General features: G+C 36.1%; 2 protein-coding genes across 3 annotated transcripts; both read left to right on the top strand.

Annotated features, from left to right (window-relative positions):
- Positions 1-83903: 83903 nt before the first annotated feature.
- LOC149241251 (uncharacterized) lies at positions 83904-117234 on the top strand. Of its 2 annotated transcripts, none has more exons than XM_089367479.1 (4): positions 83904-84318; positions 84410-84691; positions 84781-84947; positions 116463-117234. In XM_089367479.1, exons 1-4 carry the CDS (start codon positions 84133-84135, stop codon positions 117013-117015), a joined length of 1188 nt encoding a protein of 395 aa, XP_089223605.1. In that variant the 5' UTR covers positions 83904-84132; the 3' UTR covers positions 117016-117234. The 2 variants fall into 2 exon arrangements, with proteins under 2 accessions (XP_089223605.1, XP_089223604.1); XM_089367478.1 differs by lacking the exon at positions 116463-117234 and adding an exon at positions 85148-85736.
- Positions 115194-116399, top strand: LOC149241252 (uncharacterized). Its single transcript, XM_089461027.1, has 4 exons — positions 115194-115653; positions 115745-116026; positions 116116-116262; positions 116355-116399. Exons 1-4 carry the CDS (start codon positions 115468-115470, stop codon positions 116397-116399), a joined length of 660 nt encoding a protein of 219 aa, XP_089317153.1. The 5' UTR covers positions 115194-115467.
- Positions 117235-144179: the final 26945 nt, after the last annotated feature.

Raw genomic sequence — 144179 nt, 5'->3', positions numbered from 1 at the left:
GTATTGTATTACAGGTCTCCTCCCAGCATTGGATGAACTTCGGATCCCCCTAATAAAGCATTTCGCCCGATAAACAGCCTCATACTTTAGGGGGCAACTGTTATAGACATTTTTGTGCCTTATAGCATTGAGCATGAAATGTCCATAATCTAAGGGATCCAAAGTCCCTAAACATGTTGTTCCTACCCCTAGAGGAACAAGGCTAAGAAACCACAGCAATTCACAGAAGTTCTCCACCTGAAATTACTCAAAAACAAGTCAATTCAGGATCATGTCAACTGCTCCACTGGCTATCTGCGCTGAATGTCAATGGCTCCACTGGCTACCTGCGTTGAATGTCAAATGGAACAAAGGCTACCTGCACTGAACGAGAATGGACAAGTGGCAGGCTCATTTCTCAAGGTGTCAAAACCCAGGAAGTTTCCAAAATGACACTTGCCTCAGGGAATTCGACTGGTGATGAGTAAGAGGTTCCAAATCTCCAAGTGGAAGCAAGAACCTCCAAGTGGACTCAAGAACTGACAGAGGGAGAGGACACTAGTCATATCTCAAGCTGACTCATCCTCCCTCCAAACATCTATATATGGATCTCTCCTCCATGAGATCTAGAGGCTGGAATTTTGTGAATGCAATGAATTTCTGTTGGTTTGAGACTGGAATCATTGGGTGCTTAATGCTTTGAAGGGGCTGAAGATAGGAATTCCATTTGCTGGGAAGGAGATGCTGGATTGGAGCCCTCTGGGTTGTATCTCTTCCTGAACCTTGTTATTCATCAATAAAGCTATCTTGGTTTCTCCTATATGCTGATGTATTTTGATGTATGAATGTATTAGTGTATTTGGTTTATTTCTAATCCTAAACTAGTTATGAATGTGAACATCTGTCTTTGAGTAGTGTTCTTCTCTTGTCTCAAGTAGCTGTTCTCTTGTCGCAAGTAGCTGTTCTCTTGTGATCTTACAGGAAGTTGTAGCTGGATAAGCAAGAAGGCAAGTAGCTGTGAACACCCAAAGAGAAGGGAGATTGGATCGAGGGACAAATGGAAGACACCGGTAAGTCTATTGATCTCTCTTCTTTCACATTTCATAAAGGAAGAAACCAGTATAGCTGTACTCGTTTGCTGCTAAGGCACTGTCACACCTTAGGTGGATAGGATCGTCCTGCATAGGAATTTTTCCCCACAACATCTCTCCACCTACATTGTGAGGAATTTTCCTATCTCCTAGTCTCTAGGATTTACCGTATATCCCACCATTCACCAGTCAAGGATTCCTAAGCCTAATCGAGACTCCAACCTCTAGGATTTACCATATATCCCACCATTCATTGGTCAAGGATTCCTCGGCCTGATCGAGGGTGCACACCTCTAGGACTTATTGTATATCCCACCATTCACTGGTCGAGGATTACTAAGCCCACCGAGGCACACAAAATTGGCTTTACTACAATCCCACCTTCTCAAGCCCAGGGATTCCTAGGCCTTGTGTTCTTCTTCACCTCACTTAGTTTCAAAATCATCCATCAATTCAACTTAATCAAATAAAAAAGAACTCATCACACCATTTCTATCTGGAAATGGAAAGGCTAGGCTAAAAATAATTGTCACACATGGAAAACCCCATGCATGTGACAACAAAAAAATAAAATACACACTTGCATGTACCATACATGCCAAATCTAGTATGGAAATCACACATGCAAATTGATACCTACAAGTAATGTTGTTGTAGCAGCTTGATCCTACTCTTCCTTGCTTCATATTTATTTCCCTTTGCCTTCTTTGTCCTTCCTTTTCTTTCCTTGACTCAATGCTAGTGTTCTCCAAGAATTCTCTAAGTTCCCAGGAGTGAGAAAGAGAGAATAGAAAGAGAGCTCCAAAACTGAACTTAAAAAAAAGGTACCAACTAATCCTCAGAAGCATTTTTATTAATGAGGCCTCTAATTTCTTCAATTTTTCATTGTTTTCCTTCATTTTCCTCCTCACATGAAACCTGTGACCTTTCACCTTCATTTTCTCCTAATTTCCATTATTTTCATAAATAAAATGCTAATTAATGTCTCATGCCTTTCCAAGTCCTTTGATTTTTCCTTTACCAACTTCCTTAGCCATGATAAACCAAATGAACACCCACACTAGGATGTTTTTCCCAACATTCAACTTGAAATACGTGTCCCATGACCTTGGTTATTATTTTTCCTTTATTAACTTTATTACATGGAATTTTGACTGCAGTTGCTACAGTACCCTCCCCCTTGGGGGGACACCATCCCTAGTGTTCAATGACACCTACAACCAACAAGACTGCTGAAAGAAAAACATATTTCCCATGGAGCTTTATAAATTAGATCGATGTAGTATTTACAATGATCAACCTACTAAAAATAAAACCAACATGACACATAACAACATGACAACCATAACAACATGACACCCATACAACTTATTGGAGCTTTATTAACACAACTCATGGCAATATTTACATCCATATACATATGGACATATACCAAAAACATTCGTTTACCTAGTGAATACTGAAGGATACATAGCTGACATATGATCTGCCATCTCCCATGTAGCTTCATCAGGAAAAAAGTGCTTCCACTGGACTTTAACCTGCTCAATTGCTCAGTTGCAGAGCATGAACATATTTTTCTGCAATATACACTGAGGTTCCTACTCGAATTATCAATCTAGCTCCACTTGCAATACAGACCAATCAATCACATGATCAACATATTTAACATACCTCTTCAGCAATGACACATGGAAAACATCATGGACTTTCACTATCGGAGGTAGTGTAAGTCGATAAGCAATAGATCCAATCCTTTAAAGAAACTTTAAAGGTCCACAAAATCGAGGTGTGAGCTTGGCACATGATCCAATCCTCAAGGATCTCTTATTAAGCTTAATGTGCAAGTACACATGTTCCCCAACCTAAAACTCCTTAAATAACATATTCCAATCTGCATAAATTTTATGCCTGTCCTGTGTTTCCTTTAGATTCTTCTTGATGGCCTACATTTCCTATTTCATCTCTACGAACATGTCCAACACTATCAATACCCTGTTCACTAGATCACTCCAACTGATGGAAGTATTAAAAATACGATCATATAGTGCCTCAAAAAGACTCATCCTCAGTGACTCCCAATACCTATTGTTATAAGCAAACTCAACTAACATAAGATACTCCTCCCATCTCCTATGATGCATCACACACATCCTCAACATGTCCTCTAGTATCCTACTTACCCTCTCTATCTACAGACAATAAGTTGTGTTGAAGGCCAAATCTATCCCCAAACCTGTAAACAACTCCTTCCAAAACATTGAAGTGAACTTAGTATCCATGTCTGACACAATATTCCTTGGAGCACCATGAAAATTCACTACATCTCTGATGAATAGTTGTGATACATCATTAGCTAATAAGTAAACTTCACTCGAATTAAGTGCACTACCTTTCTGAACCTGTCCACCACAACCATGATGGAATCATGTTGTCTAGGTGTCCTCAACAAACTTGTGATGAACTCTATGGAAATGACCTACCACTTCCATTCTAGAATCTGAATCAGTTGTAGTATTCCACCTGGATGCTTACATTTTATTTTCACCTGCTGACAGTGTAAGCATATGGCCACAAACTTTGCCACTTCCTTCTTCAGATTCGACCAATGGTAAAAAGTATTCACCACTGTTAATGTCTTCTGGTATCCCAGGTGACCTAAATATAGTTTAACATGAAATTCTCACAATATAGTCTTCTTGAGCTCATTGTAATTCGACACATAAATCCTGTCCCAAAATTTGACCAAGCCATCTGTTGTAAGACGATACTCCAAATCATGATTACATGTACCATGTTGTAATCTTCGCATAAGCTCCATGTATGTGTCAGCCTATTTTCCTACCTATAAGATCTGATCCTACAAGTCTGTCCCATGAGAAATCATAACTACTATATGATTCACCTGTACCCTCCCACTAAGAGCATTTGTAACCTTGTTCTCCTTACCCTTGATGTACCCGATCTCAAAGTAAAACTCACTAATCATGGCCAACCATCTAACATATATGAGATTCAAATTTGGTTTCTCAAATAGATATGTCAATCCACTGTGATAACTCATCAATACAAACCTCCTGCCAAGAAGATAGTGCCTCCACATATTCAATGCATAGATGATTGCTGCCAATTCAAGATCATGTGTAGGATAATTATGGTCATGCTCATTCAGTTTCTGTGACTCATAGTACACTACATATCCTTCCTACATTAATATTCCACCAAGTCCTCTTTTGCAGGCATCTATACACAACACAAACTCTTTGTCTAGATCTACAAGCTTTAAAACTGGAGCATTTATAAATAACTGCTTTAACTGCTCAAAATTGGTTGCACATTCCTCAATCCATTCAAATTTCTTACCTTGCCTCTGTAGTGACATAGTAGGATATGTAATGTGAGAGAATTTCTTGATGAACCTCCTATAATAACCTACTAACCCTGCAAATTATCTTAACTCATCCACATTTCTAGGAACTTCCCACTCCTTGATAACTCTTATCTTCTCTGGATCTGCTACTATACCTTCCTTAGAAACAACATGTCCCAAGTAATGTACATATATTTTAAAGAAACTACATTTTCTAAGCTTGGCATACAACTGGTGCTCTCTCTCTAATCTCAACACTACTGCTAATTGTTGGGAATGCTCTTCCTCATTTTTAGAATATATCAAGATGTCATCAATGAATACAATAACAAACTTTTCTGGATAAGGACACAATATACTATTCATCAAGCACATAAAAGTAGTTGGAGAATTAGTCAAACAAAATGGAGCTACAACAAACTCATAATGCCAATACCTGGTCTTAAAAGAAGTCTTGTAGATGTCCTATTATTTAATGTGTACCTAATGGTATCTTGATCTTTGGTCAATCTTTGAGAACACTGCTACTCCCTTCAACTGATCAAAAAATTCATTAATCCTCCACAAAAAATACCAATTCTTGATGGTTACCTTACTGAACTACATGTAATCAATGCATAGGCTAAGAGTACCATCCTTCTTCTTTACAAACAACACTGGTGCACCCCAAGGTGATACACTTGGCCTAATATATCCTTTGTCAAGCATTTCCTTCAATTTCAAATTTAGCTCTACTAACTCTGGAGTGCTCATCTTGTATGGTTCCTTTGATGTTGGTGTTACCCCTGGTACCAACTCAATGGAAAAGTCCACTTCTCTGTAAGGAAAAAACTATGAAATATTTGTTGGAAACACATCTTGAAACTATTGTAAGATCGAGTATTTTCTTAATACCTTTGCATCCTCAACATACTTACATTTATCACTGGAAATATGTATTGCAAATAACACACACCCTTTTCAATGACTACACTTTGACTACATAACTATCACCATTCTAACTGATATTGCTTTCTTCTTACCCTGCAAGATCCTATGTTTTGCATTGTTACCCAAACACATAATAAATTTGTCATAACAATCCACCTTAATCATATGAAGATATAATAATTCCATTTCCAAAATCATGTTATATGATCCCTACGGTAATACATTCAAATCTGTTGATGTATTCATACCATTAAGATCGAATGCACAAGATCTTACCCAATGATGAACTCTTTTCTTTGTACTTGTATCCAACCGCACTAACCAATATTCAGCATGCATTTTTTTATTCAAACCACACTTATCCACAAAGTCAGGATTAGCATAACTATAATTAGATCCAAGTTTAATCAAAATAGAAAGAATTTGATCACAATGCTTACTATCCATCTCGATAATAGATGTATGGTGATATGCATGTCTATTATCCAATGCTTCATAGATACGAGGAATTCTCTTCTCAACATCCCCAGCTATTTGTGCCTCCTATGCACTATATATCTGAGGCCTACCACCCTGATTCTATGAATAATCCCTCGTAATATTTTCCTTACCACATGTCCAACATTGCAAATGTCTTGTACCATCACCTTTATTCAACTTTCCTCCATGTTGTGACCCATTAAAATTCTTTAAAGGTGAAACTTTTTCTTTTTCATCTGCATCCTGAGGCCTTGTTCTTTTTGGCTTCTATTTACCATTAGCTTTGTCTTTCCCTTTCCAACCTTGGTGAGATTTTGTCTTGCACTTTGATTGCTCATAAGAATGCTTCAATTTACTTATGAATTCTTCAAGTGACCGAGGCTCATCATATTCAATATGATCTCTAAATTCTAATGGAAATCCACTCATAAATATTTGAACTTTTTCCTTCTCACCCTTACGATACGATACATACCTCAATAACTCCAGGAACTTAGTAATGTACTCCTCATATGTCATTGATCCCATATTTAGTTCATAGAATTCCTTGGATTTGTTGTCGTAGTACCTCTCTGATAAGTACTTCTTCCTAAAAAGTCTTTTGAATTCATGCCAATTTAACGCTTCTGTCGTGATGTCTCTAACCTACTTTACATCTTCCCACCAGATGTGTGCCTTCCCTTTGAGGCTAAATATAGCTATTATGGCCTTCATATTATCTATATATTCATAAAACTTAAAGAATTTATTCATCCCAAGTAACCATGCCTTTTCATCCTCCGAATTCTTCAAATCTCCATCAAAGGTATCTGGCTTGGATTTCTTGAAATCATCTGGAAAATATCCTCTGTCACTCCTCTTATACAAATGATAACGATGATGATCATAGTGCCTATCAGAATTAGAACTAGAATAGAACCTGTGTCCATCATCTCTCTTAACTGGAGTATCCAAGAGCCTGCTATTTGAGATCGTGTCATCCCTATTTGACCTATGCCCACCATGATATCTACTCCCATATGCCCCATTATTCATGTCCTCCTTCCTATGGCTGATCCTATGCGGTCCCTATCTCTACAATTTTGACAAACTCTGAAGAATGAATGCATTAACTTTTATTTTTTTCTCATGTGCTTGAATGATTTTGTCATTGTATTCTTTACAACTTCTTATTTGTGTGTTTATGTTTCTCAATGTGTTTGCTATATCAGAAGAGTGCCCAACACCATGCTGCTCATCTGATCCATAAGGATACTATTGTGAATTGTAGTCTACCATCTTGTTAGTCATCTTTGATCTTCTTCATGCAAGTATACCATGTCAGCTAAACAAAAACATAACATACATCAATATAGTTCATGGTAAGATATCTCATCTGCAAGATCAACCACGTTAGCGCAATATATGTGTAAACATAATCATATCAGTCCATAAACATCATTTCAATCATCAACTAGTTACCATTCATGACCATACCAACCACATACCATGGTCTCATGCACGACAACTATAACCATGTCAATGTATGAATAACAACATATAAATATTGGCATGCATAACCAATGCATAACTTACACACTCATGACAAACAAATCCAACAACAACATCAATAACTTTCACATGGAGACATGACTGCGACCATGAACAACACCATGCATACACTAAAATCACATAGACCATAGGTATAAAGAACACATATGCAACTGACATGTATGCATGACCAACAGACCACCCATCCATTCTAAGGGGTGAACCATTCTCTTATACCACTTTGTAATTCCCTCCTCCAACGTTTACCCAAGCTAATCAGTCCACTGGGGTAAACGTGTGATGAGAGGATAATCTGATGTGATTCAACTCCTCATGTACAGTTAAGGAAGTGGAATTGACAAACAAAACCATTTTGAACTTCTGCACATTCCACAGAACCTTCAAGAGCCAAGCAACCATTCTAGATGACCAACCCCTACGATAACTTGACATTTTACTGATCTAGACCCTTAACCGTTGTTTGCAGGAAAAACTTCCTTAATATATGGGTTGAGAACCTCAACAAATCAAAGGCAAACTATCAACAAGAATAATAAATTCAAGCAAGAAAACTAAGACAACTTCTAAAGTTGGGTTTGTGAAAAGTACCCAGAGGTCGTATGTTTGATGTCGATCTCGTAGGGTCCAAACCCTATGCTTCTTCCAAAGTTACCAGACCTAAAATGCCATTCAGAGAAGCATATACATAACAATTAGTTAAAAGAGTGTGCATAATAAACATGTTAGATCATCAATCATCAACATATAAAGCATGATATATTAGACATGAATTATAAAAAAAATGAGATCACAACATTTAGAGAACAAGACAGAGCTTCTTTGTTGATATCAACAAATAGTAGTGGAAGAATACTACTTGATGCGACCATTGCACCAACAAAACCTCCCTCTGGATCTGTCTAGGCCAAGACTCAAATATCACCTCTCAACATGTGAAAAAGGATGTCATATAATGGAAGGTGAACATCTTTGCAAGGAAACAAGGGTTCCTTATGACTGGGAGTGTAGGAGGCACAGGGAAAATCAAACTTGATCTGGGGAAAAAGGGATTGTAATGTCAATATCCTATCTCCTTATATGATTTAGGCCTTCCCATGAGGTGCATAAATACCCCCATAAATCATTTGATTCAGTTAGGACACAAGCTTTTGTAGGTGGTGTTTTGGTGAAAACCTTAAACCCCGCCCGAGGAATAGGAAATATTTTATTTTTTCATATTTTAAATTATGTACATAGGTTTAGTATCATGGTACCTATGTGTACACATGATTTTATAAAGGCGGAGTTTCGTATGGAATTGGAAATATTATTTTTTAATAAATGAGCAAGTCTGAATGGGAAAGGGATGCCCAAGGCCATATCAGAGCATGATAACTACAAAAGTGGTGAATGATGCTATAATAGATGCCCCCTAATATGTGAGGTCAGAAGGGGTACATGATGGTCTAAATATGTTAAGTACAAAGAGAGATCATTTGATAACATGGGCGGAAATCACCAGATTCTAGCCCACTGAATGCTTATAGAAGGAATCAGAAAGAAGAATCATGTCTAAGGTAGGCATACCCATGCTCAGAAATAGTAAAGCAGGTATGCTGACCAAGTACAAATCAGATCCATCATGTATACATAAGTGCAAAAAGAAGACTGTAGAATACATAATGGATCGCTCGATCATAGTCACACAGGAACACAACAGAACTATGTCTCAGTATCACATATAGAAAAAATGATCAATGATTCTCAAAGAATGTACGAACACTGATGTTGCATAAATAATCCTCATGATAGTACCATGTGATATAGGTGGAATAATGGTACTACATAAAACTCGGGTGTCAACATATAGAACGTTGTTGAGATAAACTGCAACATATAAGGGTGGCTGGTAGCACTAGCTGAAAACTGAAGGAACTAACAAGTGAACCAAGATTCTAACACAACCTGAGGTCTTCACAGACCACAGATGGTACATTTCTACACTATGGTAATAAATTATTTGAATTCGACCATGTGAGAAATCGTTTGATTATCGATCATTGATGTATATTGTTTAAAAACGCGAGACAACTCACTCATAATGATGATGAGAGTCAAGGTACCCCATTGCAATCTAATAAGTGTGAATAAATATGTTGAAGTTGAACACTTGAGAGAATCTATCAATCAAGAGACATTTATGTGTAGGTTTTAACCTTGTACATGAATTACTTGCATACAAATTATAAAACACAGAAAATAAACAATGCAAGAGCATAACACATAAAACACATATACACAGAGATTTTCTCCTGGATCCCAAAACCGGGACTACCAGCTTGATTTTCATTATGTTCCTTTCAATGTTACAATACATATTTATACATGCTAAAGCATCCAATACCATGGACTGAAAACCATCGCATCCAAAACCATGGACCGAAAACCATTGCGCCCAAAACCATGTGCAAAAAATCATGCACAAAACCATAGGTAGGTCTGCCCAACCTAACATAGGGTCCAAAACCAAAATTTTCTGGGGTGCTACCCCAGACCCCATAGAGTGGGGTTACTTGCAACCCTTGAACCCCTTGTGACTCCCCCGACTATGCAATCGACGCAACGAAGGGGGGGCTCTGCCCCCCTTCTAACCCCCCGGTTCACTACGTGGGCTAGTCATGGAAAGAATATAACACAACCCAACATTCTCCCACTTGTTATTTTCTTTCCACAGGGGCCCACAAGAGACCTTAGTCATTTATCCAACCCTGCAATGTCCATTGTTTCTCTACACCAAGAGAACTTCTCATAGCTCATAGATTTTGTCAATTCATTTGCAATATTCTTCAAAGTATCCACCTTTACCAACAACACCTTTTCGTCTTCTATCATATCCCTCACAAAGTGATACTGAACATCAATGTGCTTTGTATTTGAATGATATGTAGGGTTATTTTCCAAAAAAATTGCACTTTGGCTATCAAAGTCTGTCCTTATAGATCCCTGTACTAACCCTATACTTGAACACAATCTTTGCAACCAAACTGCTTTCTTGATTGCATGAGTGGCTGCCATGTATTCTGCCTCTATAGTTGATAGTGCCACTACAGATTGTTTCTTACTCATCTAACTGACTGCACCTCCAAATAGGTTAAGCACATACCCACTTGTAGATCTTCTCTAATCCAGATCTCTAGCCCAGTCTGCATCAACAAAGCCACGAATATCCAAATCTCTGTCCAATCTTGGTCTTCCTTGGTAGCATAAACCATAATCACTAGTGCCACGCAAATACCTGAAAACCCGCTTCACTGTTTTCCAATGCTCCTTCCCTAGTTTTGACATAAACCTGCTCAATACTCCCACTACATGTGCAATGTCTGGTCTAGTATAGACCATCACATACATCAGGCTACCGATTGTGCTTGCATATGGTGGGACATGTCTTCTTCCTCTTCTTGTGTCTTGGGACATTGTTCAACAGATAACTTTACACCTACAGGAATAGAAACCTTCACCGATTTACTATCCTACATATTAAACCTCTGCAATTTTGTCTCGACATACTTCCTCTGGTTTAACCAAAGCTTCCTCTTTGTCCTATATCTATTAATTTCCATGCCCAAAATATAGTTTGCAGAACCAAGATATTTCATGTCGAATTTGGAGGACAAATGGGTCTTCAACTCCTGAATAATTTCTTTGTCATTTCCAACCAGCAACATATCATCCACATACAAGACCAGATAAATAACACGGTCACCAATTAATTTAAAATACACACAGTGATCTGCTTTGCTTCTGGTGAAGCCAAGTCCCCGTATAAATGTATCAAATTTCTGATACCACATCCTTGGTGACTATTTGAACCCATACAGAGACTTCTTTAACTTGCATATCAGTTCTTTCTTACCCTTCACCTCAAAGCCTTCAGGTACAAAGACTTCTTTAACTTGCATATCAGTTATTTCTTACCCTTCACCGCAAAGCCTTCAGGTTGCTTCATGTAGATCTCTTCTTCTAGATACCCATGAAGAAATGTTTTCTTCACATCCATCTGTTCTACCTCAAAATCAAAAGCAGCAACAACAGATAAAAGTAATCTAATAGAAGTTACCTTGGCAACAGGAGAAAAAATATCACCAAAATCATTTCCCAACACCTGGGAATAACCTTTTGCTACCAACCGAGCTTTGTATTTCTCCACCTTTCCTTCTGCATTTGTCTTCTTCTTGAACACCCATTTTTTGCCAACGGGCTTCCTTCCAGCCGGTAACTCCACCAGATCCCAAGCCTCATTTTTGTGCAAAGATGCCATTTCATCAACCATGGCCTCTTTCCAGAGTTTTCCATCCTCTGAATCTATAGCTTCCTTCACAGTTTTGGGATCATCATCAGTAATATATAAAGCAAAATTTGAATAGAAAGTAGATGGACTATACCTTTATGGTTGCCTTCTTTCTCGAATTGATCTTCTCACACCCGGAGTTTGTGGCTCTTCATCCTCTAATTCCTCCTCTTTTGTAGAGTCTGATTCTTCCTCCTTTAGCTCAAACTCTATCTTCTCAGGTTCCTTTGGTTAGACTTTATGTTTAATAACATCTTTCACCTCTCTAAACACCACATCTCAGCTATACGCAACCTTCCTTGTTACTGGGTTCCAAAGCTTATAACCCTTTAAACCATCCTTATACCCAATAAATATGCACTTTTCATATTTACTATCCAACTTGGTTCGTTTCTCCTTTGGAACATGTACATATGCATCACATCCAAATACCCTCAGATGTGAAAGAGAGGGTTTCTTACAAGTCCATATCTCTTATGGAGTCTTATCATCCAACGTTGATGAAGGTGATCTATTGACCAAGTAACATGCTGTCTCCACCGCCTCTGCCCAGAATTCCTATCCTAATCTAACACCACTAACCATGCTTCTTGCCCTTTCCATCAGCGTCTTGTTCATTCTTTCTGCAACTCCATTTTTTTGAGGTGTATATGGAGTAGTCTTTTGTCGTGCTATACCACACTTCTTACAGAATTCTTCAAATTTCTTACTGTAAAACTCTCCACCATTATCTCTCCTCAGCACCTTTATCTTCTTTTCTGTCTGGTTTTCCACCAGAGCCTTAAATTCTTTAAACCTGTCAAATACTTCATATTTCTTCTTAAGGAAATATATCCATGTATTCCTCGAGAAGTCATATATAAAAGATACATAGTACACAGACTTACCCAGTGATGGAACCTTCACAGGTCCAAACACATCACCGTGCACAAGATTTAATATCTGTTTCGCCCTCTTACCACTAGAGGGGAAACTCACCCGATTTTGCTTCCCATATGCACAATTTTCATAGAAATCGAAATCCAAAGAAATATTATTCATACCTTCTGTTATCACTCAGTTTATTCCCTTTGACTCCCAAGGGAATATGGCCGAGGTAACCACAAACCAGTCTTAGGACTGCAGGTCCTAGCCTACCAGCAGTCAGAGAGGGCTCTCTCTTTAGGATTAGCTTTGTTTAAGGGATGATTTTAGGCTAGATATGATGCACATGGGTTTGTTTGAGTTTGGTGGGATGGTTGATCTATTCAAGCAGAGTTGGCATGCAAAGTGTAAGAAGTTCAAACCATTGGGCATGGAGTCTATGAATGTGAATTGAAGGGTGTGTTTTCCTTGGCAGAAGAGGGGAATATGGAGCAGGATAGCTACACATGGCAAAATGATTAATGCTGGAACAAAGATGAAATGGAGGTTAGGGGATGAGAGGCAATTACGGATCTCTCATCCAGCCAAAGAGGGAAAGTGGATGAAGGCTAAATAGGAGCAATGAAGAGTTTCCTAGACAACATTCATATGTGAAGGAAATAGCTTAAACATGATCAATTAAGTATGCATATTCATCACTAATTCGGAGGAAAACATAGAAAAGTTACAAGAATTGAGCACAGAGGGCATGAAAACCATTTCTGAACTATTCCTTCTTCCTGCAACTTAGATTATGATATATAGATGATACAAATACATATAAGCTGACAACAGAGGGAGGAAAGACTTATTGGACCATGAGCAAGCACGAGAATTCCATATCAAGCTCTTCAGCCATTGAAAGCACAACCAGCCAGTTCAGATGCAAATATTCCAGCAATCTTTGATTACAGAAGTTCTTAAACTTACAGCACAAGTCTAGAATGAGAGATACAACCAACCAACCCTTTACACTATCCAGAGGGTGGTATAAATAGAGAAAATATCTACAAAATATCTACAACAGCAGATCTGATAGCAGATCTGGAGAAATGAATGCTTCTAACCTAACATTTATTGCAAATAAATGAAAGAATGCCTATCTACCAGCTGCGCAGGGACTGCAGCCATAAGAATGAATAAATTATTGGTCTTTTGAGCAATGCGCTGGCACTTCTGCAATAACTGTGCCTTGGGACTTGCTGCGCTGCTCATATGTGTCTTTGTACACTGTCTCTGCAAAATATGGGCTTTAAACACTTGAATTGCCCCTCGAGGCGGTTCTGCTGCTGTAGAGTGGCTTTAATGCTCATAACTGTGATCTGGTGGGCTTTGATGGCTCTGAGCTGCTTTATTGACTTTGATGGGGGCCTCTTTAATGTTCTGTTGCTTCGGGTTGCTGATATTTTGATCTGATACTCTTTGCCGCTTCCTCTAATACACTTTGACACTGAATCAGGCCACTTTCTCTCTCTGATACTCTTTAACTGTCTAATCGCCCCTTTATCTGCCAATTTAATGCAAGAATAACTGCTACAAATGCTTCCGTGGCCTTTGGGATGCTATCGGCACTTGGCCGATCAAAAATGATGCTTAAATCTTCAAAAAATGTTGCGAAACGGAGGATAAATGCATGCTAATAGATTGTTGAGGCAAAACCATGCGTTTGGATGTATTATGGGCATGAAGCGATTTCAAAATAGCCAAGGAAAGCATCGTTCCTTTTCATTTGTGGCGGGCGGGAGCGCTGTATAAACAAAACTTTAACAAATGCCCCTTTCCTTATAACGCGCGAATGCTTAAAAAACATGAATTTTCATTGAAAATTGGCACTGCCGCAACACTGTGCATTCTATTAAATCATGGCCGTTGGATTGCGAGAAGGCAGATCCAACGACTGGCGCTAAATCGGCGATTGGCGGATCGGCGGATCCCAAACCATAATGCCTCCGATGAGCGCGGACCCGATGGGCTTATATACATTGTTTGCAACCATGCGATATGCCGATCGGCGAAATCACAATCGGCCTTTATTGATCGGACTCCCATATATGCATTGTGTTAACACACGACTCCCCTCCCGATTGCGATATCACATCGGAGGGGGTCCAAATAGAACTCTTTTGCAATCGGAGCAAGGCCCAAGGTAAGTGATGCGGGCTTTTATGATCGGAGGTAGAATTTTTGATGTTTTGAAGGGATTTCAAGGCATCAGAAGGGGTCCGAAAGCCCAAAAAGGGATTTTTCATGCCTTGGAAGGATTCCAAAGGCACCTGGGAGGATTTTTATGTGTTTTGAGAGGGGTTTAATGGCCTTTAAAAGGGTTTGTGCCTTGGAAAAGGTAGAAACAAGGCCAAAAGATGGTTTTTTATACATATGAAGGGAATTTATGCTTTGTGAAGGAATCAAAAAGCACTAGAGGGGTTTTATAGAGTGATGAAGGGCTTTATGCATCGGAAGGAGTCCGAAATGCATCTGGAAGATGGTTAGAGGAGGGCAGTGTGGGTTCTTGCTGAGTTTCTGATAAACTTAGCAATTCCCGAGGATGTATATGGTTATCTTTCAACCAGGGGGAGGGGATAAGTATATAGGGGAGTAATATACATAGCTTTAGTAGGGGAAGGGGAAATAGATAGGGAGCTACATAGTAAAGTTAATAGTTAATATGACAATGATGAGAAAAAGCGCTAAGTATGATGTCTTAGGCTATCAAATGGGGGAAAATGACTGATAGAAGAAGTGTGAACATTCCTTGAGTGAAGCAGATCTTCACCAAGGCAAATGATATGGAGAATGATGAAACTAAGAGGTATCAAGCAGATCTTGACCTCTTTAGGGGAAGTTAGTGAGTGACTTGGGGAAAAAGGAAGAAGGGAGGAGTTAGATATGCCTTGCTTGAAGTCATCCAACTGAAAAAACTGCCTCAAACTAAAAATGAATTGCTTACCAAAAATTGGAACACAGCAGTGGCATTTAGACTAGCACGCTTTCATGGACAGTTCTTTGGCCATCTATAGCAAATATGGAGCATTGCAGCATGCATAGAACGACATATTTGGCATGTAAAAATGTCGATCATGAAAGATGATTAACCTACTACAGCAGGAGGCTAACAGTGGCTCCACCTGGGGATGGCTTTTCCTTGTGAAAAGCCAAGAACAGCAGGTCAGACTGCCTTGTATTCAATTGTTGCTGTGCTCTGCAAAATTCCCTTGGCTGGTTGCCTTATTGATCCTACCTACCTACCTACCCTAACCATCACTTACTTTGCTGTTAGGTGAAGTGAAATAGCCAATGCAGCCACTTAAGCAATAAAAACATGAGTGGGCTTTGTTGCTTGTGCTTGCTGGTGAGACAAACTGAGATATTGCAATCTGATGTGGCTTTGTTAATCTTTGAGAAGATCAGGAAGCTACTGACCTCCTTTGCTGTGTTTAAACAATGTACAAAACTGTCCCGCAAAATATATATACAATTTCTAAGCTGAATTAAAGAACTGTAAAAAGGTTTGGGACAACCATCATGCTTTGGAATAGGGAGATCATCAGCAACTTGATATTCAGCCTTGCAGCCTTTTAATGGAGAAGAGCAATGATTTGTTTCATCACACAATTTGTCATCTGATGGATTGCACAAAACTTGGAGCGATACTTGCAACTCATTAAAAACAGTTTCAAATGGGACTTGACTGATTTGCACTTGTTGTTCTTCTTCTTCTTCAAATATCTGAGAAGGCTGAAAACCAAGAGGCAGGGGATCCACTTGGATCATTTGATCACATGCTGCTGCTTCTAAGTCTTCCTCAATCTGATAGTCGATGGCTCTTTGGGGCTGCAAAACTAGAGGCAATACATTTTGAACAATCATTTGATTATCCTCCATACGGTTAATATCAACACTTGCTGACACTTGCTTATTAATTGCATGATAGTTCTCCTTAATAAATTGAAAAGATTCAAAACAGAAAGGTAAAGTTCCTTCGCTGAAATCAAAACACTCTGCTTTTTCCTCCTTTTCTTCATAGCTGAAATGGGCACGCTGATCACTGTATTCAAGCTGCTGATCCTGAACTTCGCTTTCTGCCAAAATAGGATCTGATTCCTCTGCAAGGCTGATTTGGTCATTAGGCTCATAATCATCATCATACTCATCGTATTTTGGCAAGTAGCTGAAAGAGGGGAAGCTATTATATTCATATAACATATCCAGAGACTGCTCCTTCACATATGGCTGTATGAATACATCATCTGTTTTGTGGCAGGTTTGTTCGTGAATGTCACTACTTTCCTCTTGCAAAACAGATCTGTTTTGGTGCTCTAAACATTCCACTTTCATTGTGATCAGCTGCATCATTTCCTCTGTCCTTTGTAACACACTATGAAGTCTCTCTTCTTGCTCTGCTTTGCGTTGTTCTTCCCTCCTCTTTAGATTTGCCTCCACGTCCACAGCTACGTCTTGCATCTGTTTCAAAGTGGATGGGCATCTTTCTCTCAAAAGAAATTCCATTTCTGGATCAAAAGCTCTTGGATATTGCAATAAAGCTAAATCAGGGGGAGGTCTTATATTCAAAGGCATAGAAAGATAAACTTGATTGAATCGATCAGAAAATTGTTGAACAGATTCATTTGGACGCCTTTCTAACTGATTATATTCTTCGATGAGTGAGAGGAAACTAACTTTGATCATCCATCTATCAAGGAAAAGATTGGCACAGTGCTGAAGACTAGAGATGCTAGCCTCAGGCAATGCTTTAAACCAAGTCCTAACTTCACCTTGCAAAGAAAGGGCAAACAGTCTAAGACTAACATCTTCATCTTCCACTTCGAATATATTAAGATAATCTTCAAAATCCTGGATATGTTTCTGGGCAGTAATACCATTCTCTCCATCAAATCTAGGGAGATACTCAGGATGATTTGCAGGCAGAGGATTGAGCACAGGAGGCAAAATGAGAGGCTTATATCTATCAGGAACTTTACGAGACACAGGAGTATATACAGGAACTGTAAGACTGGGCTCTATTTTTGGTTCCTCCTTGGCTGTATGATGATCTTCAACAGCATTTGAAGACTGCTGCTCTAATGTGCAAGGAGGCTTTTCAACAAGATTTTCCAAAGGAAAAACATAAAAATCTGATATAGAATTGTCTTTAAAATACAATATACACAACAAAACTTTATGGAGAAAAAACATGACCTCTTGGATAGTAATCCAGGTCAAAAGCCTGATCTGCTCATATATCTCTTTTGGGTTCATTTCTCCAGTGGAGTCTTTATTCTGAGTGGAGTCGCCAGGTGGATGAATTAACCTTGAAGTGCCTGATCTCTGTCCACCGTCACAGATCAGAGCTAAACATGAGAAGCTCTGAAGAAAAGGGACACTTTCTCCAGAAAACAAGGCAAACTGATCAAAATTGGGGGTATACAGTAATAAACAAATGATTTCAGGTCCCCAGCGGAGTCGCCATTATGTTATCACTCAGGTTGTTCCCTTTGACTCCCAAGGGAATACGGCCGAGGTAACCACAAACCAGTCTTTGGACTGCAGGTCCTAGCCTACCAGCAGTCAGAGAGGGCTCTCTCTTTAGGATTTAGCTTTGTTTAAGGGATGATTTTAGGCTAGATATGATGCACATGGGTTTGTTTGAGTTTGGTGGGATGGTTGATCTATTCAAGCAGAGTTGGCATGCAAAGTGTAAGAAGTTCAAACCATTGGGCATGGAGTCTATGAATGTGAATTGAAGGGTGTGTTTTCCTTGGCAGAAGAGGGGAATATGGAGCAGGATAGCTACACATGGCACAATGATTAATGCTGGAACAAAGATGAAATGGAGGTTAGGGGATGAGAGGCAATTACGGATCTCTCATCCAGCCAAAGAGGGAAAGTGGATGAAGGCTAAATATGAGCAATGAAGAGTTTCCTAGACAACATTCATATGTGAAGGAAATAGCTTAAACATGATCAATTAAGTATGCATATTCATCACTAATTCGGAGGAAAACATAGAAAAGTTACAAGAATTGAGCACAGAGGGCATGAAAACCATTTCTGAACTATTCCTTCTTCCTGCAACTTAGATTATGATATATAGATGATACAAATACATATAAGCTGAAAACAGAGGGAGGAAAGACTTATTGGACCATGAGCAAGCACGAGAATCCCATATCAAGCTCTTCAGCCATTGAAAGCACAACCAGCCAGTTCAGATGCAAATATTCCAACAATCTTTGATTACAGAAGTTCTTAAACTTACAGCACAAGTCTAGAATGAGAGATACAACCAACCAACCCTTTACACTATCCAGAGGGTGGTGTAAATAGAGAAAATATCTACAAAATATCTACAACAGCAGATCTGGAGAAATGAATGCTTCTAACCTAACATTTATTGCAAATAAATGAAAGAATGCCTATCTACCAGCTGCGCAGGGACTGCAGCCATAAGAATGAATAAATTATTGGTCTTTTGAGAAATATGCTCGCACTTCTGCAATAACTGTGCCTTGGGACTTGTTGCGCTTCTCATATGTGTCTTTGTACATTGTCTCTGCAAAATCTGGGCTTTAAACACTTGAATTGCCCCTCTAGGCGGTTCTGCTGCTGTAGAGTGGCTTTAATGCTCATAACTATGATCTGGTGGGCTTTAATGGCTCTGAGATACTTTATTGACTTTGATGGGGGTCTCTTTAATGTTCTGCTGCTTCGGGCTGCTGATATTTTGATCTGATACTCTTTGCCGCTTCCTCTGATACACTTTGACACTGAATCAGGCCACTTTCTCTCTCTGATACTCTTTAACTGTCTAATCGCCCCTTTATCTGCCAATTTAATGCAAGAATAACTGCTGCAAATGCTTCCGTGGCCTTTGGGATGCTATCGGCGCTTGGCCGATCAAAAATGATGCTTAAATCTTCAAAAAATGCTGCGAAACGGAGGAGAAATGCATGCTAATAGATTGCTGAGGCAAAACCATGCGTTTGGATGTATTATGGGCATGAAGCGATTTCAAAATAGCCAAGGAAAGCATCGTTCCTTTGTAGTTGTGGCGGGCGGGAGCGCTGTATAAACAAAACTTTAACAAATGCCCCTTTCCTTATAACGCGCGAATGCTTAAAAAAATTGAAAATTGGCACTGCCGCAACATTGTGCATTCTATTAAATCATGGCCGTTGGATCGCGAGAAGGCAGATCCAACGACTGGCGCTAAATCGACGATCGGCGGATCGGCGGATCCCAAACCATAATGCCTCCGATGAGCGCGGACCCGACGGGCTTATATACATTGTTTGCAACCATGCGATACGCCGATCGGCGAAATCGCAATCAGCCTTTATTGATCGGACTCCCATATATGCATTGTGTTAACACACGACTCCCCTCCCGACTGCGATATCGCATCGGAGGGGGTCCAAATAGAACTCTTTTGCAATCGGAGCAAGGCCCAAGGTAAGTGATGCGGGCTTTTATGATCAGAGGCAGAATTTTCGATGTTTTGAAGGGATTTCAAGGCATTGGAAGGGGTTTGAAAGCCCAAAAAGGGATTTTTCATGCCTTGGAAGGATTCCAAAGGCACCTGGGAGGATTTTTATGTATTTTGAGAGGGGTTTAATGGCCTTTAAAAGGGTTTGTGCCTTGGAAAAGGTAGAAACAAGGCCAAAAGATGGTTTTTTACACATATGAAGGGAATTTATGCTTTGTGAAGGAATCAAAAAGCACTAGAGGGGTTTTAAAGAGTGATGAAGGGATTTATGCATCGAAAGGAGTCTGAAATGCATCTGGAAGATGGTTAGAGGAGGGCAGTGTGAGTTCTTGCTGAGTTTCTGATAAACTTAACAATTCCCGAGGATGTATATGGTTATCTTTCAACCAGGGGAGGGGATAAGTATATAGGGGAGTAATATACATAGCTTTAGTAGGGGAAGGGGAAATAGATAGGGAGCTACATAGTAAAGTTAATAGTTAATATGACAATGATGAGAAAAAGCGCTAAGTATGATGTCTTAGGCTATCAAATGGGGGAAAATGACTGATAGAAGAAGTGTGAACATTCCTTGAGTGAAGCAGATCTTCACCAAGGCAAATGATATGGAGAATGATGAAACTAAGAGGTATCAAGTAGATCTTGACCTCTTTAGGGGAAGTTAGTGAGTGACTTGGGGAAAAAGGAAGAAGGGAGGAGTTAGACATGCCTCGCTTGAAGTCCTCCAACTGAAAAAACTGCCTCAAACTAAAAATGAATTGCTTACCAAAAATTGGAACACAGCAGTGGCATTTAGACTAGCACGCTTTCATGGACAGTTCTTTGGCCATCTGTAGCAAATATGGAGCATTGCAGCATGCATAGAACGACATATTTGGCATGTAAAATGTCAATCATGAAAGATGATTAACCTACTGCAGCAGGAGGCTAACACCTTCTACCATACCTTTACCATGAAGTATTTGAAGGCCCTTCTCTCAATTATGTCCAAGCTTTTGATGCCACAGCATGGCCTTCTCTCCAGAGACCACTAGATTTTTTGCTCCAATTTCAGGAACCACATAACTGTTGCACCCATCAAAAACAGTGCTACCTTGCAGCTTGTATAGAGTTCCAATCTGAACTCCCCACATTAATACCAGTGCCCCCCAAACCATCTTGTAGGTATCCTCCTTGAACACTATTTTTACACCTGCATCATCCAGCTTGCTTACAGAAATCAGATTTCTGGCCAAAGCAAGAATATGAAGAACACCCAGAAATGTTCTAACCCTTCCACCTTGCAACTTCAACTTTACTTTTCCACGACCAACGATTCTAGCCTTCCTGTCATCCCCCAAGAAGACATCACCACCATCATATTTCTCATACTCGTAGAACCACTCTCTATGGGGAGTGAAGTGAAAGGATGCACTTGAGTCAATCAACCATGCCCTATGATCTACATGTGTACTTGAAGAAGCCAAGTACACATCCCCAACTTCATCCGAGGTGGTTTTCTCCTCTACATAAGGAGCATCATCAGATCCCTTTCCTTTGTTAGGAGCTTTATATTTACAGTCCCTTTTGTAGTGCCCTTCCTTTTTGCATTTCCAGCACACCACCTTTACAGGTTTTCCTGGAGATTTAGATCTCCCTCTAGATTTAGATCTCCCACTCAATGACTTATTTTTGTTTCTGTTTTGGGACTATCCTTGTATAGAAAAGGCATCACCATTCTCGCTCTCCATATTTTTCCGTCTCATCTCCTCCGTCAGCAAGGATGAGACTATTTCATCAAACTACAAGGCAATTGCATTGTTACCTATTGCAATAACCAAAATATCCCAAGAATCTGGTAGAGAACACAACAAACTAATGCACTTATCTTCATTTGAAATTTTGATATCAACAGATGATAACTGACTTACCACAGTATTAAATGCATTCAGATGCTCTATCACCTAGTCTCCATCTTTCATCCTCAGGTTATAAAGCTTTTTCCGTAGGAACATTTTATTCACCAGAGATTGGTACAAAGTCCCTAACTTGTCCCACAAAGCTTTCGTTGTAGCTTCCCCTAATACATTCAACAATACTGAATCGGAGACACACAATCGTATTGTGCTCTTTTCCTTCCGATCCAACTTCTTCCATTCTTCATCAGACACTCATGTTCGTTTAGTACCCGGATCTACTGTGATCCACTGATCTTTATCCACCAACAGATCCTCCATCTTAAGTTTCCACAACTCAAAACTCTGACCATTAAATTTCTCGATCTATATCTTTCCACTGATCGCCATCTTCTTTCACCACCAGAATCGATCCCGCATATCTCCCACTAAGCGGGGTCTACCACAGGCTCGAGCGAAACCCCTCAGCAAAAAAGGTGTCCCCTTGAAGCCAAAACAACTCCGATACCAAATGTAGGTTTTAACCCCATACATAAATTACTTGCATACGAATTCTAAAACACAGAAAATAAACAATGCTAGAGCATAACACATAAAACACAGATACACAAAGATTTTCCCTTGGATCCCAAAACCAGGACTACCAGCTTGATTTTTCATTATGTTCCTTTCAATGTTAAAATACATATTTATACATGCTAAAGCATCCAATACCATGGACCGCAAACCATCGCATCCAAAACCATGTGTGAAGAATCATGCACAAAACCGTAGGTAGGTCTGCCCAACCTAACATAGGGTCCAAAACCAAAATTTTCTGGGGCGCTGCCCCGGACCCCATAGAGTGGGGTTACATGCACCCCTCAAAACCCCTGTGACTCCCCCTGCTATGCAATCAGCACAAAAAATGGGTGGCTCTGCCCCCCTTCTAACTGTTGGGTGTGGAGCCTGATTATCTTCTGTATTCAAAGGTTTCAGTCGGATGTATACCCTAGGAAGACTATAAACCCCTCCACGTGGGGGGGTGCTGGGGGGACTTGTCCCCCCCGTGAGGGTCTAGGGGGGTAGATCCCCCGTGGCTGGGGGGTCCGGGGGCCAGCAGTCCCCCGGCGGGGGTTCGGGGGCAATGCCCCCGAAGCTAAAAATAGATGTAAAATTGCCTTGTAAAAGTCTAGTAATTTCTAGTCAATCTAGGTCGTTCATTAGGTGGATGATCTGACGGTAGAAGTTATGTTTAATTTAGGGTTTTTTGCCCTAGAAGGCAACCCCTCACTATATATGAGGGAATTGTATTGTGTCTATGGATATCTATATTCTGAGTGAGGAAGAGAGAGGAGATTGAGAGCGAAGAGGGTGTTACAGCGGATCTGTTGTAGGTTGTATCTCTTCAGTTTGCTGGATAATATAAAAGGAAGGACTGGTTGTTTCTCCGTGGACGTAGCCCAAACTAGGTGAACCACATATATCTATGTCTCTCTTGTTTTATTTGTTTTCTGTGTTTATATTTCTGCAATATTTTATGTGTTCCATTGTTCTGTAATATATAATTTTCTAAAAACTAGTATCAGAGCCAAAGGTCTATTTGGCTAATAAACTCGCAGGAGAGAAGGGTTCCTGGTTCGAGTGGGAGCAATGGTGGAAGATGGTAGGTTTAGGGTCGAAAAATTCAATGGCCAAAACTACTAGTTGTGGAAGATGTAGATGGAAGATTATCTGTATCAGAAAGATCTGTACCTACCATTGAGCGGAAAGGCAAAGAAGCCGACGAGTATGACAAACATAGAATGGGATATTCTCAACAGAAAGGCACTTGGAACAATACGGTTGTGCCTAGCAGCGTCGGTAGCGTTTAATATTTCAAAGGAAATGACAACACAGGGTTTAATGTCGGCATTGGCCAAACTATATGAAAAACCCTTGGCCTCAAATAAGGTATTTCTTATGAAGTGTTTATTTAATATGAATATGTCATAAGTTGGATCTGTTGCAGATCATTATAATGATTTTAATACAATTACAAGTCAGTTAAGTTCTGTAGGGGTAAATTTTGATGATGAAGCTAGGGCTCTGTTATTCTTTTGCTCATTTCCAAAAAGTTGGAATGGTTTAGTTATGGCCATTAGTAACTCTATCTCTAGATCTAGTACTTTAAAGTTTGATGATGTTGTCGATGCAATCCTTAGCGAGGAAATGCTACGAAAAGCTTCGGTGAGACATCAGATAATGTTTTGACTGTAGAGACTAGGGGAAGAAAGATGGAAAGAGGAAAGAGCCCAGGATATTGCAGTAAGTCAAGAAAAGGCAGATCCAAGTCTAGATCGGGGATAGTGTGCTGGAAGTGTAGGAAGAAAGGACACCTGAAGAAAGACTGCAAGTCTTGGAAGGGAAAAGAAGGAGATGCGCTGCAAGAAAATAATCATGAAGTGAATGTAAAAGGTGATGTGTTGCAAGATGCTTTGATTCTTTCATTAGAAAATATTATTGATGCCTAGGTGGTAGATTCATGGGCCTCATTCCATGCCACACCTAATAAGAAACATTTTCATGATTATGTTCAAGGAGATTTTGGACAAGTTTGATTGGGTGATGATAAACCCTGTAAAATCATTGGAATGGGTACAGTTTTCATAAAACAATGAAATGGAAATCAGTGGCTATTGAAGAGGGTAAGGCATGTTCCAGATCTGAAGAAAAATATGATTTCAACAGGGCATTTGGGAGGTGAATGTTGTGTAACTACTTTCACAGATAAAACCTAGAGGGTCACTAAAAGATCCCTGGTAATAGCGAAAGGAGAAAAGGTTGGTGCATTGTATTATGCAATGGTATTTCTAATTCTTTTAATGCTTTAACCTCTATAGGAGAAGATATGGCATTGTGGCATCATAGGCTCGGGCACATGAGTGAGAAGGGGATGCAGATTCTTCACTCAAGAAATTTGTTGCCAGGTTTGAAGCATGTTGATTTAAAATTCTGTGAGAATTGTGCTTATGGAAAACAGAGGAGAGTCAGATTCCTTAGAGTTGGGAAAGAAAAGAAGAGCGAAAAATTAGAGCTTGTGCATACAGATGTATGGGGACCTACTCAGGTATAATCTCTTGGTGGCTCTCATTATTATGTTACTTTTATTGATGATGCAACTAGAAAAACCTGGATTTATTGTATTCGAAATAAATCTGATGTATTTGATACTTTCAAGAAATGGAAAGCTTTGGTTGAAAATGAGACAGGGAAAAGGTTGAAGTGTCTCAGATTAGATAATGGAGGTGAATATTGCAGCAAAGAGTTTGATAGGTACTATTCAGAGAATGGAATTCGCAGAGAGAAGACAGTTCCAGGAACACCGCAAGAAAATGGTGTGTCAAAAAGGATGAACAGGACAATCATGGAGCGTGCAAGGTGCATGAGATTGCATGCAGGATTGCCTTTACAATTTTTGGCAGATGCTATAGATACTATTGTTTATCTAATAAACAGAGGGCCTTCAAGTTCCTTGGATGGTGGTATTCTAGAGGAGGCATGGACAGGTAAAAAGGTAAACTACTCATTTTTGAAGACGTTTGGTTGTGAAGCCCTTGTCCACATTAACAAAGAAAATAGAACAAAGCTCGAGGAAAAATCAAAGAAATGTACCTTTATTGGATATGGTGTTAATGATTTTGGTTATCGCTTATATGATTATGAAAATCACAAAATCATTAGGAGCAGAGATGTAATATTCAATGAAAAGGTCTTGTATAAGAATCAGTTGCAGGAAAAGAAACAAAGAATACACAGTGCTTGACGATATCACAGGAAAAGTGATGGTGCCTAAAAATCATAATGATCAACAACTAGAACAACAACAACAAGCACTTCAAACACCTGAAAGTGGTGTTAGAAGATCTACCAGGACAAGTAGACCCCCTGAATGATACTCTCCTTCATCATATTATGTATTGTTGATTGATTCTAGTGAACCAGAATGTTATGAAGAAGCAGTGTACGTAGAAACCAGGAAGAAGTGGGAGCAAGCCATGAAAGAAGAGATGGCTCCTTAGCACATAACTAGACTTGGGACTTAGTCATGTTGCCTGCAGGTAAAATAGCATTGCAAAATAAATGGGTTTACTGGCTGAAGGAAGAAGATGGAGGAAAATAGAGGTACAAAGCTAGACTTGTAGTGAAGGGGTTTGCACAGAATAAAGGTATTGATTTTGATGAAATATTTTCTCCTGTTGTTAAAATGACTTCAATCAGAACTATTTTAAGTCTAGTAGCAGTTGAAGAATTGCATCTTGAGTAGTTAGATGTAAAGACATCCTTTCTCCATGGGGATTTGGAGGAAGAGATATATATGCAGTAGCCACAAGGATATGAGGTAAAAGGGAAGGAGAAACTAGTGTGCAAGTTGAAGAAGAGCTTGTATGGCTTAAAACAGGCTCCAAGGCAGTGGTATATAAACTTTGATAGGTTTATGTCTAAACAAGGTTATACTAGATGTCACTCTAATCATTGTGTTTATCTCAAAAGGAAAAATGATGGTAGCTATAGCTTGTATGGATTAAAACAGGCTCCAAGGCAGTGGTATCTAAAATTTCACAGGTTTATGTCTGAACAAGGTTATACTAGATGTCACTCTAATCATTATGTTTATCTCAAAAGGAAAAATCATGGTAGCTATATTATATTGTTATTGTATGTAGATGATATGCTTGTTGCAAGTTCTAACATGCAGGAAATAAATGTGCTCAAAAGGAACTTGGAAAACTCATTTTCAATGAAGGATTTGGGTGCTGCAAAACAAATCCTTGGTATGAGAATAACTAGAGACAGGAAGAATCACAAATTAACATTGTCTCAAAGTGAGTATATAGAAAAGGTGTTGAAAAGGTTTAATATGCAAAATGCAAAACCAGTTAGTATACCTTTAGCTAGCCATTTCAAATTAAGTAAGGAGGCGTGTCCCAAGACTCAGGAAAAAATGGCTCATATGTCTAATGTTCCATATGCATTAGTAGTTGGAAGCTTAATGTATGCAGTGGGAGTTGTAAGCAGGTACATGAACAATCCAGGAAAAGAACATTGGATGGCAATGAAGTGGATTCTCAAATATTTGAGAGATACCACAAATAAAGCATTATGCTTTGGTGGTTCAAACATTTCTCTACAGGGATATCTTGATGCAAATATGGCAAGTGATAGAGATAACAAGAGGAGCACAACAGGATATGTGTTTACTGTAGGTGGAACAGTTGTCAGTTGGGTTTCAAAAATCCAAAGTGTTGTTGCACTTTCAACAACAGAAGCAGAGTATGTTGCTGCTACAGAGGCTAGTAAAGAAATTATTTGGTTACAAAGGTTTCTGGATGAATTGAGCAAGAAGCAGGAGTTGGGAAGGTTATACAGTAACAGCCACAGTGCCATACATCTTGCAAATAACTCTACATTTCATTCCAAGACTAAACATATACAGCTCAAGTACCATTTCATACGGTCAGCATTGGAAGATGGACAGTTGAAGCGAGAAAAGATACACACTAGCCATAATCCTGCAGATATGCTAACAAAAGTTGTAACCAGGGAGAAATTGAGAATCTGCTCAGTTTCAATTGGTCTTCACGTATGATGAAGAAGATGAGAAACAACTAGGTCCATAGTGGAGTCATTGTCTAGCAAATGAAGCAGCAGTGGAGTTGCTATAATCAGTCTCCAAGTGGGAGATTGTTGGGTGTGGAGCCTGATTATCTTCTGTGTTCAAAGGTTTCAACCAAATGCATACCCCAAGAAGACTGTACACCCCTCGACGTGGGGGGTGTAGGGGGACTTGTCCCCCCCGCGGGGATCCGAGGGGGTAAATCCCCCCCAGCCGGGGGGTCCAAGGGCCAGTGGTCCCCTGGCGGGGGTTCGGGGGCAACACCCCTGAAGCTAAAAATAGATGTAAAATTGCCTTGTAAAAGTCTAGTAATTTCTAGTCAATTTGGGTTGTTCATTAGGGGAATGATCTAACGGTAGAAGTTATGTTTAATTTAGGGCTTTTTGCCCTCAAAGGAAACCCCTCACTACATATGAGGGAATTGTATTGTGTCTATGGATATCTGTATTCTAAGTGAGGAAGAGAGAGGAGATTGAGAGTGAAGAGGGTGTTACAGTGGATTTGTTGTAGGTTGTATCTCTTTAGTTTGCTGGATAATATAAAAGGAAGGACTGGTTGTTTCTCCATGGACGTAGCCCAAACTGGGTTAACCACATATATCTGTGTCTCTCTTGTTTTATGCGTTTTCTGTGTTTATATTTCTGCAATATTTTATGTGTTCCATTATTCTGTAATATATAATTTTCTAACATTGACCCCCTGATTAACTACGTGGGCTATTCATGGAAAGAATATAACACAACCCAACATTATGTATTCTCATTATCAATAGCAAAGGAGTCTGCCATTGATGACTGAAAACTCTAAGGTACTGAAAAAAGGACTCTAGATCTTGTTCCTAGAGAAATGAGTTGGATTTGATGGGAAAAGATCTGCTGGAAGGAAGGCATTAAGTCATACCACATCAACCAACATGATTGTAACCCGCAAGTCAATAATTTGGAATAACTCAGATGAAAAGAGATGAAGTAACCATTTCAAAGTACGTCTCTGACGTACAAAAGATGTGGCTAGTGCACTATGGAAACCGTCTTAACCAACCAATAATGAAAGATGACATAGAGGCGACGAATCCTCCAATAGGTCAAATGGAAACCAACGTACTGCATGAATCCAAATATGTGATAATGTAAGTTGACATCGAACACAAGGGAAACCACTCAGTTAAATACCCATGATACTGGTCGATGTTGAGCAGAAGGTCACCTATGAATGATGTAAATAGGGCTAGGGTGTGGCTCTAGGCCTACTCTCATAGCAATTTTATGGAGTCAATAAGAGAAGACCCGTCAGAAAGAAGTCAATGGAGACATTCCTAACTAGCACAAGCAAAGGACTAAATAACTGATGTGATACTGAAGATAACTTGAAAGACCAAGTATGGTTGAGCGAAAATGAGTCAAGAGACACCACAGAATGGCCGACATAGGTTGACTTCCCTTGAAAAAAATCATGACTCATATGTGACTATATGGCAGCATAAAATAACTTTATATAACTTTGCAATGTAGGAGGAATTAACAAACTCTCCATATCATTGGAAGAGATAACTAATCGGAGGAGGATTGACTCAATAATAAGGCTATGTCTCTACTAAAGTTGAACCAATTCCCATCTCAATGAAGGAAATACTTATTTTGAATGCTTTGTTCAAGGGAGACATAACTGACTCTTGCTGCCATCAAATATGGAAGTAAATGTCTTGTTCCCGCTCTTTTTGGAATATATATATTTTTTGTCTTTTTCGTATTTAAACCTTGAAAAAGAATAAAAGAATGCCTATAGTACAGTGGAAAAAATGAGTGTATAAAAATAGATCTAGTTCCTGGGACTAGAACATTCCTATGCTTAATGCAAGGTGGTGAAACAGGTCATCAATACTCAAAGAAATGTTATTTCCATGGATATAAAGGTGTCAAGTCGCAAAGGCTAATGAATTCATGGTTTGAACTTGTAGAAAGGTCATGGTCAAAAGTGGCTTATACACGAGCCCAAATGAAGCCAACTTAAGGCCAAAAGGGTATAAGTAGACAATATGAAATCCAATAATACAACTTAACATATGGGAGCCTCTAGGATATAAACCTAGAATAAAAGCGGAGAAGAATAAGAACGCAACTTCAACGCGAATTCATTGAGGCACTAAAGAGGTCTCCCGAACCTAAGAACAAAATTTCAGCATGGGTACCAAGTGACAACAGGGTACTATCTAGGGATACCCATGATGAGGTAGGCTCTACCAAACAAGTTATGACACTTCTAAGCAATGACAAGGTTTTATGTCACATCTTGGTGGGGTCGATCCTAAGGCCAAAATGGGAAATGAAACTGATAAATGCATAATGAAGGTGAAAAATCTAACCTATATGCTAATTTCGAGAACAATTACCTACCAGGGCAGATCAACCATAAAAATGCCGAAAGGAGAAGTCTTCCAATTTCTGTAGAAATAATTAGGAACAGTAGGAAAGAATTTAATACATCCCACATATAAAATTCAGACAAAATATTGTGTTATATAATACAAAACTTGAAGATACATACCTTATATATACAATATGGTATAGGTAACCACATAGCCTTATGGCCTACGATTAATAGTTCTTTAGGACAAGCCCCTTGTGGGACTCAGGCTAAGGAATCCTTTGGTAGTTGAAACTCATGGCTTCAAAAAATTCCTCCTGCAAAGGCAACTCAACTTCCAAGAAATCATGAGAATTGAAGGATCAAAAGAGGGAATTAAGGGATCACATGCCCCCATAGGAGAAATCACTCGATCAACTGTCAAGACCAAGTCTCGAGAGGGAAAATGATAATTCAAAGGATCCTTGTCCGAAGCAATTGAGCATTGAGGATATAATGCCACATAGTTCACTCATGGCGGGGAAGATTCTACTTGAACATTTGGAACATACCAAGGGGTATTCTAAAGTAAATTCAAATTAGGAGGGTGAATATGAGATGCAAGCTAATCAATAGTGACAATACTTCCATTATGAGGAAATATATCACTCGAATGAGTGAAGACACCAAAAAATTCATAGCATGGACATAATCATGCCCAATTACCACATTAAAATCTAAAGATCGATCAACCACCACCATATCGATTAAGACAACCTTCCCCTGTAAATTAATAGGCAATTGAGGAAGAACACCCATAGTTTCACCAGGTCTTCTATTATAGGCTAACAACTGACTATCAATTACCAACAAATTTGGAGAACCCAAATCTTTCCAAGTTGGGGAGGATGTAATACTTTCAAAGGATCCTTCATCCACCATACATCGATAGACATTTTTGGAATTAACTCTAACCCTTATTTGGAAAGGTGGAGTAGAAGGAAGACAAGGCTCAACAAGATTATCCTAGTCAAAGGAGATTCTCCTAGAACTTGGAGGGGGTACACTCGAAGAGACTGACATGCCCCCTAGATCAGAAGAATCGTAACTACAAATCAAGAAGAATATGTTGTTAGACACTTGGCCCTGCAAAAGAAGAGTGTAACTGATCAATGATTGCACTGGTTCAACCACTTCATCAACCAATGGCTGACTAGATTGTTCAAAAACCATAACAAATTTAGAAGTAGAAGTACCTTTAGACTCATACCATAACCTTTGTACCAATGAAATGCCAAAGGAAAAAATGAGTAAGATCTTATCCCTTACATATATTATAAGGGAATTTAGGCTTAAACCTTCCACGCCTAGGTTTCTGATCAACATCCATTCCCTGAACATGACTAGCCATGGTTGGTGGAGAGTCTCCAACATGACTTGCAAAGGTTAGTGACTCTTTTCTGAGAGAGATAGGACTTGTGCCCCCAATCCTACTCAGAGAAGCTGGTGAGTCAATAGGTATATGAATGATAAAGATGGGTGACCCATTGCTAGTATGACTTGTAGTGACTAGACTTGTTCCCCCAATGTGAATTGCAGCAATTGAAGGCTCATATCCAACATGACTTGCAAAGGTTAGTGATGATTCATGGAGAGAACTATTCTTCTTATTATTCTTCCACTTTCTCTTCTTTCTAGATTTATTATTATAAGATGGAGGTGAGAGAGGAAACCTAGAATTCTCTTGTGAATAATATGAACATTTAACACCCATTTAATGCCCTTAAAATAAAGCATTCATATGAGAAGCTTCAAGAACATTTGGAATATTCAAAGTGGACCACAACCAAAATGGTAGGCCAACATTCAATCCAGGAATATTCAAAGTCACCATCAAGGGGGTTCCAACATTTCCAAAGAAACGAAAAGCACAAGGATCCCCTTTGGGAGGGGTCCCTTGGTTGGCCTCCACAGGAATATTGGCCATACCCAACTTATATGCAGATCCTTCCCTTACGAGATTGTTCAAATGACTTTTCAAGGAAGAGAGATGCATGATCAAACCTTTTCCCTTAAGGAGGCAACTCCACAATTCAAGAGAAAGATCATAAGCCTTTCAAGACCAGTGGAGTGGTTGGTCAGTCACTCATAATCAAAGGCCCAAAAGTGAGAAGACAGATCCACCTAAAGCCAATTAAATACAAAGAGCAAAGAGCACCCCACTATAAAGTCTCTAAAGATACAACAAAATAAGAAAATTCAAAGTATACTTGCTCCAAGTGATGAGGACCAGAAACCAAAATGCAAGATGCAAATATAAGGACATTTCGAAGATAGTTTGGGATAATTACAGCCCAAGCCTACCAGCGAAGGTATCAAAAATAGTTATGTTGACCTCTAGACAATAGCCTATGCCGGTGAAAGTACCCGAGCTTTGCAAGGGCACCTGCAAGAAGCACTATGAAAGTGATACAACATTTGTCTCAGGTACCACAGGTATTCCCCCCTGTATTCACCTATGTGGCCTCTAGGATAAGAAACTAAGGTCACTAGTTCGTAATGAGAAGTCGGGAAAAACAATCGTGGTCACAAGATCCAACAAGTAGGATAGGGGTTATCTCTCTTTCCCTGTCTTCACTAATCCTTGTTCTTAACTAATGTGTTAGAAGAGCTTTCCTAGACAGGTTAACGAGATTGGATTTTCACTCTTTAATTAACTTCTATGTTTCAATTTAGAGTGGCCTTGGAAAGTTTACTCTCCACACACCTATTCCAAGGCCATAAATGCCCTATACTGATTGATGTATTTATGGCAAAAAAGAAAAATCTAGTTAATTTTAGATTAAGCGCTTATTTTAAATGGTTTTTATCTAGGATATAGGGAAATGGAAGTGAAACAGATGGTATTTTGACAAGAAAGAAATCAATAGAAAACCTAGCTACTTGAAAATGCAACTCTTTTTCTTCAATGAAAAGAGATTTCTAGAAAGGTCCTATGAGGAACTTAATAAAGTAAATTTTATTTATTTATTTATTTTTGCATTCATACGTTCAACATCTATCCAAAGAGACTAAAATGAAAACTACCTTAATGCATACTAAAATGCTGAAATGAAAGATTCTATGGAATTCTCTAAACAAACAAATGCGTTCTTTTCATATTCTAAAGTCAAAATTTAACCAAACAAGGCGAAACAATTACCCAAGAAAAAAATCTTTCAAGTGAAGTACATTCCAACTTCAAACAAATATTCACACACTTGTTGAAAAGCCGAAAACCCAAAAAACAAAGAAAAGAAAGGCAAAAACCATTTTTTTTCTCTTTTTATTTTTAAGGACTTGAAAGAAAAGTTTCAAGAAGGCAAAGCTATCAATCACCTCAAGATCAAAATAAAGTGAAAGGACACCAAAGTTCACTAGCCATAAACAATCACCAAAATGATAAGACAAAAGTGACTAAGTGGTCAAAACCACTTGATCAACTTGATCTGAAATACACATAAAAGATTCAAGAAACAGAAGATTTCAGAAGACCAAAATCTTTCAGTAAACCAAAATTGCAAAGACCTTTCTCAAGCAAGAAAGGAGAAACAAAAAGAGGCAACTTAAAGAATGCGAATGAAGCAATGAAAAGATTGGATCATAAGGTAAGTTGAAAAACTTTGTTTCATATGCATAGAATAGCTAGATACTACCAAAAGGTATGAAATCCAAGCACAAGAATACAAAACTTCAAGAAAATTGCAAACCCTAGATTGACACAATCTCTTTGTAACAAAGACAAAGAAATTGACACTAGCAAGAAACAAGATCATTCCAAACTGCAATTGACTCTAAAGTGCAGGAAAGCCAGGCTACTCCCCAAACTAAAGGTAAAAAATTGAAAATTTTAACTTTTTGTAAATATACGCAATTCTGATAAGCAAAGCCATGTGTACACAATATTTTTTATAGAGAAACACGCATGTACGCAAGTTTATTTGAAAGAAACTGTGTGTGCATTCTTATGTACACAGAGAAAAGTGTGTATATGCAAAAAATAAGGAAAAATAAAAAATACAGGCATGATACAAAAGATCAGACTGGTTGCCTAAACTGCAAATGAATCAATAAGACTAGAAAAATCAAGAAACAAGATAGAAAAACCCATATCAAGGACAAAATAACCCTTCTAGGAAATACAAGATTGTATTCCCTAGTGGAGTTGCTAGTTCTATTTACGAGAAAACTTCCCTAAGGTAAGGGTTGACAACCTCAACAGATCGAAGGTAGACTATCAACAAGAAGCATACATTCAAGCAAGAAAACTATGAAAACTACTAAAGTTGGGTTTGTGAAAAGTACCCGAAGGTCCTACATTTGATGTCGATCCCGTAGGGTCCAAACCCTCTGCTTCTTCCAAAGTGAACAGACCTGCAACACCATTCAAAGAAGCATATGGATAGCTACATAGAAAGTATTTCAAAGAGTACGCATAATAAAAATGTTAGATCATCAATCATCAACATATAAAGCATGATATATTAGACATGAATTATAAAAAACATGAGATCACAACATTTTGAGAACAAGACAAAACTTCTTTATTTAGATTAGCAAATAGTAGTGGAACTTGATTCGACCAAGGAACCAATGAAACCTTGCTCTAGGTCTGTCTAGACCAAGCCTCAAAAATCACCTCTCAACATGTGCAAAAGGATGTCATATAATGGAAGATGAACATCTATGCAAGGAAACAAGGGTTTCCTATGACTGAGAGTGCAGGAGGCATAGGGAAAATCAGACTTCATTTGGGGACAAAGGGACTATAATGGCAATATTCTATCTCCTTTTATGATTTAGGCCTTCCCATGAGGTGTATAAATACCACTAGAAATCAGTTGATTCAGTTAGTCAATAGGCTCCTATAGATGGGATTTTAGTGAAACCTGTAAACCCTGCCCAAGAAATAGGAAATATTTTAGTTTTTTCATATTTTAAATTATGTACGTGGGTTCGGTATCATGGTACCTACATGTAGATGTGATTTTCTAAACACAGAGTCACGTATGGAATTGAAAATATTGTTTTTTAATAAATGACCAAGTCTGAATGGGAAATGTTCTCCCAAGTCCATATCAGAGCCTCATAAATACAGGAATGTTGAATGATGTTATAACAATTTCTCCCATGAAAATCCTTGCATGCAACTAAGGGCTTCCATTCGCTCCCATAGAAAGGCATTCCAACAATTGTGGACTTTTTTCAAGCAATTTTGTGCCAACAACCACACATTTTGAGCCACATTTTCAAGGCCAGGTTTCATGCCACTACCCATAACTTCATGAAACTTTCATAAATGATAAATATCAATGGAATAAGGCTATTAATGCAATCATTGGTACAAGTACTTGATCTGTTCCCTACTAGCCATGATAGTAATTTCGTCAAACATGTCACAAATATGTAATCTACAGGTCATAGAAACATATCTGATCATAGGGGTCACATAATTATCTGATATCCATAAAGAAGCATTGTTTCCTTATCACAATAGTTGCATAATCATCTATTACATAATATATTCATTGTAAATTCCTTTGCTAATCAAAACATGATGAGAGCCATACATCAAGGTTGTCATAAAATATACTCATAACCAACATAAATAACAAGGATACAAAAACCATAAAAAAATCACAAATGAACCAGTACATTTACACATGAAATACCAAGGAGAATGAGATCTTGTTAATGAATTCATAAGCCAACTGTTGAGCTATGGAAAAGGTATGAATTTGACATTTATTTCCTTATATTTTTCTTTAATCATAACTCTTTTCTATTCTAAGATGGAAATATATTGAAGAATTATAGCGAAAACTAGAGAGTTATTGATCATGGAAAATTAGTTAATTATTGTCTTTTTCCGTGCAGGAAATAGAAGAAATGGAAAACTACCATTCTGGAGGAAAAGACAAAACAAAGTAACTGTTGTTCCTTCACTGGGAAGCCGTATCCAGACAAGCAGATCAAGATGGAGAGTGCAGTTAAGGATAAGAACGAAAAAGACCATAGCATCAGCGCAAAAAGGCAAAGAGTTGACTGGAGTTAGAAGATTGAGCAGATCCCTTTTATCCGCCTGACCATTATAAAATGGATAGCGCTTGTAAAGATAAGGGGGAGAGAGGGGAATCATTATTTAGAACTCACTATTATATCTTCACTTTGATCATCGACTCTCGTTGGTTAAAGAAGAGTACGATTGCCTATAAACATTTTCGCATATGATTAATACATAAGTCAGTTGTTGTTCCATTCCTTTAGACTGAAGTAGTCCGGTGGTTCTTCACTAGCGGCTAAGGGCCCGGCCCTGGTGGATCCACTTGCTATTCTGTACCATTACTTTACAATTGCAGTCGTGTGATGGTTTGGTTTGATTTCCGTTTATTTGAATCACATTGCTTTACTGTTCCTTGTTTCAAGAGTTTATGAATTGTTTTATTGTATATGCTGTAACTGAATCGCGTTGTCGTTCCTTTTCATCATAATAAGATTATTACTCTCTGCAAACTATATTGTTATGTTGTTCATTTCAATTATAAAGCTTTGTTGTTCATTACAGATTGTTGTTCATTCTACTAAATAGAATTTTTGTTCATTTCCTTTCTGCAAGTATTTGGTTTTGCCTTTTAGAATTATTACAATTAGCATATTTATTCCATTTCTATTAGGAGCATTGTTGATTTAATTTCTTTCTATTTCCAATTAGTCATTTTAGTGTGGAGTGTAAGATCAAGAACTGTAAAGGACAGTGGCTATTACTGTCAGAGTTCTTAGATTGAGGATCTTGTTTATGTTTGATTTCATTTACATCAGTTGACAAAGGAAAGAGTTATTGCTACTACATCCTTGACTAATAATTGCTGTTAATTTCTTAAGTGAATGATTTAGTTTCAGAGCATTGAGTTTCTTTTAGTTGCAAGTAGGTTTTATTTCAAGCATCTGTTTACTCTTGTATTTGAAGCACTGTACTGCAAAATTGGAAAATATTGCTCTTAGATTAAATTCCGCCTCAGACTGGGCACACTCTTGAAATAGAAAATCGTACCTAGGTTGATAATTAATGTAGGATAAATAGGGGTTAAAAAGACACCTTTTATACCTCAACATTTTGGCACCGTTTCCGAGGAGAGTGTAGCCATTTCTTCTTTCAGAGAGTAGTGTGCATTTGATGAGTGCCTGCTAGGAGAGAATTTGGTATTAAAAATGGAAGGTAAGAACCTGCATATGCAGCATGTAACATCCCTGCTCCCCCACCCACTTTCCAGTAGATTTGTTAATTTTTTTTGGGTAGAAATAAACATTTGAGTTGTGTGTATGACTAAGAAGAAAAAACTTGAAAATAATCCAAAACCGCTACCCAAACTTGACAAATCTAAGGGATCAGGGACCCTTGGTCAATCAACCTTCATAGATGATATCATTAGGCAAGCTGAATCTCAGCCATCAGTGGGCCCTAGAAAATTTGCTTCTAGAAAACCCAATGGCTCCCTTCGGGCCATAGGTTCACCATCTATAGCCTTTGCTGAGGTGCACAACAAAACAGAAGAGACTGAGAAATATTTTCAAGAAATTGAGAATTCTCACCCAATTTCTTTTCAAGAAGGGAACTCTAGTAATCTCCGCGAAGGAGGAGGAGAAACAAGGGAAATAAAAGAGCCAAAATCCCCTCTTGAAATAGTTCAAACACTCAGCAACCCAGATAAGGGGAGTGTTGTCAAGATCATCCAAGACAAAGCAGAAGAATGTGAAGAGCCAAGATCCCCCCAGATAATAGTTTAGCAATGAACACTCATTATCCCAAATCAAGGAAGTGTTCTTAAGGTCATTCCTACTCCTTCTAGTCTTCCTAGGAATAACTCCCTAGAAATCCCAGAAGGATATTGGCACATATTTGATCAAATGGCCCAGAACCAGCAAACACCTCAAACCTCCACACTGCAATATCCCATTGTGGACACTGCATTTAATTCACCTATGAAGGCCATTCCTCTCCAGCATATTCCTACATTCCATGGCCTAACATCATAAGATCTGAATGCATTTCTGTTTGAGTTCGATGTATTATGTTGGGGGTGTGACTATACCACCGATCCCAAAAAGCTAAAATTATTTCCCTCTACATTAAAAGGAGTAGCTTTACGATCGTTTATGGGGTTAGGTGGAGGTGTTATAAACGATTGGGATCAGATGAAAACTGCTTTTCTAAAGAAATATCAAGATTATTGTAGATCCAGAGAATTAAAGGATGAAATATTTCAAATGACAGTGAGACCTAATGAAACACTAGAGGAACATGTAGAATGCTTTCAATACAATCTCTAGAGATCTCCTTATGCATCTTTACCCTTGCCTAACAATGTGTTAAAAACTACATTAATTAAAGGGATGAAAGAACAATGGGTTGAAACATTAAATATTATGGGCAAAGGTGACATATATCAGGAAAATTTTGCTAACATCATTGATTTATGTATCAGGAGTTCGATAGGCAGCACAAGACTAAAGCCAGCAGAACATGACATGATCACAAGGGATAGCAAGGTCCCCGGTGGAGGTATAACCCACGCAGAAATCGGCAATCTACTAGAAGATTTCAAAACTAATATTCTAGGGACTCTGACAACGCAGTTCGATATCATGCAAGCTAAACAAAAGCAAGCAGAAGTAGAGAAAAATTTGGCGATATTCTACCCTAGATGCAGAAAGAAACATAGCCATAAAGAGTGCCCGTTGGATACAATCCAAGTCTGTGCCATATGCACGAAATATAACTCCACAGAAAGTTTCCCCTCACTCCCGGGATTGAAAGTAGTCTACAAGGAAGCAGAGGAAGAAATAGAACCGGTTTACCTACTCACTCAGCACCGCCAGTGGCAACGGCGACAAACATGTATGCCCATTGATCCATCCTCTTCTTTTTAGTCTCCTTAGTATAATGCTCAGCAATATAATGGAATGTGCCAGAATCAACCACCTTTCCCAAGCTGGTCACAATAGCCATTTCCCATATCATCATGGCCAAATCAAACAAATCAAACCAATTAGCTAAACTTTCCTTACTGTCCACAATTTTGGCAAAACAATGCATATCCAATACAATGGTCACCCTCCACCTCGCAGAGTCAAACCTGGCAGTCGAAATGGCAAAGACCTATGAATCAGCCAGCTGGAATGATGCTTCTCCCTCAACCTACACTGCCAGCACCTTATACATTGCCACAAAATCCCCAGAACAACTTAAGACCGCAACTCCTAGCACAACCCAACCCGAACCCCAACAGTAGACTGGTTCAATCTGTTAGAATAATCGAAGGACCAGAACCATAAACCGAGTTAAGGGAGTGAAATGACATTCAATTAAGATCCAGGCACATAATAGAAACAAAGGGAGATAAAAATGCTCAAGTTTAAAATTCATTACCTTTATTACAAACACTACAAGAAGAGAATTTGGTTAGATAGCAACTCATGAACAAGCAACCACCTCTTCTCCTCCATTCCTAGAATGACTAATCATACCTTACCCAATAGAACATCTTGATTTTGATCTTCTGGGAGAACTAAAAAATTTGTGTATAAAAATTCCACTCCTCCAAGCTATCCAAGATATCCCAATTTATGCAAAAAACATCAAAGAATTATGTATAAAGAATCCAAAGAGGAGAATAACAACTAACCTAATTGTCTAGGTAGTCGGCACCCTATTTGACTTACTATCAGGAAGAGAAGCACCTGTAAAATATGAGGACCCAGGGAATCCTATAGTTACAGTGAAAATCAATGGATGCTCCTTCCCAAATGCCTTAGTTGATTTAGGAGCTGCAATCAATATTCTAACAACCACCACTTGTCAAAAGCTTGGCATTACATCATTAGATCCAACCACAACCTTATTGGAGTTGGCTGACTGATTGGTAGTCAGACCAGAAGGCACACTACATGATGTAATGGTATTTGTAGACTCCTAGGAATACCCTGCAGACTTCCTGATCATCAATCCCAAAAACCGATTGGATGGACATCCCTTAATTTTAGGTAGACCTTGGCTAGCAACTACTGACACTTACATTGGTTGTCGACAAGGTAGCATGACTATAGCAAGAGGGAGTAATGTCAAGAATTTAGCCTTATACCCTCCAGCCTAGCCAAGTTTAACAATAGTCAAAACAAAAAACAACCTGTATTATACCTGACTGAAAACATTAGATCACCATTAACCATAGAAGATGCCCTCGAATTTAAAGACCAAACAGAGAATGACATCATTAACAACTTCATTAACTAACCAGAAACCAGATCCCATTTACAATGTCACATGATTGAGGCAGCATTTGATAATGATGTAGAAGAATATCCCTTGAAAGGCACTCATGATCAATCAATAACTACCACCTTTCTTTACAACAACAAAACTATAGAAATTGAGCCAGGAAAAACTTCGAACATTAATAAAAATCTGACCATTGAACAAGAAGAAAAGTTGGTCCAGCTACTGAGAAAATATAAGGAAGCTTTTGCATGGGATTATCCCGAAATGATAGGAATCGATCCCCAGTTGTGTACGCACCACATTTATACAGAAACGGATGCTAGAACCATTCACCAACCCCAACGGAGATTAAACCCTCATCTTAAGGATATTGTGAAATCTGAATTACAAAAACTCTTAGATGTAAACTTTATTTACCCAATATTTGACAGAAAGTGGGTCTCTCCACTAGTAGTGGTGCCAAAGAAGAATGGAAAGTTGTAGATATGTGTAGACTACAGAGAATTGAACAAAGCAACCCAAAAAGACCACTTCCCCCTTCCATTCATTGATCAGGTATTAGACACATTAGCAAGAAAGAAATTATTTTCTTTCCTAGATGGCTTCAGTGGATACAATCAAATTCAGATTGCCCCTGAAGATCAGGATAAAACTAATTTTACCTGTCCTTGGGGAACATTTGCTTACAAAGTCTTACCCTTTGGGTTATGCAATGCTCCTACCACATTTCAGAGGGCCATCCTCAGCATTTTTCAGATTTAATAAATGAAGGGCTCGAAGTATATATGGATGATTTCACACCTTATGGAGATGATTTTGAGCTAGCATTACAAACATTGGAAAAGGTGTTGCAAAGATGTATTGCCACTAGGCTCTGCTTGAGCCATGAAAAGTGTCATATGATGATGACCGAGGGACTCATCTTAGGTCATTATATCTTAGCAGCTGGAATACAGGTAGATTCGGCTAAAATTCAAATAATTTTGTTAATACCTACTCCTACCACACAAATAGAGGTACATAGTTTTCTGGGATTTTCTGGTTATTATAGAAGATTTATAGAGCATTTTTCTCAAATTGCTGCACCTTTATATGCACTAACAGGGAATGTTGATTTCATTTGGACAGACAAGTGTGACTGTGCTTTTGAGGATCTGAAAAAGCTTGTGTCGACAACCCTAGTGCTAAGGGGCCCAAATTGGGATTTTCCATTTCAAATTTCATCTGATGCTTCAAACACAGCAATTGGAGCAGTTCTTGGGCAGGAAGAAGATAAAAATCCATATGCAATTTATTATATTAGCAAGAATCTATCTCCTGTTGAATTAAACTACACTATGACTGAAAAAGAATTTTTAGCTGTAATACATGCTATAAATAAATTTAGACATTATATAACTGGGTATCGTGTAGTTTTATATTCAGATCACTCTACCATAAAATATTTAGTAAATAAACGGGTTACAAATGGAAGAGTGACAGGATGGTTGATTCTCTTGTAAGAATTTGACATCACAATTAAGGATCGACCTAGAAAAGAGAATCCTCTAGCTGATTTTCTCTCAGGAATGCCAAAGCCAGCGGACGCAGTAGCAGTCGAAGATCAATTTCCAGATGAAAATTTGTTTGTTGTTACTGTTAGAACACCATGGTATGCCAACTTTGCAAATTACTTAGCAGTAGGAAAATTACCTAAGCATCTAAATCCTAATGAACGAAAACAGATAGTGCAACGCAGTACCTGATTCTCTTGGATTAGGGGTTACTTATTTCATACAAGGGCAGATATGCACATCAGAAGATGCATCTGAGAAGATGAAATATTTGACATTCTGAAAGCATGCCACGATGGGCCATGTGGCGAACATTTTGTAGACCGTAGGACTGGTCACAAAGTTTTACAAACAGGCTATTACTGGCCCACTACTTCTAAATACACTAAAAAGTTTGTTCAAGCCTATGATAGTTGCCAGAGGGCGGGACGCCCTGGACAATCTGATGAAATGCCTCTGAACCCACAGTTAGTAATCGAGCCATTTGAGCGATGGGCGCTCAATTTTATTGGTCCTATTAACCCATCATCAAATCAGAAAACATACATATTGGTTGCAACATAGTATGTTACCAAATGGGTTGAAGCAGAGGCACTGCCAAGAGCTACAGAAGATTCAGTAATACATTTCCTTTCCAATTATTTGTGCGATATGGCCTCCCGAGGGACATAATTACAGATGTAGGACCGCAATTTGTAGGTAATAAAATTGTTGCAACATTAAAAAATTACCACATTCTGAACAAAATTACAACCCCATACCACCCACAGGCGAATGGCCAAGTAGAAATAACTAATAAGGTGATTGAGGCAATACTTACAAAAATAGTCACATCACACAAACGTGACTGGGCTTCAAGATTGACAGAAGCCTTGTGGGCATACCGAACAACGTAGAGAAACACCAGCGGGTATTCACCATATCAATCAGTATTTGGAAAAGAACCCGTCTTTCCAATCGAATTAAAAATTCAAACATTAAGAATAACATAGGAGGTGGGTTTGAATTTAAATGAGGCTCAGACTAATAGATTACAACAAATCAATGAGTTAGATGAAATCAAGCTCTCAACTCTTCAACACACTGCATTAATTCAACAGTAGAGAGAAAAATGGCATGACGCCCTTGTTAAGAAGAAAATATTCCACGAAAGAGATTGGGCACTCCTATATGATTCCAAGGTTCAGGATTTCCCTGGAAAACTACAGACACGATAGCTTGGACCTTATGAGATACAGAAAGTGCATGATAATGGCACCATTACATTGACTACCATCGATGGATCTGGACATTCTTTCAAAGAAAACGGTCATCGAGTGCGAATTTATCACAAACCGCTTACTCAGGAATCCTTTTACCAGCAATTATGGGAAGATTCCACTATGCAGATTCTTGCTGAGGAAGATAACCCCTCCTCAACATTAATTCACTAAACAATTCCTTTGTTTCTGAATTTTGTACATAAACCTTTCTCTTTAATTTTGCTTGTATAAACTGGTTTTTTTGTACAGATTTTTATTGTTGTTCCATTTAAGGAACAACTGCTGTCGTTCCATTTGAGGAGCAGTAGATTGTTTCTTTATTTTATTTTCGTGCTATTCCTCTTCAGGGACAGCTGCGGTTCCTCTTAAGGAATAACAATCGTTCCTCTTAAGGAACAATAATCTTGTGTGCTTATATTTTCGTGTTGTTCCTCTTAAGAAACAGTTGTTGTTCCTCCTAAGGAACAGTGGCCATTCCTCTTAAGGAACAACAATCTTGTGTGCTTATATTTGTTTGTTGTTACTCTTAAGGAACAACATTTTTGCATGTCCCGTTTGATGTTTTTATTTTTTCTGTTCCTCTTAAGGAACAACGGCTGTTCCTCTCAAGGAACAGCGGCTGTTCTTCTCAAGGAACAATAGCCATTCCTCTCAAGGAACAACACCTCTGCGTCTTTTTATTTTCGTTGTTCCTCTTAAAAAACAACTATTATTCCTCTTAAAGAACAGCAGCCATTCCTCTTAAGAAACAACACTTCTGCGTGTTTGTATTTTCGTTGTTCCTCTTAAGGAACAACCATTGTTACTCTTAAAGAACAACAGTCGTTCCTCTTAATGAACAACACTTCTACATGTTTTTATTTTTTTTGTTCCTCTTAAGGAACAACTATTGTTCCTCTTCAGGAACAGCAGTCGTTCCTCTTAAGGAACAACACTTCCACGTGATTGTATTTTCGTTGTTCCTCTTAAGGAACAGCTGTTGTTCCTCTTAAAGAATAGTAGTCGTCCCTCTTAAGGAACAACATTTTCAAGTGTTTCTATTTTTGTTGTTCCTCTTAAGGAACAACAGCCGTCCCTCTTAAGGAACAACAAATCTGCGTGTTCATATTTTTTTCTGTTCCATTTAAGGAACAACAGCCTTGCGTGCTCTTATATTTGTCGTTCCTCTTAAGGAACAGAAATCCACGTGTATTCTTTAGCTGTTCCATTTAAGGAACAACTGTTGTTCCTCTTAAGGAACAATAGCCGTTCCATTTAAGGAACAACAATATCACCTGCTTACATTTGCGCTATTCCTCTTAAGGAACAGTTGTTGTTCCTTTTAAAAGGAACAACAGTTTCACTATTTTTTTACTTTCTGCCATTCCTTTTAAGGAACAACAGTTTCGATTTGAAGTGTTTTTAGGCTGTTCCACCGAAGGATCAACACTTTATTTTGCACTTTTTTTACTTGTTGTTCCATCTAAGGAACAACACTTTTTGAGTGCATTTTTCGTTGTTTCTCTTAAAGAACAACATTTTTTGAGAATTTTTGTGAATAATGTTTCACTCGTCATGATCCTTTCAAGGAAAAGATAAAAATTTATGCAAGGACAGAAAAATTAATGGTTATTGAAATAAACAAATCAAAGAAAAATTGTCATCTTTAAAGAGATTGCTTTGTATTGATAAGAAAAAGGAAAGGACACAACTATCTATATCACTTTGTTGTCTTTATCTTCACTAAAACTTAATCTGATTGATTATTTTTATCATGTTGGTTCTTCCCTAATTCTCATAATTCTCTTTGATTATTATTATTGAATAAGAATAAGGGCATATTTTCCTCTATTGAGATGTTTAGACTTCTTCCACCATCCCTACTCTTAAGGAGTGTTGAGCCATCCTCTATATATAAATAGGAAGTGCTATATGAAAGAAAAGAAAAAGAAAAAAATATATCTATATGATTACTAACAATTCTATGATTTGTCAGATGGAGGATAAGGGGTCTCATCAAGAGCCAACCTACCATGATCATAAGAAAGCAGTGAAGTGGCATTCCCATTATGGCCACCACACCAGGGATATGATCCAATGGGCACATCAGAAAAATAAAAGTCCTTGGAACAGGAGGTCTCATTACGAGCCAGCCTGCCCACCTTTCACTCCTTCCTGGTGATTGGCATTATGATTCAAATGGTTACCAAGCCAGCATAATGGCCTCCATTCTGACATCACAAAGAACTTTCCTAGGCATACATAAAGGATTATGGTTCCAAAGGGTGAAAAAGCAGCTTTGTCAAGGTTATAAACACCTATGGGAAACAAGGCTCTGCTGATGGTATTGGAGTCATATTTTTCAACATCAATAGTAATTCTAAACCCTTTTCTTATTTCTTTATCTTCATTTCAAAAGAGATTATGTTCCCAATTCCCTTTGAACCTTTTATGCATGAAATATCGTTTAGAAAAATCAATCATAATGCTTTTAGTGGAATAATGACCACATAGCATTTTACCTACATCAGTTGTCCTCTTCCCTTTTTCGCATCACTCCATAGCATCTCCATATCTATTCACAATTTTCATCATAAGCCTCGATTTCAACAACTCGATACTTTTTGTGATCTTGTCATGAATATGTACAACTTTCCCTTTTTATACTGTACAATTGTCGTCTAGTACGCTGCTCCTCCATTTAACTAGTCGAGGATGACCTATCACATTTCAGGGGGCGCGGGTGACTTCCAAAATACTCCTGCATACATGTCAGTTTCCTATTCGGAGGTACTAGACTGCATCAGATCCCTTAATAGCAAGTTTTAATGGTATTGATGTTAAAAAAGGGATATTATCTGATATGCACAATTTGTTGTTCCATTTTTATCTCTGTGTATTGCTGTGTAAAATTAACAGTGTGCAGAACTTAGACAAAATGGAAGGTCGATCAGTACACCACGAACCGCAGGTATTAACAGTTTTCAATGCTACACGAGAAATTTTGGTAAGAGTAGGATGGATCACCTATTTTACACGACTACAGCAGCCCCATGAAACTGTGGCTATCGAATTTTTGCAAAATTTGCAGGATGATCATTCCATAGTAAGAGGAAGGTGAATAACAGTGACAGATACAGTAATTGCAGAGGTATCTAGACTACCAGCAGTTGGACCCATATGGACACATAAGAAATTGAGACTTCAAGATGCCATGGCCACCTTTCGGGACGAGGGACAAAACCTGATCGTTAAAGGAAAAGGAGTCCAACCTTCATCTCTGGGAGAACCATGGACAGAACTAGCTAGGGTAGTGCAGAGCTACATTACATGCGATGGGAGAAAGGATGTGGTAAGACCATGCCACCTCAAATTATTATCAGTACTAAAATAGAAATGTGTCGTAAATTTGCCTACATATTTAAATTTTTTGCTGCATGATGCTGCTTAGAGCATAAAGAAATCCCGTCATATATGTACTGTAGTGAGCCACCATTGTTTAATTCAATTGATAGTAAGTTATAACCTTGCTTAACAACAGACCAGTTGGGAAGAATAGGTGTTTTCTATAGACGGGGGACTAGCTTTACCTGCCCCAAAAAGAAAAAGAATCACCAGCACAACAAGTAGACCTCAAAAATCTAAACACTCCTCCAGATTAAGAATAGGTAGGGGAATGTTTGAGAACCTCCAGGGTAGCAGCAACCAACCCTTAGAATTACACAGTTCTGAAAATGAACAACCCTCACAACTCGAAGGAGGAGATAACCAAGAATCAAAATTGGAGGAATAAATTGAGCACACTAGTGAAGAAGAGAGGGAGGAAGCAAAACTTCCCTTAACCCCCAGCACAAGTCCACCACAAAACCCATTGCAGGAGAATGAATTGGCCCAAATTTTGGCCAATATGCGTGAGTATATTCAGCCCCAAAGTCCGCTCAACCTCAATACTGAGGCAGAGCAATCACAGGAACACCATGCCCATGGCAATAATACATCAGAGGAAATAAATGATGAGGAAGAAGCAGGAGCAGAAGCCACTCAGGAAGTGGCAAACCAACCTAGGGTTACCTCTCCAGAGGAACCTAGGGTTACCTCTGCAGAGGAACCTAGTCCGGATAATGCGAACACTGAAGAGATGCTCCAAATAGAGGATATGGAAACTAGCTAGGGCAAAGGCACAACCCTTGAAGAACAAAATCCAGCTGAGCAGCCAAGCCCAGAAAAAATAGAAACAATTAAGGAAACAATTGTTCCTCCCAAGAAAAAGAAGAGTGAAATTAAGAGGCTATGAAAGGAACAACAAAAACTGCAAAATTTAGTGAAACAACTCATATGAAAGATAAGAACACTAAAAAGGGGGAAAATCTCAAGAAGAACCCTGAAAATATTGGATACAACTATCCAAACAGAACTCCATGATACAAGGGCCACGAAGACTCAAACCGAGCCCATATTCATTCAAAACGATAAGGAATAGCAAGCAGCACAGACCTCATGCATTCCATTCCATGATAAAGAGACACAGACTATAGGCACTTAGTATTGTAATAAGAGTACCCAGATAGATCTTCAACCCAAAGAGGTTTCGATGGACAACAACCCTAGTGTAGCAAAACTCCAAGAGGATCTAGCACAGGCTTAGTGGACTATAGAGAAGCTTGAGGAAGACACTGTTCCTTAGAAGAAATACCAAGAATTACATCAGAAATTAAGGAACATCAATGCATCAGAGAATGAAGTCTTCGTTAAATATCAGAGGCTAGAAGATAAAGTTGAAGAGGTAAAGAACAGATTGAAAAAAATCATGAGTCAAATGGATACTCTATGTTCTTTATATACAAATGTTCTAGCATGTAGGTCCCCTGCCAAAAACGCTTTATTTTTGTTAGAAACATATTTACAGTTAAAAATTAAGGCTGTTAAAGCAGGGAAACCTATAGAACTAAAAACTATTGATGATTTTATAAACTGCTGTAAACACCATGGAGTAAAAGTTCAACGATTACTCTGTGAGTTTTATTTACATAATTTTATATTGGAAGAGGAAATGGAGAAGAATCCTAGTTCTTTTGTGGGTGATGTATAGTTTCAAGCATTTATTTCATTTGCTGATAACCAATTAAAATGGCTCAAGGCCCATAACACTTTTCAGAGACAACAAAATGGGTTAGACCTTTGGGTTAGGGGTGAACCGAAAAACCCATTGCAATTGCTGGCTAAACATAAAATCCTAATGAAAAAGGAGGGAGTGATCCAGACCTTGGGACCCCTCCACAAAGAAATTGTCCAGCAAGGGGTAGAATATTTCCTCTCTATCAAAGACAATTCCTTGGCAGCAACTAAATTTAGATGGAAGACTTCCAATCGAAATATACAGGACAGAGAGCCATTCAACTACAAAAACTTTAAGTTAGCTGCAGATCACTTGGTTACCTATAGTAACCTCATCTTGAGGGAAGGCCCGTATTGGCTTGGTTGTAGGTTTTGAAGCCCTATTATCTGGTATCTTGCAGAAGGGTATAAGGCCATATATGAATTGCTTGAAGGGCAGACAGGGCCCATCTTTGAAGTTTTAGCTACAAATCATGGTTTTAGACCACTTCATGACAATCCCTCTCTAGCCTATTCTTTGATTGCTTTGCATGCAAATTATATGGTTTTCATGAGGGCATGAAAAAGGGTAAGTAGGGGGGTGTGTTGAGCTATGGAAGAGGTATGAATTTGACATTTATTTCCTTATATTTCTCTTTAATCATAACTCTTTTCTATTCTAAGATGGTAATATATTGAAGAATTATAGCGAAAACTAGAGAGTTATTGATCATGGAAAATTAGTTAATTATTGTCTTTTTCCATGTAGGAAATAGAAGAAATGGAAAACTACCATTCTGGAGGAAAAGACAAAACAGAGTAACTGTTGTTCCTTCACCAGGAAGCCATATCCATACAAGAAGATCAAGATGGAGCACGCAGTTAAGGATAAGAACGGAAAAGACCACAACATCAGCGCAAAAAGACAAAGAGTTGACTGGATTTAGAAGATTGAGCAGATCCCTTAGGATCTCTTGATCCTGAGGGATCACTGTTTCAAAAGTCTATCTGTTATTTCTTGTTTTATCTGCCTGGCCATTATAAAAGGGACAATGCTTGTAAAGATAAGGGGGAGAGAGGGGAATCGTTATTTAGAACTCATTGTTGTATCTTCACTTTGATCATTGACTCTCGTTGGTTAAAATAAAGTACGATTGCTTGTAAACATTTTCGCATATGATTAATACATAAGTCAGTTGTTGTTCCAGTCCTTTAGACTTAAGTAGTTCGGTGGTGCTTCACTAGCAGCTAAGGGCCCGACCCTGGTGGATCCACTTGCTATTCTGTACCATTACTTTACAATCACAGTCACGTGATGGTTTGGTTTGATTTCCATTTATTTGAATCACATTGCTTTACTGTTCCTTGTTTCAAGATTTTATGAATTGTTTTATTGTATATGTTGTAACTGAATCGCATTGCCATTCCTTTTCATCATAATAAGATTATTACTCTCTGCAAACTATATTTTTATGCTATTCATTTCAATTATAAAGCTTCGTTGTTCATTCCAGTAAACTGACTTTACTGTTCATTACAGATTGTTGTTCATTTCTACTAAATAACATTGTTGTTCATTTCCTTTCTGCAAGTATTTGGTTTTGCCTTTTAGCATTATTACAGTTAGTGTATTTATTCCATTTCTATTAGCAGCATTGTTGATTTAATTTCTTGCTATTTCCAATTAGTCGTTTTAGTGTGGAGTGTAAGATCAACAACTGTAAAGGACATTGGCTATTACTGTCAGAGTTCTCAGATTGAGGATCTTGTTTATGCTTGATTTCATTTACATCAGTTGACAAAGGAAAGAGTTATTGCTACTGCATCCTTGACTGATAATTTTTGTTAATTTCTTAAGTGAATGATTTAGTTTCAGAGCATTGATTTTCTTTTAATTGCAAGTAGGTTTTATATCAAGCATCCATTTACTCTTGTATTTGAAGCACTATACTACAAAATTGGAAAACATTATTGTTCGATTAAATTGCGGCCTCAGACTGAGTACACTCTTGAAATAGAAAATCATACTTGGATTGATAATTAATGTAGGATAAATAGGGGTTAAAAAGACATCTTTTATACCTCAACACCAACCAGGCCTAGGACTTCCACCAACGACTCGACCATAGATTGGGTTACATGGAAAATCCTTCTTTCAGCTAATCACCCCCGTGCCATGTTCCAAGCATGGACGTGGGGCTCACAACAAAACCAATCCAAGTTTCCTCGGGCTTTACTGCAATCCCCGCTAGATCACTAAGCCCTTAACAAGCATGGATGCCTCTGGATCTCTCCACCTACACTGTGAGTAATTTTTCTATCTCTTAATCTCTATGCTTTACCATATATCATGCCATTCACTGGTCAAGGATTCATAGGCCTGATCGAGTGCACAAACCTCTAGGATTTACTCTATATCCCACAATTCACCGATTGAGGATCCCTAGGCCCACTAAGGTACACAAAATGTGGCTTTACCGCAATATCGCCTTCTCCTATCAAGGAATTCCTAAGCTTTGTGTTCTTATTTAGAGACCACCTCAATCAATTTTGAAACCATCTGGCAATCAAGTTTCACCAAATAAAAGAGAACCCATCACACCATGGCTATCCGAAAATGGAAAGGCTACGCTGAAAATCATTGTCACACCTGGGAAAAACCATGCCAACGACAACAAGAGAATGAAATGCACACATGCATGTACCATGCATGCCAAATATATCAAGGAAATCACACGTGAAAATTGACACCTACAAGTAGTCATGTTGTAGTTGCTTGATCCTGCTCTTCCTTGCTTGATCTTTCCTTTCCTTTACCTTCTTTGTACGTCCTTTTCTTTCCTTGATCCAATGCTATAGTTATCCAAGAATGATCTAAGTGACCAAGTGTGTGAGAGAGAATAGAGATAAAGCTCAAAAATTGAAAAAAAAAGGACCAATTGATTCTCAAAATCCTTTTTATTAATGAGGCCTTTATTTTCTTCAAATTTCCATTGTTTTCCTTCATTTTCCTTCTCAGATGCAACCTGTGACCTTTCACCTTCCTTTTCTCATAATTTCCATTATTTTCATAAGTAAAATTTTAATTAATGTCTCATGCCTTTCCAAAGCCTTTTCCTTTACCAATTTCCTTAGCCATAATAAACGAAATGAACACCCACACTAGGATGTTTTGTCTAGAATTCAACCTAGAACACATGTACCATGAACTTGCTTAGTATTTTTCCTTTATTAACTTTATTACATGGAATTTTGACCAGGGTTGTTACATTTTAATTATGGACATGAAAATATACTTGAACATAACTAATAGAACATTTATTATTTGGATGTCAGAGTTTGCTAACAATAGTGATTGCAAGAAAGGATTATAACTCATGTGAAGGAAGATATATATTTAATATTATGACATGCAAAGAACTAGTGCTTCATGCATATTGAAGGAATGTCAACTACAAGATAATCCTGTGATGGAAACAACTAGGTCACAAAGACATAATGTTTGAGGATTTGTTGGTAAATGATATCATGATTAATGTAATATTTTATAGCTAGTCATGTTGTATTTATGATGATATTTATTTGAAATATTTTATGACAATGGTAAAGGGATAGACTCCCTTACAACCTTTGAGTGAGGGGTGAACACCCTCACGAGACATTTAGTAAAATTAAACATTTGTTGGTTTTTCCATATGGGGTTTCCAAGATATATCTGTCTCCAATGATGTGTTTGAATTTTGTGCCATTCTAATGTTTTTGTGTCCTTACATGAAATTAACACTTATATCATCAAACATGTGATTAACTAGCCCTAAAAGAAATTGAAAATAAGTAAAACTAAAATTCACAAAAGCAAAAAATTGATTCTAAGTTGAGTCGACCTTAGCCACCTAGCAGAGAATGACCTCAATGTCGGGCATATTGGAGATTTTTGCAATGGCTTCCATCTTCCATCTCAATTCAAACTCAATGTGGGATAAGGCCTTCTGAGAATCTTTTACAAGAGCTCAACTGGGCTGAGTTTTGAGGTTTCCCTCTTATGTTGCAGCCTCCATGAAGGTCATTTTCGTCACTTCGCACCAATTCAATTCAAAGCGCTCATATTATAGTCATGACACATATTATAATTACACTTTGCCATGGCGTTTCCTTGACTATTGCAAAATAAACTTGAGTATTTGTTGTCATGGTGCCCTTGATAACTCAATTGAAATTAGAAATTATAACTTAATAGAGGCGTTTTCAGAGTACCACCTTACCTACCTCCATAGATTGTCTTATAACCCGCAGAAATAACCTTAGCAAAAACTATTAAAAAAAACCTCAGAAAAATATCTCTGTCATTAGAGAATTAGTAAAGCCCTCCCATATGCCGAACAACGTGTTGACCAAGAATCGATAAAGTACTTTTATATAACATAAATAAAATGAATCATATTTTTATACTTGAGTTAGTTGAATGGCTAGAGGTTTACATGTTTGGATGGATATGTGGTTACATACAAAAAATTCATTTGTTTAAAGAGTTCACCTGTCAAACTTGTGATTTCAATGAATGTTTGTTGGGTTCTAGACAAATTAGACCAGAAAACAAACCGGAAAACTTTCAAAAATGCCACACTTAAAGACTACTTGTATATAAAGGCATAGTCTAACTTATAGGCAAAATGACATTTTTCATCGGAATCTAGTGATACAATTATAAAAATGTGATATTTTATTCTTGAAAATGCATTTTAAGTAAAAATGTGATATTTTGTTATTAAAAATGCATTTTTAAATGTGTAAATCAATTCAACACCGTAAAAACCCCTAAAATACTATCATTATACAAATTAAACATTTAAACTTAAATTTTTACAAATCTTACTCAATTTTAATTACAATTAACCAGAAAAATTTAATACTTTATATAAATATTTATAAAATAAGACTTGAGAATTTTTAATATTATATATATGTTTAAGAGGGAAAAAACATTTTTAACATGAAAATTCATATTTTTTAAATCAAGGTATCGTGGTAAATGGTCCAATTAATTAAAAGAAGATATTTTAAAGTAAAAAATGATGAACGATGGAGTGAAATTAAAAATTGTAATACTTTATATAAATATTTATAAAATAAGAATTTTTAATATTATATATATGTTTAAGAGAAAAAAAAAAACATTTTTAACATGAAAATTCATATTTTTTAAATCAAGGTATCGTGGTAAATGGTCGAATTAATTAAAAAAAGACATTTTAAAGTAAAAAATGATGAACGATGGAGTGAAATTAAAAAAATGGTATTTTAAGTCAAAGATGGCATCGGATAAATCGTTAAGAAACAAATTGAGTGAAAGAGTCTAAATATTAGTGTAGGGAAAAGTTTAAACATATTATTTGAATTTTTGAATTAAATGTATCTTAAGTTTTTAGAATATATATATATATATAAATTTGATATTATCACAGTTTTAAAAAAGTGTGGTAATAAAAGTTTACTTTTTGTCATTTGAGTTAGAAATTATGTTACGAGAATAGTGGTAGAAAAATTTATTATTTATATTGGTTAATGTTAAATTAAATGTGGTCAATAAGGAAATTTAATCTTATAGTCTTGTCTTGGTAGGGACTAATAAATTGAGATATGAAGGGAATAAGGATATGAATAAATTTTGGTGGGTAGTAACCATAAGTCTACACATTTATTCCTACATAAATGATGAGGAGAACATAAATAATGGTGAAGTAACTGGTGGTAAGTATATTTATTTACATCTTATTTCTATCTATTTTTTGTAAAAATACTTTCTTAGATTATGGTGGGAATTAAATGATGGTAAATATCACCTATTTTTCAAGGAACATGTAAATTGGTTGCTAAAGTCTTTAAACTAGGTAACAAAATTTTTATTATGAAGATTCACCCCCACTTTATCATGGATACTTGTAACCTATAAATATTTTTTGTTATTATATTATTAGCCAATACCATAGCTTACCAATACTACATGCCCAAAAAACCATAACTTATTGTATAGCCAATTATGTTTTTATATATTTTATTTTGGTTTATTTTTTAGCCAGAGCCACATTCTACAGCTTAGTATGAGAAATATGTGTGATTTCGTTAGTGCTCAACTTGGAGTGGACTATTGTCCCTCTTAAATTAAAAAACATTCTCTAAATAGAAAAGCAGGCTATAATAATAATAAAAATGAATATGTTGGTTTTAATTAAAAGCATTATAAAACATCAATAATCCTAACTTCACTATAGTCGCTGGATTGGTAAAAATATTTCACACTCTTACTGGTAGATAAAATATTTCAATGTTCACATGACATAATATAACTTCATCTCAACATTAAAAAGAAATAAGTAATTAGAAATAAAAAATGTGTGAGTAAGATTTTTAACGCTTATAGTTTTCAAAAATATTTCAACACAGGATTTAAATAAAGTATTTACAGATCTACGTTAACTAGTTTATTTGGATATCGAGGAATGTTGGTTCAAGGATTTGTACGGTTTACAATGTTTGTCAATTTTAGCTGGGAATTATGATTAGTGAGTGTGGGGGGAACTGAAGGTGTGCATGGAATATGAGAGGGAAAGATGGATCCCCCATCCATGGGGAGGGCGTAGGCGGGGTGTGCATGTAAACCCATCCTATAGAAATGACATTTTGTAAATCAACAAAGGGGTTTTGAGGGTTTTTGGGGGTCTAGGGGAATACGAATTTTGGGAGCATAGTGGCAATCATGCCTGAGAGACAAATGCATTCCTAGAGCAGTCAAGAACCCAAAATTCTTCATATAACCTTATAGTTTGGAGGAGAACAAGAAACACATGAAGGACCATGCCTTTATTTATAAATTCATGGGATTTTCCCCATGGAGAAGGAAATTAAAAGGTGGATTCATCACAAGTGGAAACCAAAAGGGTAGGTAGACTTAAGGTTATTCCCAAAAGGTTTTTTTACAGTTATTTTTCTAATTTGAGGATAAGAACATGGTTTTCAAGGGATGACCATACTTCATGAACAATGTTGGCCTATACATGAGACACTAGGAGGACTGTTTTAACTTGAATAAGGAAGAATTTTTTGCAGCACCAGTATGGGTAAGATTATATTCCCTTCTCGAAGAATTTTGGATTTTGGAAATCTTGGAAGGGATCGGGAATGTAGTCAAAAGATAACATAGTTACCGATCAAACGAAAACTATTACCTCAAAACGGGTACTCAAGCCCAAAAACACCAAAAAAACATGAAAAAACAGCCCAAAAATAAAAAGTGTTGATTATGCATCACCACCTTTTTTCAAAGTAAATTATCAATATTTTTTAAAAATAATAGTAAAAAAACAACAAAAGTCATTTTGTTTGGTGAAAAAAACACCTTAAAATCGAAAAGTGTTGATGTCGGAATAACGATTTTTTTTTTAAGGTACATTTTCAACATTTTTTAATAATGACGTTAAAAATAAAATATCATGGCTCTGAAAAACTTTAAATCTCCAACGATTTTCAAGTATGCCATTAAAGATAAATTATCACGTCTTTGAAAAGAGAGGATTATATCCTATGCTAGAATTTTCATATATATGAATATTTCTTAGCCCCTCCCAGAGTCCATAGATCTGGTGTACCAAGAGGAGGTTTGGTCACAACCCTTGGATTATGAACATGTTTCGTTCAAGTGTCTTGGGACTGCCCAGTAAGTAAGGAGGTGTAGGAGATAGGACCTCAAGGGTTAGTGGATGGCTTCACAAAGGTGGAAAGCAAGCACAATAATCATAGAGGGAAAAATTTGAGGAGAGGCAAAAGGGTATTGAGGACAAGATTTTTGTTGGGTCCCTATAATACTAGTGATTACCCCATTACTATTGTAGTTATACCCCTTATTTATATTGTTGTGCCCCTATTACCCCCATATTATTATTTCTGTGCCCCATAGAATCCCTCTATTGTTATTTTTGTGGCTTTATATTATTATTGTTAGGTCGGCTGGATTATATTGTGACTCCTTAGACTCCTATATATAGAAAGGAGGTTTTGTCATTTGTATCATCGAAAAATTGTTCATTTATGTAATGTAAAGGAGGTTGCCCCCTCGAAGAGGCTGAATTCTAAGGTGTTGATCTATCTTTTCTATCTTTTCTTGAGCTGGTTTCATAACATTTGGTATCAGAGCTTTGGATTCTAGGGTTTCGCTGCTCCAAACAGGTCATCGTGGAATTTTTGCTATAACTTTTTTTCTGTGACGTTTCAGAAGTCGAAAAAAAAACCCATTTGAGAAGAATTGGCGCGGAACCTTGGGTTCTAATTTCAGAACTTTTCGCACGATATTGTTGGAGATATGATCTGAGGAAGTTGGTCTTTTTGCAGACTTCTGAATTACATTCAAAACAGGTGACCTAGGGAAAATCATCATAACTTTCTCTCTGAGGATCGGATTGAAATTTCGTAAAAAGGTACAGATAGAGGACAGACTGTAGTTTCTTGTGGGTGTTTTTTTAGATCCAAAGGTTGAAACAGTGACTCACGGCACGTCGTACAAGTTAGCTCTACTGAACTAGTCTATAACCAAGTCACTATGGGAGATTTCGCATAACTCTTCCTTGGAGAATCCAATTTGGGTCAGACTTATGGCATTGGAAAGAGGACACAGAGAGCTACTACAGTCCACAAGTTCAGAACTAGATGACGGGAAAGTACAGAGATACATCAGAGGCAATATCGAGCTCCTACAAAGTGAAAAAAGGTAGGTAGATTTCTTAAATTTTTGCTTAAGCTTGGTTTGAAAATTTATTTTGAAGGAATTCAAAGGGCATAGTAGAGCATTATTATCGGTAACTGATGCCCCGAGGAAAGAAAATGCAAACACCTAGTAAGGAACCTGAAATCTCTAGCATGACTCATGAAGAAGAGGAAGAAATGCTACATGATATATCAAAATTACAAGAACAAGTGCAACAAATGTCACGCTCACAAAAGTTAACATATGCTAAGATAAATGGCATGCAAGCTAAGATAAATGGCGTGGAAACTAAGATAAATGGCATGGAAGCTAAGATGGATAATTTGAAGATAGATTTGAACACAAATTTGAAGACAGGCATGGCAGATTTGAAGACAGATTTGACTAATTTTCTACAAGAAATACTTACTAATGGTGAAAAGGTAGTAAAGGAAACTCATGATGAGAACAAAAGAAATGTTAATCATGATTCCATAGATGCTAATGTTGGATCGAAGAATCACCACATTCCAAAAATCGATATGAGGAAGTTTGATGGCAAGGATCCCGCCACATGGATATTACAGATGGAGCAATTCTTCGATCTCAATAATGTGCAAAACACACAAAAGGTACGTATGGCAACTTTATATTTGGAACCAAATCAGTTTGTATGGTATCAATGGCTTTGTTCTCGTAAACAATTTATCACTTGGGCAATTTTTACGGAAGAATTGATAGCACATTATGAGGATACAAAAAGCAACACTTTTTTTAGCCAATTGATAAGTCTCAAACAAAAGGGTTCAATAATGGAGCACATTGAGGAGTTCCAAAAATTGAACATAAGGGTAAAAGATATTCCAGAGGAGCATAGGATTGATGTGTTCATAGGGTCTTTAAAGGATAATATCCAACATGATGTGCGCCTTTGGGAACCTGATTCATTAGAGAAGGCATTCAGGTTAGCAAGAAAAATGGAAAGCAAAATTATGGCAACTAGGAAGCATACCATTCACAACTATAAAGACGGAAGTGTTGTTGCCCATAGTCTTCCACAACCTACAAGGTTGACACCACAACAATTGGAAGAAAAAAGAGCAAAAGGGCTTTGTTACAATTGTGATAGCAAATACACAAAAGGTCATAAGTGTGCTGAGAAGAAATTATTCTACATAGATTGTGAAGAGGAAGAAGAAAAGGAGCAAGAAAGGTCAAAAGAAGAGAATATATTCCAGGAACAAAGCCTAGATGAAGAACAAATAAATCCGACCATATCTTGTAATGCATTGGCGGGAATTACCACTCCTCAAACCATCAAGATAGAAGGACAAATCAAGAAGAAAAAGGTAATAGTGTTGATTGATTCAGGAAGCACCCACAATTTTATTCATTGTAGGGTAGCAAAAGAATTGAATTGCTTCCTATATCCAGCACCAGAGTGTCAAGTGATGATTGCAAATGGAGGAACAATAAATTGTTCTGGAAAGTGCCATAATATCAAGCTATCCATGGGAGAATATGTATTGACTAGCCCAATGCTTTCCATTCCAATGGGAGGTGCTGATGTTGTACTAGGAGTCCAATGGCTACAATCCTTGGGTACAATAGCTTTTAATTTTCAAGAACTTTTCATGAAATTTTCTGTGGAAGGAAAGGAAGTTGAATTAAGGGGTATTGCAGGGAAACCAGGAAAGATAATCAGCTCTAATGGCATGACAAAGCTTCTAAAAAAGGAGCAAAGAGGTGTAATTGCACAATTATGTTCGCTAGATGTTTCCACATTGGAATCATCTATTTCTCCAGATCTCCAAAAAGTCCTGGACAATCATTCCAAGGTATTTGAGACTCCCAAAGGTCTCCCACCTATGCGTGATCATGATCATGCTATTCATCTGATTCCAGGAAGTGTTCCTCCAAACATCAGGCCGTACAGATATCCATATGTCCAAAAAAGTGAAATTGAACGTATGGTTGCAGAAATGCTAGAGGCTGGTATAATTCAACCGAGTCAAAGTTCTTTCTCAGCTCCAGTAGTATTGGTGCACAAGAAGGATGGATCATGGCGCATGTGTCCAGATTATAGGGAGCTCAACAAGCTCACTATTAAAGATAAGTTCCCCATTCCTGTCATTGATGAATTACTGGATGAATTGCATGGATCAATTTACTTCACCAAGTTGGATCTTCGTTCGGGATATCATCAAATCAGAATGAAGATTGAAGACATTCCGAAAACGGCATTTAGAACTCATGAGGGTCATTATGAATTTTTGGTCATGCCTTTTGGCCTTACCAATGCACCTTCAACATTTCAAGGTTTGATGAATTCAATTTTCAAACCATTCCTTAGAAAATTTGTGTTAGTATTTTTTGATGATATACTAATCTACAGCAAGTCTTGGAAGGATCATGTTGAACATGTTGACAAGGTGCTACAACTATTGGAGGAGAAACAATTATATGCAAAAAGATCCAAATGTTTCTTTGGAGTCCAGGAGGTGGAATATTTGGGTCATATTGTATCTCATGAAGGAGTTAAGGTAGACCCTAGCAAAATTAAAGCCATTAAGGAATGGAAAATCCCCACATCCATAAAGCATCTGCGAGGATTTCTTGGGTTGACAGGGTATTATCGCAAGTTTGTTAAGAATTATGGGAGAATAGCAGCACCTCTAACAACATTATTGAAGAAAGATTCATTTTCATGGACTCCGGAAGCAACAAAGGCCTTTGAACATCTTAAAGAGGCAATGTGCCAAGCACCGGTCTTAGCTACACCGGACTTCACAAAAACCTTTATTGTGGAATGTGATGCTTCAGGAAATGGAATTGGTGTTGTTTTAATGCAAGATGAAAGACCCATTGCTTTTGAAAGTCGTCCAATCAAGGGAAAGTTTTTAAGCAAAGCTATTTATGAGAAGGAAATGTTGGCAATACTCCATGCACTTAAGAAATGGCGACCCTACCTAATGGGAAGACACTTCAAGGTAAAAACGGATCATGATAGCCTTAAATACTTTTTAGAACAAAGATTATCCTCTGAAGAGCAACAAAAGTGGGTCACAAAGATGTTGGGTTATGACTTTGAAATCATCTACAAAAAAGGGAAGCAAAATGTGGTGGCAGATGCACTCTCAAGAAAGGATGAGGATGTGGAAGCATTGTTGTGTGCCATTTCTATTATCCAACCAGATTGGATAAACGAAGCAAGGGAGGAATGGAAGAATGACGAAGAAGTGTGGGCACTTATTCGAAAGCTACAACAAGATTCCAGTACTTCTGATACATTTAGCTGGCAAAATGATTCGTTATGGTACAAAGATCGCTTATACCTCTGTAAGAATTCCCAGCTAAAACAAAAGATTCTTATGGAATTGCACACTTCTCCCTTAGGAGGGCACTCAGGATTTTTAAAAACTTACCACAGGGTTAAGAAGGAATTTTTTTGGGATGGCCTTAAATCAGATATTCAAAAGTTTGTGGCGGAATGTTTGGTTTGCCAACAAAATAAAGTTGAAACAATTAAGACACCGGGTCTATTACAACCTTTATCCATTCCAAGCCAACGTTGGGAGGAGGTTTCAATGGATTTTATCACAGGTTTACCCAAGTCTGAGGGAAAGAGTGTCATCATGGTGGTAGTTGACAGACTTACCAAGTATGCACACTTTTGTGCATTATCACATCCATTTAAAGCCAGTACAGTTTCTACTGCATTTATGGAAACAGTTCAAAAGCTACATGGAAACCCAAAGATTATTGTAAGTGACAGAGATCCCATTTTCACTGGAAATTTTTGGACAGAATTATTTTCTTGTCTTGGTACTCAGTTAGCTCATAGCTCATCTTATCATCCTCAATCTGATGGGCAAACTGAGATAGTAAACAAATGTTTGGAAGGATATCTTCGTTGCTTTGTATCTGATAAACAGACACAATGGGTCAAATGGTTGCCTCTGGCTGAATGGTGGTATAACACTTCCTTCCATACAGCAACAAAAATGACCCCATTTATGGCACTTTATGGGTATCAACCACCATCCATCACATCATATTTAAGAGAAAATTCTAAGGTTCAAGCAGTGGAACATCACATCGAACATCAACAACAAGTCCTCCAACTCTTAAAGGATAACCTCGTGTTGGCACAAAATAGAATGAAACAACAGGCAGATCAACATCGCAGTGAAAGAAGTTTTGATGTAGGTGATTGGGTATTCCTACGGCTACAACCATATAAGCAAATGTCCCTAAAGCAAGCTAAGAAGGATAATAAATTATCACCAAAGTATTATGGTCCGTACAAGGTGTTGGAAAAGATTGGTACTATGGCATACAAATTGGAGCTTCCTGCAGCTTCTCGATTGCACCCAGTTTTCCATGTTTCATGTTTAAAGAAGGTTATAGGCGACAAGCTCCCAATTCAAACAATATTGCCAGAACTTGACGAGGAAGGAAAAATTATATTGGAACCGGAAGCAGTCACAGAAACAAGAACTCGACAGCTACGAAATCGATCAATTTCAGAGTATCTTATCAAGTGGAAGAACTTATCCGCTGAAGATTCCACATGGGAGGATGAGAATTTTATGCAGAAGTATCCAGAACTACTCAAGCGTTGAGGACAACACTTTTTTGAAGGAGAGGGGCATGTTGGGTCCCTATAATACTAGTGATTACCCCATTACTATTGTAGTTATACCCCTTATTTATATTGTTGTGCCCCTATTACCCCCATATTGTTATTTCTGTGCCCCATAGAATCCCTCTATTGTTATTTTTTTGGCTTTATATTATTATTGTTAGGTCGGCTGGATTATATTGTGACTCCTTAGACTCCTATATATAGAAAGGAGGTTTTGTCATTTGTATCATCGAAGAATTGTTCATTTATGTAATGTAAAGGAGGTTTCCCCCTCGAAGAGGCTGAATTCTAAGGCGTTGATCTATATTTTCTATCTTTTCTTGAGCTGGTTTCATAACAATTTTCTTCGCGATTTTGGAGGATATGCGAGAATACTTTTCTCTACCAGATGGAATCAATATGGTTAAATCAAATATGAAGAACCATGTAGACAAGAAAAAATCTAAGAGAAAGTCTCCAAAGGAGGATCCAAAGAAAGAGTGTTTTCTCAATTTGACAGGAATTGGGGAGGTCTTGACAATGATGGAATAAGATGTCGAAACTCTAGGAGTGGAAGAGATAATTTTGGTTACACTTGTTAATAATTGGTTGTAAAATGATTTGTTTGATCTTCCTCCATATCAAAAATAATTGTATGTGAAAGTTTACATGCATTGGAAGAGTCAAGGCAGTTCATGGGAGGCTGATATGAGAAAAATTGACATCTTAAAGGGAGCAAAAGAGAAAGGAAAATAACCTGTATTAAAAGAGGTCAAGAGAAAAGGTAAAAAAAAATCGAGAGAAGCTCTTCAAGTTACAAGGGAACAATTGATAAATTCGGGCCAAGTTACTATCCTTCCATATTTCTTTCCCTCTCCTCAAAACCATTCCTAATGAAACTTATTTCACAAAACATTAGAGGGATTTGTAGCAAGGGAAAGTAGATATGCTTGAAAGAGAGGATTAACAACAGATAAACTGACCTTGGTTATTTTTCAAGTAACCAAGCTACCGATGGAAAAAATTAAGGAAATAGGAGGAAGATGTTGGAAGGGTTGTGAAGTAATGGCTTTAAATGAAATGGGTAGGGAAGGGAGCCTGACGGTGGTATGGAGCCCTCTGGAAGTTGAATTATAGGACAAGAAAGTGTGCTCTAGGATTTTTTTAGGAAGTTTTAGATGCCTAGGGTCGAAAGAGAAACTTTGCTTAATGCTAGTTTATGGCCTACATGTTTTACGTTAGAAAGCAGTGTTCCTCAAAGCTCTGATAGAACATAGGGAGTGTATTGAGGAACTATTGTGGTCATGGGAGGGGATTTTAATTTAATAAGATCATTGGAAGAGAAGAAGGGTGGCATAAAGAGGCTAGAACATGACTCAAATATTTTTGAAGAATGTATTGGGCAGTTAGGAATTGTAGACATTAACACCATTAATGGGATTTGCACATGGAACAACCAAAAAAGAGGTAAACATCAAGTGGCTAGTAGACTAGATAGATTCTTAGTCTTGAAATAGGTGATGGAGAAATAGTTTTTTGTGGAAGTTGCAATTTTTCCTTGCCTTGGCTCAAACCATTGGCTTGTCTACCTAGAGGTAGATTTAAAGGAGGAACCTAATAATAGGCCCTTTGATTTTGAAGGTTTTTGGCTCTAGGACCCAAATTTTATGGAGAAAGAAAGGTCTCGGTGGGAAGAAATTAGGGAGGAAGGAAGGAATAAGATGCACAGTTTCTAGAATAGTCAAACGAGCTCAAATCCAAGATCAGACTCTGGAACAAGAAGGAATTTGGTGACATTTTGGAAGAAAAGTAAATTATGGAGCACTAGATGAAATACAATCAACAAAGAATAATTTTGGAAGTTAGATCAGATGAATTGGTGATAGAGGAAGGAGTCATGTTAAATCAATTCAAGCAAATAAGGTAGTGGAAAGAACTTCTTTCAGAAGTAGAAATCGAGAGTTTAATGGTCAAGGGAGGGAGAAAAATATACTAGTTTCTTCCACAAGTCTGTGATTAAGCATAGACACCACAATAGAATATTTTCCCTCATGGGTAGGGATGATCAAAGGAAGCTTAACCACAAGGATATTGAATAAGGGTTGGTGAACCTATATAGCAAGATTATGTTGGAACAATCACAAAATAGGAAGCATGCTATCAATAGGGTAACGACTTATATGCCTAGGTTAGTTACCAAAGGTCATAATGATGCTTTGATGAGGAGATTTCAATAAAAAATGTGGAAATTGTGTTGTTGGATATGTCGCATAATAAATCCCTAGGTCCAGATGGATTTATTGATGATTTTTTCAAATCCTGTTGGGGCTTCTTAGGGAAGGAAGTTCATGCAATTATGGAAGAATATAGACAACAACAAAGGGTATGGTTAGGGATAAATGCCACTTTCTTAACTTTCATTCCTAAAGAGGGGCAGCCATAAGATCTTAGTGTTTTCATACCAGTTTCACTGTTGTACTCTCCTTTTTATTTTTTTTAAGTTTTACATCTCGGAGCAGTGGGGCGCAAACATAGCAAAGATTGGAGTTGTTTTCAGAAAAAAGGATAAGCGTAAGGGCCATGTTGAGCCTAATCAATTGAAAAGTCCTCGGGAAGAACTTTATAATGATACAAAGAAGTCTTAAATTGGCTACTGGGATAAAAAAATGAGGATAGTGAAAGTGGAGATCGTAAGAGTCAAAAACCCAGAACCCCGTATCCATGACCCATTATAAAATTAATTGTGAGAGGCTCCAGGGACCAAAGATAAAACATTTGAAAATTTTTAGAGCTAAGGGCGTAAATTGACAGAATCCCATAATGAAAATCGGAGGTCCAGACCCCGCAACCCCGGATTGTCGTGACACTTTGCTAAGTCAATTCTCAAAGAATCTGGGATTACATAATTTATAGAGGCATTGCACATAGTCAGGGACTGGGGATATTCTCTTACGGAAGACAGGTGGAAATGTGCTATTGGGTAGAGATGACCTCAATAACCACTCACTAGGAGTTGGACACATGACAGACAATTTTGAAGGTTTCAGGTACCTTAAGGACCTAGATATAAAGAAACCTTAGATCAATTACAAGTCAAGATGTGGCTTAGTTGATGTTGATATGACGTTATACAGGCGGTATACCCCATAAGGTCAAGATCCCTGTAGTTGTTTCTAGTTTCATTCTAAAGAGAGTCGATCTTCCGAGCTCTAGGGGATCGGGGAGCATGAGCTACCAGGTTACAACTCACTAGTGAGAAGCACCACTTTCTCAAGGAGAAGTCGTCAAATGGAAATGAACTTTCCACATGTCACTGATATAAATGATTAACAAGAAAACACCTATGGAGTAGATCATTGCCCATGATGAAGCAATATCACTTGAAAGGGAAATTTGACGGGTAGAAAAGAATGGTCATTAACCCAACGATGGCCCTCGAAAAGTCAGACTCAATAGAAAAAATGTTGCAAATCAACATTTGTGATCGATTCTGGGGGGATGAGCCTTTGACTCCAACTCTGCCTAGGAACTCTACTGAGGAGATTAAAAGGGCCAGCCAACAGTCAGGCCAATGTGATAACCATGTCAGCCATAGAAATCGTTATCAAGTGAATTTGGCAAGCGAGTGTATCAATAAGTTGATATATATCATTTCCTCCCTTTCCTTCCACTCAACCCAACTTTTCCACATGTCTACCCTGTGCCATCTTAGTATATTTCTTGCCTAAAATCCTCACAAAATAATTTTTGTGCCCCGCAAATGACTCGTTTCAATTTGAAACTCTACTATTTAAAACATCTCATGCAGAAGACATTCCATTTGTTAGCACTTGTGTTCACAAAGATATCTTCATCTGACGACCCGCAACCTAAGGAATCCTGATCACAATAGTAAACTATTTGTAAAGTTACTTCCAACTTTTGTGTCTAGTGAAAACCTTGTTCATTGATAAGTTTAACGACATGGAGCTCACAAACTTGAGGATGGCCTAAAGTACCCTTATTCATACTCCCATACCAGGTCTAGTTTTATGGCAAATGTGTGACCAACTAGTCAACCCACCACGAATTGGGGTGGTAGAGCCCAGGCCCACCTCTAAGGATCAAGCAAGCTAGTATTGAGGATCTCTCCAAATATGAAATCATATCATATCTTTTCCCTTTTGGAAATTATATATATATATATATATATATATCTATATATTATATATATATATATTATATATATATATATATATATATATATATATATATATATATATATATCTTTTATTTTCAAGAAGGTATCAAGTTCTTATTGTTACAAATCCATTTGGGCACATCAATCCCATCATTCAGATCAGTGTTTTAGGGCTCATCAAACCCCAATTTCAATTGCTTCATGCCCTAAACAAGTCACCCCTTTTAATGCCTCCTTCCGAGATAGTTTCATGACTTGAAGACATCTAGAAATAGCCTCTAGAGGGACCAGTGTAGGTAAGCGCTTGTAAGGGTGCAATGCAGAGCATTTGAGTCCATGCTAGGGTGCTCTGTAGAGCACTTAGGCTTCCTTTCACCTGCGTTGGGTGAGATTGATCAAAATTCACATAGGGTTTGGGGAATATTCTTATCTTTTGGAGTCGTCTAGAAGGTTCCCTCACTTATCAACTCCTATGAGCTTGAAAATGGATGAGGAATGAGTTAAGGTGCATCCTATACTCTCATCCCTTACTCCATGGAACTAATTCTAAGTATGGAAGGTCATTCAATGCCACCATTTATGACAAAACCTATTTCATCTTCCTATAAATTGACCACTCATCTAAGTGATCAGGGGCTGGATTATGTTGAATTGTAAGGAGATAATGTTGCTATGAGATTTGGCTTTGAAGCAAGTATTGTAATGCTACAAGTTTGTCATGCTTTTGATGTGATGTGGATGGGATCCAACCTGAAGGAATGGCATTGAATCAGACACCAATAGTTGTAATTCCTTCTTCTATTCAATAAAGTGTTTGAACCTTTCTTCCATATGTTTGTATTGTTTCATAATGCTTATATGCGTGAATTGTATCTGATTCCTTTCACTTATATTCAATAGATCGTTTGCTTTGATTGATTCTTTGTTTTCTACTGTGTTTATAGGTACTTCTCAAGCGCATTAAGTACGGGAAGGAGCGACGGGATCGATACAAAGGAGACGAGAGGAAAGCGGAACTACAAGTATGTCTTCTCAAATTTCTCGTCTTATCTATTGCTTATAGGAAAAGACTAAAACACTTTAAACTGTTGTTCTAGATATAGCTACTTATCTAGGGAATTAGTATTTGTTTGTAGATACCAAATTCTCTAAAACAAATTGGTGAATCTGTTGGGGAACTATCACCTTTCCTAGTAGCTTATTCACCTCCTAAGACATTCTTGTAGACCCTACTTGTGTTCATTCACTGTATTCCAGCTCTTTTGCATTGAATTTTGGTCAAAAATTGAGGTTAGATGACTCTTGAGTGGCCTCTCAGGAATTAGCGCAGGCTCGGTCAGGGGATAGTGCTCTACAGAGCACCTTTGAGTGAGAGACAATGCTCTGCAATGCATTTAGGCCCTCTTTGACCTGCGTTGATCCACCTTAGGGAAAATTTTCACCTTTGGAATGTGTCTTTGCCAACTTTTCTCTGCTTCTTTGCTTGCTGATTGATCAATGAATGTCATGTCTCAGAGAACAAATTTCTATCTCCTTGTCTAGCCCTAATTTGACTTGATTGATTAATGTTTCTTTAATGTTTTCTTTGTCATTATCAATCTATAGTCAAAGTTAAAATATAGTTGATTATTCTTCATTCGAAAGAAAGTGTCGTAAAGTCTTCTCTTCCTTCGAATCAGAACTGTCGTAAAAGTCTTCGTTCTTATGAAAGATTTATTGATTGTATGTGCACATTTCCTTTTGTTCATATTCACATTAAGGAAATCGAAAAGAAATACATGCATGTTCCATTGAAAAAGTTTGTGTATGCTCATACGAATAGTGTAGGGAAATTGCACTAGATTGTGCTCTTTGCTCTTTGATCGAAAGAAATCTGATTGCTCTATCCCTAGTAGCTAGGATTTTCATCGTTCAATTGAATGGAAATAATGCTTATCATTTAGTTTCATTTTAAGAATCGCAAACATACATCACATGGTGAACCTTGAAAAGAAAATTCTAAAGAATATCAACTTAAAATTTATCTAAATTTACCTAATCGAGCATTGTCACCTAATTTAGTGGTTCTAGGCTAGAGACGTGTTCTGGCATCATAAAACAAAGCAGCTATCGCTAAATTGTCTACAATACATCCTGAATGTGATACCTCATTCCACGTAGATGAGTATATCGTAGCTCGTCCACGTACCTTCAGGTATATAGGGCGGTGTTACAGTATGTAAAGTATATGGGAATGCTCTCATTGTGCGGTTTTGCATTAGACAACACTTATATGGATTGGGCCTCCATGTACTTTCAAGTATATATGGGAGGACAACACTAGGTTTCTATCCATCCTTAGGTAACCGAGTTGGCCGCCTTGTACATTGTGATACACCAAACACAGCACTCAGGGAGATTGCTTGCCCATACTTCACGGTTCGCCGGGAGGTATTTTGCAATTCACAGGCATAATTTGGGAAAATCTTGGAACAGGCATAACTTACTCAAATTTTGGCCAACTGAGGTGCAAAAAGAACCAAAATGGGGGGTTTTGATAGTGTTAGATCCATTGGAGACATTATTTTTGTTATGTAAGCTATGTAAAAGCATGTAAATACACTTTTTGAACAATTAATGAAATTGACCCCGTATTGGAAGCCGGACCAGGAGAGGGGTGAACTCCTTTATCATGTTTTGAGTTATGTGTTTAAGATATGATTATTTGTCTTTGTTTGGCTGTAAATTGTGATTGAATTCGCTTATTTTATGTGTTTAGTAAATTGATCCTCTACCCAAAACACCAAGGAAAATTTAAGGATGAAAATTTGTCTTAAAGTTTAGAAACCTTGGTAAATCTTACTAGTTCTCAAATTGAAAATTATAAAATGTTTATTGATATCTTTGTAAAAACATGCAAATTTCTAATAGTTTTATAGATAGTCTTTATATAAATTTGGCAATTTTTGATGTAAAATAATTTTATACTATAAAATTTGGGTGAATCATTTTTAGGAAAAAATGGAAATTGGCTAATATTTTTTTTGGAAAACCATACAAAATTAGCCCACTTGCAAATATTAGCCCCTAAAATTTTCCATGCAAAACACATATAGTTTTCACTTGCAAATTGTTAAAAAATATTCAAATTTACATATTCATATAATTTTGGTATCATAGCAACAAGTTATTGTGAAGGTTTGATTTGTTTGCAAGTGTTTTTTTTATGCTTACAAGGTTGAAGCTTAAAAGAGGGGAAGGAGAACTTGTGGAGCCAAGATCTCAAATTGTTTCAAGGAGAAAAAACACACCTCATGCTTCAGTAGTCATGGCTCATGAAGAAGGTCCTTAAGGGATGTTTGAAGATGAAAGAACTTTTAGAAAAACATTCTTTGATATGTTTGAAATGGTAAAGGTTATTTATGAAGAGAGAAATGCAAGGTTGTATGGAGAGAGCTAAAAACCTCCAAAAGGAGATGGAGGAAAAGGAGACAAGCCTCCAAAATGGAATGGAGGGAATGGTGACAAAACCACCACCTTCACCTCTGTCAACCTCATCCTCATATTCTACTTATTCTACCCTTTCACAACAACAAACACCTCCAAATTGTCCAAAAGGACATGGTAAAACCCCTTTGCTAACGCTTGATATTAAGTTTGAATTGCCTGTGTACAATGGAGAGGTAGATCATGAGAAATTAGATAATTGAATTCATTGGATTGATGTGTACTGCAGGATACAAGGAATCGAATATGATGAAACCAAGAATCAACTTGCTTCTCTTAGATTGGAAGGTGCAACAGTTATTTGGTGGGTAGAAAAAACTCAATAGGACATGAAGAAACATGGTAAGGTGTAAGGTTTTATCCGTTTGGAATGATTTTGTTTTTGTAATAAGAAGACAATTTTATACACTAGCATACATGCATAAATCTATTATGGATTGAAAAATCTTTAGGCAAGCTAAGGGGAAAAATGTGCAATCTTATACTCAGGAATTTAGGAAAAGAGCTTTCATTTTGGGTATAGATTTGTCATACTTTCCTCAAATACATTGGAGGATTGCATAGTTACTTGAGACATAACATTCTCACGTTTAACCCTACAAAACTAGATGAAGTTTGTGTACAGGCAACTCATTTAGAGGCATGAGGGAAAAATATTTCTAAAGAAATTATTGAGAGGTCATTCAAGTATGGAGAAAAAGGAAAAGAGAAATTTAAAGGAAAAGATAAAAAGAATGTTGTAGTTAATAAAGAAGGAGAAAATATCACATGTAAACACTCTTCTAAATAAGGCCATGATGAAGACCACTGTTGGAAACTTCATCCTGAAATGAGACCCAAAAAGTTTAATAACAAGGAGAAAGACAAGATTGCTACAACAACACAACAAGATTTAGGTTCTGATTCTGGGGATGAAACAAAGATCATAGCTATGGCTTTGAAAGGTAAGTACATTGAAAGTACTAGTTCTTCAAATTGTCTCAATGATACTCAACATGAAAAGGAAAGAATAGATTATTTCCACATTAGAGTCATTTCAAAACATACCAAGATAGATACATTGTTTGATAGTCGTTCATAAGAAAATCTGGTCTCAGAATACATTTTCAAGAAGTTGAATTTAGAAACCATTCCTCATCCTAGAACTTATCCTTTAGTTTGGGTATGTGAGAATGAAAAATTGCAAGAGACAAAGAAATTCATACTTAGATTTGCAATCACTCCAAAATTTCCAGATGAGGTTGAACTTGATGTAGTTCCGCTTGATATATGTGGTATTGTTTTGGGAAATCCATATCTTTATGATAGGAGAGATATTTTTCATCACCATGAGAAAAAATATCATTTGTTCAAGAATGGGATTGAGTACATTGTTAGAGCACATAACAAGAAATTGTATTCATCTCTTACAAATGTTGGACAAATGAAGATAATTGTTAATGCTAGTTAGAATTTTTCATTGTTAATGTTTAAGCACAAAGATGTCGAGGAACCAAAAGCCTTTCAAGGATATGAATCAAATTTGAAATTTGATTTTATTCAGGTTTCTAATTCATGTCATAATATGTTTTAGGATTATAACAAGTTTCCTCTTAAAAGAGGTAAACAAAAAGAAATGCAATTGCAGTAGGATTCTTCATTGTTGAATATTGGTGTGAGAAAGATGCCAATGTTAAAGCATGAAGAGGTCAAAAAGAAAATGAAAAGGCTATTTGACAAAGAGGAAATTGGTCCCAAAACATATTCTTGTGGGTTTCATAATGTTTTGGCTTTGAAGAAGGATGGTGCATGGCGATGGAAATCACATTTGGTAAAGAGTCGAGCCAAGTGCAAGGCTAGACATGGTAAGCATCATCATGATGATAGTGTTCAAGGTGAAAGGAACTTCAAATTATTTAAGTTTCCATTGATTGAAGACCAAGGAGGGAATATGCATATTCCTTCAAAGGCAGTTTTCTATTCTGCATATCTTGGAAAATTGTAGCAAGGGTTCATCTTTGACAACAATTCCAAGACTCCAAAATTAGGGAAAGTAATGTACTCTCATGAAAAGATAAAAGTGATAAATTCAAGAAAAGTTAAGTGGATTGAGACTAGAAGGGTGAGGGAGTTGTACCGTCATCTATTTTTTGACTGATAAAGAGCTTTTGGAGGTCCAGAATCTTCCAATAGGGAGGAACAATCTGGTGGATTAGTTTAATGCTCAAAACTAAAAGTGCTCAGATTAGCTCGAAACTAGCACCAAAGAAAATGTCTCGTCACCCTGAATCCAACACAACTCATTTCACTCAAAACCGACAGTGGACTCAGAAATCATCATACAGGATGACTGGACTTCCTATTAGCCAATGGTATGGTGACAAGTGTCACATTTTGATTCATTGGTGGTTGGTGTAATTCCATTGGTTGAATGGTAATTGAGGTGGTCTAATTAGGAGAGGCCACATGGGCCAATGGGTGGCCACCACATGGCCCCCGAGATTGGTGTAAAATTATGGTTTGAGGTCGAGCTGCCTCCACGAGGTTCTAACACGAGTCCAACAATCTTCCAGCCAAGCCCTCCACCGGCCTCCATATGTTATTGCTTGAGTACAATGGTTTTTATACGCAATATAAAGTTTCCATATAACACAGTTGGGGGTGGAGGTCGAGCTAAGCCCTCACCCCTGGCCACCCCATCGCCCACATGACTATAAGCAGAGGGACCAAGGGGCTAGGTCTTAGCTTAGCCCGTGGCCACCGCACCCAAGTCATAACACCGACGGAGCCATTGCAATACCATAGGAGGAATGGTGGAAAGGGGCCAGTCCTGGGGTCACATGGCACCCCATAGCACCAGGCGCATGAAAATGTGGAGGGGGCCAACCCAAGGTCATATGACAGTTATAGAACCAGAAGCATGTGGATAAGCGGGCCGATCCTAGATCACTAAAACCACATATGACCAAGGGCGCAGGAATCCAAAGAGACTTAGAGTTAGCCCCTGGAATCTCGACCACCTATGCAGTTGCATGCACCAATGTGACTGAAATTTTCAAGACAAGGGGCTTAGTGGGTAGAATAACCATCCTACAATTTCACTTGTTGGGCAGAACTATAGGCCAAAATTTCACATCGGTTTTGGGTTTGGGGCGCTCAAGCGAGGCTTAAGCCAAATTGAAGGATGATTAGCTGGAGGATTTGGGAAAAACTTGCAACAGGCATAACTTAATCAAATTTTTGCCAAATGAGGTGAAAAAAGAACGAACATGGGGGTTTGTGACAGTGATAAATCCATTGGAGACATAGATTTTCTTGTTTAAGCTATGTAAAAGCATGTAAACAAACTTTTTAATTCTTAATGAAAGAGGCAATGGAAGGTGGACCATTAGGGGAATTTTGAGGTCTAAAATGGGCCTCCTAAGAAAAATGTACAACCAAAATAAAATTTAAAACAACCAATAATATTCAAAATGATGATGTCAACCATGGGGGATGATTCACCATTTTTGGAGTAAAAAATTAAAATGATTAAAAAATAAGAAAATAGTAAAACTACTTTTTCAACTGATATTTTCAATTTGTCTCCCTAATATTTTACTCAAATTTCGATCAGTAATACTCGTTGGATGAAAAATTTAATTCCTCATCCAAGGAATACCCATGTTGCATACTTCGATGGACCCTGCTACATGGAAAATGAGAAATACATGAAAAAAACGTGATTGCAATCACGTTTTTCATGTATTTCTCATTTTTTGTGTAGCAGGGTCCATCAAAAGTATGGAGCATGGATACTTCTTGGATGAGGAATCGAATTTTGCATCCAACGAGTGTTTTCGATTGAAATTTGACTAAACCCATAGGGAGATAAGTTGAAAATATGAGTTGAAAAAAATATTTTTTTTCCCTCTAAAATTTGATGATGTAATCCAATCGAATTTTATTATTTCCACTATTATTTTATAATTTCCTTAGGAGGTCCATTTTAGACCTCAAAATTAACCTAATGCGAGAGATGTAGCCCAAGAGAGGGGTGAACTATTTTATCATGTTTTGAGTTATGTGTTTAAGATATGCTTATTTTGTCTCTGTTTGGCTGTAAACTGTGATTAAATTCACTTATTCTATGTGTTTAGTAAATTGATCATCTACCCAAAAAACATATAATTTTCACTTGCCAATTGTTAAAAAATATTCAAGTTTACATATTCAAATCTCTAATGACCAATGTTTTTCCAACTAGTCCATTCTCATTAAAAAATCATAAGACCCCAAAGGTAACACATTCAAATGTACATTAATTAGTTGGCCTATTAGTTCAATATAGAATTCATCTACTTTGGCTTTCACCCTTCGCTTTTCCCCAGTGGTCAACTACATCAACCAAGGATTTTAAATTACAGGTTTGTAGGTGATGCATTTCAATGATTTTAGGGCTAACATAACTTAAACTGGCTCCTGGTTTTATCAGACACGATACGACTATGTATCTTACCTTCAAATTTGATCATAGTGGGTTGGTATTCAACTTGATGATCATCCAAGGAAGAATTAATCTTTGGTATGCTTTGCACCACCTTATCAACCATAGAGGCCTCTTGAATGTTAGCAATATGTTCTGTCTTGGTGCAGGGTGGGCAGTTTTTATACTAATGAGGCTCCCCGTAGCCCCAACATTGTAATGGAGGTTTCTGCTATTAACTGAATTCTGGTTTTCTCGAGGTCTCCACTTGTTTTAATTCTCCTTGTGATTTACATTTCTGTCGATTCCTTCAAGGAGGTTTAATGTGTTGATTCTTATGTAAATTTATGGAATTTCCACCTTTTGTATTTTTCATGTTATGGAATTTTTTCTTTACCTTTTTATTATCCCAATTCTTACTTCCTTCTCCCTTCTGCTTCATATGTTGATAAAAGATTCGCGTCTTTCGAATGGACTCATCCATGGTTTTTACGTTATCAAATTCCAATCCTTCTTTCATGAACACTAGTAGATTGCTCATGAAATGTTGAACCTTGGACTTCTCCTCCCATATGTAAGGTACATACCTTAAAAAGGATGTGAATTTGGTCACAAACTCGTCTATAGAAAGTTGTCCCAATCAGAGGTCATGGAATTATTTTTCCTTTTTGTCGTAAAATAGCTCAGTTAAATACTTCTCTTTAAAGTGTTTCTAAAATTCTCCCCAGGTCACCCCCTTTTCATCAATTGCATGAACAACCTTAACCTCCTCCCACCACAACATAGCCTTTCCCTAAAGCTGGTAGATGGCTAGTCTCACCTTCAAGTTATCATCATATTCATAAATTTGGAAGTATTTGTTAATGTTAATCAACCACACCTTAACAGCTTCTTCCACTTCTCCATCAAAATTTGAGGGCGTTATATTTTTGAACTCTCCTTTTAACTCTATCTTTTGTTTCTTATTTTTTTTATGGTCTGACACATTGTCAGATTCTTCCTCATTTCCACCCTTATCCCCTTCTAAGCGCTTGGTGTGACTTCCTTCAGGATCATTTTCACCTCTCTATCTTTGCTCCTCTTCCCTATCTTCTTTTCGAAAGATGGGTGCATAATTTCTATGATTCTAACAATCATAAAGACTTTTCAATATTTTTTCCCGATCTCACATCAATCTCTCATTATCTACCTGCAAACTAGCCATCTCGGTCCTTAACTGTTGAACAACTTCCAACTGCATGGTAGTAGGGTTTTAGTGAGCCCCATCTAATTGAACCCACATCTATGGGTTAATTCCAAAAGTAGGTATGGAACTTGATTCGATGGATGGATTTATTGGCAGTGTACTTCCATCTCCCCTCCACATTATGCTTCCACTCTATGTTCACATCATATAAGTACTTGTTAATCAATTTCCCAAATAGGCCACAATATTGTAACTTGGCTCTGATAGCACTTGTAACAATCTTTTTCTTAGAAAAGCCACAATTTACTCTCACTAGTCATAGTCATTTTTTTCATCTTTTTTATACTTACATTGGCATACATTACCATTAACTCTCATGGAATTCCAATGGTACAAGTTAATTACATAATTACTGGATTGTGCACTTGACATTAAAATGTTATATAGACTAATGGTAAAGACCCCCTCATTTAATTACATCATTCTTACCTTAAAGTTATGCATTACATTTACAATACACTTTTATGTGCGAAGATAACCTAAGATCTGACACCCAGGGTTATTATCTATGATCAATAGCTAACCCTATGAATGAGTTAAGGAACTCTATAGCGACTTTCCCTCATCGTACTTGTAGTTAATGGTGCCTTACAGGTGTGTTGATCCTCACCGTCCACGTGCTAGGGTTTTCACTGAATGGTATGGATTGTAGAGGGGTGGTTGATGGTAACCATCCCTTCCTCCGACTCCCCGCCAGCATCGCCATTCTGCCTCTCAATATTATTCCTTTGCAACTTCCACACCAAGGGATTCTTTTCTTCAGCTATGTAACCATCCTTCTGATGAGTCAGGGTTCATGGTTGTGCTTACACAGGTCTTCATTTTCCATTTTATTTTCTTATGCCCTTTTATTGATATTTTACAGTGTTCCTCTAGTTATTGACACTCAAGTATCATGAATGTATTTGGCTCAGCTCTGGGAAATTCCACCGAAGGAGGTGAGGTCATACTCACTCTTCCAAGTAGATGTTGTTCCAGGTTTTGTTGTCAAGTTGCTAACAAGGTTCTTAACTCAAAACCTCATACCATAGACTCTAATTTCTTGCTTTGGCATCATGCTTATCACCTACATCTGGTTTTTTCTTCAGCACATCAAGGTAAAGATGCCTCTAACATCGTTATGGTTCGTGTCCAAGTTTTTTAATAAATCTACATGGGTTATATAATGTTTTATTATGGTAGAATTTATGCATGATTATAATACGTTAAGAAATTCATGGTTCCCTTATTCCCTTATAGTTGTGATATTAAGTTCGTTTTTATTCTCTTGAGGTTTTCTTTATGACATTTGGACTTGAAATTCATGGCTTTGAGTTCTCTTCTAGAATGTTTTCTCTTGTATCATGTTCTTATCATATTCCTGGAAGATCCATTTATCTAAAGTCATGAGCTAGGGTTTACACTATTTGTTTGATGTTCAGATACATATATAGGAATATAATTTATCTCTTATTTCCTTGTAATAATGCTTGAGCTCGAGAAGCTTAAAGAATTTCCTCCAGCGAATGTCTGGCAAATTGTTTTACATAGAGACTAGGGTTTCATCGTGTGAACAATTTACTCTTCTTTCTTTTAATTAGTATGGCGGGGGGGGGGGTTCCCTCAGCATAGCTGTCCATTGTGACTTATGATATTATATAAGATTCAAGAAACTATGATCAATAAATTAGATTTGTAAATATTTTTACCCTTCATTTCTAGGATCAGGTTACTGTGATAAAGATACCGCTCTTGTGCCATGGCTAATTGTACATTAGTTCTATATTTACCTATATGCCAATTTATTGCCACGATCTTTTATTAAATCAATGTTCTTAAATTATCGACTATTTAAATTCGTAGGTCAATATTGCTTTAGTATAGTACTATATGCTGGTTCGTTTTAAGTTTGTGTCACGGGCTATATTTATTTCATTATCTTGCACTTGTAGTGCAAGTGATGTTTATTAATACATATCTCTTTTAATGGCTACCAACAATATCATCAAGGGTACATGTTTTGTCCACAGAACTTGTTTCACTTGTCTCTGGTATTCAAATCTTATCCATGAAGAAGGATTGTTTCCCTAGTAGCCTGCGGGCTCGCAAGGGAAACTAACTTGTTCACATACTCATATATATTTGTACTAATTTAATTCACTTCTAGAACTTTCCTTTAATATGCATTATGGACAACAACCCCTTTGTCTCCTATTGTTTAAACATGCACAGAATATCTATGGACATATTCTTTTATTCAACCTATATTGGGTATCACTCCTTTATTCATTTCCTTGTTAATACCCTACTAGGGTTGCTTGTTTTTTTTCTTTTGTCTTCATTCTTTCATTTAGATAACAAAAAGATTAACTCAACATTCTATTGCCCAAAAAGATTTATATCATACACAACATAAGTGTTTTACATCTAGTATAATGTGAGATATTTTAGACATGTTTCACTCTACAACATTTTATCTAGTATGCAACTCTTCAATTCATGTAACTGTTTACAATGATAGAATTTCAGTCTGAGAAAATAATAGATTAACTTTCCTGAATATTTCAGAGTCCCAGTTTCTTCTGAGTAAATATTCAGTAAGCAATAAAAGTGCAGTTCAAATGGAACAATACTTATCTATTTGGTTTTAGCTCTATCAAATAAATAGGACTTGAAAGAGACTTCTTTACCCACCCAACTTGTGATACTGGAAATTACATCTTGTTTTCCCCAAGATTCTTAGTTCCAAAGCAGTCTCAGATAGCAATCATTATAAAACCTCAAGACTGTTAGTCCAATCCAAAATTCTTTCCTTTACAAGGGTTTCCATTGATTATGAGCAGCTAAAGAAGACCCTCCAGCAGTGCAAGTGCTTCTTTCTTTTCCTCTTCCTCCCTCTCTCAGCTACTTTTTTCTTTTAATCCCTTAAGGAAGGAAGTAATTGTCTAACTCTCTGGAAACTCAAGATTTACTCTTCTTCTTCTTCTTTTAAGTTTTTCCTAGTCATTTATGTGACTAATCTTCTTCTTCTTTAAATTATTTCACCACCTCTACCAAACCAAATTACCAAGTTTTACATAGTAAACAAAAAAGTAAATAATGATTATTTACAGGGCCAAGGGTGTTTCAATTGTTTTCTTGTTTGGAGGGTTTATAAGCCTCTACACCCTACTATAGGGGATGTGTAGGTGTAATGTAAGTATGTAAATATTTTTACATGTCAACTCAATATGTTTAATTTATATTAATGTCTTGAATTTACAATAGGTAAGCATCAGTAAACATTTACATGTCAACTCAATTAAATAATAATAAAAGGTTAAAAGTAATATAGTAAAGTAATATAGAGCCAAGTATGATGAAGATATTCTAGTGTTGGTAAAAAGTTAAAAATTAATAAAATTAAATTTGTTATATTGCAATTTTATTTTTATTAATAAAATTACTAATAACTTTTTAGATCAAATAAAAGCACACTATACATATCACATTAAAATATATAACATATAAGTAGTAGCTATAAGTTAAGATCTATTTTACCTTATAAATTAAAATAATGATTTTGTAATCATATTTAAATTTAATTAATTAGCATATAAAAGCTTTAATACTCACAATAAAATTACAACATAATATTTTTAATCATGGATATTCACACTAGCCTTACCATAGATATTATTAATTTGTAAACAGGTTTTGTTACAATAGCATGGGCCAATGCCATGGCTCATCAATAATACATGCCAAAAAATAATCTCTCATTTCACAATCACAATATTTGATGAATATTTTATTTGAATTTAATTTTATAAATATTTAATTAAATCTAAAACAAAATTATTATAATTACTTTTGAGATACATCTAAACCCTCTATCAAATTAAAATATATAATATATAAATATTAGCTATAAATTAAGATCCATTCTCCCATATAAATTAAATTAATCATTTTGTAATCATTTTTAAATTTCATTAGTAAGCGAATAAAAACTCAATGCTTATTTTAAGCATGGATATTATTAACTTGTAAATAGGCTTGGTTACAATATTGTGGGTCAATACGATGGTTCAACAATACCAAATGCCCAAAAACCATCTCTCATTTCACAATAGAAAAATTTAAAATGATTTTTTAGTTTAATTTTTTTACGCTTTTAGGCTAAGAGATACCCAATATGGAAGAGATTATGTAATATCTTGTTATGTTATTCTATCTAAACATTTTGACTCTATCCAATTGCATAAAAATAAAAATAAATAAATAAAATTATTAATTAAAATATTTGACACATAAAAATAAATATTAAATTAGAAAAATGAAAGCAAAAGGAAAAATTATAATTATATTTATTAATTATTGAACGAATCTATATCCATCTTAACTCAATGTTTATCAAGCTTCAAGATGGATCAAATCTCTAGAAGTGCAAACCTTTCCTCAAGTTTTGCACTTATCTATCAAGTTCCAAGAGAGATCAAATCTCTAGATGTGCAAACCTTTCCTCAAGTTTTTCACTCAAAAAAGAGGGTTGCATCTCTAGATATTTGATCCCTCTCCACACTTGATAGATAGGGAGTGATAGATAGGGAATGAAGACAGATCTAAGTTGGTTAATACAAAGTTCTTAAATTTACAAAAAAAATATTAAAATATAATTTAAAAAACTCAATAATTTAAAAATTATGAACTCATATATATATATATATATATATATATATATATATATATATATATATATATATAAAGATTCCAACCACTACCACTATAAACTTTAAGTGTGTATGTATGCATCTTTGGGTGTTTAGGTGGAAGGGATTTGAACCACAAACTTCCTCACACATAATATTTCATTTACACAATCATCGCCACTAAAACTACTCAACAAACTTATAATATAATATTTTATTATAAAAAATATTATTTATTAAAAAATAATTAAAAATTTTAATAAGAAAAATAATTATAATAAAACCCTATATAATCATTAAAATATAATTGAAAAAATATTGAACAATTTAAAATTTATGAACTCATATAAATAAAACTAGTAATGTGCAAAAAAGTTTCAGTGCCTGTGTTTTAGTTGTTTATTAAAATTTAACCCTTTCGAACATTTGAGTCTCTCAATAAAAATCTCATCGTAAACCGTCATAATAAATATTATTATTTAAAGCTATAAATATATTAAAATAAAATAATAAAGTGTTTAATATTAAAATATTAGTGTCAATGAATAATTATATGCCAAAAAAGTCTAATTCACTTTTTGCAATACAAAACTGATATATTAGGATTTTGTGCAAATGGTGTTAGGATTTTGTGCGAGTTAAAGTAAATGAGATATTAAGTATTGTAAAAGTGTTATTATAGCAATTAAATATACTTAGATTTATTGGTTTTGTTGTTTAAAAATATATAGAGTTTGGTTAATCTTCTGGATATTAGAAACTTCAATTTATTTTTATTGTTTTTAATTATTTAGTTACATTATAAATTTGATATCGTGAAATTAAATTATTTAAAATTTTAAATAATTTATTAAGGGAATATATATATATATATATTTTGTTTTAAATTGAAGTTGTTTAACTCTAGTATATTTTGGAGATTTTGATTTGAATTTGACTAAACAAATTTTAGTCAATTATGTTTTATGTTTTATTGTTGTTTAAAATAAATTTTGAATTTATAAATAAATAAATTTAATGTTATAGAAAATATTTTTATTAAAAAATAATAGATAATATAGATATAATTCTCCAAAAATTAAAACAAATATTATTTTTAATTATCTTTTTTATAAATAAATAAATCATATTTCCAATTGTTTAGGGTACAAAATGTCAGGTTCAAATCCTTTTCTCCATAGATTTCCCTTCTTTTCTTTTCTAAGGAAAGAAAAAGACCTCCCATGTTTGAGAAAGGCACCATTTAAATAAATATAAATATATAAAAATTAAATATATTTTTATATTTAAATATCATTTTTAATATATTTAAATATCATTTTTAATATATTTAAATATATGATTAATTAAATAATTTAATTATATATATGTGTGTGTTTGTGTTTTTGTTTGTCAGTGTATGAGAGTTCCAAGATGATTATTATAATTAATTTATTATTTGATTAGTGGTCACTTAAAGACATCTAAATCTTAAAAATCTCATATCTAACATGAGCCACATAAGTCTTTAGTATAGCTACATCTAACCACACCAACTTTAATATAATTAAATTTTTCCCTTTAAAATTTCGAACTAATAACTTTTATACTTTATACCATAAAATACTTTAGCATTACAGGTTTCATTGATGATGATGGTGGTGGTGGTGGTGGTGGTGGTTGTGGTTAATGTCCGCTGAGACCAAACTTTGGTCTATCGGACATAAAGAAACAAATTATTTAGTTTGATTTAAGATTTTATTCCTATGCCCAAAGAGCTTGAAGAGAAGCCTCCCGAGTTCACTATAATTTTGACATTGCAAAAGACTAGGAAGGTCAGTATTGTGACAAAGATTATGAAACTGAGATCTAATGTGATTGTACACGGGGCACTCTAAGAGGAAGTGGTTTTCATCCTCAATGTTCCTATTCTCACATAGATGGCAGATCCTTTCCATCCATGGTGTTTTAGGAACTGCCCAACGACCTGTTTCACTATGGAGCTCATGAGAATTCGTTCTAATATTTGCTATATTAATTTTCTTCTTTGAGCTAGTTAAAATAGAGAGATAGTTTTGATCTTCTAGGGTGGGGTTGATGACCTTCTTATAATAACTTAATTTTCTTTTAGCCGCTAAATATTTCTCACACCACATTTTTTATTTGAACTTAGAAGTAACAATATCTTTAATGTTATTAATGTTTTGCAATACATCATTCTCATTGATCTCCCAATAGTTTAACGAGGCCCTCGTGTCTTTATACCACCCTTGTTTGAGCCTTGGGTGGTTCTGGCTGGAATTTAAAGCTAGCTTAGGAAGTCTATGATTTCCTATGTTATTGAGTTTGTGCTTGTAGAACAGAAGCCTAATCATAGCTAGGCTCTTGATAGGGGGAAGACCTACTTCTATAAGGAGAATAGGATAGGGTGTATTACTTTTAATTTTCATGTTATATGTTATAAAAAACTTCTGGATTTGCTCAATATTTCTCCAAGATTCTCTAGAGATGCTGCAACCCCAAACCTCACATCCATATAAGATAACAGGAGTGACTAAAGTTTCAAAGAGGAACTTCTTTTTATCCCACATTACGAGGTTGGCCATTTTACAATTATTTTCAAGACCAAAATAAGCTTTCCACCCCCCATTAATCTTTTTCTCAATGCTATAGTTCCAGTTGAGCTTGTGATGAATATCAATTCCTAGGTACTTGTAAGAATACACTTCCTCCAAGTTATTATTGTCATACATAAAATTAGCGTAAGTGTCCTTCTTGGATTTGATAATCATAACTTTTGTTTTGCCAGTATTAACAGTCATACCCATGGTAGAGCAGAAATCCTTAAGAAGCCGGAGTTGCTTATCAAGATCAGATGGGCACCTTGTGAGAAGAACAATATCGTCAGCATAGAGAAGAAGGATGATGACTATCCCTGCTAAGATCGTGCCAGCACATCCTACTTCCTCTAAATAGCCTTCGAGCTTTTCGATGTAAATGCCAAATAGGGTAAGGGAGAGGGGGAAACCTTGTTTAACTCCGATATTGCACTTAATATCTTTCAACCACCCCTCATTGCTCTTTAGCTTGGCAATTACATTCTCGTATAACCTTATAGCAATAGCTCTCAACTCGAAAGGAACCTTTAGCTCTTCTAATCTATTCCAAAGGTTGTTTCTAGGAACCGTATCGAAAGTCTTTCTAAAGTCCACAAAGCAGCAGAAGGGATTGGATTTATCATTACAACATTCTTCCACAATGATCCTAAGTGTAACGAGGTGGTCTGTTATTGAGTGATGCTTTCTGAAATTTGCTTGGCCTTTAGCCCGCTTACCTTCACTTTCAAGCCATATGCTTAACTTCTTTTCCAAAATACTACCATATAACTTGGCTAAGAGATGGCTGATCATAATTATCCGATAACTATAGGGGATATTTGTATCCCCACTTTTAAAAATAGGGATAATGAGGCTCTCAGTCCAAGGTTTAGGGAACCCTTTCTTGATTGCTTGATTGAAAAGCTTGTGGATGTGGGGGATGAGGACAGGACCTCCAATTTTTAAGATTTCTGCCTGGTAATTTTCAATGTCCTTAGATTTCCCATTAGCCAGGCAATTAACCCCAAACTTAATGTCTTCTAAACAAAACTTCTTTCATTATGAGCAAGGTTTCCAGGTTATCCATGACATTTGAAGATTCATAAAGCTTTTTAAAATAAGAATTCCAATAATAAATTAAAAAAAAATAAAAATTTATTAGACATTTTTATTCTGCATGTCCATTTCTCCTTAAAGATACATACCCTACCTCTAAATAAACTAAAAAATAATTTTACGTATAAATACCATATACTCGCAGCATTGATTATTTTAAATTTATTTAAAAATTAAATACATAAAAAACAACATTAATTATTTAAAATTTAAAAATATGAAAACTTTCTTTAAATTTTTCCAATTTTTTCCGACTTATTAGCGATTTGCCGCAAGGCCGTATGCCCTCTCTCTAGTCGGGTAGAATTGTCCTGGTAAACATGCTCGTCCGGGGTTAAAATCTCATGGAATGTCACAGCATAAATTCATTATCCCATTCAACGAAGGCAGGTGGGATAGGGCTTTCTAGGACAAAACTGTTGAGAAAAAATATTATTTTTAATATTTGGTTTTACAATGTCTTAGTCAATCCATGATAGGAAAATAATTTTGCCATTGCTTCATAGGTACAGGTTGGGATGCATTACTCAAAATGTCAACCTTACGTGTCTAATCGATAACCGCAGTTATTCGCAAGTCGTCGATCTGGATGGACTCTCGCATATTTCTTCCCATCTGCGGTTGTCGCCTTCGCGAGGGATCTCTACCAACTCTCCCACCACGCAGATCTTTCTGTGAATTTCGTCTGGTGTTGGATGGGTAGGAGATCCATTATAATAACATTCAATGGTACTGTGTGTCGGCAGATAGTTTGAAAAAGACTCCGCACCATCAATTAACGGATAATCTGATCAATTCCCTAACACAGGCGGTATCCCTTTTGGATTTTTGAAGACGCGGCCAAGGTCTGAAACTTCACAACAATGGCGTCGGCTGCGCCTGCAGTTGCAGCAGAGGGAAGCCTCGGAACTCGGCCGAGTCAAGATCTTGTAAAAGAGTCAAGGAAGGCCGTATCTCGCATCGATTCGGAACTGGCTTGGAAGATCAAAACCATCGCAGCCCTCCCCAATCCCCCCGATATGGATATCTCGCTCTGCGAGGCTGCCAAGGTCGGCTTACATCAGACTCGATTCTTTCTTTTGTGAATTCCAGTTTTACCTATTTGCAGCATAAATAAATTGCATGGATTAATTAATGCAGGCTGCAATGGAGGCCGAGGCGAAAAGACTTGCAGAAGAAGAAAAGGCTCCACACAGATCCGTTATACAGCTTGAGGAATTCTATCAAATGTACGACAGCATTATAAAGAAGTCTGAAAATTCAGCAATATCAAGATCCGAAGCTGATATTAAGGGAGAAAAGAAGCTAGATCTTCAACAGCTTCTCCACGAACTTAACGGACTTATACTTTTTAACTTGCCAGACTCGGGAAAGAAGTTGTCGACCATCGCTAAACTTGACCTTTCTAATAACAATATGAAGGTAGTAAATACAGCAATATTGCATCGTTATATAGGCTTTCTTGATGCCATATATCTGATTTTTCTTTCAATATCAATTTCTTGCCGTAGTGTCTGCCCGAATCTGTGACGAGTCTGGTGAATTTGAGAACTCTCGACGTCCATTCGAACCAGCTCACATCGCTGCCGCAATCCATGGGACGACTGCAGAAGCTTAAGATCCTCAACATTTCTGGAAACTTCTTCGCCGAATTGCCGGAGAGCATTCTAAATTGCCGGTAAAAATTGTATTCGAACCCTCAGTATTCTCAAGAATATTTAATTCGAGCTACTCAATGTTTTTACGAACTTGTTTGCTGAATTTTTCAAGATTGCCGGTAAAAATCGTATCCGAACCCTAGGTTTGAAGATTTAATTCTGTGCAATTTAATGGATTGTATGATTTTGCGGCTAATATATTACAAATTGCCTCTGTCAGTTCGCTGGAAGAGCTGATTGCCGATTTCAACAAGGTACAGCGGCTGCCTGAGATGCTGGGAATCAAACTGTTTAACCTGCAGAGACTCTCTGTTCATTCCAACAAACTTTCTAATCTCCCTTCCTCCATCTCATGCCTGATGTCCCTGCGTGTTTTGGATGTCCATATGAACAATCTCAGATATCTGCCTGAAGACATTGACAACCTGGTAAGCCTTCAAATTCTTAATGTGAGCTGCAATTTTGGCTACTTGAACGCCTTGCCGGATTCGACCTGTGGGCTGTGTTCGCTCGTTGAATTAGAGGCGAGTTATAATCAGATCAAAACCCTGCCCGATTTCTTTGGAGCGCTAGTCAAACTGAAGCGGCTAAATCTGGAGGGGAACCCGTTAATTCGACCACCGCCAGAGATAGCTAGAGATGATGTGGAAGCAATCCTTAAATACATGAGCAATCGAGCCAGCAAGAGTCTCACGCCACGTACCCTCTCAGGTCTGGGAGGTAGATTGGCACGTAAGTGGTTATCCTGCACCGGTGAAGCTGTGGTAATGTGAAAAGTTGGTCGGAAAATGATTACGTGGCACGAATATATATATATATATATATATATATATATATATATATATTATATTGCTAACGATATAGGTAAGGAACATGAATTTTCATCCAACGGAATTTTGCCACGTGGACTCAACTGCCACCCTATCGCAATGACATGAGCTGTCTCTGTTGGATTGAAAAAACAAAATATTATCTGTATGTATGAAAAAAATATCAAAATTATTAAGAATATATTTATGAGTAACTTCCTCTGGCTTAGCTTAGTGTATAATTGGGCACTTACTGATTTTAAAATTTGATAAAATGCAATTACTCGTGGTGAGATCCATGTTTGACATGTATAGAATCTTTTCAAAAATTAATGCAAGAACTTATGTTTAAATAGTAAATTACCAGTTTTGTTTTTAAAAATAATATTCGAGTAGTTGAATTACTTTCGCCCAACTCGACCTAATTCTCCCCTAGAGAAAAATATACCCAAAATACTCAAAGAGAAAAATATACCCAAAATATTCAAAGTTATATACTATGATGTTCAAAGCCATAATTGTCAAATATCACCTCAAACGACCTAATTCTTCCTCGTAGAAAATTATACCCAGAATATTCAAAGCTATGCTATGTATTGTGATTTTCATCACCTCCAACCATCGACGATAGATCCCTCAAAATATATTAAACTATATATCATTTTAAATATTTAAATTTTAGGCAAAATAGATTCAGAAATAGAAAAATATTTACTAATAATTAAATTGATATACAAAACATTTAATAATAATTAAATTACACTAAAATATTATATATAATTTAAAATATTAAAATAAATAAATATGACTATCTTAAAAAAAAATTCCAAAAAATCATAAAGTTTCATTGTTTAAGTTTCATTGTTTTATGGTGGAAAAGTGGTGACTTATGGCATGATTTTTTTTCAATAAATAACCCATGTTTTATTGTCACAACCAAAATGTGTAGTTGAATAGAAATAATTTCTTTCAAATAGTGGATAATTATTTTATTTTCCGTTGTTATTTCATTGGTCTATTCCTTAATTTATTTGGTGCAACATGATAACAACTATGGAAAGCACTTCTGGATGGGACCAAACTTCTATTTCAAGAATGTGGTTTTAGGGGATGGAGGTGCCTTAGGGAGGGGAGTCAAACTCCTCTATCAAGAATGTGGTCATGAATAGAGGTTTTGGTTCAATCCTTCATATGCAAGGACCCCATTAGTCAACTTCAAGCCTAAGTTGTGTGGACAGGGAAAAGAATTATGATCCTCCACTAAGGGTGAATTGAAAAAATTGTATGCAAGGGAGATGCCTCCCTAAGGAAGCCAAGGATCTAAAATATGAGGTAAAATAAAAAAAAATTGAGAGCTACATATAGCATTTGAAGGATCATTCCCTAGTATGTAAGTTCATCAACATTTTTTGAATGGAAAGATCATTGATTGGATGGATTCAACAAAAATGGCAGTTTAAGGGACAGATTGATCTTGAGCTAGGAGAAAAGGGTTTCTTCATAATGATTCTTGTAAACGTTGAAGACAAAAATAGGGTATTTGAGCAGGCTTGTGTTTTTCAATAATTCAGGGTTATTCATGCAACAAAGTTACAACCCCAAAAAGGAAAAATTCCTAGCATCCCCAATTTTGTTTCGTCTATCTTGTTTGCAAAATAATTTTGGAAGAATGATATTTTAGAATATTGAGATCAGAGTTTTTGTGAAAATATTTGAAGTGACTAATCAAGGACACTACAATTCATACGCAAGGATATGTGTGTATATGAATATCTTCCAATCACTACTAGAATCAATTGAAATCTCCTACCATGATGAAGTTTGGAAATACATTTGGGTTATTAACATATATCATTCAAATCTCATAGATACCATGAATGATATGTATGTATATGAATATCTTCCAATCACTACCAGAATTAATTGAAATCTCCTACCATGATGAAGTTTAGAAATACATTTGGATTATGAACATATATCAATCAGATCACCTAAGTACCATGAATATGGTCATCTCTTCATGGATTTCCCCTTGAATCTCACGAAGGAAACAAAAGAAAATTAGCATAAGTTGGATCGTATGGGTTTTCATAAATACAATCATTGTTTGAAAAACCCTCGAGCACAAAATGTGTCAATGTCAGAGGAACCCATCAATCCAAAAATGTTATGAGACAATGAAAAATTAGGTACATACTCAAGAAACAGATCAAGAGAAGGACGGAGGAACCCATCAATCCAAAAAAGTTATGAGACAATGAAAAATTAGGTACATCCTCAAGAAATAGATCAAGAGAAGGACAACGGAAAACCAAAGGTGGAAGCTCATAAAAGAAAAGTGCCAAAGGGAATCCACAAAGAACTCATCAATAGAGGAAATTATGTGTCAGAAGAAAAGGATATTGGATGAAATTACACTCTTACACCTCATTAGAGAATGTATTATCCAAAAAAAATATTTAGAAAAACATATTTGCAACTAAAAAAATAAAAGACACGTGACCTGGAAGGAAGAAACGAAAAGCTTCAAAGATACCCAAAAGGAAAACAAAAAGAGAGGAAAGGAAAAAAAAAGAAGAAGGACTAATTCATATTCATGTTAACTAATTTATTTTAATATCAATTTTAGAAAATCCATTGAAAGTAAGTGAAAATAAAAAGATATTTCAATGTGCAGATAGAAGTCATGGAAAGTAAAAAAACTGAAAGTAATATTGAAATATATTTAAAAGTATATTAGTAGAAAAAAACTTTAATGTGGACAATGTCATCCATAAATAAAACATGTCAATGATCATTTTAACTAGATTATTTAAATGTCAACAATGGCTTAAAATAATAATAACAATAAAGAATTGGGGAGTAAATATTTGTTAGAATTGCAGGGTTTATTCCATATATTCAAGGGAGTTAATCTATTCATGCATAATGCAATTTAATATATATATATATATATATATATATATATATATATATATATATATATATATATATATATATATATATATCAAGTGCCTAGAGGCATGCAATCTTTAGAGGTGCAATATATATCAAGTGCGTAGAGGCATGCAATTTTTAGAGGTGCAATATTTTTAAGTTTTGTACTATAAAAATGGTTTGCACCTTGAGAGATTTGATTCCTCAAGCTCTTGTTACATCCTTGATTAAGATGGATCTATATCTATATGCACTATTTGCATGATAATTCCATAATTACAATATGTTTTACAGGTAAAATAAGTTTCATACTACGGAATAACTATCCATGTCTAAACATTGAATCAGTCCATAATTTTTATTTAAAAAGCTTAAAAATCACTACTCATGATTTATTAAGATTCATGGTGAGGTAAAATAAGTTTCATACTACGGAATAACTATCCATGTCTAAACATTGAATCAGTCCATAATTTTTCTTTAAAAAGCTTAAAAATCACTACTCATGTTTTATTAAGATTCATGGTGAAAACGACTCTTACTTACAAAAAAAAAATCACATTAATAAAATTAATTGAATTAATTACATTAAATAGAAGTGTGAAAATTTAATAAAATTAATTGAGACTGTGAAAATTTAATATTTATGTATGAATGACTATTAAAGGTGTTACTTAATAACTTGTTTTTGAAAAACAAAGAAAAACTGCTATTCATTTGTTGGAATCAGTGAATTAGTTTTTCTAAATTGATTGTGGGAGTGTTTGAATTATTCTTTTATAGTGGAAATGGATTTAACACCATCACAATATAAAGCATCCAAATTCCTCAAACTTAAGATAGTTGTAATCTTAATTTCCAAATTTTTTGTCAAAATCTTACCCTAATTTTTATTATTTTCTAAGCAAAAACATCAACTAGTTAGACTAGATACTTAACAAAATAAATGAAAATGTGGCCGTCACCCAAAATATACACAAATAAAACACAGATAGGTAATTATTTTCTAAACAAAAACATCAATTGGTTAGACTAGATACTTACCAAAATAAATGAAAATATGACCGTCACCCCAAAATATACACAAATAAAACACAGATAGATAATTATTTTCTAAGCAAAAACATCAACTGGTTAGAGTAAATACTTACCAAAATAAATGAAAATGTGACCGTCATCCCAAAATATACACAGATAAGTTGTGCGTACTTTACTGGTTGTATTTTTCACGAGCAAAGTAGCAATCAAATGTGAACACATCTTCAAATTTCCCGAGAAAGGTTAAAAAGTAATAATTGAAATCAACAACTTCACTTTATCAGTGCCCTGCATGTTATTCAAAACAAAGCTTATCAGTGCCCTGCATGTTATTCAAAACAAAGAGTAAGTTGAATGCATTTGGTTATCCAAGAATCTATAAGGTGTCAACACTATCTTTAGCACAAAAGTCCACAACATGAATGCGTAAACTGTAAGTTCGATAATACTCTGAAAACTCCATGTTAATGCAAATCAAACATTTAAGGGGAAAAACATCTCGTGATATAAGATTACTCATCTTACCTCTTTTTTTTTCAATTGAAAGTGGGAGGCGGGACCATCATAATAATAACAATAACGTAACCAGTGTAAAAGAATGCTATTCAGTCCATATCACAATAACGTAACAAGTGTAAAAGAATGATATTCAGTCCATATCACAAGTGTAAAACCATGGTATTCCGTGCATATCACAAAGATTACTTATAATTGATTTTAGTGCATGTCAATCCATGAAAAAAAAGACCATTGAAAAAAAAAGACCATTGAAACTTTTCATTTTTTTATATAAGCTTTCAAGGTATCTTATAACAGTAAATTTCATGAGGTCAATATATAAAATTTCTCTCTATCTTCTTAGAGTGAGTAATCAAGCCTATTTTTATGTTCATTGCAGATTTAAAAAATATGTGGATCATTTTTTGGAAATATATTTAGATTTAAAGAATAAGTGTCAAATAAAATAATAATTTTTGTCATATTTATCAGACTCTAAAATATTCTTATAATTTGTAATAGAATTAAATTCAATTATTGTAATATAACAATTTTCTCGGCAATTCCAACTTTGTGGAAATTGAAATTTATTACAATTCAAGTAAAATTGAAATTTATTACAATTCCCACTTGAATTGAATAAAGCATGGTCAGTTACTCCAATGGATTATTCAAAAATATCTGCTCTTGGTGTTTGAATGTAAACTTAATGGAAAAGCACAGGGCCAACTCTAGCACTGGCTACCCAAATTTCTGTGGACATCACTTGATAAACCCTGGATATTGCTCCGATGGATTACTGAGGAATTTAGGCCTCTGGTTGTTGAGAAGTGTACATGTAGTCAATTCTTAAGGTCAACTCTACAACTGGCTGCTTATGTTCCTGAGGACCTCTCTTGATAAACCCTGATATTATTTTGTTATGTCGAGTCAAGCCTGCTGCTGTTATTTGTTTTATTCATTGAATCGTCTCGGTGACCAATGTCTTTTAGCTTTTTGAGGGAAAGCTTATTGTCATGATCACATCGGGCTGTGAGATATTGCACGGACCATAAAAGTTTTTGGGTCTTCATAGTGGAAGAACGCTGTAAATAATCATGGATGCTTTTGATCTTTATGTTGACTTTTGGCATCATCTCAGGACAAATATTTTATATTTAGTTGCAAATACAAATTGTTTAACAGTTGCATTTTTCGTCTATGAAGGATCAGTCTTCACTAAATTTAATGTTTTGTTGACTTGTTATTTTATCTTTCTCCATTACCTTGTAATAAATATTTTATATCCAGCAAAAAGTACAAATTGTTTCCAGTTGTCGTACTAGATTGGGAAAGTACAGATCTCAAAAAGGTCCTCCTTCCCTAAATCTATTGACTTTTGTTATTTTACCTTTCTCTATTACCTTATAATAAATATTTTATATCCAGAAAAAAGTACAAATTGTTTCCCAGTTGCAGTACTAGTTTGGGAAAGTACAGTGCTTAAAAAGCAAGGACTACAGTGCTTCAAATTCTGACCATTGAAGTCCTACGGATTGAACTATATTCTTTTAATCTAAAAGATAAATAACGACTCCCGAATAAACCACAAATAGATTATTGAAAGTACATGTGAAAAGCCAATGCCACTATCAACCAACCACGCTGACATATGAAAAACGATGAATAGAAATTCCCACATGAAGTACAAATAAAAAGCCAATCAACAATATCTTATACTTCGACTATTGAAAGTACAGGTGAAAAGTAAATCAACGTCAAATACTAGCATGTGAAATAGGCTTTGTTTGCAAGGTTACAGATGGATCAGTTATTTTTAGTTTAAAATAAAAATTAATTTGATTATAGGAGTATTTGAATTTTTTTTAATGGTGGAAATATATTTATCACCATGAAAATTTTTTTGGTTATTCAAAATTCTGAAGTTTGACCGTTATAATCTAGATTTCTTAAAAAATTTACAAAATTTTGACAAAAATAATGCCAGAATTTCCACCACTTCAAAAGAAAATTTGTGAGGTCTTTAGATTACTTTTTTGAAGTTGAATCAATGACAACTCTCAAAATAACTAACAAGGGAAAGCCAATCAACAATATAACACCAACCTATCAAATAAGGTGAATATCAATTCTTACAAGAGCAAAATACATTAAAAAGTAGGGATGATAGAGTCACCTCAGAGTCCACATACAAGAGAGCAGTGTAGATATGCTAAATTTTTTATATTTTTACTTTTTTTCACTGGAATCTATTTAAATTATGAGGTTGTTTTTTTGTCTATCAAGTTGTCTAAGACCCTCTAGGTTTGACAAGCTGCAATCTATGGGCATTTAAGTTGTCAAAGTCTCCCTGGAATAGCATTTGACGTGGGCTACATTAACCCTTAGTTCATTAGATTTTTTAACATGCCTCCTCCTCCGAACACAAACGTGAGTCGCATTGCTGACAAAACCCATCCTCAACAACTAAACTATAAAATTATTAATGGTAATTAAAATAAATTATGTTTTTGAACTAATGAATAACTTCAGAACTTGGGAATTTTCCATTATTCATTTTATATCATCGGAACTTGGGAATTTTCCATTATTCATTTTATATCATCGTGTTTCTGAATGCACAAATTTACTTCACGTAAGAAAGCTTTAAGGCTTTGTAAGAACACCTGCGTTCCACAGGAATCTACCTACAATTCGCGGACTAGTAAGTGGGTCGACGCTGGTCTCACGAAACGCCGGCCGTTGAAACAACCACTATTGAAGGAGCTGTGAATTGCCGCCCCCAGTGTAACCCACTGCCACCATAGAAGCTAACTTCTCTCCGGTCATCGATTCAAACTCTCCATGGAGTTCATATCATGAGTTCTAGGTTATTATTATAGGAAAAGCTATTATAATTAAGTGGTCAAATCAAGTTATTTCTGGTTGTTATTCTTGAATGCAGGTTGATTTATTATCATTATCTAAAGAAAACCACATTAAGTGGAATGACTCATTAGTAGTTTATAAGGGGTTAGGCTTCACTCTTGCCAAAACATTTTTCCTTACTTATCAGGGAGACCATCTCTAAACAAAAACAATTTTAGGACACACTGCAACCCAACACACTTTTGTTATGGTAGAGACAATATTATGATCATTTTATTTTTTTAAATTACTAGGTTTAATAAAAAAAATATAACCATAATGAAAAACAAATAAATAAATAATCTATAGCGAATAAGTAATTTATTGAGTAATTGGTAATTTGTTGAGAGGGTAATTTATTGAGTAATTTCTAGAAAATCCAGGATTCTAGCTTATAAAGTGGACTTCATCCAAGAATATGCCTACTCTTGAAGCCTTAGCAATGAGTCAATATATTGCTAAGTCAATATACTACTCCAGGTCAATATACCCCTCCATATTTATTAATATCCATGAATTATTAATATAAAACACTTAACACATTGTACATTTGAGTTTATGAATATTTTTTCCTCATTCTGTATCAAATTTAAGATAATTGTATTTGGTTTTATTGTATTTATACATCTCAACTTATCATCATATTGATTATTTTTTGGATGCATTATATTAAGGATTATAATCAATTTAAGTGATTGAGCTACTTTAAGTGTTATGATTATAGATTTATGAACAATAAATTTTATATACCACCACTTCATATTGACTATTTTTTAGATACATTTTATTAAGGATTATAATCAATTTAAGTGATTGAGCTACCCTATGTGTTATGAGTATAGATTTATGAACAACAAATTTTATATACCACTACCTCTTAGTTTCTTAAAATTATAATTATGGAAGGGTTTGAAGAACCTTTGAATGAGGTCATAGCAAACGAGTATAGATTTATGAATAACAATTTTTATATACCACCACCTCTTAGTTTTTCTTGTGAAAATTATAATTATGGGGCCATTAAAATGACATCTCGGGTACATACATAAGATCTATGGGATATTGTGAAGAAAGGGTTTGAAGAACCTCTGAATCAAGTCATAGCGAACAAAAAAGATGATGCAAAAACAATATTTCTCATTCAACAAGGCTTGAATGCAAATATTCTTTCCAAAATTACAACAATAACAAGGTCCTAGAAAGTTTAGACATTTTAGAGATAGCAAAACAATGCAATGTTTGATGAAGTGATATATATATATATATATATATATATATATATATATATATATATATATATATATATAAGAATTTAAGATTGTATAAATAATTGAAGAAATTATGGAAAAACTTATTCAAGCACAAGAAGATAAATAAGACATGGATATTGCAATTGTCTTGAACAGTATAAAACAATTTGTTGAACAAATTGCAGGAAAAAAACTACGTGAAAACAATGGATTATGGTTTTTTTGGGCATGCACTATTGATGAACCATGGTATTGTAACAAAGCCTATTTACACACTAAAAATAACCATAATGAAGTAGAGGTGAATCTCAATGTTAAGAATATATGTGTGTGTGTTTAAATTATATATTAATTTATTTTACAATTAATAGTAATAATAATATTTACTGCATTTGTTAGTCATTTAATTTATATGGCTATGCTAGTTATTAGTCCTTACTAAGGCAGGACTACATCAATCAATTTGTTTGTTGACCATTATTAGTTTAGTGTTGACCACTGCAAGTTATAATGTTTAACTTTGAAATATAAATATTTATTTTTCAATGTCATTAATTTTTTTTTTTTTTTTAAATTTGAGTGGACAATAACTTTAGGGTCTTATTGCAGTTTTTGCATAATACAATGTCATGGGCATAAATACCTCACATTTTTTGCCATAAGTTTTTGGATATTTTTGCAGTGATTTTTTGTTGTGAATATTTGCAGGAAAACTACCAAAAATTAAAATTCTTGAAAATAGCTCATATTTGGCTAAATAACATATTTACCATCAATTACTGACCACAATAATTTAAGCAAGTCTTTGCATAAAAAATGGATAGTTATAAGATGTGAATAAATATTTAGAAATTTGAGTAGACATAGTACACAAATTAAACATGAATAATACCTTTTTTATTGATATTTGCACTCAGTTACAACACATTTATATAGTTGGTCTCAAATCTAACTAGTTCCAAACATGGATGTGAGTTGAGATACTCTCTCAACAAAATTCCAAACCAACTGTAAACTCAACATACTGTATTAATGGAAGCATTATCTCCAATTCCCTCTGTTAATGCTTACATGTCAAATACTAAAATCACAAATTATAATAATAATATTGATCTTTGCCTGGTTGGTCTTCATTATCACTTATACCCACTCTAGATTTTCATAGGCAATTCCCTTTCTTCAACCACTTTGAGCTTCCCGCTTGATCTCCATTTAAAATATAACTATTTTTGACCATCATTGATGTACTTGTAATGATTAACGATATTGACATACTTCATTTTGCAAAATTACATAGTTGGTTGTATTTTCCAAAAAAAACTAGTCAAGTAGCTGAACCACCCTATGGACATGCTTCCATATGTCATATGAGATTTCTCATTATATTTGACAATTATCTAGGATAGTTGTCTGGGTACTGAATGCATTTAGAAGTCAATTATACAACTTGACCTCTTCACACACACACTTATCAACATATAATGATAACATGTAGCTGACGTTCCTAGCTTCAAAAGACCCATCATCTTTATAACAGAGAGTAAACATAATCAAATATGTGATATGTTCTATGGCACCGTATACAACAAGAACCACCAATTGAATTATACTACTATGTTATATTTTCGGTTCTTCATCACTTAAAATTTTACTAATTCAAGTAAATATAAAACCACTCATTCCAACAAGAACATGAACTTGATTATTTGTTTTATCAGACAATTACTAATTATACTCAAAATTTCAGATAACTTTGCAGTGAGATATTTTATTTTCCCATATGCCTTCATATCACCCATTTGAACACAATGGCATTGATCACAATTCTTGTTGACCACACTCCATTGTAGTTTCATCATTGCCATATTGAGAAAATCTCAAGTAGTGTCTTTATGGCTTTTTGTCGGAGTGGTGGGTGTTGAGGAGCCACAAGAACTTGAACCGTGGGTATCAGAAGGCAGGTTGGATTCTATTCCACACCACTTTCACCACTCAAGCACTAGTGATAAGATCATAATGATAAACAAAGAGTTGATCTTCTCTTATGTGTTCCCCATACCTACAAAATCAAATTGAATCAAACGACATGAACCCCTTCTTATACTTTCACATGGAACAACAATCACACATATGAAGGATTTAGCTTGCAGAATGATCAAACTAATAAAATTTCACAAGGTTGGTGGAGTCCATTTCCCAACACACCACCATAACCATATCCTTGCATCGATATGCGCCATACTACTAAACACTATACATGACACTTGAATCCTCGTTGCCAAAATGGGTGGGTATTGAACTCACCTGTGGAAACATAAAAGAACTTGTGAAATACAAGAAGAGAAAATGTTTCATCTTTATTAAAAATACAGTTGATTTCTCCTACACTTGTGCTAATATTACCATTAGTAGTAGTCACAATTCTCCACTTCCATAGCTCCACACACATAATAGGTTAGGAGGCTTTCTCTCCTGCAAATTACCATTTTTCTAGTCGCCTTCTTCCACCTATTTATTTGGTCACTACTTCTAGGATGTCAAGAGTGAATTGACATCTTTTTCAATGGAGCCTCTATGTATAAATACAGTGATAGAATTGCAACAACTCAAGAAATTAAATGAAAATCAAGAGACACAATTCTACTCTATTGGTTTGTGGAAAGTAATTCACAATTTAGAAAAACATGCATCATCAAATACAAAGGTACACAAATGTTTCTATGGGAAAGCAATAACAAAAACCCCTTAAACCCATTTTTCATTAATAAAGTGAATTGAGAAACAATTACAATTGTAATCTCTAGCTCTGAGGACAAGCTGCAAGAGTAATCTTGTTCTTACTCTGCCTGCACTTATGTTTCCTGCACTTGCACTCCCCGCACTCCCTCCTATTTCCTTGCACAATTCCTGAGGAAATAGGCTCCTAAAAGATAGGAATTTCCCCCTATTTCTTTTACAATTCCCAAGGATTGATCACCTGACCAATACTCTAAACTATACACTCAATCTAGTATATAATTAATTGTACATTGTATTGGAATCTCCACCACAACTTGAGAAATTCTAATTCATTTCATACATGAGATATTTTTGCTTAATTGATCAGATAACTGGATGAACTCTGAGTTAGACTGTTTTCCCACTACACCACAGACCTTCCACTAGTTCTATCAACATTTGGAACTAGTTTAACTAAATACAACTGGAAATAACTAAACTGGATTGCTACAAATTAGCAATCACACATTCTTAACTAAACTCCAAGTCCTCTAACCCGAATTTACTGAGCTGACTGAGTGACAAGAGCCATGTCACCTTAGTTAACTGCCTCCAATTTGTTTGATGATGTGGAAATTCAAATTTTCTCAATTTGACCAAGGCAAAGTGAAATTGAGTCTTTCTTGCTACACTTCTCAACACTCCCTCTTAGCAAAATGGGATTTTGAACCACCCCTATCCAGCTCCTTTGGAATGTACTAGAGCACTACCTCTCATTATTTCTATTGTTACTGTGAAAACTACAACTGAGAAGTCACCAAAATATTGAATCACATGTGCCTATGCAGTTGTCTACTGGGAAAATTGCACTGTTGTTGATTCTACAATGTGCCAACACTCCTCTATGCTCCTCAGCATATGACTGCACCAACTAACACTGGTCGTTTTGCTACCGAATATCATGGGCTCCTGTAGCAAGGTAATGATTCATGACAAGGACACCTCAATGGACCCTGCCCAAATTTCTGCAATTCTGAGGCTAGGGATCTACATCACCCCACCTTACTCTTGGAGGTATAGCTGCATGCGTGGAAACATATGATCTACTCATATTGTTTCTACTACTCTGTTTTTGCTTTCACATTGTTGTTGTAACTACTGCAATAATGAGTTTGATCTCCTCATATCCTGAAGTACAAGCTTCCATAGGGATGCTCCCTCTGTAACTAGAATCCCTTTGAGTCTTGATCTCCCAGTGGGAAATATATATGCTCCTTAATTTACTAATATCAATGACCATAACTCCTTTTTGTGTCACTAAAAATTTATGCATTGTTCTTCCCACTAGCAATCTTCTAGCTCCATTAAGAAGTATGCACATAGGGTCTTCTGGATCTACCCTGAACTAGGGCTCCATAACTATGCCTCATAATAACTTATTAGTTCTTCAATGATCACTGTACATGAGGACTTCAAGGACTGACCACCTGTCAAGATTCTGGCTACTCCAAAATGTTGCAAATTCGAAATTCTTGAGTGACAAATTCGAAATATTGGTCCTAATGTGATTTGAGAGTTCTGATACCATGTAGAAATATGGTGATAGAATTGCAAATGAAGTTTTAATCAAAATCATAAGACACAAACCTAGTCTACTTCTTTGCAGACATTAATTCACAATTTAGAACAACATGCACAAACATGCATCATCAAATACATAGGTACAAATAAGTTTCTAGGGGAAAGCAACTGCTAAAAACCCCTTAAGCATGTTTGCATTAATCAATTGAATTGAGAAACAATTACAATTGCAAACTCTAGCTCTAAGGACAAACTGCAATAGTAAACTTGTTCTCACTTTGCCTGCACTCACGCTACTTGCACTCGCATTGCCTACACTTGCTCCTATTTCCTTGCGCAATTCATGAGTAAATAGGCTCCTAAAAGATAAGATTTTCCCTCATTTTCTTGTGTAATTCCCAAGGATTGATCACCTCATACTCTAAAGTGTACACTCAATATAGTATATAATTAATTGTACACTGCATTGGAATCTCCACCACAGCTTGAGAAATTTGAATTCCTTGCATGCATGATCTATTTTTGGTTGATTGATCAATTAACTAGATGATCTCTTAGTTAAAATGTTGTCCCATTGCACAACAGGTCTTCCACTAGTTCTATCAACAATTCGAATTAGTTTAACTAAATATAACTAGAACTAACTAAACTGGATTGCTACAAATTAGCAATCACACATGCTTAAGTAAACTCTAAGCCCTATAACACGAATTTATTGAGCTAACTGTGTGACAAGAGCCATGTCACCTCAATTAACTTCCTCCAAGTTTTCTTCTTATGTGGAAATTCAAATTTTCTCAATTTGACCAATGCAAAGTCAAGTTGAGTCTTTCTTGCTACACTTCTCAACACTTTATATTCGTTTGACTAACCCTTGATTCCATATTTGATGCAACACTTTGATGCAGATCTCCAACCGGGCACTTGAAGCTTGAAACTGCAATGGAGGTCACAATATCAAGTATGAAGGTTCCATGCTTAATTCTCAGACAATGGCTTCTCCTTCCAATCACGCCCAATAAGACACACAAAAACAACGTCAAATTCAACACTACAATAATCAGATAATAAGCACTCACACACTATCTAATCTATGTATAGAATAGGAATTTAATCCCCATATTTCTTCCACTCTCATGAACCCTCCCATGAGGGATTCAGGCTCATATGAGCTCTAATACCAATTTAGAAATACGAGTCATAGACATAGTACATCAATTACACACAAAGAATATATATTTTTTACTTCCTACATTTGCACTCAATTACAACACATTTATATAGTTGGTATCAGATCCAATTCCAAACATGGATATGGGTTGAGATATTCTCTTAACAAAATCCCAAACCAACTCTAAACTTAGCATACTGCATTAATGGAAACATTATCTCCAAGTAAAATATACATAATAGGAGTCATTTTCCACCATTATTTATGTGTTCATCAACACTTTAATAAGTAGGTCGAAAAATGTAAATATGTATGTACTAGTGGTTACTACCCCCAAAACTTATGCATGTTCGAAGGAGGCAATTAATTTTTCCACTTCAAATATCAATTTGAAATTTTTCTAAAAGCATAATTTCTAACTTAAATGATAGGGACTAAGTTTCCCTATAGCACTTGCTTTATAATTGTAATGAATGATGATTTCATAAGAAATGTGAAAGAATATTATATAGAAAATAATTTTTAATTTTTTAAATTATTATTAAAATATGGTTGTAGTTTTGTTTTAAAGTATAATTTTAGATTATTAACTTTTTTCAGAGAAAAAACCTTCAGTTTTTTTTAAGAGAAAGATAAAAATTACTTTTTAGACACACATAATGTCTATGCAGAAATATCCATAGATAAATGCATGTAAGATAATATAAAGGAATGGAAATTAGAAAATAATGGTTCTTTAATGGAAAAGAACCATAGAGCATAGTCCCAGAAAATAAAACAACAACAAAGAAAAGAAAATTAGAGGTGACAAATAGTGTTGATTTTTTCTTTTTTGCCCTTCCTTTCTTGCACCTTTTTCCAACCATAAAGATTTGGTTCCACCATAACCAATGCCAATGCCAATTCTCGACCCTCCTCTAGCTAGGAGTATCTTTATTTGATTTATTTTTTAGAAACATGAGAATTTTTTGTGCCACCATTCCTATCCGAAGGCTGATGGTTTTCTAATTCAGGGTCCTTCATAATGGGAGAGACGAGCACCACTTGTGCCTCAACATCTCCGTCCATTTTATCTTTGGTTTGGTTGAGTTGTATCGCTTTGATTTCCTCTTCTTCATTTTCCGAATGAGGGGTCTCAAAACTTCCATCCTTTTGTTCTATTTCTCTACCTCCTTTTTCTTTATTGTGGTCTTCTTAGTCTGTGGACATGAGTTTTGAAGGTGACCTCTCTGAAAACATACAATATCGAAAAGTTGTGTTCTCATAATCTAGAATTTGGGACCACTAAAAATTATTATGTTTCAATATTATGTGATTTGGAAACCCTTTGCTAAGGTCTACCTCCACACAAATCCTTGCAAAGGTGAATTTTCCTTTATCTGTTCTTTCCAAATCATTTTTTTTATTTTTATTTTCCCAATTTGTTACCAATGCCTTCAAGAACTTTGTAATGCCAGAATGGTAGTGGGATGTTTGGAATCCAAAACCAAACTGGAATAGAAGTGACCACCATCGTTGTTGCATCAAAATCAGGGAACCATGTAGTAATAGATAGGCCTGCTCTATCCCAAAACCATGGCCCTTCATTAAGAACAAAATCCATTTCTTTTTTAGTGTCAAATTGGACTATAAATAATCCTTTATAACATAGGTAGATGTAGCAATTAGGTGTTCATGAAGTGAACACGCACTGAAATAATGCTTCCGGCTTTGGCCAGAAGCCCTTAAATATACACATAATGGATTTTTGCATAACTGATAAAAATAGGGAAGAGACATAGGAGTTATTTACCTCCATCCATGGAGCATGATCCATTTTATCCATGATATAGGGCCCTGGAATATTTTGACATATATCTGCAAGGGCCTTATCAGTCCAAGGAATTGCAAAGGTATTTCCTTATACAACCTCTTTGAAGGAAACATAATATCGTCTCTTCCATTCATTGTCATTTCCCTAGGTGCAACCTCATGAAGCCTAGAGTTTAAAATACTTGTTGAGTTCCTTGATATATGTGCTCATTGAGGAGGTTGAAAGCAGAGATAATGTTCCATGAATATTGCAAACATTGTAGTTTTCTAGGGATTCCAATTTACCCTCAATGGTATTCATAATAGAGAGATTTATATTTGTGTTTTTATTCCCACATAATAAAAGTCCCCCCCCCCGACCCCCATGTTTCTTATGAAAATCTAGAAATGTCCCTCCTTTTTTTGTTATGTCTGAATAAAATTAGAATCCACTGGTAAACTCAAAACAATAGGGATGCATGACCCCAACAACAACGTAGGAATCAAATTCACTTTGAAGTGCAATTTATGTGGATACAAAGGCCACCCAAACTGTGAAAGGGTGAATGCATGAAGATAGGTTACACTTTTGGGCCAAATGTGGCAATGAAATTTCAAAATTTTCCTCTTTTATCGAGTTGAAGCCATGAAAATTCATATAAGAATTGTGAATTTGATTCGGAGTTAAAAAACAATATGTGGAGAATTATGTTGTTGTCATAATGATATTTTTTCAAAACATTTTAGTGTCATATAATCTCTCAATTTTCCATTAAATGAAATACTTGTCATTGCAAAATTTTGTACATCTTAAGAGGTATGTGTGTGTTCGTGTAGCATAAATTAGTCTAAAATGTGTAATTTTTAATATATATATATATATATATATATATATATATATATATATATATATATATATATAGATAGATAGATATATATATATATATATAGAGAGAGAGAGAGAGAGCTAAGTTTTTCATATTAAAAATTTATTTTTTATGTAAAACTATATTTTTATTATTTTTCGAAGTTGGTGAAGTAATAATTCAATTGCTTTTTGTAGACACATGTGTTTGTGTGAGATTTTTTTTAACTCTTTAATTAAAAAAAGACAAAGTTTAAAGTAAAATAATTTTATACTATAAAATTTGGGCTAATCATTTTTAGAAAAAAATGGAAATTGGCTAATATTTTTTTTGGAAAACCATGCAAAATTAGCCCACTTATGAATATTAGCCCCTAAAATTTTCCATGCAAAACAGTTATAATTTTCACTAGCAAATTGTTAAAAAATCTTCAAGTTTACATATTCAGATAATTTTGGTATCAGAGCAACAAGTTATTGTGAAGGTTTGATTCGTTTGCAAGTGTCTTTTTATGCTTACAAGGTTGAAGCTTAAAAGAGGAGAAGGATAACTTATCGAGCCAAGATCTCAAATTGTTTCAAGGAGAAAAAACACACCTAATGCTTCAATAGTCATGGTTCATGAAGAAGGTCATGAACGGATGTTTGAAGATGAAAGAACTTTTAGAAAATAATTCTTTGAGATGTCTGAAATTGTAAAGGTTCTTTATGAAGAGAAAAATTCGAGGTTGTATGGAGAGAGCTAAAAACCTCCAAAATGAGATGGAGGAAAAGGATACAAGCCTCCAAAATGGAATGGAATGGTGATAAAACCACCACCTTCACCTCTGTCATCCTCATCCTCATTTTCTACTTCTTCTACCCTTTCACAACAACAAACACCTCTAAATTGTCCAAAAGGACATGGTAAAACTCCTTTGCTAAAGCTTGATATTAAATTTGAATTGTCTATGTACAATGGAGAGGTAGAACCTGAGAAATTAGATAATTGGATTTGTCGGATTAATGTGTATTGCAGGATACAAAGAATCAAATATGATGAAACCAAGATTCAGCTTGCTTCTCTTAGATTGGAAGGTGCAACAATTATTTGGTGGGTAGCAAAAACTCAAGAGGACATGAAGAAACATGGTAAGGTTTTATCCGCTTGGAATGATTTTGTTTTTGTAATAAGAAGACAAATTTATCCACTAGCATACATGTAGAAAGCTATTATGGATTGAAAAAACTTTAGGCAAGCTAAGGGGAAAAATGTGTAATCTTATATATTCAAGAATTTAGGAAAAGAGCTTTCATTTTGGGTATAGATTTGTCATACTTTCCTCAAATACATTGGAGGATTTCATAGTTACTTGAGACATACCATTCTCACGTTTAAACCTACAAAACTAGATGAAGTTTGTGTACAGGAAACTCATTTAGAGGCAAGGGGGGGAAATATTTCTGAAGAAATTAGTGAGAGGTCATTCAAGTATGGAGAAAAAGGAAAAGAGAAATTTAAAGGAAAAGATAAAAGGAATGTTGCGGTTAAGAAAGAAGGAGAAAATATCACATGTAAAAACTCTTCTAAATAAGGCCATGATGAAGACCACTCTTGGAAACTTCATCCTGAAATGAGACCCAAAAAGTTTAATAAGAAGGAGAAAGACAAGATTGCTACAACTACACAACAAGATTTAGGTTCTGATTCTGGGGATGAAACAAAGGCCATAGCTATGGGTTTGAAAGGTAAGAACATTGAAAGTACTAGTTCTTCAAATTGTCTCAATGATACTCAACATGGAAAGGAAAGAATAGATCATTTCCACATTAGAGTCATTTCAAAACATACCAAGATAGATACATTGTTTGATAGTGGTTCATTAGAAACTCTGGTCTCAGAAGACATTGTCAAGAAGTTGAATTTAGAAACAATTCCTCATCCTTTAGGTTGGGTATGTGAGAATGAAAAATTTCAAGAGACAAAGAAATGCATACTTAGATTTTCAATCACTCCAAACTTTCTTGATGAGGTTGAACTTGATGTAGTTCTGCTTGATATATATGGTATTGTTTTGGGAAATCCATATATTTATGATAGGAGAGATATTTTTCATCACCATGAGAAAAAATATCATTTTTTCAAGAATGGGATTGAGTACATTGTTAGAGCGCATAACAAGAAATCGAATTCATCTCTTACGAATGCTGGACAAATGAAGAGAATTGTTAATGCTAGTCAGAATTTTGCATTGTTAATGTTTAAGCACAAAGATGTCAAGGAACCAAAAGTGTTTCAAGGATATGAATCAAGTTTGAAATTTGATTTTATTTAGGTTTCTAATTCATGTCATAAGAAGTTTAGGATTCTAACAAGTTTCCTCTTAAAAGAAGTAAACAAAATGAAATGCAATTGCAGTAGGATTCTTCATTGTTGAACATTGGTGTGAGCAAGATGCCAGTGTTAAAGCATGCAGAGGTCAAAAAGAAAATGCAAATGCTATTTGACAAAGAGGAAATTGGTCCCAAAACATGTTCTTGTGGGTTTCATATTGTTTTGGCTTTGAAGAAGGATGGTACATGGCGATGGTGATCACATTTGGTAAAGAGTCGAGCCAAGTGCAAGGCTAGACATGGTAAGCATCATCATGATGACAATGTTCAAGGTGAAAGGAACTTCAAATTATTTAAGTTTCCATTGATTGAAGACCAAGGAGGGAATGTGCATATTCCTTCAAAGGCAGTTTTCTATTATGCATATCTTGGAAAATTGTAGCAGAGGTTCATCTTTGATAGCAATTCCAAGGCTTCAAATTTAGGGAAAGTGATGTACTTTCATGAAAATATCAAAGCGATAAATTCAAGAAAAGTTAAGTGGATTAAGACTAGAAGGGTGAGGGAGTTGTACGCTCATCTATTTGTTGACTTATAAAGGGCATTTGGAGGTCCAAAATCTTCCAATAGGGAGGAATGATCTAGTGGATTAGTTTAACGCTCAAAATTCAAAGTGCTCGGATTAGCTAGAAACTAGCACCAAAGAAAATATCTCATCACCCTGCATCCAACACAACTCATTTCACTCAAAACCGACGTCAGATGCTCTCGATATCGCGTTTTGATCGATTTGGAAAAAAGCTAAAAAATTTAAAATGTTGATGTAAGGATTCCCACTCAGCAGTTCATATGTGGACTCAGAAATCATCATACATGATGACTAGACTTCCTATCGGCCAATGGTATGGTGAAAAGTGTCAAATTTGGATTCATTGGTGGTTGGTGTAATTCCATTGGTTGAATGGCCATTGAGGTGGTCTAATTAGGAGAGGCAACGTGGGCCAATGGGTGGCCACCATGTGGCCTCCCAAGATTGGTGTAAAATTATGGTTTGAGGCCGAACTGCCACCACGAGGTTCGAACACGAGACCAACAATCTTCCAGCCAAGCCCTCCATCGGCATGCCTATGTTGTTGCTTGAGTATAATGGTTTTTATATGCAATATAAAGTTTCCATATAACGCAGTTGGGGATGGAGGTCAGGCTAAGCCCTAACCCCTGGCCACCCCATCGCCCACAGGACTACAGGCAGAGGGACCAAGGGCTAGGTCTTAGCTCAGCCCACAGCCACCACACCCAAGTCATAACACCGATAGAGCCAGTGCAATATCACAAGAGGAATGGAGGAAAGGGGCCGATCCCGGGGTCACATGGCACCCCATAGCACCAGGCGAATGAAAATGAGGAGGGGGCTAGCCCAAGGGGGCCAACCCAAGGTTAGATGACAGCAATAAAACCAAGAGCATGTGGATAAGGGGGGAAATCCTAGATCACTGAAACCCCATATCAACAAGGGCGCGACAAACCAAAAAGGCTTAGAGTTAGGCCCTAGAATCTCAACCCCTAATGTAGTCGCATGCACCAATAAGACTGAAATTTTCCAGATAAGGGGCTTAGTGGGCAGAATAATCGTCCTACAATTTCACTTGTTGGGTGGAACTATAGGCCAAAGTTGCACATCGGTTCTAGGTTTGGGGCGCTCAAGCGAGGCTTAGGCAAAATTGGAGGATGATTAGCTTGAGAATATGGGAAAAACTTGTAACATGCATAACTTAATCAAATTTTGGCCAAGAGGTGAAAAAATAACCAACATGGGGGTTTGTGATAGTGATAAATCCATTGGAGACATAAATTTTGTATTTTTAACTATGTAAAAGCATGTAAATAGACTTTTGAACACTTAATGAAAGAGACATTGGAAGGTGGACGACCAGGGGAATTTTAAGGTCTAAAATGGGTCTCCTAAGAAAAATGTACAACCAAAATAAACTTTATAACAACCAATAATATTCAAAATGATGATGTCAACCATGGGGGATGGTTCACCATTTCTGGAGTAAAAAATTAAAATGATTAAAAAATAATAAAATAATAAAACTACTTTTTCAACTCGTATTTTCAACTTTTCTCCCTAAGGTTTTACTCAAATTTCGATCAGGAATACTTGTTGCATGCAAAATTTAATTCCTCATCCAAGGAATACCCATGTTGCATACTTTCGATGGACCTTGCTACATGGAAAATGAGAAATACATGAAAAAACATGATTGCAATCACGTTTTTCATGTATTTCTCATTTTTTGTGTAGCTGGGTCCATCAAAAGTATGGAGCATGGGTACTTCTTGGATGAGGAATTGAATTTTTCATCCAACAAGTGTTATCGCTTGAAATTTGACTAAACCCATAGGGAGATAAGTTGAAAATATGAGTTGGAAAAAAAAAATTCCCTCTAAAATTTGATGATATAATCTAATCGAATTTTATTATTTCCACAATTATTTTATAATTTCCTTAGGAGAGCCATTTTAGACCTCAAAATTCCCCTAATGTGGGATATAGCCCAAGAGAGGGGAGAACTCTTTTATGATGTTTTGTGTTATGTGTTTAAGATATGCTTATTTTGCCTCTGTTTGGCTGTAAATTGTGATTAAATTCACTTATTTTATGCGTTTAGTAAATGGATCATCTACCCAAAAAACATATAATTTTCACTTGCAAATTGTTAAAAAATATTCAAGTTTACATATTTAGATCACTAATGACCAATGTTTTTCCAACCAGTCCATTCTGATTAAAAAATCATAAGACCCCAAAGGTAACACATCCAAATGTACATTAATTAGTTGGCCTGTTAGTTCAATAGGGCATTCATCTACTTTGGCTTTCACCCTTCTTTTCTCCCGAGTGGTCAACTGCATCAACCAAGGATTTTTAAATTTACAGGTTTGTAGGTGATGCATTTCAATGATTTTAGGGCTGACATAACTTAAACTAGCTCTTGGTTCTATCAAAATGGACACAATACGACTATTTATATTACCTTCAAATTTGATCATAGTGGGTTGGTATTCGGCTTGATGATCATCCAAGGAATAATTAATCTTTGGTATGCTCTGCGGCACCTTACCAACCATAGAGGCCCCTTGAATGTTAGCAGTATGTTCTGTCCTGGTTCGGTGTGGGCAGTTTTTATAATAATGAGGCTCCCCACAACCCCAACATTGTAATGGAGGTTTCTGTTATTAACTGAATTTTGGTTTTCTCGAGGCCTCCACTTTTTTTAATTCTCCTTGTGATTTAAATTTCTATTGATTCCTTCAAGGTGGTTTAATGTGTTGATTCTTATGTAAATTTATGGAATTTCCACCTTTTGTATTTTTCATGTTATGGAATTTTTTCTGTACCTTTTTATTATCTTAACTCTTACTTCCTTCTCCCTTCTACTTCATATGTTGATAAAATATTTGTGTCTTTCGAATGGACTCATCCATGGTTTTTAGGTTATCAAATTCCAATCCTTCTTTCATGAACACCGGTAGACTGCTCATGAAATGTTGAACCTTGGCCTTCTCCTCCCATATGTAAGGTACATACCTTAAAAAGGATGTGAATTTCATTGCAAACTCATCTATAGAAAGTTATCCGAGTCATAGGTCATGAAATTCTTTTTCCTTTTTATCGTAAAATAACTCAGTTAAATACTTCTCTTTAAAGTGTTTCTAAAATTCTTCCCAGGTCACCCCCTTCTCATCAATTGCATGAACAACCTTAACCTCCTCCCACCACAACATAGCCTTTCCCTAAAGCTGGTAGATGGCTAGTCTCACCATCAAGTTATCGTCATATTCATAAATTTGGAAGTATTTATTAATGTTAATCAACCACCCCTTAACAACTTCTTCCACTTCTCTATCAAATATTGGGGGCGTTATATTTTTGAACTCTCCTCTGTACAAGTTCAGGGTCCCTGATTATGCGGAACTCCTCTGCTATAAGGCATATTATTATGAGTTGTTTGTAACCATGATTCATTAGTCTATTGTACTGTTAATTAGCTATGTGCTGGTTCTCTTTGAACGCAGCCGTTATTTACTATTAAACTGTGACTCCGCCGTAAGGGTTTTGATTTCTGTTTGACATTGGATGAAATATGATACAGGCACACGGGTAATTCCGTAGGTTCAGTATTATTCATACTGTTTCTCTCTGGTTGATTGCCATCTCCGGACTGGCTTGTTATCAGTTTCAATGTTGGAATATATATATATATATACATTTTATTTACAGAGAATAATGTTATGGTTTCCTTTCAAAGTTAATGATGAATCTGTATATTGTGTTATTCCGGCTTTGGTGCCTCGGCCAGCTAAGCATAAGCTGCGGCTCGGTCGGAGGGGGTTCACCAAAGCGGAGGGTTGCTAGTTAATACAGGCCGAGGTTGCATGTAACCATAGTTACCATGCCACTGCCTCGACGCTCACACTTATTATCTCATTTTGTTTAACAGTGAATGTATTCTGTTTCTCTGTTCATGTGACACAGTTATATATATATGAAAGGTTATACCGTAGTCATATTTCGTTAATAATCTCTAAGATTCTTGCGGTTCGGTTGACCGAAGTTAAGGTATTGCGTTACCTGGATTTAAGGTTTTTCACCATTGTTTATAACGATAGCACAGCTTGTTCTTTTTTTAGTTTGCTTGACCCGCGGGGCTCTCTAATCTCATTTATGATTATATTTCAGAATACAAGGGTTTACTGTCGTCCTTTTAACAGAGAGCGCCTGCATATTTTCTTTGCTTCTTCTAAATGCGAAGATTACTAGTTCTGTACTTTCGCTCTTACATTTAGAAGCGGGTTTTACCGTACCGTTTCTTGATACACGATGCATGTTGTTACTGATGTTACGATGACCCATTTTTCATGTTTTCTATTTTATTTCAAAGATACCATACAACTTAGTTATGTCGCTGTCTTTCATACAGTCTTTAATGTTCTTTTCTTTAGAATGTATGTTCGATTCTGTTTCTATATTCGATTCTGTTCTCTATCTTTCATACAGAATTAAATATTTGTTTTCATAATACTAAATAAAGAGAACAGTCAGATGGCTTTCCCCTTAACCCCATTTTCACAGTACAGTACAATACAGGAAACATTTCGGCAGGTGTATAAGTAGTAAGCCATACCTGCTTATCTGCCAAACCTATTTGTAATGCTTGTCAATCCACCCGTCCGTAGGAAGAATGCTTCTTTGATCTTCCACCCCCAAGCACTTGCAGGTCCTCTGACCGCAATTCCACTGGTCTCGCCAGTAATCGCTATCTGGTCCTAACTAGACGTAGCGTACACAGGAAAATTCCTTTCCTTCTATGCCATCTGATCCTAACCAGACATAGCATGACCATTTTCTTTCTTCTCTGCCATCTGATCCTAACCAGACTTGGCAATCTTTCCCCTTTTCCTCTGGGGCCTCAACTACCTCCTGAAGGTAGTTAGGGTTTCATTGTAACTGCTTCCACAGTTACTAACCATGATTAATCATATGCTCAGCTCAAATAGTACTAACACAATTGTTTTTTAATTAACATAAAATTCATAACAGAGTTATATACTTTTTCAAACAAAGTCTTTGTTCATAATTACTTTTACTATTTACCAACATTAACTTTTCACGAGGGATGTTACAGGTGTTTAGATGGAAGGGGATTTGAACCACAAACTTCCTCACACATAATAGTTCATTTACACAATTTGAACCACAAACTTCCTCACACATAATAGTTCATTTACACAATCATCGCCACTAAAACTACTCAACGAACTTATAATATAATATTTTATTATAAAAAATATTATTTATTAAAAAATAATTACAAATTTTAATAAGAAAAATAATTATAATTGAAAAAATATTGAACAATTTAAAATTTATGAACTCATATAAATAAAACTAGTAATGTGCAAAAAAGTTTCAGTGCCTATGTTTTAGTTGTTATTAAAATTTAACCCTTTCGAACATTTGAGTCTCTCAATAAAAAATCCCATCGTAAACCGTCATAATAAATATTATTATTTAAAGCTATAAATATATTAAAATAAAATAATAAAGTGTTTAATATTAAAATATTAGTGTCAATGAATAATTATATGCCAAAAAAGTCTAATTCACTTTGTGCAAATATAAAACTGATATATTAGGATTTTGTGCAAATGGTGTTAGGATTTTGTGCAAGTTAAAGTAAAAGAGATATTAAGTATTGTAAAAGTGTTATTATAGCAATTAAATATACTTAGATTTATAGGTTTTGTTGTTTAAAAAAATATAGAGTTTGGTAAATCTTCTGGATATTAGAAACCTCAATTTATTTTTATTGTTTTTAATTATTTAGTTACATTATAAATTTTATATAGTGAAATTAAATTATTTAAAATTTTAAATAATTTATTAAGGATATATATATATATATATATATATATATATATATATATATATATATATATATATATATATATATATATATAGATAGTATATTTACTATATTTTGGAGATTTTGATTTGAATTTGACGAAACAAATTTTAGACAATTATGTTTTATGTTTTATTGTTATTTAAAATAAATTTTAAATTTATAAATAAATAAATTTAATGTTATAGAAAACATTTTTAATATATATATATATATATATATATAACTCTTCAAAATTAAAAACAAATATTATTTTTAATTATCTTTTTACAAATAAATAAATCATATTTCCACTTGTTTAGGGTACAAAATGCCAAGGTCAAATCCTTTTCTCCATAGATTTCCCTTCTTTTCTGGGGAAAGAAAAAGACCTCCATGTTTGAGAAAGGCATCTTTTAAATAAATATAAATATATAAAAATTAAATATATTTTTATATTTAAATATCATTTTTAATATATTTAAATATATGATTAATTAAATAATTTAATTATATATATGTGTGTTTTTGTTTGTTAGTTTATGAGAATTTCAAGATGATTATTATAATTAATTTATTATTTGATTAGTGGTCACTTAAAGGCATCTAAATCTTAAAAATCTCATATCTAACATGAGCCACATAAGTCTTTAGTATATCTAAATCTAACCACACCAACTTTAATATAATTAAATTTTTCCCTTTAAAATTTCGAACTAATAACTTTTATACTTTATACCATAAAATACTTTAGCATTACAGGTTTCATTGATGATGGTGGTGGTGGTGAAAATTAAAACAAATATTATTTTTAATTATCTTTTTATAAATAACTAAATCATATTTCCAATTGTTTAGGGTACAAAATGTCAAGTTCAAATCCTTTTCTCCATAGATTTCCCTTCTTTTCTAGGGAAAGAAAAAGACCTCCCATGTTTGAGAAAGGCATCTTTTAAATAAATATAAATATATAAAAATTAAATATATTTTTATATTTAAATATCATTTTTAATATATTTAAATATATGATTAATTAAATAATTTAATTATATATGTGTGTGTTTTTGTTTGTTAGTTTATGAGAGTTTCAAGATGATTATTATAATTAATTTATTATTTGATTAGTGGTCACTTAAAGACATCTAAATCTTAAAAATCTCATATCTAACATGAGCCACGTAAGTCTTTAGTATAGCTAAATCTAACCACACCAACTTTAATATAATTAAATTTTTCCCTTTAAAATTTCGAACTAATAACTTTTATACTTTATACCATAAAATACTTTAGCATTACAGGTTTCATTGATGATGATGATGATGGTGGTGGTGGTGGTTAATGTCCGCTAAGACCAAACTTTGGTCTATCGAACATAAAGAAACAAATTATTTAGTTTGATTTAAGATTTTATTCCTATGCTCAAAGAGCTTGAAGAGAAGCCTCCCGAGTTCACTATAATTTTGACATTGTAAAAGGCTAGGAAGGTCAGTATTGTGACAAAGATTACGAAACTGAGATCTAATGTGATTGTACACGGGGCACTCTAAGAGGAAGTGGTTTTGATCCTCGATGTTCCTATTCTCACATAGATGGCAGATCCCTTCCATCCATGGTGTTTTAGGAACTGCCCAACGACATGTTTCACTATGGAGCTCATGAGAATTTGTTCTAATCTTTGCTATATTAATTTTCTTCTTTGAGCTGGTTAAAATAGAGAGATACTTTTGATCTTCTAGGGTGGGGTTGATGACCTTCTTATAATAACTTAATTTTCTTTTAGCCGTTAAATCTTTCTCACACCACATTTTTTCTTTGACCTTAGAAGTAACAATATCTTTAATGTTATTAATGTTTTGCAATGCATCATTCTCATTGATCTCCCAATAGTCTAACCAGGCCCTCGTGTCTTTATACCACCCATGTTTGAGCCTTAGGTGGTTTTGGCTGGAATATAAAGCTAGCTTAGGAAGTCTATGATTTCCTATGTTATTGAGTTTGTGCTTGTAGAACAGAAGCCTAATCATAGCTAGGCTCTCGATAGGGGAAAGACCTACTTCTATAAGGAGAATAAGATAGGGTGTATTACTTTTAATTTTCATGTTATATGTTATAAAAAACTTCTGGATTTGCTCAATATTTCTCCAAGATTCTCTAGAGATGCTACAACCCCAAACCTCACATCCATATAAGATAAACGAAGTGATTAAAGTTTCAAAGAGGAACTTCTTTTTATCCCACATTACGAGGTTGGCCGTTTTACAATTATTTTCAAGACCAAAATAAGCTTTCCACCCCCCATTAATCCTTTTCTCAATGCTATAGTTCCAGTTGAGCTTGTGATGAATATCAATTTCTAGGTACTTGTAAGAATACACTTCCTCCAAGTTATTATTGTCATACATAAAATTAGCGTAAGTGTCCTTCTTGGATTTGATAATCATAACTTTTGTTTTGCGAGTGTTAACAGTCATACCCATGGTAGAGCAGAAATCCTTAAGAAGCCTGAGTTGCTTATCAAGATCATATGGGCACTTTGCGAGAAGAACAATATCGTCAGCATAGAGAAGAAGGATGATGACTATCCCTGCTAAGATCGTGCCAGCACATCCTGCTTCCTCTAAATAGCCTTCGAGCTTGTCGATGTAAATGCCAAATAGGGTAAGGGAGAGGGGGAAACCTTGCTTAACTCCGATATTGCACTTAATATCTTTCAACCACCCCTCATTGCTCTTTAGCTTGACAATTACATTCTCGTATAACCTTATAGCAACAGCTCTCAACTCGAAAGGAATCTTTAGCTCTTCTAATCTATTCCAAAGGTTGTTTCTAGGAACCGTATCGAAAGCCTTTCTAAAGTCCACAAAGCAGCAGAAGAGATTGGATTTATCATTACAACATTCCTCCACAATGATCCTAAGTGTAACGAGGTGGTCTATTATTGAGTGATGCTTTCTGAAACTTGCTTGGCCTTTAGCCCGCTTACCTTCACTTTCAAGCCATATGCTTAACTTCTTTTCCAAAATACTACCATATAACTTGGCTAAGAGATGGTTGATCATAATTATCCGATAATTAGAGGGGATATTTGTATCCCCACTTTTAAAAATAGGGATAATGAGGCTCTCAGTCCAAGGTTTAGGGAACCCTTTCTTGATTGCTTGTTTGAAAAGCTTGTGGATGTGGGGGATGAGGACAGGACCTCCAATTTTTAAGATTTCCGCCTGGTAACCTTCAACGTCCTTAGATTTCCCATTAGCCAGGCAATTAACCCCAAACTTAATGTCTTCTAAAGAGAAAACTTCTTTCATTGTGAGCAGAGTTTCCAAGTTATGCACACTTTCCAAATTATCCATGACATTTGGAGATTCATGAAACTTTTTAAGATAAAAATTGTAACCGTAAATTAAAAAAAAAAATTACTATACATTTTCACTATCCATGTCCATTTCTCCTTAAAAATACATATCCCACATCGAAATAAACTAAAAAATAATTTTACGATTTATACTCGCAGCATTGATTATTTTAAATTTATTTGAAAATTAAATACATCAAAAACAACGTTAATTATTTGAAATTTAAAAATATGAAAACTTTCTTTAAACTTTTCCAATTTTTTCCGACTTATATGCCCTCTCTCTAGTCGGCTAGAATTGTCCTGGTCAACATGCTTGTCCGGGGTTAAAATCTCATGGAATGTCACAGCATAAATTCATTATCCCATTCAACAAAGGCAGGTGGGATAGGGCTTTCTATGACAAAACTGTTGAGAAAAAATATTATTTTTAATATTTGGTTTTACAATGTCTTAGTCAATCCATGATAAGAAAATAATTTTGCCATTGCTTCATAGGTACAGGTTGGGATGCATTACTCAAAATGTCAACCTTACGTGTCCAATCGATAACCGCAGTTATTCGCAAGTCGTCGATCTGGATGGACTCTCGCATATCTATTCCCATCTGCGGTTGTTGCTTTCGCGAGGGATCTCTACCAACTCTCCCACCACGCAGATCTTTCTGTGAATTTCGTCTGGTGTTGGATGGGTAGGAGATCCATTATAATAACGTTCAATGGTACTGTGTCTCGGCAGATGGTTTGAAAAATACTCCGCACCATCAATTAACGGATAATCTGATCAATTCCCTAACACAGGCGGTATCCCTTTTGGATGTTTGAAGACGCGGCCAAGGCCTGAAACTTCACAACAATGGCGTCGGCTGCGGCTGCAGTTGCAGCAGAGGGAAGCCTGGGAACTCGGCCGCGTCAAGATCTTGTAAAAGAGGCGAGGAAGGCCGTATCTCGCATCGATTCGGAACTGGGTTGGAAGATCAAAACCATCGCAGCCCTCCCCAATCCCCCCGATATGGATATCTCGCTCTGCGAGGCTGCCAAGGTCGGCTTACATCAGACTCGATTCTTTCTTTTGTGAATACCATTTTTACCTATTTGCAGCATAAATAATTTGCACGGATTAATTAATGCAGGCTGCAATGGAGGCCGAGGCGAAAAGACTTGCAGAAGAAGAAAAGGCGCCACACAGATCCGTTATACAGCTTGAGGAATTCTATCAGATGTACGACAGCATTATAAAGAAGTCTGAAAATTCAGCAATATCAAGATCCGAAGCTGATATTAAGGGAGATAAGAAGCTAGATCTTCAACAGCTTCTCCACGAACTTAACGGACTTATACTTTTTAACTTGCCAGACTCGGGAAAGAAGTTGTCGACCATCGCTAAACTTGACCTTTCTAATAACAATATGAAGGTAGTAAATACAGCAATATTGCATCGTTATATAGGCTTTCTTGATGCCGTATATCTGATTTTTCTTTCAATATTAATTTCTTGCCGTAGTGTCTGCCCGAATCTGTGACGAGTCTGGTGAATTTGAGAACTCTCGACGTCCATTCGAACCTGCTCACATCGCTGCCGCAATCCATGGGACGACTGCAGAAGCTTAAGATCCTCAACATTTCTGGAAACTTCTTCGCCGAATTGCCGGTAAAAATTGTATTCGAACCCTCAGTATTCTCAAGAATATTTAATTCGAGCTACTCAATGTTTTTACAAACTTGTTTGCTGAATTTTTCAAGATTGCCGGTAAAAATCGTATCCGAACCCTAGGTTTGAAGATTTAATTCTGTTCAATTTAATGGATTGTATGATTTTGCGGCTAATATATTACAAATTAACTCTATCAGTTCGCTGGAAGAGCTGATTGCCGATTTCAACAAGCTACAGCGGCTGCCTCAGATGCTGGGAATCAAACTGTTTAACCTGCAGAGACTGTCTGTTCATTCCAACAAACTTTCTTATCTCCCTTCCTCCATCTCATGCCTGATGTCCCTGCGTGTTTTGGATGTCCATATGAACAATCTCAGATGTCTGCCTGAAGACATTGACAACCTGGTAAGCCTTCAAATTCTTAATGTGAGCTGCAATTTTGGCTACTTGAACGCCTTGCCGGATTCGACCTGTGGGCTGTGTTCGCTCGTTGAATTAGAGGCGAGTTATAATCAGATCAAAACCCTGCCCGATTTCTTTGGAGCGCTAGTCAAACTGAAGCGGCTAAATCTGGAGGGGAACCCGTTAATTCGACCACCGCCAGAGATAGCTAGAGATGATGTGGAAGCAATCATTAAATACATGAGCAATCGAGTCAGCAAGAGTCTCACGCCACGTACCCTCTCAGGTCTGGGAGGTAAATTGGCACGTAAGTGGTTATCCTGCACCGGTGAAGCTGTGGTAATGTGAAAAGTTTGTCGGAAAATGATTACGTGGCACGAATATATATATATATATAGGTAACGATATAGGTAAGGAACATGAATTTTCATCCCACGGAATTTTTGCCACGTGGACTCAACTGCCACCCTATCGCAATGATATGAGCTGTCTCTGTTGGATTGAAAAAACAAAATATTATCTCTATGTGAAAATATCAAAATTATTAAGAATATATTTATGAGTAACTGCCTCTGGCTTAGCTTAGTGTATAATTAGGCATTTACTGATTTTAAAATTTGATAAAATGCAATTACTCGTGGCGAGATCCATGTCTGACATGTTTAGAATCTTTTCAAAAATTAATGCAAGAACTTATGTTTAAATAGTAAATTACCAGTTTTGTTTTTAAAAATAATAATCGAGTAGTTGAATTACTTTCGTCAAACTCGACCTAATTCTCCCATAGAGGAAAAATATACCCAAAATATTCAAAGAGAAAAATATACTATGATGTTCAAAGCCATAATTGTCAAATATCACCTCAAACGACTCAATTCTTTTTCATAGAAAATTATACCCAGAAAATTCAAACCTATGCTATGTATTGTGATTTTCATAACCTCCCACGAATATCATCGACGAGAGATCACTCAAAATATATTAAAACTATATATCATTTTAAATATTTAAATTTTAGGAAAAATAGATTCAGAAATACAAAAATTTTTTAATAATAATTAAATTGATATAAAAAAATTTAATAATAATTAAATTACACTAAAATATTATATGTAATTTAAAATATTAAAATAAATAAATATGACTATCTTAAAAAATTGCAAAATAAGTCATAAAGTTTCATTGTTTTACAGTGGAAAAGTGGTGATCTATGGCATGATTTTTTTTCAATAAATAACCCATGTTTTATTGTCACAACCAAAATATGTAGTTGAATAGAAATAATTTCTTTCAAATAGTGCATAAGTATTTTATTTTCCATTGTCATTTCATTGGTCTATTTCTTAATTTATTTGGTGCAACATGATAACAACTATGGAAAGCACTTCTGGATGGGACAAAACTTTTATTTCAAGAATGTGGTTTTAGGGGATGGATGTGCCTTAGGGAGGGGAGCCAAACTCCTCTGTCAAGAATGTGGTCATGAATAGAGGTTTTGGTTCAATTCTTTAGATGCAAGGACCCCATCAGTCAACTTCAATCCTAAGTTGTGTGGACAGGGAAAAAAATTATGATCCTCCACTCAGGGTGAATTGGAAAAATTGTATGCAAGGGAGATGCCTCCCTAAGGAAGCCAAGGATCTAAAATATGAGGTAAAATTAAACAAAATTGAGAGCTACATATAGCATTTGAAGGATCATTCCCTAGTATGTAAGTTCATCAACATTTTCTGAATGGAAAGATCATTGATTGGATGGATTCAACAAAAATGGCAGTTTAAGGGACACATTGATCTTGAGCTAGGAGAAAAGGGTTTCTTTATAATGATTCTTGTAAACATTGAAGACAAAAATAGGGTATTTGAGCAGGCTTGTGTTTTTTCAATAATTCAGGGTTGTTCATGCAACAAAGTTACAACCCCAAAAAGGAAAAATTCCTAGCATCCCCAATTTGGTTTCGTCTATCTTCTTTGCAAAATAATTTTGGAAGAATGATATTTTAGAATATTGAGATTAGAGTTTTTGTGAAAATATTTCAAGTGACTAATCAAGGACACTACAATTCATAAGCGAGGATATGTGTGTATATGAATATCTTCCAATCACTACCAGAATCAATTGAAATCTCCTACCATGATGGAGTTTGGAAATACATTTGGGTTATTAACATATATCATTCAAATCTCATAGGTACCATGAATGATATGTGTATATGAATATCTTCCAATCACTACCAGAATCAATTTAAATCTCCTACCATGATGAAGTTTAGAAATACATTTGGATTATGAACATATATCAATCAAATCACCTAGGTACCATGAATATGGTCATCTCTTCATGGATTTCCCCTTGAATCTCAGGAAGGAAACAAAATAAAATTAGCATAAATTGGATCATATGGGTTTTCATAAATATAATCCTTGTTTGAAAAACCCTCGAGCACAAAATGTGTCAATGTCGGAGGAACCCATCAATCCAAAAAAGTTATGAGACAATGAAAAATTAGGTACATCCTCAAGAAATAGATCAAGAGAAGGACAATGGAAAACCAAAGGTGGAAGCTCATAAAAGAAAAGTGCCAAAAGGAATCCACAAAGAACTCATCAATAGAGGAAATTGATATGTCAGAAGAAATGGAAATTGGATGAAATTACACTCTTACACCTCATTAGAGAATGTATTAGCAAAAAAATATATTTAGAAAGACATATTTGCAACTAAAAAAATAAAAGGCACCTGAGTTGGAAGGAAGAAAACACAAAGCTTCAAAGATATCCAAAAGGAAAACAAAAACAGAGGAAAGGGAAAAAAAAAAGGACTAATTCATATCCATGTTAACTAATTTATTTTAATATCAATTTTAGAAAATCCATTGAAAGTAATTGAAAGTAAAAAGATATTTCAATGTGAAAATAGAAGTCATGGAAAGTAAAAAAATTGAAAGTAATATTGAAATATATTTAAAAGTATATTAATAGAAAAAAAAAATTAATGTGGACAATGTAATCTATAAATAAAGCATGTCAATGATGATTTTAACTAGATTATTTAAATGTTAACAATGGCTTAAAATAATAATAACAATACATAATTGGGAAGTAAATATTTGTTAGAATTGCAGGGTTTATTCCATATATTCAAGGGAGTTAATCTATTTATGCATTCAAAAATGCAATTTAATAGATGTGATATATATATCTATCAACTGCGTAGAGGCATGCAATCTTTAGAGGTGCAATATTTTTAAGTTTTTCACTATAAAAATGGTTTTCACCTTGAGAGATTTGATTCCTCGGGCTCTTGCTACATCCCTGATTAAGATGGATCTATATTTATATGCACTATTTGCATGATAATTCCATAATTACAATATGTTTTACAGGTAAATAATAAGTTTCATACTAAGGAATAACTATTCATGTCTAAACATTGAATCAGGCCATAATTTTTATTTAAAAAGCTTAAAAATCAGTGCTCATGATTTATTAAGATTCATGGTGAAAATGACTCTTATATACCAAAAAAAAAAATCACATTAATAAAATTAACTGAATTAATTACATTAAATAGAAGTGTGAAAATTTAATATTTATGTATGAATAACTATTAAAGGTGTTACTTAATAACTTGTTTTTGAAAAACAAAGAAAAACTGCTATTCTTTTGTTGGAATCAGTGAATTATTTTTTTTAAGTTGATTATGGGAGTGTTTGAATTATTTTTTATAGTGGAAATGGATTCAACACCATCACAATATAGAGCATCCAAATTTCTGAAACTTAAGATAGTTGTAACCTTAATTTCCAAATCCTTTGTCAAAATCTTACCATAATTTTTATTATTTTCTAAGCAAAAACATCCGCTGGGTAAACTAAAAACTTACCAGAATAAATGAAAATGTGACATCACCCCCAAAATATACACAAATAGGTTGTGTATACTTTACTGGTTGTATTTTTCACGAGCAAAGTAGCAATCAAATGTGAACACTTCAAATTTCCCAAGAAAGGTTAAAAATTAATAATTGAAATCAACAACTTCAGTTTATCAGTGCCCTGCATGTTATTCAAAACAAAGAGTAAGTTGAATGCATTTGCTTATCCAAGCATCTATAAGGTGTGAATAAGATCTTTAGGACAAAAGTCCACAACGTGAATGCGTAAACTGTAAGTTCGATAATACTCTGAAAACTGCATGTTAATGCAAATGAAACAACATTTAAGGGGAAAAACATCTTGTGATATAGATTACTTCGAAAATTAATCATGTTACCTCTATATTTTCTTCAATGGAAAGTGGGAGTGGGCACCATAATAATAACAATAACAAGGGTAAAAAAGCATGGTATTCAGTCCATATCACAAGTGTAAAACCATGGTATTCAGTGCATATCACAAAGATTACTTATCAATCCATGAAAAAAAAGACCATTGAAACTTTTCATTTTTTTATATAAGTTTTTAAGTATCTTATAACAGTAAATTTCATGAGGTCAATATATAAAATTTCTCGAGTAATCAAGCCTATTTTTATGTTCATTGCAGATTTAAAAAATATGTGGATCATTTTTTGGAAATATATCTAGATTTAAAGAATAAGTGTCAAATAAAATAATTATTTTTGTCATATTTATCAGGCTCTAAAATATTCTTATAATTTGTAATAGAATTAAATTCAATTATTGTAATATAACAATTTTCTCGGCAATTCCAAACTTTGTGGAAATTGAAATTTATTACAATTCAAGTAAAATTGAAATTTATTACAATTCCCACTTGAATTGAATAAAGCATGGTCAGTTACTCCAATGGATTATTCAAAAATATCTGCTCTTGGTGTTTGAATGTAAACTTAATGGAAAAGCACAGGGCCAACTCTAGCACTGGCTACCCAAATTTCTGTGGACATCACTTGATAAACCCTGGATATTACTCCGATGGATTACTGAGGAATTTAGGCCTCTGGTTGTTAATAAGTGTACATGTAATCAATTCTTAAGGTCAACTCTACAACTGGCTGCTTATGTTCCTGAGGACCTCTCTTGATAAACCCTGATATTATTTTGTTATGTCGAATCAAGCCTGCTGTTGTTATTTGTTTTATTCATTGAATCATCTCGGTGACCAATGTCTTTTAGCTTTTTGGGGGAAAGCTTATTTTCATGATCATATGGGGCTGTGAGATATTGCACGGACCATAAAAGTTTTTGGGTCTTCATAGTGGAAGAACGCTGTAAATAATCATGGATGCTTTTGATCTTTATGTTGACTTTTCGCATCATCTCAGCCTTCAGGACAAATATTTTATATTTAGTTGCAACTACAAATTGTTTAACAGTTGCATTTTTCGTCTATGAAGGATCAGTCTTCACTAAATTTAATGTTTTGTTGACTTGTTATTTTACCTTTCTCCATTACCTTGTAATAAATATTTTATATCCAGAAAAAAGTACAAATTGTTTACCAGTTGTCGTACTAGTTTGGGAAAGTACAGATCTCAAAAAGGTCCTCAAATATTTTGTTGTTGACTTTTGTTATTTTACCTTGGAGTTGTCTATAATGCTACTTTTTGAGATTCCGGTGACGGAATCCGGCGGAAGATATTGAGATGAAATCATGATTTGTTGCAGTTAAAATGGTTTTTTAACTGCATATTCGGATTCAGCACCCTGAAAAACCCCTGGGACGCTTTCATTGTGCAAAAACTAGTTATCAAACTTGGATTTCAATAAATTACTGCCGGATTTTCACCGGAAAAAATCGCCGGAAAGACTTTCAAAAAGTCGCGTTAAAGACTACGTCTTTTACCTTCCTCTATTACCTTATAATAAATATTTTATATCCAGAAAAAAGTACAAATTGTTTCCCAGTTGCAGTACTAGTTTGGGAAAGTACAGTTCTCAAAAAGGCAAGGCGTACCGTGCTTCAACCAACCACGCTGACATATGAAAAACGATGAATAGAAATTCTCACATGAAGTACAGATAACAAGCCAATCAACAATATCTTATACTTCGACTATTGAAAGTACAGGTGGAAAGTAAATCTAACAACGTCACATACTAACATGTGAAATAGGCTTTGTTTACAAGGTTACAAATTGATCTCGATTTAGAAAGTTATTTTTAGCTAAAAAAAATTAATTTGATTATAGGAGTATTTGAATCTTTTTTAATGGTGGAAATATATTCAGCACTATCAAAAAAAATTTGGTTACCCAAAATCCTGAAGTTTGACCGCTATAATCTAGATTTCCTAAATTACAAATTTTTGACAAAAATCATGCCAGAATTTCCACTACTACAAAAGAAAATTTGTGACGTCTTTAAATTACTTTTTTGAAATTAAATCAATTGCAACTCTCAAAATAACTAACAGGGAAAAGCCAATCAACAATATAACACTAACCTATCAAATAAGGTGAATATCAATTCTTACAAGAGCAAAATACGTTAAAAACTAGGGATGATAGAGTCACCTCAGAGTCCACATACACTAGAGCAGTCTAGACATGTTAATTTTTTTATTTTTTTACCTTCTTTCACTGGAATCTAATTAAGTTATGAGGTTGCTTTTTTTGTCTATCCAGTTGTCTATGACCTTTTAGGTTTGACGAGCTGTAATCTAGGGGCATTTAGTTGTCAAAGTCTCCCTTGGCGTGGGCCACACTAGCCCTTAGCTTATTAAATTTTTTAGCATATCTTCTTCTTCGAACACAAACCTGAATCGCATTGCTGACCGACCCATCCTCAACTAGTTATACTAATAAAATTTGACAACTAAACTAAGAAATTATTAATGGTAATTAAAATACAATTTTTAATTATTGAAATTATGTTTTTGAACGTATGAATAACTTCAGAACTTGGGAATTTTCCATTATTCTTATTATATCATCGTGTTTCTGAATGCACAAATTTACTTCACGTTAGAAAGCTTTAAGGCTTTGTAAGAACACCTGCGTTCCACAGGAATCTACCTGCAATTCGCGGACTAGGAAGAAGTGGGTCGTCGCTGGTCTCACGAAACGCCGAGCGTTGAAACAACCACTATTGAAGGAGCTGTGAATTGACCCCAGTGTAAGCCACTGCCACCATAGAAGCTAACTTCTCTCTGGTCATCGATTCAAACCCTCCATGGAGTTCATATCATGAGTTCTAGTTTATTATTATATGAAAAGCTATTATAATTAAGTGGTTAAATTAGTAGTGAGAATAATCATTTTTGGTTGTTATTCTTGAATGGAGGTTGATTCATTATTATTATTTAAAGAAAACTATACACTGAGTGGAATGATTCATTAGTGGTTTGTAAGGGGTTAGGCTTTCACTCCTGCACTAAGATTTCACTCTTGCCAAAACTTCTTTCCTTACTTATGAGGAAAACCATCTCTAAACAAAAACAATTTTAAAACACACTGCAACCCAACACACTCTTGTTATAGAAGAGACAATATTATGATCATTTTCTTTTTTAAATTACTAGGCTTAATAAAAAAAAATATGACTATAATGAAAAACAAATATTGGAAAACAAATAAATAAATAATCTATAGTGAATAAGTAATTTATTGAGTAATGGGTAATTTATGGAATAGTTGGTAATTTATTGAGTAATTTCTAAAAGATCCAGAATTCTAGCTTATAAAGTGGACTTCATTCCAAAAATATGCCACTCTTGAAGCTTAGCAATGGGTCAATATACTACAATAAATGGGTCAATATACCCCTCCATATTTATTAATAACCATGATAAATGGGTCAATATACCCCTCCATATTTATTAATAACCATGATAAATGGGTCAATATACCTCTCCATATTTATTAATAACCATGAATTATTAATATGAAACACTTAACACATTGTACATTTGAGTTTATGAATATTTTTTCCTCATTCTGTATCAAATTTAAGATAATTGTATTTGGTTTTATTGTATTTATACATCTTAACTTATCATCATATTATTATTTTTTGGATGCATTATATTAAGGATTATAGTCAATTTAAGTGATTGAGCTACTTTAAGTGTTATGAGTATAGATTTATGAACAATAAATTTTATATACCACCACTTCATATTGACTATTTTTTGGATACATTTTATTAAGGATTATAATTAATTTAAGTGATGATCTATGGGATATTGTGAAGAAAGGGTTTGAAGAACCTCTGAATCAGGTCATAGCAAACGAGTATAGATTTATGAACAACAATTTTTATATACCACCACCTCTTAGTTTCTCTTGTGAAAATTATAATTATGGGGCCATTAAAATGACATCTCGGGTACATACATAAGATCTATGGGATATTGTGAAGAAAGGGATTGAAGAACCTTTGAATCAAATCATAGCGAACAAAAAGGATGATGCAAAAACAATATTTCTCATTCAACAAGGTTTGAATGAAAATATTCTTTCCAAAATTACAACAATAACAAGGTCCTAGAAGGTTTAGACATTTTAGGGATAGCATATAACTAAGGGGAGCAACAACCATCAACATATAACTAAGTCATAAAACAATGCAATGTTTGATGAATATATATATATATATATATATATAAGAATTTAAGATTGTATAAATAATTGAAGAAATTATGGAAAACTTATTCAAGCACAAGAAGATAAATAAGACATGGATATTGCAATTGTCTTGAACAGTATAAAAAAATTTGTTGAACAAATTGCAGAAAAAAAAACTATGTGAAAACAATGGATTATGGTTTTTTTGGGCATGCACTATTGATGAACCATTGTTGGTACAGGTGCACAGTAAACTTAAATATATTTAACACAGCAGAACAATCAAGCACATAGGAGACAATTTTTAACGTGGTTCACCCAACCAATCTGGGCTACGTCCACCAAACATAGGCATCAGGAATTTATTAATCAAATTGGAGATTACATCAAGAAACCCTCACACTCTCTTAGCAAACATCCGAATGGTTGCCTGTTATATAGCACAGAGAATCTAATAGCCTCATTAATTCCCTCACATCAAATATAGGAGGCATTAACTCCCTCCAAACAACCTGGAGTTAATCTAGGACCTGAATTCCTATTGTTGTCACCAGCTGAGATTTTTCCTATTTCATTACAAACAGAAAATCTCAACAATCTCCACCTTGACAACAATTCGCCTGATGCCCTGTTATTATTATTTTATCTTTTCTGCAAGCCAAGAGAAGCCAAACACCAGCGTAGCTTCTCCAACAAAACTGGTTTCGTGAACATGTCTGCACAGTTCTCCTTTGTATGCACCTTTTCAAGAGAGACTCCTCTTTCAGTGATAACCTGTCTTACAAAATGGTACTTGATCGGTATATGCTTTGATTTACTATGATAGGCCGGATTCCTAGCCAAATGTATTGCACTTTGACTGTCACAAAGTAACCTGATGTTGTCCTGTAACCTACCAAACTCACCAAGCAAACCTTTCAACCAAACCGCCTCTTTGCAAGCATGAGAAGCAGCAATGTATTCTGCTTCAGTAGTGGACAAAGCAACAATGTTCTGTAGCTTTGACATCCAGCTAATAGCTCCACCTGCAAGAGTAAAGACGTACCCTGAAGTTGATCTTCTCTTATCCAAATCACCTGCAAAATCGGAATCAACATATCCGCAAACAAATTCACTACTCTTATTGTAAGAAATACAATAACTACTTGTGCCTCTCAAGTACCGAAGCACCCATTTCACTGCTGACCAGTGCTCTTTACCCAGATTTGCCATGTACCTGCTGACAACCCCAACTGCATGAGAAATATCTGGTCGAGTACAAACCATCGCATACATCAAACATCCTACTACATTGGCATAAGGAATTCGAGACATATAATTCTTTTCTTCATCTGTATTAGGACATAAACTCGAAGAAAGCTTAAAATGGGAAGCTAAAGGGATCGACACAGGTTTCACATTGTTCATACCAAACCTCAAAAGTATTTTCTCAACATACTTCTGTTGTGATAGCCACAGCTTACCATTGCCCCTGTCTCTGAAAATCTCCATGCCCAAAATCTGTCTTGCCGCTCCTAGATCTTTCATATCAAACGTCCTTGCCATCTGAGTCTTCAACCTGTTGATTTCTTCAATGCTTTTGCTTGCTAAAAGCATATCATCAACATATAACACTAAGATAATGAACATGCCATTATTTAACTGCTTAAAGTAAACACAATGATCATATTCACTTCTTACATATTTCTGACTCAACATGAAAGAATCAAACTTCTTATACCACTGCCGAGGCGACTGCTTCAGGCCATATAATGACTTCTTGAGCCTGCAGACAAATTTCGCATTGCGATGCTGAACAAACCCTTCCGGTTGTTCCATATATATTTCCTCATCTAAATCACCATGTAGAAATGAAGTCTTAACATCTAACTGCTGCAACTCCAAATCAAACAAAGCCACTAATGCTAACACAATTCTAATTGAAACAATTTTAACCACTGGTGAAAATATCTCATGAAAGTCTATTCCAGCTTTCTGAGAAAACCCTTTTGCAACCAGTCTCGCTTTGTACCTGTCTTCCGTATCATTCACACCTCGTTTCAGCTTGAACACCCACTTGCATCCCACAGTTTTCCTGCCTTTGGGAAGTTCAACCAGATCCCACGTACCATTCTTACCTAAGTCCATCATTTCTTCCTTCATGGTTGCTTTCCATTTGTCACTATTTGAACCTTCTACAGCTTCCTGATAACACAAAGGTTCATCATCATTAGCGATCAAAGCAACTGAAGTAACATGATCATCATACCTTCTCGGAGGGTGTTTGATCCTTGTAGACCTCCTTAAGAATGTTTCTGGTGCTTCCACAATTGGTTGTCTATCAACTGTAGGAATTTCTTCATGATCGCCATCTGAGACCTGTTCATGTCCTCCATCTGAACCCTGTTCATAATCTGATTCTGAAACCTGTTCATGACTAGAATCTGAACTATGGTCGTTATGACTATCATTAGAAATGCTGTCAAACTGAATATGCTGGAAATCAGATACATCATCCTGTTTCAATATTCTATCTACATCTAACTGTACAAGAGAGGATTCATTAAACTTTACATCTCTGTTGATGATGATTTTGCAGGTAGTAGGATCCCACAATCTATATCCCTTTGTTCCATCACCATACCCAACAAAGATATACCTTTTCGATTTCGGATCTAATTTAGTTTGCTGATGTTTAGGCACTAGAGCATATGCATCACAGCCAAACACTCTGAGTTTAGAATAGTCACAAGGGTGTCCTTTCCATACCTCTTGCGGAACCTTGCAGCCTATCGCCGTTGATGGAGATCGGTTTATCACATAACAAGCTGTTGCCACCGCTTCCGTCCACAACTCCTTCGGCAACCCGGCGTTACTCAGCATACACCTTGCTCTCTCTAGAAGAGTCCTGTTCATGCGTTCAGCAACTCCATTTTGCCGAGGAGTATAAACCGTGGTCTTATGTCTCTCGATCCCTGCATCCTTGCAATAGCTGTCAAACTCCTTGGAGGAAAACTCGCCACCATTGTCAGTTCTTAAACATTTTATAGTTCTACCAGTTTTGTTTTCTACCAATGCTCTAAACTGCTTGAAAACTGTAAAAACATCAGACTTATTTTTCAACATGTAGACCCATACTTTCCGAGAAAAGTCATCAATAAACGATACAAAATATGACGAGCCACCATATGACGCTGTAGGGGCTGGACCCCAAACATCTGAATGGATATAATCAAATATGCCTTTACTAGTATGTTTGCCTGTTTTAAACTTTTGTTTACTTTGTTTACCAAACAGACAATGTTTACAGAAATCCAATTTTCCAGATCTTAGATTAGGAAGTAACTTTCGGTCAGCCAAAATTTTCAATCCTCTTTCACTCATATGCCCCAATCTTGGATGCCATAAGTGAATGGAACTACTGTCATGTTCAGACACAGACACATGATCTGACCCAGTTCTACCTTCTAACTGGAATAAATTTCCTACTTTCTTAGCTTTCATAACTAGTAAGATGCCTTTGTAAACTTTCATTACTCCACCTTGAATTACAGTTTTATATCCATTTGAATCAAGTGCTCCTAAAGAAATCAAATTTTTCCTTAAATCTGGTACATGCCTCACATCAGTTAATATTTTTGTTGTCCCATCAAACATTTGCAGTTGTATGCTCCCAATTCCCACAATATTACATGTTACATCATTACCCATGTACACAACACCATCATCAATTGATTTATATGTTTTAAACCAATCTTTATGTATACACATGTGGTTAGATGCCCCGGAATCTAACAATCAATGTTGATCATGTTTTGAAGCATTAACAGACAATACCTCATCACTCATACTTGAACCTGATACTGAACCTGTATCCGTGGTGTTGGCTTCCTTCTTTTCTGTCGAAGAGCCTTCTTTAGCAGCCTGCTTTCGCTTCCAGCAATCCTTTTTCAGATGTCCAGCCTTGCCACAATGCCAACACTTCACCTTGGGCTTCTTTCCTTTGGACTTCGAACGAGAGTCGCTATGCTTTCCCCCGGAGTGTCTCTCTCGTGAGCGATCTCTGGCCATCATTACCTCTGATGTAGAGGTGTCTGCATTCGACCTCTTCCTCGTTTCCTCAGCCGACAAGGCTCCAACAACATCGTCAAACTCAAGGATATCTGATGTACTAAAGCTTATGGAAGTAACAAAGTGATCCCAGGATTCGGGCAATGAACATAATAAAGTTATCGCCTTATCCTCTGAATCAAATTTCACATCTAGACTATCTAATTGCACCAATAAGGTATTAAAAACATTCAGGTGATCAACAATTGAGGCACCTTCTTTCATCCGCAAACCGTAAAGCTGCCGTTTCAGGAGAATCCGATTTGTCAAGGATTTCGTCATATAGAGCTTCTCAAGCTTTGACCACAAGCTTGCGATGGTTTTCTCTGACACAATGTTGAACAGAACATCGTCCGCCAGACATAACCGAATTGCGCTCAGAGCTCTATCGTCCATCTCATCCCATTCATCCTCCGTCATGGAAGGAGGTCTTTTGTTTTTCCCCAACAGTGCTTTCGCCACACCTTGTTGAACCAGCAGATCGTGCATCTTCACCTTCCAGATCTCAAAATTATTCTTGCCATTAAATTTCTCAATTTCAAAACGGGCACTTTGAGTTTTGGCCATCTTGTATCAACAAAAAAACACAATAATCTCCAAAACCAACGTTTAAATACCAGCAATTTAAAAAACCAAACTGCCTATGCCTCAAAAAATATCTTCCGTTTGCACTTCACACAAAAAATTTCTGCCTATGCCTTTGTTTTGACACAACAAAAAAACTGCCTTATTACAGTATATAAAGACCTCCGGCAAAAACAAAATTTTTTGTTTTATCAACTTTTGTTTCAAGTATTTTGATGGATGTCCTGGAAATGTCGTGGGAGTACGGTATTGAAAACCCTGGTTCCCAAAATATATACCCCAATATATTTTAACACCGCACCATTAATATTAATCCACCATTTAACATGCGTTCACCCACTTTAACTTACTCCACCATTTACACTTTCCATTACCTTAACATGGTATATATCACATGCGTTTCCACTTTAACTTTTTAAACATATACATGTAAAGCACAACGCATATATGAAAACTACGCCGTGTTATGTTATATATTCATGCTGGGTTGCAAATATAAATCAATGTTGTTTTTCAAATCCATACCCACGCTGTTTACCAAAAACAAAAAAAAACACGCCGTTTATCACATAAATCCGTGCTGTGTTTTTTTTTTTTTTTTTTAAAGATATATACACGCAGTTACAAACATATCCACGCTGGTTTATTATTGGTGTATATCTGCACCGTTGGTGGATGACTCGCAGGTGGGTCACTCGCATCAGTGTTCACAAAAAAAAAAACGCGCAGGGACAATAGCTAGAGGTCGCACCAGCAATGTAAACAACAGACTCCACGCAATTAAAACATACCAGGTATCAGCGCAGCACCGCACAGCAACCCTCAGCACAGTCCGCCAGCGCTAACAGCATTCACACGCAGGCAGGTTCACGCCCGCACCAGCAGAGTCCGCCAGCATCAGCAGTCACGCACGCAGCGCCTCCAGCAGGCAATCTCAGCACCTCTCGTCCTCCAACATTGCTCTGATACCAATTGTTGGTACAGGTGCACAGTAAACTTAAATATATTTAACACAGCAGAATTAACACAGCAGAACAATCAAGCACATAGGAGACAATTTTTAACGTGGTTCACCCAACCAATCTGGGCTACGTCCACCAAACATAGGCATCAGGAATTTATTAATCAAATTGGAGATTACATCAAGAAATCCTCACACTCTCTTAGCAAACATCCGAATGGTTGCCTGTTATATAGCACAGAGAATCTAACAGCCTCATTAATTCCCTCACATCAAATATAGGAGGCATTAACTCCCTGCAAACAACCTGGAGTTAATCTAGGACCTGAATTCCTATTGTTGTCACCAGCTGAGATTTTTCCTATTTCATTACAAACAGAAAATCTCAACAACCATGGTATTGTAACAAAGCCTATTTACACACTAAAAATATCCATAATAAAGTAGAGGTGAATCTCCATGTTAAGAATATATGTGCGTGTGTGTTTAACTTATATATTAATTTATTTTACAATTAATAGTAATAATAATATTTACTGCATTTGTTAGCCATTTAATTTATATGGCTATGCTAGTTATTAGTCCTTACTAAGGCAGGACTACATCAATCAATTTGCTTGTTGACCATTATTATTTTAGTGTTGACCATTGCAAGTTATAATATTTAACTTTTAAATATAAATATTTATTTTTCAATGTCATTAAAAAAATATTTTTTTCAAAAATCTGAGTGGACAATAATTTTAAGGTCTTATGCAGTTTTTGCATAATACAATGTCATGTGCATAAATACCTCACATTTTTTTCCATAAGTTTTTGGATACTTTTGCAGTGATTTTTTGTTGTGAATATTTGTAGGAAAACTACCAAAAATTAAAATGCTTGAAAATAGCTCATTTTTGGCTAACTAACATATTTATCATCAATTACTGACCACAATAATTTAAGAAAGTCTTTGCATAAAAATTCGATAGTTATAAGATGTGAATAAATATTTAGAAATTTGAGTAGACATAGTACACAAATTAAACACGAATAATACCTTTTTTATTGACATTTGCACTCAGTTACAACACATTTATATAGTTGGTCTCAAATCTAACTAGTTCCAAGCATGGATGTGAGTTGAGATACTCTCTCAACAAAATCCCAAACCAACTCTCAACTCAACAAACTATATTAATGGAAGCATTATCTCCAATTCCCTTTGCTAATGCTTACATGTGAAATACTAAAATCACAAATTATAATAATAATATTGATCTCTGTCTGGTTGGTCTTCATTATCACTTATACCCACTCTCGATTTTCATAGGCAATTCCCTTTCTTCAACCACTTTGAGCTTCCTGCTTGATCTCCATTTAAATATAACCATTTTTTACCATCATTGATGTACTTGTAATGATTAACGATATTGACATACTTCATTTTGCAAAATTACATAGTTGGTTGTATTTTTCAAAAAAACTAGTCAAGTAGCTGAACCACCCTATGGACATGCTTTCATATGTCGTATGAAATTTCTCATTATATTTGACAATTATCTAGGATAGTTGTCTGGGTATTGAATGCATTTAGAAGTCAATTATACAACTTGACCTCTTCACACAGACACTTATCAACATATAATGATAACATGTCGCTGACGTTCCTAGCTTCAGAGGACCCATCATCTTTATAACAGAGAGTAAACATAATCAAATATATGATATGTTCTGTGGCACCGTATACAACAAGAACCACCAATTGAATTATACTACTATGCTATATTTTCGGTTCTTCATCACTTAAAATTTTATTAATTCAATTAAATATAAAACCACTCAATCCAACAACAATATGAACTTGATTATTTATTTTATCAAACAATTAATAATTATACTCAAAATTTCAGATAACTTTGCAGTGAGATATTTTATTTTCCCATATGCCTTCATATCACCCATTTGAACACAATGGCATTGATCACAATTCTTGTTGAACACACTCCATTGTAGTTTCATCATTGTGATGTTGAGAAAATCTTAGGTAGTGTCTTTATGGCTTTTTGTGGGAGTGGTGGGTGTTGAGGAGCCACATGAACTTGAACCATGGCTATCAGAAGGCAGGTTGGATTCTCTTCCACACCACTTTCACCACTCAAGCACTAGTGATAAGATCATAATGATAAACAAAGAGTTGATCTTCTCTTATGTGTTCCCCATACCTACAAAATCAAATTGAATCAAACGACATGAAACCCTTCTTATACTTTCACATGGAACAACAATCACACATATGAAGGATTTAGCTTGCATAATGATCAAACTAATAAAATTTCACAAGGTTGGTGGAGTCCATTTCCCAACACACCACCATAACCATATCCTTGCATCGATATGCTCCATACTGCTAAACACTATACATGACACTTGAATCCTCGTTGCCAAAATGGGTGGGTATTGAACTCACCGATGGAAACATAAAAGAACTTGTGAAATACAAGAAGAGAAAATGTTTCATCTTTATTAAAAATGCAGTTGATTTCTCCTACACTTGCACTAATATTACCATTAGTAGTAGTCACAATTCTCCACTTCCATAGCTCCACACACATAATAGGTTCTGAGGCTTTCTCTCCTACAAATTACCATTTTTCTAGTCGCCTTCTTCCACCTATTTATTTGGTCACTACTTCTAGGATGTCAAGAGTGAATTGACATATTTTTCAATGGAGCCTCTATGTATAAATACAGTGATAGAATTGCAACTACTCAAGAAATTAAATTAAAATCAAGAGACACAATTCTACTCTATTGGTTTGTGGAAAGTAATTCACAATTTAGAAAAACTTGCGTAAACATGCATCATCAAATACAAAGGTATACAAATGTTTCTATGGGAAAGCAATAACAAAAACCCCTTTAACCCATTTTTCATTAATAAAGTGAATTGAGAAACAATTACAATTGTAATCTCTAGCTCTGAGGACAAGCTGCAAGAGTAAACTTGTTCTCACTCTGACTGCACTTGTGTTTCCTGCACTTGCACTCCCCGCACTCCCTCCTATTTCCTTGCACAATTCCTGAGGAAATAGGCTCCTAAAAGATAGGAATTTCCCCCTATTTTCTTTTACAATTCCCAAGGATTGATCACCTAACCAATACTCTAAATTGTACACTCAATCTAGTATATAATTAATTGTACATTGTATTGGAATCTCCACCACGACTTGAGAAATTCTAATTCATTTCATGCATGAGATATTTTTGGTTAATTAATCAGATAACTAGATGAACTCTGAGTTAGACTATTTTCCCACTGCACCACGGACCTTCCACTAGTTCTATCAACAGTTGGAACTAGTTTAACTAAATACAACTGGAAATCACTGAACTAGACTGCTACAAATTAGCAATCACACATTCTTAACTGAACTCCAATTCCTCTAACCCGAATTTACTGAGCTGACTGAGTGACGAGAGCCATGTCACCTTAGTTAACTGCCTCCAAGTTGTCTCCTGATGTGAAAATTTGAATTTTCTCAATTTGACCAAGGCAAAGTCAAATTGAGTCTTTCTTGCTACACTTATTAACACTCCCTCTTAGCAAAAAGGGATTTTGAACCACCCCTATCCAGCTCCTTTGGAATGTACTAGAGCACTACCTCTCATTATTTCTATTGTTACTGTGAAAACTACAACTGAGAAGTCACCAAAATATTGAATCACGTGTGCCTATGCAACTGTCTACTGGGAAAATTGCACTGTTGTTGATTCTACAATGTGCCTCTTGCACTACTATCAACACTCCTCTATGCTCCTTAGCATATGACTGCACCAACTGACACTGATCATTTTGCTACCGAATATCATGGGCTCCTGTAGCAAGGTAATGATTCATGAGAAGGACACCTCAATGGACCTTGCCCAAATTTCTGCAATTCTGGGGCTAGGGATCTACATCACCCTACCTTACTCTTGGAGGTATAGCTACATGCATGGAAAAATATGATCTACTCATTGTTAGCACCTAAATCTTCCCTAGGCTGAAGGAAGGCAAAATTCAGGGTAACCAAAAACCATGCTCAATCTGGTAGCTAGCCCTACCAGAACAGGAGAGGGCTATCTTCAAGTCACACTCAGTGAATAGATAAGCAAAAACGATCTGAGATGACTTACAATGAAATATTGATCTTAGGCTAGTAAGTGAATATGGATACAAGAAACAATTTTCTTGAATGACCGAGCTTCTAGGATGGTATGGGACCAACGGTCAGCAAAGAACAGAGAATTTAATACAAAGGAACAGATTACTTCGCGAGGCAAGGCAGGCGTAAAGTGTAGCAATTTAGTTTGGAATAACGCGGAGCAGAGAGATTACTGAGGAGTGTGAAGAGGGCATAGGAACATGAATCCTTTTCAACAGAAGAAGAACTCTGAACATGAACTTTTCCCATAGGCAGAGCAATAAAATTGAATTCTACCTAATCTCACTCAGAAAATTTCACTAGAAATGAACATGAATTGAATTATGAAACATAACGAAATACATATGAAAACATAAGATACACATTTGCTACACTCACAACCACAAGAATCTCATGAAACATAGCCACTATCTTTCATTAATTCTCTGTCAAAAATACACAGTGAAGAAACAGAGTTTCTTTCCCACAGTCTCCCAGAAGTTACAAACTAACCAACCCTTTGCAAATAGCTTACATACAATATATAGAATGTGCCATGAAGAGATAGAACGCCCAAGGGTTGGGGAGTTACTCGAGTCATTACAAAATGGAGATGAAGAGCCAACCATGAGCTACAGGTGCAGCGCTACAAACATGACATTTGGCTTGGGGACAGTTTGCCTTCCTTCGCCAGTTGGATAGAAGTCCATCTAGAAAGAAAATTCTTTAAATGCCACCTTTGGTGCAAAAAACTAAAGTGTAGATGAGTGGGCCCACTTGGAGAAGTCGCGAATCGAAAATTCGCGAAACAAAAGCAAATTGGGCAATTTTTCCTCTGTGCGCCACGCTACTTTGGGGCCTATTTTGGGGAACTTTCAGGTGTCCAAAATGTGCCCAAGTGGGCTTGTTGGAAATCCTACCCTGTCTACTTTCTAGCCCAACTGGAATTTCTGAATTTGGTGCTCATTTTCCCCTCCAAATCTTCATTCCCCAAGACTACTTCCTGTGTGTCAAAAAGGGGTAGAGAGGCCATTTTTTGGGTGTTTTTGACCTCCTCGAGACTCAGGTCTTGCCCAAATTTCTTTTCCAGGCACCAGTAGTCGTGATTTTCCATGCTGAATCCAAAAATGCAAACCATTCCTCATTTGGAGCTCTAGATTTTTAGCGCCGCGCCACTGGGAGAAAAACCTTGTGTTTTGCCCAAAAATTTGTCATGTGACCAAAAATTCCCCAAATTTCTTGAAATTTGGGCTGGAGGTTCTTTATGGGGTGTTATGATGGGCCAAGGAAGCCTCAGCCAAGATTCGAAGCCGATATTGCTCTTTTTCCTCTTTTTCTTTTCTTGTTGCTTTCCTCAATTTCGCCTTCAAGCTCCTTATCTGGGCCCTTGCACTCATATTTCGTGTCCTGTAATGATAAGCCATGTGTCTCAGCAAGGCAAGGTCCTGATCGGCCTTGTCCAGCAGCCTCTCCAAGTGCATGTTCACGCTCTCGAGATGGGCCTCCCGATCCTCATTGATCTCTTGCTCCAATGATGTGAGCTCAACTCTTCTCCTTTGAGCAGCTTGGCGATGCTCACGAATGTTTTGCAGCTCCATAATCGCCCGTTGATCCTCTAGCTGTTTGTTTCTCTACTCCAGGTACTTCATGTTCCACTTAGCCCTCTCCAAGTCAAGGGATAAGGCCTCAATCACTGATTGTTGCTCCTGGATGATCTCTCCAAGCCCTGCATTTGTAGGTTCTATATCTGTCTCATCATCATGAAGGAGAACGAATTTTGTCTCCCGTTCACCTGATGGCTCACCTAAAGGCCCCTCATCATGCATGGGCTCCTTACCTTTGTCCTGTTCCTGTGTCGTCGATGTAGGAAGCGAGGCCCCTTCCACCCCGGGTGGAGATAACACTTTCTTTGCCGCTGCAAATAAGGGTCTACTGCCTTTCTGATAGGTGATGAATACTGTCATAGTAGCAGTCTCATGGCGCTCATACTGATGTGAAGAGCCACCTATCTCATGCTCTGCCTCTGATACCACCTGTGGAGCGCTGAAGAAGTCACGAGAGATGAAGTCCTCCCAAGAAATACCCTGCAATCCCAACTGATGATCCACCAAAATCCGGATAAGAGCAAAGTGATAAACACTGTTGAGCTGCTGCTGAGGGGTCTTATGCTGCATGAAATTTTTCATCCTCTCTATGTTCCCGCAAATGAAAAATGGGAGGTTCATCATCCACACCCTGGTAAAGTGCATGAGCAACCTAATGTGATAGGCATAAAGGCGAGAAAACCTCCCCTCACAACTAAAGTACTTCATGATCAATTTCATGAGCGGAGCATACTCATCTCTCAAAAATTTGAATGGGAAAACTCTCGTGAGCTGACTCAAACAACTGGCCTTAATGTAAGGCTCATAATGATGCCTCTCCACCTTCTTCTTCTTATGCCACTGTTCTCCAACATTTGGTATGCCTGTTGCCACTGATATGGCTTCGGGTGTCAATGTGAAAGTGACCCCAGCCAAGATAGACTGACCTCCATGTAGGTGAAGCGCAAAAAGATGGGCTAACTCATGATGAACTCTGACATTTGCCACCCTTTGACAAAATTCAAAACATGCTAGGTGCTGGAAACATGACATAACAATAGGGCATGCCTGCAACTCAATGAGGGTGTTTGGCTCATCTCTAACATGTTTGCCACTCTGGTGATGTCTCCTGGGGGCCTGTTCTCCTAAAGCTGTATCACTGTGGGTCTCCACCTCATACTCTGATGAAACCTCGGATGCCATGACTGCTATTTATAAATTGTATTTAGGTTGTCCCTTTGATGATGGTGAAGCTGGGTGTTGTTATGATAATTTGCCACCAAGGGGGACAATGAAACAATGGAGTATTAGGAGGGGAGTAATGAAATGGGAATAGGGGTTATAGGAGAATTTTGTTTGGGGATATGTAGGGGGTTTTGGGTATTTTGATAGGGTAGGGTTTGGGTTTTTTGGTAAGGTAGGGTTTTAGGGTTTGTATTGAGTAATAGGAGGAGGGGTAAGGGAATATGAGTTTGGTAGTGCTAGGGTAGTGATAGTAGGAAAAATGGCATATGGGAATAAGGAACAGGGGTAGGGTAGGAAAAATAAGCCTTGGCAGCAATAACACTGTTACACAACCCTAGCAAGATGATTTCTTGCTGTCTTTTTGTGGTTTCTTTAAGAGTTTTGTTTCATTTCAACCATGGGCATAAAAACCACCATATCTTTATCCAATTTGATGAACAAGTGAGTTTGAGAGCCTACGTTGCAATTAGAGGGGCTTCACCAAAGATTTGAGGGAGTTTTGGCACGTTCTGGGCGCTTTGTCTTTGTGGGTCATGCTCCAGGTGTGCGCCGCGCTGGTTATAAATTTGAACTGTGGGCAGGTTCTGTGTGCACCACGCCCTGTGTGCGCGCCGCGCCCCTGCCTGTGTGCGTCGCACACCCTGTAATCACCTCCAAATTGCTCCAAACCACGCAATTGCTCGCTCCTCAACCTTGCAACATTTTTCCTATGCCTTGATTGCACAATGAGTTTAATTTGTGATGGAAACTTGTGTATAAGACTTGGAGGTCATGATTAAATTTACTTTTTCAAAAAACCCACCTTTATAATGTCATGTTTGGCACTTTTTTCACTGACTTTAAAACAACCCTGATTTTCACTTTTCCTTTGAAATTTTAGCTCAAACGATGAAATTTTCGACACTTTTTGCAGGGATTTCATGACAGAGCATCTGGTCATGGAAACCATGATTTCACTTGAAGAAATAAACTGTCGACCCTTTTTGAACATTTTGTCACAAATGACACTGTTTGACTTTTCTTCAAAACAGAGTTTTGAAGAACAGTCAAAGTCTACCAATATGATGATGAAACTCAACGGATCATTACTTTGCAAGAGCATCACTCTGGCCTGCATGGCTTTACTAGACATATTTAGAGACCAAATTGATCAATCCCTAGACCTAATGACCAAAAATGACTTTTGTCTGTTAAAGGACCAGACCTTGACTGTTATGGACTTTTTGATTATTTGACACAAAGACATAAGCCAGCAGGAGCCAGACATGAGGGGAAATGACTAGCGTTACTTTCTCCATTAGATCATGGCATGCCCCTAGTGGAATGCAGCTGAATGAATGGAGCGAGACACCTAAAAATGAAATGCATAAAGAGTTTTGATCTCTGACGGAGGACTGATCAGATCGACTCTAACATTGGCTCCAATGGGGGATGGTAGCTCTTTGGAGGTGCTAAGAACAACAGATCTCTGGAGGAGCTAGACAATGCCTTTTGTCCATTGGGCTATGGAGTCATCATTTTGACTACAACACAGGACTCTGACTTATTTATGAAACTGAAATGACCAAGAAATTGACTCAAACTTGACATTGAAATGACTCAAAAACTAACTTGACAGGCTGAAACAAAACTGAAATAAAAATGGTATTTACAATGATAGTGGAAGCAACGTTAATAACTCAACAGTGGTACCGCTTGAGCAACCGACCATTGATCGGCCCTCCTGGACAATCTTCCCCGTTCATTTCCTTCAGAAGAAAGGCATTCTGACCCCTACATGCTGCAATTTTGAAAGGGCCTTTCCAAATATTCTCGAACTTTCCGTGCTTACCTTTCTCTTCATTCCTTGCATCCCACTTCAGCACCACATCGTCCAATTGAAATTTATCTACCTTTGATTTTCTGCCATAAATTTTCTTTATTTTCTCCTGCAATTTGGATGTGTTCTTGAAAACTTCTTCTCTTGTTTGCTGCAAGTGGACCATTTGATTCAACCTTCTCTGCATGGGATCTTCTTCACTGCCGGCCTCCTGAAGAAGTCTGACTACCGGGGCAGCGAGAGAGGTGGGAAATGCTGTGTCAACTCCATAAACAAGCTCAAACGGTGACACACCAATGGATTTTTTCTAACTGATCCGATCTGCCCAAAGCGCATGGACCAACCTCTTATTGCAACTCTTCTTATTTATTTCCAGCAGCTTCTTGATGATGTCGACCAATGATTTATTCGAAGATTCCGCCAATCCATTGCCTTGCGGATGATAGGCAGTTGAGTGACCCAAAATGATATGATATTTATGAAAAAATTCTACCATCCTCTTTGATTTGAAAGTTGTTGCATTATCAGTGATTAACTTATTCAGACAACCAAAGCGAGACAAGATGTTATTTTCAAGAAATGAAATGATTACCGTATCTGTAGCTTGTCTGGTGGGAGTTGCCTCAATCCATTTTGTGAAATAATATGTCGCTGTGAGGATCCATCTATGCTGACCGGAAGAAGCGGGATGAATTTCACCAATGAAATCCAACCCCCACTGCTGGAAAGGAGCGCTCACCTCAATAGGCTTAAGTGGTAAAGGCTGTAATTTTTGTTTTCCTTCGAAAATCTGACATTTATGACAACGCTTGACCATCTTGTACACATCAGCAAACAATGTGGGCCAATAGTACCCTGCTCTCAAAATTTTATTTGTTGTTGACTTCCAAAAAAGGTGACCACCACACTCTCCTCCGTGGAAATCCTCCATGACTTTCTTTGCCTCCTCTTCCACCAAACAATTTAACAAAACGCCACCGGGATCTTTCCAATACAACACAGAATTTAGAATGCAAAACTTGGCAGCCTTCAACTTGAGTGTTCTCGCTTTATTTCTAGTCATGCCGGGCGATGGTGATAGATTTTTTAGCACATATATTATATCTGAATACCAGGGGGATAGAGCAAACATTTCAGATACCTGAATGGATGCTATTTCCTCGTTCTCATCGGACATAGAAACGATCAGGTTTATGTCCAAGGCATGCAAGTTTGATTCGGCCATTAACTTTGCCAACCCCTGTCCTTTGACCAGCTTTGTGGGCTTTATTTCCACATCATATTCCAGCAAGGCTGCAATCCATTTGCCTCTTCTTCCTTCCGGATTGGTCTGCACTAAAACATCTTTTACAGCAGCGTTAGGAACATAGGCCAAAATATGAGAATGTAGAATATATACCCAGAAATCCTTCAATGCCTTCACCAGTGCCAGGGCTTGCTTCTCAATGATGTTGTACTTTAAAGCTGCATCTCTTATGGCTCTGCTAAAGAATGCAATGGGTCTTTCATGATCATCTCTTTTCTGCAATAATACTGCTGCCATAGTGTGCTCCGAAGCAAATGAAAACAATGTGAAATCCTGAGTGTAGTCCGGGCTGACTAGAACTGGAGCTGAAGAAAGGGCCAATTTAACCAAATTGAAAGATTTTACAGCCTCCTCTGTCCATTTCACTTGGTTGTCCTTCTTGAGCATGTTGGTCATCTCTCTTAAGTGTTCAGCAAGATTAGGCACAAAGTGACGCAGAAAATTCATCTTACCATTGAACGATTGTATCTCTTTTTTATTCCGGGGCAGATCGATTTGCTGAATTTCTTGCACACATGCTGGGTCAATACGAATGCCATCCTTTGAAATAATGTGCCCGAGAAATTTGCCTTCCTCCATGGCAAACAAGCTCTTCTTAGGATTCAGCGATAAACCATATTTTCTGCACTTTTGAAAGACAATTTTTAGATGGTGCATGTGTTCTTCATCAGATTTGGAAAACATTCTCAAATCATCCAGGTACACCACCAAAAACACATCCTTCTCATTTGTAAAAGCCATGTCCATTTCACGCTAAAATGTGGTACCTGCATTTTTTAAACCGAAAGGCATTTTGGCATAATCAAAGGTTCCCCATGGAGTGGTGAATGCTGTCTTGTCTCGGTCATCCTCATGGACAGAAATTTGGTTATATCTGAAATAACCATCAAGTAGTGACATACAAGATGCCCCCACTACTTGTTGAAGTATATGGTCCATCTTGGGCAGTGGATAGTTGTCCTCCAATGAAACTTTATTGAGATTTCTAAAATCAATGCATAAGCGGATCTCACCATCTTCTTTTGTACGGGCACCAAGTTAGAGATCCAATTTGAAAATCTGATGGGCACAATCATACCTGACTTGTACAACCTGTTTACCTCCTTTTCAATAGATGGCAACAACTTTGGATTTATCCTTCTCAGCTTCTATCTAAATGGTTTTTGATTGGGCTTGATGGGTATAGTGTGCTGAATTATATTGGTATCATAGGTCTTTAAGTCAGAATAATCCCAAGCAAACACATTCGCAAATGAAGCCATCAAACTGATATATTTGTCCTTGATCTTTGGCGGCAATGCTTTGGATAATTTTACCGACTTAGGATTGGCAGTTGTTCCTATGTTGACCTCTTCTACACCCTTCTCTGTTGGCTGCAATGTTGGCTTGCGGGCTACATCATCTTGATCAAAAATTTCTTCTAGAGGTATCAGGCCTTCAGGAATAATGTTATTCTTCAGCTGCAACACGTCCATTTCATTGATTTGCACTTCATCTGTACCATTCCCTCTGCTATCGTCATTTTCTACATCGATTGAGGTTTCTTTGAACTTGCCTTTGTTTTGCAGAAAATCATTAATTTCCTCATCATCTTGAAACACTTGCCAATATCTCTGATTATCTGGAATGGTTGGACGATGCTTGACATGGATTTCAAATTTATTGCTGGAGTTCATTGGGATTTTCAAACTACTTGCTGCCTTGGCAAGAGCGTCAGCAATACTATTTTGTATATGGGGCACACATGTCAAGGTGTATTTTGAAAATATTTTTAGGATGTCTAAAACTACATTACGGTAGGCCCGCATCCTAGGATGCTTTGCTTGATACTCGCCTCTGACCTGCTTTATTACCAATTCGGAGTCGCCATATACCGAAATCCTTTTAGCATTCAGCTTTCTTAAAATCTTCAGGCCAGCAATCAGAGCTTCATATTCAGCTTCATTGTTTGAACACTCAAAAGCCAACTTGTAAGAGCATAGCTGCACATTGATAGGCACTTTGTTCGGGGTGGAGAAAGGACTGCGTACCCAAATTCCAATTCCAGCGCCATCATTTCCCACTACTCCATCAAAATCCATGGTCCAAAAACCTTCTTCATCCTCTTGCAAGTGCTGGAAATCTGTTTGTTTTGCCTTGTCTGCTTGCTGTCCATTACTTTCAGCTGATTGCCCAACATTTTTCTGCTGTTCTTGTCCTTCTTTCTTTAAAATTTCTCTGAAATTTTCTGTTATTTCTGGAATATCATCTGCTTCTACTAACTGACTATCTATATCATTTAAACTATCTGAAAACAAAACAAAAGACTCTAAATCTGTATGTACATAGTTAATTGGATGATTTATTGGTTTCTCCTTGCTGGTGATCATATATTTCATTTTTTGTTCCTGATATAATTTCCTCATTTGTCCAAACACCAGAATCGTTGCATAGGAGAAATCTAGCTGTAGTGTCCCTTTCAATTTCGCTACCCAAGACCTGGAAAGAAGCATGCCAAACCTTGGAGGAATATCTGCTACCACCACATCCATCAAAACATTTTTCATTGGGAGCTGATCCAGACTCACAACCAAGTCTTTGATGAGTCCTATACATCTCACTCTGCTGGAATCAAATGAATAGAGATCGTGGTACTATCGGGTGATGTCCAGACCGAGCTTATCCATGATAGCCTTGGGCATGAGATTGTGAGAAGCTCCGGAATCGAACATGGCATTATGTAACACAAAATCATGCAATCGTAAACTGATATAAAAGGGTGGCACATCGCTGTCAGGAGACTCACCATTCGATGCTGGCCCAAAAATCATTTTAGGCTGATCATCTTCTACATTTACCATGTCGGACATTGGGTCCAAATTCAACATCTTAGATACTTGTCCTCTATAACTGTTGTTCTTCATTATTTCAGTCAAGGGGATGGATACTTTTAACTTAGAAATCTCATTCTCCAAGTTAAAAGCGGGAATCTTCTCTGCTTCTTTGATTGGGATTTCTTTCTTTTCCTTTTCTTTCGATGCAACTTGCTACTATGATTGTTCTGCTGATTTTGATTTACTGCTCTCTGGACCAACCGCCTCCTTTCCTTTCTTTTGTGTAGCTGATGAATCATTATTTGTTGTTTCAACCTCCTTCTTTTTCTGAATTGGTTTGGCTGGCACATCTCTGTTTCTAAGTGAATATTGCTGCTACTGTGCGAAGAGAGCATTCATATATCCCCTTTG

The sequence above is a fragment of the Pinus tabuliformis genome, chromosome 8, assembly GCF_031772625.1.
Source record: "Pinus tabuliformis cultivar Carrire ecotype Pingquan chromosome 8, CPIR1, whole genome shotgun sequence".
In the NCBI taxonomy this organism is placed as follows: domain Eukaryota; kingdom Viridiplantae; phylum Streptophyta; class Pinopsida; order Pinales; family Pinaceae; genus Pinus; species Pinus tabuliformis.
Note: the sequence above shows the minus strand (reverse complement) of the source record. Positions and strands in the feature narration are given on the sequence as shown.

Bases quoted from the DNA above. Each gene is read 5' to 3' on its own strand.
- LOC149241251 (XM_089367479.1), top strand. From the start codon at position 84,133: ATGGCGTCGGCTGCGCCTGCAGTTGCAGCAGAGGGAAGCCTCGGAACT. The intron at 84,319-84,409 runs GTCGGCTTACAT...TAATTAATGCAG, and splicing joins CGCTCTGCGAGGCTGCCAAG to GCTGCAATGGAGGCCGAGGC. The intron at 84,948-116,462 runs GTAAAAATTGTA...TAACTCTATCAG, and splicing joins GAGAGCATTCTAAATTGCCG to TTCGCTGGAAGAGCTGATTG.
- LOC149241252 (XM_089461027.1), top strand. From the start codon at position 115,468: ATGGCGTCGGCTGCGGCTGCAGTTGCAGCAGAGGGAAGCCTGGGAACT. The intron at 115,654-115,744 runs GTCGGCTTACAT...TAATTAATGCAG, and splicing joins CGCTCTGCGAGGCTGCCAAG to GCTGCAATGGAGGCCGAGGC. The intron at 116,263-116,354 runs GTAAAAATTGTA...GAATTTTTCAAG, and splicing joins ACTTCTTCGCCGAATTGCCG to ATTGCCGGTAAAAATCGTAT.